Source organism: Corylus avellana, chromosome ca7, assembly GCF_901000735.1.
Source record: "Corylus avellana chromosome ca7, CavTom2PMs-1.0".
NCBI lineage: Eukaryota > Viridiplantae > Streptophyta > Magnoliopsida > Fagales > Betulaceae > Corylus > Corylus avellana.
In genome coordinates, this window is record NC_081547.1 from 24,906,516 (window position 1) to 25,040,249 (window position 133,734).

At 35.8% G+C, this 133,734-nt stretch overlaps 14 protein-coding genes and 2 non-coding genes across 27 annotated transcripts; 5 read left to right on the plus strand and 11 right to left on the minus strand.

Annotated features, from left to right (window-relative positions):
• Positions 1 to 7,623: 7,623 nt before the first annotated feature.
• On the plus strand, positions 7,624 to 8,769 carry LOC132187728 (AT-hook motif nuclear-localized protein 22). Its single transcript, XM_059602144.1, has one exon. It carries the CDS (start codon positions 7,846 to 7,848, stop codon positions 8,764 to 8,766), a length of 921 nt encoding a protein of 306 aa, XP_059458127.1. The 5' UTR covers positions 7,624 to 7,845; the 3' UTR covers positions 8,767 to 8,769.
• A 3,730-nt stretch (positions 8,770 to 12,499) lies between these two features.
• LOC132188264 (kinesin-like protein KIN-UB) lies at positions 12,500 to 24,169 on the minus strand. 2 transcript variants are annotated; one of them, XM_059602683.1, is made up of 19 exons: positions 23,707 to 24,169; positions 23,055 to 23,155; positions 22,753 to 22,875; positions 22,319 to 22,504; positions 21,942 to 22,163; positions 21,634 to 21,787; positions 20,174 to 20,323; positions 19,140 to 19,228; positions 18,348 to 18,551; positions 17,724 to 17,846; positions 17,212 to 17,346; positions 16,971 to 17,102; positions 16,397 to 16,535; positions 16,212 to 16,304; positions 14,758 to 14,883; positions 14,494 to 14,619; positions 13,666 to 13,809; positions 13,227 to 13,355; positions 12,500 to 13,140 (listed from the first exon to the last, which is right to left on the minus strand). In XM_059602683.1, exons 1-19 carry the CDS (start codon positions 23,891 to 23,893, stop codon positions 12,977 to 12,979), a joined length of 2,727 nt encoding a protein of 908 aa, XP_059458666.1. In that variant the 5' UTR covers positions 23,894 to 24,169; the 3' UTR covers positions 12,500 to 12,976. The 2 variants fall into 2 exon arrangements, with proteins under 2 accessions (XP_059458666.1, XP_059458667.1); XM_059602684.1 differs by lacking the exon at positions 23,707 to 24,169 and having other exon boundaries at positions 23,035 to 23,114.
• A 6,132-nt stretch (positions 24,170 to 30,301) lies between these two features.
• Positions 30,302 to 32,704, plus strand: LOC132188533 (4-hydroxy-tetrahydrodipicolinate synthase, chloroplastic). Its single transcript, XM_059603019.1, has 3 exons — positions 30,302 to 30,705; positions 30,957 to 31,037; positions 31,616 to 32,704. The coding sequence occupies exons 1-3, from the start codon at positions 30,641 to 30,643 to the stop codon at positions 32,541 to 32,543; spliced, it is 1,074 nt and encodes a 357-aa protein (XP_059459002.1). The 5' UTR covers positions 30,302 to 30,640; the 3' UTR covers positions 32,544 to 32,704.
• A 3,283-nt stretch (positions 32,705 to 35,987) lies between these two features.
• Positions 35,988 to 37,060, minus strand: LOC132187719 (protein LITTLE ZIPPER 2-like). The gene is made up of 2 exons (XM_059602131.1): positions 36,661 to 37,060; positions 35,988 to 36,555 (listed from the first exon to the last, which is right to left on the minus strand). The coding sequence occupies exons 1-2, from the start codon at positions 36,762 to 36,764 to the stop codon at positions 36,336 to 36,338; spliced, it is 324 nt and encodes a 107-aa protein (XP_059458114.1). The 5' UTR covers positions 36,765 to 37,060; the 3' UTR covers positions 35,988 to 36,335.
• An 8,618-nt stretch (positions 37,061 to 45,678) lies between these two features.
• Positions 45,679 to 55,092, minus strand: LOC132187779 (uncharacterized). Of its 4 annotated transcripts, none has more exons than XM_059602214.1 (13): positions 54,742 to 55,092; positions 54,479 to 54,648; positions 54,298 to 54,401; positions 53,601 to 53,681; positions 52,656 to 52,759; positions 52,456 to 52,542; positions 51,836 to 52,038; positions 50,573 to 50,774; positions 50,421 to 50,471; positions 50,232 to 50,330; positions 50,042 to 50,101; positions 49,311 to 49,432; positions 45,679 to 47,489 (listed from the first exon to the last, which is right to left on the minus strand). In XM_059602214.1, exons 1-13 carry the CDS (start codon positions 54,994 to 54,996, stop codon positions 46,223 to 46,225), a joined length of 2,805 nt encoding a protein of 934 aa, XP_059458197.1. In that variant the 5' UTR covers positions 54,997 to 55,092; the 3' UTR covers positions 45,679 to 46,222. The 4 variants fall into 4 exon arrangements, with proteins under 4 accessions (XP_059458197.1, XP_059458195.1, XP_059458196.1 ...); XM_059602212.1 differs by having other exon boundaries at positions 49,311 to 49,435; XM_059602213.1 differs by having other exon boundaries at positions 50,042 to 50,104.
• A 594-nt stretch (positions 55,093 to 55,686) lies between these two features.
• On the minus strand, positions 55,687 to 59,835 carry LOC132187034 (peptidyl-prolyl cis-trans isomerase CYP18-1). The gene is made up of 5 exons (XM_059601185.1): positions 59,721 to 59,835; positions 59,554 to 59,628; positions 58,729 to 58,890; positions 56,310 to 56,468; positions 55,687 to 56,088 (listed from the first exon to the last, which is right to left on the minus strand). The coding sequence occupies exons 1-5, from the start codon at positions 59,721 to 59,723 to the stop codon at positions 56,005 to 56,007; spliced, it is 483 nt and encodes a 160-aa protein (XP_059457168.1). The 5' UTR covers positions 59,724 to 59,835; the 3' UTR covers positions 55,687 to 56,004.
• A 2,521-nt stretch (positions 59,836 to 62,356) lies between these two features.
• On the minus strand, positions 62,357 to 69,002 carry LOC132187174 (uncharacterized). Its single transcript, XM_059601390.1, has 7 exons — positions 68,585 to 69,002; positions 67,785 to 68,239; positions 66,783 to 66,897; positions 65,659 to 66,333; positions 65,022 to 65,099; positions 63,217 to 63,330; positions 62,357 to 62,822 (listed from the first exon to the last, which is right to left on the minus strand). Exons 1-7 carry the CDS (start codon positions 68,939 to 68,941, stop codon positions 62,550 to 62,552), a joined length of 2,067 nt encoding a protein of 688 aa, XP_059457373.1. The 5' UTR covers positions 68,942 to 69,002; the 3' UTR covers positions 62,357 to 62,549.
• Positions 69,003 to 70,042: 1,040 nt separating this feature from the next.
• On the minus strand, positions 70,043 to 75,450 carry LOC132187717 (DNA-directed RNA polymerases II and IV subunit 5A-like). Of its 3 annotated transcripts, none has more exons than XM_059602126.1 (5): positions 75,323 to 75,442; positions 73,478 to 73,718; positions 72,419 to 72,598; positions 71,608 to 71,721; positions 70,043 to 70,344 (listed from the first exon to the last, which is right to left on the minus strand). In XM_059602126.1, the coding sequence occupies exons 2-5, from the start codon at positions 73,676 to 73,678 to the stop codon at positions 70,219 to 70,221; spliced, it is 621 nt and encodes a 206-aa protein (XP_059458109.1). In that variant the 5' UTR covers positions 73,679 to 73,718; positions 75,323 to 75,442; the 3' UTR covers positions 70,043 to 70,218. The 3 variants fall into 3 exon arrangements, with proteins under 3 accessions (XP_059458109.1, XP_059458110.1, XP_059458112.1); XM_059602127.1 differs by having other exon boundaries at positions 73,478 to 73,680; positions 75,323 to 75,441; XM_059602129.1 differs by having other exon boundaries at positions 70,269 to 70,358; positions 75,323 to 75,450.
• A 3,513-nt stretch (positions 75,451 to 78,963) lies between these two features.
• On the minus strand, positions 78,964 to 80,267 carry LOC132188805 (transcription factor FER-LIKE IRON DEFICIENCY-INDUCED TRANSCRIPTION FACTOR). Its single transcript, XM_059603356.1, has 3 exons — positions 79,818 to 80,267; positions 79,178 to 79,552; positions 78,964 to 79,068 (listed from the first exon to the last, which is right to left on the minus strand). Exons 1-3 carry the CDS (start codon positions 80,265 to 80,267, stop codon positions 78,964 to 78,966), a joined length of 930 nt encoding a protein of 309 aa, XP_059459339.1.
• A 7,162-nt stretch (positions 80,268 to 87,429) lies between these two features.
• On the minus strand, positions 87,430 to 89,024 carry LOC132186844 (fasciclin-like arabinogalactan protein 10). The gene has a single exon (XM_059600939.1). It carries the CDS (start codon positions 88,914 to 88,916, stop codon positions 87,660 to 87,662), a length of 1,257 nt encoding a protein of 418 aa, XP_059456922.1. The 5' UTR covers positions 88,917 to 89,024; the 3' UTR covers positions 87,430 to 87,659.
• Positions 89,025 to 95,912: 6,888 nt separating this feature from the next.
• LOC132188654 (growth-regulating factor 9-like) lies at positions 95,913 to 99,624 on the plus strand. Its single transcript, XM_059603172.1, has 4 exons — positions 95,913 to 96,154; positions 96,311 to 96,652; positions 97,379 to 98,134; positions 99,024 to 99,624. The coding sequence occupies exons 1-4, from the start codon at positions 96,109 to 96,111 to the stop codon at positions 99,419 to 99,421; spliced, it is 1,542 nt and encodes a 513-aa protein (XP_059459155.1). The 5' UTR covers positions 95,913 to 96,108; the 3' UTR covers positions 99,422 to 99,624.
• Positions 99,625 to 99,914: 290 nt separating this feature from the next.
• TRNAV-AAC (transfer RNA valine (anticodon AAC)) lies at positions 99,915 to 99,988 on the minus strand. Its single transcript has one exon. It is a non-coding gene; the product is annotated as a tRNA-Val (tRNA).
• A 914-nt stretch (positions 99,989 to 100,902) lies between these two features.
• Positions 100,903 to 103,514, minus strand: LOC132187582 (serine/threonine-protein kinase Aurora-3). The gene is made up of 6 exons (XM_059601936.1): positions 103,241 to 103,514; positions 102,901 to 103,143; positions 102,698 to 102,793; positions 101,541 to 101,755; positions 101,381 to 101,453; positions 100,903 to 101,272 (listed from the first exon to the last, which is right to left on the minus strand). The coding sequence occupies exons 1-6, from the start codon at positions 103,364 to 103,366 to the stop codon at positions 101,174 to 101,176; spliced, it is 852 nt and encodes a 283-aa protein (XP_059457919.1). The 5' UTR covers positions 103,367 to 103,514; the 3' UTR covers positions 100,903 to 101,173.
• Positions 103,515 to 104,456: 942 nt separating this feature from the next.
• Positions 104,457 to 113,583, minus strand: LOC132187397 (uncharacterized). 3 transcript variants are annotated; one of them, XM_059601694.1, is made up of 14 exons: positions 113,472 to 113,583; positions 113,088 to 113,397; positions 111,319 to 111,410; positions 111,186 to 111,205; positions 110,622 to 110,862; positions 110,420 to 110,515; positions 110,213 to 110,328; positions 110,016 to 110,096; positions 109,770 to 109,893; positions 109,463 to 109,512; positions 107,540 to 107,630; positions 106,013 to 106,048; positions 105,572 to 105,669; positions 104,457 to 104,769 (listed from the first exon to the last, which is right to left on the minus strand). In XM_059601694.1, the coding sequence occupies exons 2-14, from the start codon at positions 113,393 to 113,395 to the stop codon at positions 104,653 to 104,655; spliced, it is 1,470 nt and encodes a 489-aa protein (XP_059457677.1). In that variant the 5' UTR covers positions 113,396 to 113,397; positions 113,472 to 113,583; the 3' UTR covers positions 104,457 to 104,652. The 3 variants fall into 3 exon arrangements, 2 of the variants coding, with proteins under 2 accessions (XP_059457677.1, XP_059457676.1); XM_059601693.1 differs by lacking the exon at positions 113,472 to 113,583 and having other exon boundaries at positions 113,088 to 113,458; XR_009440828.1 differs by lacking the exons at positions 107,540 to 107,630; positions 113,472 to 113,583 and having other exon boundaries at positions 104,682 to 104,769; positions 109,786 to 109,893; positions 113,088 to 113,458.
• A 1,710-nt stretch (positions 113,584 to 115,293) lies between these two features.
• On the plus strand, positions 115,294 to 115,365 carry TRNAD-GUC (transfer RNA aspartic acid (anticodon GUC)). The gene has a single exon. It is a non-coding gene; the product is annotated as a tRNA-Asp (tRNA).
• Positions 115,366 to 116,786: 1,421 nt separating this feature from the next.
• On the plus strand, positions 116,787 to 119,967 carry LOC132187488 (2-methylene-furan-3-one reductase-like). 4 transcript variants are annotated; one of them, XM_059601815.1, is made up of 3 exons: positions 116,787 to 117,167; positions 117,854 to 118,664; positions 119,185 to 119,966. In XM_059601815.1, the coding sequence occupies exons 2-3, from the start codon at positions 118,160 to 118,162 to the stop codon at positions 119,559 to 119,561; spliced, it is 882 nt and encodes a 293-aa protein (XP_059457798.1). In that variant the 5' UTR covers positions 116,787 to 117,167; positions 117,854 to 118,159; the 3' UTR covers positions 119,562 to 119,966. The 4 variants fall into 4 exon arrangements, with proteins under 4 accessions (XP_059457798.1, XP_059457795.1, XP_059457797.1 ...); XM_059601812.1 differs by lacking the exon at positions 116,787 to 117,167 and adding an exon at positions 117,237 to 117,689 and having other exon boundaries at positions 118,178 to 118,664; positions 119,185 to 119,967; XM_059601814.1 differs by lacking the exon at positions 116,787 to 117,167 and adding an exon at positions 117,604 to 117,689 and having other exon boundaries at positions 117,860 to 118,664.
• The last annotated feature ends 13,767 nt before the right edge of the window (positions 119,968 to 133,734 follow it).

The following is a 133,734-nucleotide window of genomic DNA, read 5'->3' on the forward strand; positions in this document are numbered from 1 at the left end:
CTTAGTAAAATTATCATATTAAATACCCTCCCCCTTGGCCTATTTCCTATTATTTTTCTGTCTAGAAAAATCACATTTTTAAAGGAACATCTATCAATAAAAGTAAGGATAGATTAGGGGGAAAAAAAAAAAAACTCTATTGAAAAATTGTGTTCACTTATATTCTAAAATTGTGTTGAAAAAAACTCTATTGAAAAATTGTGTTCACTTATATTCTAAAACAGACAACATATGTAGGGATATTCAAAATGAATTAGAAAACCAATCAAATGAGATGAAGGGAAAGAATATATTCAAAATGAACAACTATAGCAAGATCTCTTTGAAAATAAATGAGCGCCCTAGATTACATAATTAAGTACTTTACTCGACTAATAAGTGAAAATTAACAAGGATAATTATATATATATATATATATATATATAATTTCCAAAAATCTAAGCACACGTATGTGTTGCACATGTGAGGAGGTCCCATATATACAAAACATCAAGAAACCCAGTTGCCAAAAGTCTATAATATATCAAAGATTCATATACCAAACTCAGATTTGGATCACCCAGCAGCCCTAATATTAAACCATTTATTTGGCATTGATAGTAAACATATTTTTTAGAAATTTGTAAGCTATAGACTTAAAGCCACGTAGAAATTAAATATATATATAAATATATGTAACTACTACATTGTATAATAGATATATACATTTGACCTTAATATTGTTTTATTAATTAATCTTCACATTGGGCACGCATCTAGCTTAGATCCTATTCACATATATATCATATTCTTCCTTGAAAAGAACTCAACTAATTATATTTATATTTTCGATCGCTTTTGACATCAGCTCTGAACCACCAAGAGAAAGGAAAAGAAAAATAAATAAGAAAAGAAGAGAATATTAATCGAAGAAGGTGGAAAGAGATCGAGGTAATGGCGATGGAAAGGAGACTCTCCGACAGAGAACATCAAAAGGGTTAATGTTTCATGGGATTCAGCGCGTGTAGTGTAAATCTGCAATAAAGCTTTCATTCCATTCGACCTCTCCGCGCACGGAAATGTGATCGTACTGTTGGTGATCAGTGTCACTCAGAGTCTGTCACTGTCAGTACTGTCACTGCGGCTGTCAGCCTAGCACCTCTTCTCTCCTGTGCTATTACTCTCTCTCATTCATTCACATTTCACGCCCACACACTCCGGTTTGCCATTCAACGTACATCACCATGGACGATGCAGTCAAACCGCGGCAATATCATTTTTTTTTTCTTTCACTCTTCCCCACCTACGTGCCTATTTGCAGGTGGTTGCCATTTGCCAACCACAATACTATCGAGCCACGCCGGCTTCAAACTTGCTATTTAAAAATAATAATTTAAAAATGTGTGATATTTAAAATATATATATATATATATATATATATAAACATTTAATAAAATTGTAGTTTGACTTTTAAAATTGTGATTTAGTTTTTAAAATTATGCGTTTTGAAAAAAAAATACTTCTTTACTTTCTATTTGAAGACGGAGATTTTCTATGTTTTCAGAATCGCAATTCCAAACAATCTATTTTTTTCAGCTAAATTTAAAATTATATTTTTTATCTATGAAATCGCAATGCTAAACGTACTCGTATAAATTTTTGTAAAAATGAACAAGTCATGGAGGAATGACATGTCTCGGCCCGACTCATTAGAGTATATGTTGTATGGCAATATGATCACTTGGCACATATAAATGGTCGTTTTTAAATGAAACACAAGAAGAGATTAATGCTGGACAGCTTGGGGGGGGGGGGATTTTGATGAATGTTAAGAGAGAGTAGACCTCAAATGGATTAAGTGCCATTTCTAAAATCTAGAAAGATATATAGATTACTTAACTTGTCTCGTGACACAACATTGTAATCCAAGAGAACTTCAATTGAAAGATCCTATTTTATTGAAATACGGAATAAAGGGAAGAACAAAAAAAAAAAAAAAAGGAATTCAAACTGAACATATATTTCAATTGGGTTGAAATTTTTTTTCTTTAACATAGTCTATAAAATTGGTATGTATTTCTTAATATCTGAGAAACACGTTTTTTTTTTTTTAATATAATATGTGTTTTTCACATGTTCAAAAAATACATTACTATTTTATAAATTGGGTTGAAATAATTTTCTCTAATCTAATTTGGAAGAAGTTTTTGTCCATTAAAATTAATTAGCATGCATGATTCATGAATGAATAATCTTGAAAATGAGTTCAAGGTAACCCACCAAGCAATAATCTTCGATCGATATATATATATTCCTTTAAATATTTTTCAATTACTTAATTAATTTAATTGCCGTCGTCACAAGAGAAAACCTCGTGCTTTCAATCTTATTGATGGATTACAACTTTCTTCCGGAATCTAATAAGAAGACAAGGTAGCAAAGCAAGCATATGAGCAACTCTTGAAGTCAAAAGGCATGAAGCGTAGCCTGTTACGCCATGGATTCTTTATTAATTTTACATGGAAATAATATATTAGAATCGACGACGAATCAGAATGCTTAAAATTTGAAATTAGGTAAATCGAACTAAATTTCTAAGTCAACTATATAAATTGACCTTTTGTTGTGGGTGTCACATAGCCTTTTACTGTACCTAGCTAATATATGAGCCATATATGCTAATCTTTCATTCCTTTGAATTGTTTAAAAAAAAAAAAAAAAATTTGCTTGATGGAGCCAACTACATCTTCTACTCTCACTACTTAGCAAGTTTTATTTTATTTTTTATTTTTTAAGTGTTATTAGGGGTATTTGTATTTTTTACTACAAAATTCTCCTTATAAACTGACGTGACAATCTATGACTATACCAAAACCGTTCTTCTAGCCAAGTGGGGTAATTAATTAATTATAACCTTCTTCCTCGATTCCAATCAAGTATCTCGAGAAGCGAGCGAGCGCGTGCTGAGGAAGGGGAATCTGGATAGTGCATGCGTTATAGTCTTGACTTGACCTGAATCCGTTCTTTAATTTCTTATCTTTCATCCTTGGCCGGCTCTATCCCATACGTTATACATATTTTCCTTTATCAAATCCCTGTTAAGGTTTCCTATGTCCTCATACATTGATTGCTATCTCGAACTCAATTTATATCTCGAATTCTCTTTATAATTAAGTATCTAACTTCTCAATTTAAGTAGTTAGTGGTTGATTTGTTAACCATACACTCTTAATTATTTAACCAATTATAAACAACAACTTTAGTTTCTAAGGAGTTGTAAAAAAAAAATGGTAGTACCCCAAACATTTTCATTTTCGTTTTTATCTTGGAGTTGCCTATATATATATATATATATATATATATATATAAACTTTTTTGTTCTTAATTCACGCCAATGTTACAGATGCATTTAAACATTATGATACAACTAATTACTTAACAACCATGACAGTTAAATATTACAGGAATTATATTGAGCGATGGGCTTTTGAATTTATGGTTGGTAAAAAAAAAAACACAACAACAGCAACAATCTATTTATCTAATTTATCATTAAACATGTAAATTATACCACTTAATTAATAGTAATAGCACTGACAGTCCATTTACTTATCATTTATTTTAAAATATTAACCTCATAGCTAGGATAAGGTAACTTAATTAATTTACCAACTATATATGTTTGAATTAAACAACACACAAACAAACACAAGGCAGAATAACATTGATAACAATATTGTATGATCTTGTGAATATATATATTGTCGAAATTACATAATTAAACAAGTAGTAACAGCAAATTAAGGAACATGAGTCTAGCTCTTGGCGATGTTGGAACCATGGGGATCACTTCGGCTTCAAGGTTCTTGTTTGTTGCAATTGGGGAAACGTTTTTTTTTTTAAGATAAAAAAAAACCCTTGCAATTAAATGACAGAAGGTACGATTGCCGGCAAGGGAATATTCCGTCGTATGGAGATTAGAGACGCCCGTGGATGTGCGTCTTGCGCATGCACGTGCGCGTGAGCTGGATGCTTACGTGAGGCCTCGCAACATGGGGACAAAATCCAATGTTATTAATTTCGGTAACCATGAAGGCTGACCCAGCTAGCTACTTTCATAATAATAATTTTCTCATTAAAAAAAAAAAAAAAAAGGTTTCTTAATACCGAATAAAAAATATATATTTTTGGATGTTATTTAAATTTTTTGAGGCTGGAGCCCCCAAAGGTATAGGCTAGTTCTTCTGCCCTTGAATTTGGGCAAGCAAAAGACAAATTTCAAAATAATCCAACCAAAGAATGATTAACATGAAAAATACTTCTACTTTTTTTTAAAAAAATTGACTTTAGATATGACCTAAAACATAATCTCTAAAAAAAATATCATTTTTCTCACACCATGCGTACACAATAATTTTTAGTGATCTTCGATTCATAAGGTGTGGTCTACAGCCGATTGAACTATCTCTTGGAGACGCGTACACAGTAACTTTTATTATAATTCTAGTCACATTATAACGGTGAGAATTTTTTTGGCTCCCTTGACCCATACTAATTTTCATTTTGTTTCTGAACACCAAAATATAAAGGGAAAACTTCACTGAAGACTCCTGAACTTCTACCCGATTTGATAAACCCCCATAAACTTCAAAATCTATCAATTTAGTCACCTGAACTTTCAATTGCTCTCAATTTGGATTCCTCCGTCAGATTTTAAACGTTACATGACATTTATATCCCTGACTTTTGTATAAAATTCCAACTTCAAAAACATTTTTTTTTATTTAAAAAAAAAAAACAAAAATCAGGGATATTTTGGTCTTTTTTTTTGTATTTTTAACGGCTAAAATTGACGAAGGGATCCAAATTGAGAGCAATTGAAAGTTTAGAGAACTAAATTGAGAGATTTTGAAGTGTAGAGAGGGTATTTTAAAACGGGTAAAAGTTCAGGGATCTTCAGTGAAGTTTCCCCAAATATAAATTAAGAAGCATTTCTGTATATTATAAACCTTCTTTGTTGTCAAACTAAAACTGTCGTCTTCCCTTCTTTTTTTTCTTTTGTTTTTTTGTTCTTTTTCTTCTAGCAGTAAATGCATGCTTCATGTATAATAAAATGCGTACCAATAAAAAATCACGCACATATATATGGATGTGTTTAAATATAACTATTTTTTATGTTCTATCAATTAATAGTTCTCATCCGTACGTATTAATTTTTTTTTCTAGATTAAATGTTCTCCGTACGTTTCTCGTATGCATGCTAAATTTCATGCCGCTGCAATATCTTAATTTATTAATCTCAACTACTCTATAACTCATTTAATTAATTAAAATTTTAAAGTACAAACTAATTAACTATACAATTTTGATTTTTTTTTCCTTTTTTAAATGATATAGTTCTTATCTATAAATTACCTTCATATTTTGTGAGCATTGTAAAATATGCGAAAGTCGGCTACCGGAACTGATGATATAGTTGATCGCACGGTTAGACTTGGCAACGGACGCCTGCAAGGAGTAAGAAGAGTTGGATGCTTGCCAGGAATACCAATGGAAAAAAACCTCCTATGATACTTGAGTTAGTAGGAGTAAAGTTGTTCTTACTTTGAAAACGAGAGCTAGAATCTTATGGCCTTGACCTAGTGTTGTGTCGAATAACAACTCACTGGCAGGGTTTCACCGTGACGAATTCTACCCTCGTTGGCAATTAGGACAGGATTGAAGGTAGTTATTTTCTTGTGCCACATTCCTTAATTGTGCTCCTTATGCAATTGTTCGGTTGACACGCCGGCTTCCTTGGCCGAATTGGGGCCCGTGGCTTTGCAAGCTCTCCAGCCCTGTAATCTTGACTTGAACGGACCGAGTAAATATAAAATATAACGTCAATAACAAAAAAATCGCAAAAATAATCAATAATCATATCAAAAATAGATTAATTGTACGTGTTCTAAAATAGTTACAAGTACAATACAACTTGAATCTCATACGGCTTATATCCAGTAGAATATGCACTCCTTAATGTGCAGTAATGCTAAGAACTATAATTTTATCCTCTAAAAGTTTATGTAACTTCTAAAATTATTATTGAATTTCGGATAGCCATCAAATTTAGAGGATAAAAAAATAATTTATAACTTTACTGCTATGATGTGTCAATAAAAATTATTCTTAAATTTAGAATTTAATAATAATCCATCTAAAATTTCTACCGCGGAAATTATGCAATTTGGGTAGTAACACCCATAGAATTTCTCATAAATTTAATAGCAATTGAGGAAGAACCGAATAGGCGAGTACTGGTGCTTAATCAGTGTGATGGAGCGGGAAGAGACACGTCTCGATATCAACTATCCCCCTTATTCTCTAAACATCAACATCACAGAGAGAGAGAGAGAGTTTTGGCTTGGTTTCCTAAAATCGAGAGTCGCCCTCAAGACACGCCCTGACCCGAATTGTTTGTTGGGTGGGCCAACTCCAATTTCCCATGACCCACATGCGCTTCTCTCTCTCTGTCTGTCTGTCTCTCTCTCTCTATATATAGAGAAATACGAAATATGAATGCCCCTAGTGTTGCAGCAAATCACGAAATGCCACTCGTACAAAACTGCATTAGATCGAGTAACGGACCCGGCAAGGCTGTAACTTGTTCACAGCGCGCGGCTAATTAACAACAAACTCTTCCACCTTCAGTTTTATTTTTTGTCTTCTATCTTCCGCTAAACCAACACTTAATCTGCCACCAAAAAGGACAAATCATTTTTGTTTAATTAATTTAATTGGTTGTAAATCAAAACTTTCTCAACTTCGTTAATTATAATATGTATGCAGTATGGCCCTTAAGGAGCTTGACTTTAGTTCTCGAGCTGCTAAACTGCACGACAAGCTTCTTTTCTTTTCATTTTCTTTTTTATTTTTTTATTTTTAAATATATGTAAAGAATGGAAAGCTTGTAAAAGTAAAAAACATGGTTAAATTAAATAAATGTCAGGATGAGTTGGAAAAGTTCTGAGTAATTTGTTTCTGCAGAGAGGCGTTATTCAATTCTTTAGTTTTACGGTTGAAATGGCCGGGTGAAATCATTATGGTCCGAAGGACGATGGAACACTGAAAACAAGACGAACCCATTGAATCCAAGGTTGTTTTGTCCCTCTAAATTTAACAACAAATAATAATGTTGTGTAGAGGAGGAAAGATCGAACTAGTGTTCTTCTTTAGCAGGTTTTTACATCAAGACAAGTACGTACGTACGTTTTGTGGAAACTATATATGATTCAAGAGGAGGGATTGAAATGAAGGACAAGATTGATGTTATTCTGCAGGCCTTTCAATCCTAGCCAACCAGCCAGCCAGCCAGCCATGGACTGATCATATGTAATATTGTATATATTATATTATATATAATATTGTAAGAGAGAGAGAGAGCATGGGGTGTTGGGGCCCCCAAAGGGAGAGACAAAGAGGAGAGAGAGAAATGGAAGGGGGGCCCACATCACCGCCCATGCGCACGCTGTCTTACCAAAACCAAACCCATTATCGATCCGATTCCTCATAGACCTAACCCTAACCCAAACACAAACACACCCACACCATTACCAATATACCCAGAAAGCCAAAACAAAAAACACACACACTTACAACTCTCTTCTTACCCTTGTCTACTCTACCTCTAGCTAGCTGCTCTTCATTTTTTACTTAAAACCTCAAACAGAAGAAACATATATGACTGCTGCTCATCATCATCATCATGCTTCACTTCCAAAAACCCTTAATTTGCTTCTGATAAGGTAAAGAATAATCAAAGATACAGTAGTACTAGTCTCAATTTGCTTTCGTTTTTTTGAGGTTGTTGTTAGTTAGGGTTAAATAATGGATCCAGTCACAGCACACGGCCGTCCTCTCCCACCGCCTTTCCTTTCAAGAGATCTTCATCTACATCCCCACCATCAATTCCAGCACCACCAGCAACAAAATTCCGAGGAAGAACAAAGCGGTAACGCCGGCCGTGGCCAGAAGCGAGATCGCGACGAAAACAACACCACCACCCCCACCGCGGCCGCCGCCGCCGCAATCGAAAGCTTAAGCAAGGATGCTTTCGGGTCGGGTGGCACCGGATCAGAGGGAGAGATGACGAGAAGACCCCGGGGCAGGCCTGCCGGGTCGAAGAACAAGCCGAAGCCGCCCATCATAATCACCCGCGACAGCGCGAACGCCCTCCGATCCCACGTCGTCGAAGTCTCCAACGGCTGCGATATCATGGAAAGCCTCTCCACCTTCGCCAGGCGCAGGCAAAGAGGGGTTTGCATTTTGAGCGGGAGTGGCACCGTCACTAACGTCACCCTCAGGCAACCCGCTTCGCCCGGTGCAGTCGTCACTTTACATGGAAGATTCGAGATTTTATCCTTGTCCGGCTCATTCTTACCTCCTCCGGCACCGCCAGCAGCCTCCGGACTGACCATTTATCTCGCAGGCGGTCAAGGCCAGGTGGTCGGCGGCAGCGTCGTGGGCCCCCTTCTAGCCTCTGGTCCGGTGGTAATAATGGCTGCATCATTTGGTAATGCAGCATATGAGAGGCTCCCATTGGAGGAGGAAGACCCAGGGGTTCCAATTCCCGGAGGCGGATCTCTCGAATCCCCTGGAATTGGCGGACAGCAACAGCAGCAGCAACAGCAACAACTAATGCCTGATCCGAACACACCTCTTTTTCATGGGATGCCGCAAAATCTTCTCAACTCGTGCCAATTGCCATCCGAGGCCTACTGGGGTGGCAATGGTCGCCCTTCTTATTAACAAAATTACCCAAAAAAAAAAAAAAAACCTGTGTTTTAATTAATTATCCTCCTCTTTGTTACTAGCTTTATTTTATTTCAATCAACTTTGAATATTCTTCTTTTACAAGTTAGTTAATTATGTTCAGTTTTAAGATGTTAATTATGCATGTTATCCGTTGGATTTTGATTGAAGATTTATAAGGATGTAAAAAATTTATGAATTTTTTTGGTGGGTTGATTTGTCTGAATTTGTTATCCCTCCACGAATAATAGTAGCTAGCTCATGAGAGATCATGAAGCAGCAGTAGATGCAGAAGAAGCGGAAAAGGAAGCCATCTAGCTACAATATTTTTGGGTTTTTTTTTTTAAATAAAAAAATAAATTTATGTTTTATCTTTTGTTGTAAGACTGTAAGTCCAAACCCTTAAAGAATTATAACTTAGTCTAAATAGAAAACACAAATATTTTTTTTAATTTATGTAGTTTAAATATAAATTTATAAAAACACAGGACAGGAGTGATATTGATCCTTTTTTGCTCAACACCATGATTACTCCAGGCCTCCCTTTTCACTTCCCACATTCTAAAAATTATTGTAAAGTTGTATTGATATGATATATAGCAGGTTCAACAAAGTTGGTGATTGTTTTAAGGTTAGTGGAGGAGGTGGCAAAAATCTTAACTTGAAGATAATAAGGTCATGGTGACTGTACGTTTAGAGTTCCTCTCTCTCTCTCTCTCTGTGTGAAAAAATTAGGGTTTATTATGGAGGCTGCAGAGATGAACATTGGATACTGGGTCACACGTGCTCTGCTCTGCAAAAAGTTCCTTTTCGAGGCAACAACCAGAACAAACAGACCTCAAGCAAGCGTTAAACTCTCTCTCTCTCTCTCTCTCTCTCTCTCTCTCATTGGCACTGGAGAAATAAAGGGAAGGGGTGGAGTGATTCAACAAATGAGAAAGGTAAGTATAATATAACTAAACTTTTATCTTGATTATGGAATGGATTTGCTCCTTGAAACCCTAGCCAAACATCTGCTTCTCTGCTGTGGAACTCCCCCATGCCCAGTTCCAGCCCGCATATCCCTTACTACTCTCTTTCTTTTCTTTTTCTTTTTTTTTTTCTTTTAAAAGAATTTCTTTGGATTTTCATTTTTTTTTTTCTTAGTACTTGTCTATATCTTCTAATGATCAGAGTTTCAGAGATCTTTTTCAGTGAACATCATCATCAGAGAAAATCTTGATATTGATATCAGTACCCCCATCAAAACTAAATAAATAGAAAGAGTTTTATAATTGTAGAAACATCTTATATATATATATATATATACACACACACTCTTTTTTTAGGCTCGATCTCTTCTTTACTTGCCTTAAAAGTCGATCTTTTACTTGTTTTTGTAATCTTCCTCCTCTTATGTATAGATTTTCATGAGCTTCTTTTAAAAGTCCCGGGTGGAGGGTTTCCTTTTATATATAGCAGTTCTATCTCGCACCTCTTCATTCAATGTTCCTTCTTTCTTTGTTAAGTTTCATGCAAAACCAAATTCCTTTCGTTACTTCATTTCCCTTTGGTTTTTTTTGCGTTAAATTTCATGCAAAACCAAATATAAACCGGCATCTGGCTTTTGATATAATATAAGGCAGATTTTTGCGTAGTAAGCGACTTAAAAGTAAAGCAACTTGGAGGTTATCATTGCGTGGACCATGTCTACTGTGCTTGAGATAAGATAACCTTTAAGGTTTCATAATTAATGATGAGCACCGTTTGGTTCTTAAAACTACAGTCAAATGATTGTGGGTAATAGAAATGTTAGGATTTCATTTCTATATAACTACGGTCAACTTTTGCTTGATTTTGTTTTTCAAGAAAAAACTGAGAAATGATTGAAAGCTTCAAACGCCAATCTATGGCCGTGCTACAATTCAAGATTCAAACATGTCAGGTTATTCCACATCGGTTGTGGAAGGGGTTAGTCGACAGTTTATAAGTGTAAGAAAAATTTCACATCTTGAGCTAGTTTTTGGGGTTGAGATAAGTCCAAGACCACCCAACATTAATATCAGAACCCAGATTTAAGCAACAACTCTCGGCTCAACAGTCCACAGGAAAAATAGGTTGTCTTTACTCCGACCCAAGGCCCGATGAGTAAGAAGGAGATTATTGGGTTATCCCACTTCAATTGTCGGTTGTAGAAGGGGCTGGTGGATTCCTTCGCCTCCTTCTCTGTGTCACTTTTCCCATATTTGCCGGCTGGTTCAAGCTGAGCTTGTCCAGCATTTTCCTCATGAGAACAACCTTAATTAATTTTTACTATTCCACTTAAGATGGTGAAAGATTTGTATGTGGTTTGGTTAAACTCACCAAAACCGTATATTGTATTACTCTTGTAGAGAAGGTACAGTTATGAGATTGAATCATGTTACAAGACTGAAACATTCAAAATACAAACATAATCTGATCTATATATAGTCTACTGATGTTATGTTGATAAACTATCGACCGTTCGTGTATGTGCATGGATAATTATTATCTATCGTAGTTAATTATCTTTGAAAGAGTCGTCAGATGAAGGCTGAAGAGTTCATCTGTGCACGGGGCCGGGTGCTGCTTGTTTTAACCCATAAAAGGCCTTATTTAGTCTGCAAACATAATTAGGATAATCGGTATATATTGATGATAAAACGTTGTGGTGGATCCATAAATACCTTCTTGATGAGTTCTATGAAGAAATGCATTTGATATATCGATCTGTACGTCTAATGTGCCAATTGAAAACCATTTCTAGGGCAAGAACAATTCGGACAGGGGCATGTTTGATGACAAGGTTAAACATCTATATCCACACCACATTGTTGGTCGAATACAAATCGTGAATTATAATAGTACTGCTCAATGCATTGATCCATATGGATCCATCCTAGTGTTGCCTCAACTTGTAGACCCTCTTATTCTTTGATAATTTGTCGATCAGGAGGCCAAGGACACAAAGCTCATGTGTTGTTTGGCCCTTTATGACTCAACCCTTATGTTCCTATTATAAATACCCAAATTTCATTTAAAAACTCATAAAGGACCCAGTTTTATCCTTTTTAGCAACACAACACTGTGTGAAAATTTCATAAGGTAGGATAATTACATGATTATTTTTCCTTTTCATTTGTTTAATTCTTTGTTTTCGACATGAAGAACTAAAATTGCCTTAGAGGAGTTCTTTGAGGAATTCTATTGATATTGAAGTGTTAATGAATATTACTTCCTGAAATTTCAAAATCTCCTTTTAACATATTGAAGTCATTCCAAGAGAGCATGCATAAGCTTTTACATTTTACGTCCAAAGAGTTTTCTAATTTAAATAAGTTTTTTAAGGAAATCAAACAGAGTCTTAAGTCAGTCAGTTGACGATTCGACAATGTAAAATACATTACCATATGGGTATCAACTAAGTTAAGGTACCAAAACAACCAAAATAAAAGAACTTGAGATAGACCAAAAAAATCACACGGGTTCTTAAGTTAATTAATTGGATACTACAATATATCTAATTGTTATTTAATAACTATAATAGTTTTTAGTTCGTAAGAAGCAATAACAAAATAATAAATTAAAAAGAAAATTCAGACAATCGAGAAATACCAAAAAACTAAGAAAAAATTAATACACAAAGAAAAGAAGCTTTAGTACTACTACAAGACTCTAAGTTACATAGGTATTATCTTCATGCTCTCGCCTCCTCGATAAGAATTTCTGGTTCCATCCCAAGGTGACATGATATCATTGGTCGTGCTTTCTATTATTAACATTACACAAATGTCTCGCACAAAATGTCTACTCCCAACAAAGCTATACAATATTGATTTTCATTGCCAATAGAAAACAATTTGTACAATTTTGAAAATGCGCTGGACATTTTTGAGTCTGTCCCCCTTCAGAATACTGTAGGTGGAACCAATTTGACTCGCTCGTTCAAGAACAAAATTTTCTCTCTCCCTTTTCCGTTAAGCTACAATCATGGATGCTCAAGAAAGAAGCTAAAAACATGGATTACAGGACCCAACCCACGCTTTACACAAAATTGGCGAGTGGATATCTTATGGGATGCCCCTTTATATATGTAGAAGATGGGGGTGTAAGAACCCCTCCTCAACCGAGCTTATACGCCGCCGTATTATGAGAAGATTCGGCACATCACACTCACCAGCTAGATGTGAGAAGGCCCATTATTCTGTTAATCAAACTCCATCCGTAACCGTCGCATTTCAGATCGAAAGGCGGGGCTGGAACTCAATGTTCGACGGGCAAGACTCTTTATGTCCTCTCGAGAGCAATCGTGTGAGATACGAACAAGCTCCCAGAGGGCACCTCCACTAATCATGTCCCTTGCATTTACTTCTGCACTTCAAAAACCCAGAATTTTAAAGGAACAAGTACAAGAAATCTAAGTTATTCAATAAGAAGAGAGAAGTCCATGTACGTACCATGCTGTGCCAAGTGGCAGAGTGCAAGCTCAATATGACGCCTGATTGGTGGAGCTTCACTATTAGCGTTTTGTACAATCCATGGAAGCACACCCTCGTCTATCAAAAGAGATCTGCCACTTTTTGTCCCTAAAATGAGGCGCCATATAACATTACACATAGTAGGAAATTGTGAAAATGACCTCAAAACACAACATGCACAAGAGAAAAATTGGGCTAACAAGACAATCTTTTCATTCAACCATTTGGGTATTCATTTCTGGACAACCAATAAGCAACTTAGTAAATTGCATGACCACGATGTACTTAACATCAATCAGGTTGAATATTTATCAAATTCCATTTACCACCACTTACAGGTGATGGGAAGACAACAACTCTCGACGCGTCAACACTCAAGAACTATATAATGATTTGTGATGAATTGAGGCACACATACCTTGAGTAGAGCATCGGGACTCGCATTTTGCAAAGTTGGCGATTCCACGTGCAACTTGAGATAGAACATCGGGATGCCCACATCTCACTATTCCTAGCAAGGCCTTAATACCGCCTTCAGACCTTAGCTTCATCTGTAGCTTATCTATAGGTTAAAGGGGATAGGGAAATGACAAAAAGAGAGAAAATGACTATCAGCAAGTAATGATTTAGATTTAAAAACTAGCATACAGGAAATGTGAGGACAAAACATTCAAACCAGTATAATACTGAAGAATGGCAATACGATCTTCTATAAAGTCTTATATAACAGGACAACAGGCATCAACAAGATCAACTTAACCTATCTCTTCCAATTTTCCAGACCATGATTCTTCTTCTTAACAAATTTCAGCAGAAAAAAGAAGAAAAAAAAAACGGTTCAACAAGTAAAAAATAATATTTCACACCATAATATTTGGAAACTAACAGCAAAAGATTTATCTTCATTCACTAGATTTTATTATTATTAACTTGAAACACGAGAAAAATTAGTGATGCAGAGAGAATTTTAGGTAAAGGCAACCTTCCATATATCTTATAAGCAACAATAGAAAATAAAAATAAGATCTTTAAACGGTAGAAGATAGGAAAGTATAATGGTAAACATTTTTGTCATACTACCTAAAGTATCCCTTCCTTTAATGCAAAGGTGCTAAAACAAATACGCTTCTTGATTGATGTAGTGCCCAAGAATTCTTTCCAAGTTCCCAACAGATACTTTTCATAAGCTAAATGGCATGAATGGTCAAAAACATAACAGAGACACTGCAAAAGAAATTCAGTATACCATTGCCACATAGATTAGCAATAGCTCCAGCAACCATGCGTAGGGTTTGAGGATCCTCGGCATCAGCTGCTGTCATTGATAAAAGACTAATTCCCCCTTGAGTCATTATAAGTTCTTGATTGGCTTCTGCTATGCCAGAAAGGAACAGAAAAACCGATATTACCCAAATAAACAAATGCCAGCACAATGGTAATACAACTCAAACTAAGGAATAGAGCTCCAGCCCTCTCAAACGTATGGAAAAAAATATTAATGCCAAATTACCATTCATGGCAAGATTGGCAATTGCACCAGCTGCTACTCTGCGCACAGTTTCATCCTCAAAGCTTCTAAGAAGCATCAGCAAGGAAGAAAGACCACCAGCTTCAACAATCTTTTTCTGGTTAGCTTCTGCTTTTTGCATGGGAGCACACATCATTTTTAACAATAATTTTTTTAAAAAAAAAAATACAAGAAATACATCTAAAAAATAACAATAGTAGGCATGCTAAGATATAGAATTAATTTGGAAATTTAGAGGACTTTTAGGGATCCTGAGATGATTGACCATTACTCTGACACAACCTTATCAGATGAAAGCCAAAAAGGTCATAACATGTGTGGCCTTGCGCATGTGCGTGTACATCATGGACAATGAGGTAACGAGCAGGGCACAAGAGAAAATGAAAAGTCCATACTATAAGATCACTCCTTTCATCAAGTTACAGATCACATGTTGGGGGATTCGGATACGAACCCGTATTAGATCATAGTATATAATAAATACAGCAGAGATAATGTCTCTTACAAGAAACATATTCATCTTTGGCTTCATTCATTATCCTTCAACTGGATTTGCTCCAGAAAAGAATCATAACTAACCAAGCAAGAGTTGTATATAAAATCCTACAAAATTAGAGTTTCAAATGGTAAACAAAATTTTGAAAGGGAAAGTATTAAAATCACACCCTGTGATTTCAGTCATAATCAAAAAATTTCTTGAGATTTCAATTATAGATCCCTGCAGATTAAGAATTTATCAAATAGAACCTTCCCTTCATATTCTGTAAATTTTTCTAACAAAATGCTTATGAAATATCAATTATCCCTAAAGAAGAAAAAAATACCAGAAAAAAGGAAAGGAGAAGAAAAACATCTCTCCACGGCCATGGAGGTTTAGGGAGGGAGGAAATAGTCTATGTGATAAAAATAAAAACTCAAGGAACTCTTTGATAATGACTGAGAACACATGGTGTGATTTTGATATTTTCCCTTTCTAGAAATAAAGATTAGCAAGTAGTTGCAACTCTATTTGCACATGTTACCTTTTATTTTCAAATGGTAGTGATTAAGAAAATTTTAGTCTACTGCACAAAAAAAAGGATTGTGCCTTCACTGAACAATAACTACAGCAATATTAAACGGGTAAATATTCTCCTCTACCAAAGTTCATTAAGAATTTACTTTTTTATTTTGTCACCAGTAGAAAACCTATACAATGGGCAACTTGGCCTTTTCCATGACTAATCTACCAGTTTGCCATTGTAAGGAACCTTCAACCGAGTTCAACAAGGCACAGTAGTGATCACACACAGACCATATCATAAGTTAGTTATACAAATAAAACTTGACAGAAACATAACCATTCAATCTAGATTATGCTAGCTATACAACAAGAAACAGATAGTACATGTGAGCAAATATCTGAAAACAAGGTGAAAGAGAGCCAAGTTACCTACCTTCAGCTGCTAAGTTGGCCACCACTTTCACAGCATGAATCCGTACATTGGCATCTTCTGACTCAAGTAGTGTCAAGATCTTTTGCAATCCAACTATCAAATTATTTGATAGAAAAAAGAAAATAAGAAATAGAAAGATTATATAAGATCCAAATGACATTAATTTTCACAAATTCCTCCCTTACCTTGCTCAAAGAGGGTTGCAATTGATGCCTTCTGTCCATTTCCCAAGTCTTTGAGTTGGGAATGCCTAACAGGAGACATGGAGGAATCTAGACCCGCGAATGCATTTCCAGTCCCGCCTCTGTCAAGACACATTTTCATCTATAAACATAAATCAAAGAAAATAGTATTAAAAAAAATTCCATAAATACACATGTACGCAAAGGAGGGACAATAATACTCATAATCATTATCACTAATAACCTAAACCATTCAATCCGCTAAACAGGGGGGTTTCTAACACAAAGAAGCACTTTCAATTTTTTTTTTTCTCAGAGTTCACTAAGGAGGCAGATATCTGGCAAAATCTAGTGAGCTCTTCCTGATACTCTTCCCTTTGTCTCAAACTGTTATCAAACTCCAGGATTCACACAAACAGTGAAACTATAAAGCTTTTATATGACGTGGACAGTTAAAATCTAAAATAACTCCATAACGGAGTAAAAAGCAAAAGAATCATGGTAATATCAACATATAAACTACAAACAGATGTTAGATCAAGCCTAAAGGTTAAGCTTAACATTCATAATCAAATACCTGATCAGCTTCAAAACTCAATTGAAGCAACTGGCTTCTTAGAATTATAATTTCCTCTTCAAGTTTCTTCTTCTGACGAGCCTCGTCCTCCAGAATTTTCCGAAGCTTTAGCATTTCTGCATCTCCACCTGCCTAGTACATCAAAACAAAACCTTATATACCAGCAATTACATGCTTGGAAGTCGAAGAAATCCAGAGGATGCTGGTACAAAAGAACTTTGTGATCCAGGTAAAACCATACCGCTAACGGTGGATGTTGCCCTAGTTGACTTCTAAGATTTTTCACCTCCTCTTCAGCCACCTTTCTTAGGTTAGTTTCGTTTTCAAGGAGCTTTCTGATCTCAACAACTTCCTCGGAAACAGAAAACCTAGGCACCTGCAAGATAAATAAAATAAAAATACATAATGATTATCTAAGTCAACAGATCAGTGTACAGAAAGTAAATTTTTAAACCAACTAGGGCAATTATACCAAAGCATTTCCATTACAAAAAAACCATCAAAACTTCATTCTCGTGCAATGAGCCATCTAACTCTATAAAAGCAGTGCACTATGCCTCCTATTATAGAATAGACTGAACTCAGCTGATTTTGAATCAGACCCTTCCAGTCAACTCACATAGAAGTAAACAAATTTAAACAAAACCATGCATGTCTGTTGTCTCAAAAAGTTACCTAATACCAACAATTGACACAAGACTCCTTCAAGAAAACCACAATATAGCAACAAAAATGGTTTCTAAAAGGGAGTACCTGTAGAATACATTTATCATCAGTGAAGCCATCACAATCATGCTTTTGCTGATTAAACACCAACTTCTCCTCCAGCTGCTTGACTGATTCCATATAATCCATCTGGCATTTTAGCCTTTCCTTCTGAAAGAAACAATGATACTTACACACATAGCCAAATAAAAGAGAAATTAAAAACTAAATAACTTCAAGGCTCCGGGAACCTTTGCAACTGCGGACAAGAAGGGAAAAGAAATGTTCTAACATGGCTTCCTTTCTTGAGCATTTTATGCATTCTGTTTCTTTCTCTTGTTCTTTTTGAGATCCAAATGAAGGCCAAACCCAGCACGACAACATTTAACAAAGAAACAACACAAAATACTTGGATTTGATCCACCAGGGCTGTGAGTTGACCCTCAAGAACCCAGCTAGTTTAGCTTGCACTTTTCATTCTTCAACTCATTTGAACAGGCATTAGCATTAAACCATCAACCATTATCTAGTCTGATGCATAAAATATATATGGCAGATTTCATGATTTAAGTACACACACCCACGTATACATATGCATTTGACAAAAACAAAAAAAAATCAGTTCAAAATTTATTGCAGATAAAGAGTGTTCAAATAAATAATTCAACAAACCTCCAATGCATCTGCAAAGCTTCTCTCAACCTCAGAAATTCGATTTTGTGCTTCTACATTTATTCTTTCAACTTCATCCTCAAAAGCTTTCTGCTGCCTTTCATTTTCTGCAATGAGCTTGTCCAGTTGTACTTCAAGCCTTCTGGACAAACTTTTGTAATCAAATTCCTCCTTAATTCTCAGCATATTCTCCACCTTCATAGCCTGTGAAAGATGACACATCCAATAATGTCTCATCTAGTCATTTAATATGAACCCTCAACAAAGTTTCCATTTATATCAAGATAAACACTAGGCATGGTTAAGAACCAAATGAAGTAATAAGCTATCAAGAAAGAAATGGGAAGAACAAGAAAAAGATTGTAATGATCTAAACAATGTGTAACTGTTGAGCTTGTTTGGGATTGTGTTAGAAAATAGAGCTTTTATCTATTGAAAAAAAAAAAGCCAAAAATAGTTTTTTAGAAAAAGCCTCATTTTCAAGTTTTTTCCCAAAGCGTTTTGGCTTTTTAGAGCAAAAAACTCAAAGAAGGACTTTTAAGTTTTTTACCAAATGGACCCATTTTTTCTTGGCACAACTTTTTATGTACTAAAAGCACTTTTTAAGCTCCTTAATGCAATCCTAAACAAGCTCTAAATAATAACATATCAGCCAAAGTGCCTATCTAAAAAAATTAGCATAGAACATGAGTAGCTCTATATGTGTGAAGTTACAAATAATATTGAAAGCACGATGCATATTAGATGCTTTGAAGCTAAATCTTTAAAGCCCTTCTAAAAATAAGAACTTACCCTTTGTCCAAATAGTATGGTACTTGCAGTTTCTCCTCGATGGCGTGGGGATGGGCCAATAGTCACAATTAATGACGTCCTCGCCGTGCCTATGAAACAATAACCAATGTGAAACAGAACATATAGTAAAAGTTATGGAACTGTAATTAGCTTCAATATGCTGGAAAAAAATGAGTAGAAAGAACCACTTGGAATGAAGATAAAGATTGGCATTATGTCAGAGAAGGCTAAAATAAGTATTAAGCCAAAAGGTGTATTGAATAACTTTGAGTCAATATGTACACATTTGAATCATGGTTAACATCTCATATAATAATTTGACCATCAACAGCAATCCATCATGATTGCATGTCTCTTTCTCAGGAAAGTCAACATCTTTTTTAACACATCCATCCAAACAAAGAACGCCACTCCAAAAGCATTTGGAGCAATAGTGGTGTTCTTTGTTTTGACGGCTGCATTAGGAAATACATAGACTTTGGATAACCTGAGAAAGAGGCATGTAATCATGATGAATTGGTGTTGTATCTGCAAGAAGAGCGGGGAATCCATTGGTCACCTTATGCTCCATTGTGAGGTGGCTAGAGATGTGGGTTTCGGTTTTCCGTCTATTTGGTATAGAGTGAGTCATGCCCCAACGGATGGCAGAGCTATTGGCTAGTTGGAGTGGTCAATTTGGAAGCCATCGAAGTTCGGAGAATGGTTCCATGTGCTTAATGTAGTGTTTTTGGCATAAATGCAGTGTGCGGAATTTTGAAGATTGTGAGAGTTCGATGATCGAGTTAAAAGCTATTATGTTCAAATCCATTTGTGTTTGGATGGCTGCTCACAATAGTCCCCTATTTTCTAATTTCTTAAGAGTGTCTAGATTTGTGTTCTTCCTCTCCCTAGTTGGGTGTCTCTTATGTATACTCCCTGTGTAATTGGGTTGCATCCCTCTAAGCTTTCTAATAAAATTGAATTACTTATCAAAAAAAAAAAATTGACCATCAAAGTCTAAGCACATAGTCACATAAATATGAAAGACATCTCACCTCCAAATGAATCTTTAAGCAATCTCGTAAGCTTTGAATCACGAACTGGAACATGAGGACTATTCTCTGCTAGAGCATTTATGCACTTTCCTAATGCACTAAGAGAGAGATTGATAGCCTTAGCTTCCTCTAACATATGTCCCTCACTTCCTGCCAGTAAAAGGACAGAGATAATGTCACTATATAATTAAGGAGTGAAACTCATAAACACATTGGAATAAATAACGTAAATTCATCAAAAGCCATATAAGGCCCTTAAACCATTGCAACAACAGTGTAGTTTTCTGGATGTAAAAATGTGAAAACATCCTCTGGTGGAAGACAGGAAGAACTCATACAAAAAAAAAAAAAAAATGATGTACTAAAACATTTTAGTATGGCTGAAAGCCATTTAAGAATTTCAGAAATCGTTGGATGGTGAAGAAAAACCCTCACGAATTATACATAAGAACCGTAAAACTAAGTTAGAGACTTCATGCCTAAACTCCAAGTCTAATCATAACTACTTGAAACCTTACCGTGCTTACAAACTAGTAGAGAATCTCCATACCAGTAATCTCTAAAGCTTTGTTTGTTTGGCAGGAAATACAAAGGGATGCATAAATAGAATGCTGTCTCATTTTTTACTGGCTCTTTCAGAAAAAAGAGGGACCCACCCACAGATGTCTTCATACAAGGACCTAATACCCTTAGATATCATCCAGCAGATCCAGCCGTCATGCACTGCTTAATGAAAAAAATAGATTCTATTTTCTAGCGAGATTTCCATCTAAAACAAAAGCTTTTTAGAATATAAACCTTTTTTTTCTTTGTAGTACTATTCTACATCTCATTTTCATACACAAGTTTCGCTATAATGAAAGTAGCCTAAGGGAAGTGTTTTACTGGACTCACAATAATCCATCTCCAAAGACCCTGTGCACTAAATGTCCCAAACCCCCTACGCGTGAAAAGTTCATTAACAGACATGAATAGGACTCCAACTTGTGAAGCTTTTGTAGACATTTAATCACTCTTGATTGTAGGATGTCGGGTTCTACAGCCACAAGCAAGCAGGGTGCCACCTGCTTGAGAAAAAAGAGGGCAGGGGTGGGGGGGAGAGGGTGAGATGCTCTCTTCAAGTCATGAATTTTTTTGAACAAATCCATCTCATAATAGCTCCTTCAGCACCATATACATGCATTGACTTTTCAATCATTCCAAACAACTGAAACACAACAATCCGCCTCCAGCACGGAAATTTAAACCATGTTACGGTTACAGGCATGGGAATGTATAAATACCCCGCTCTGTCCAAAGAAGGCTAACCTCCATGGTGGAGCCTACTAGCATATTGTTGACACTGGGTGGAACATACACAACATGCCTTGGAGAAGCAGCTACTTATAAAATTACTGGTCAAACAACCAAATAAACATGCCGCGTGACTGATGAAAGAGATCATAAGTCGGGGTATAAACCTGACTTGTGGATACGCTCTGAACCTGCCAGATCTACCACAACTAACTTGCTTTTCCGAACAAGCGACTTAAAAGGTTTGGCCAAGTGAGGAGGGTCACCATTTTCACTGGAAATGATGTCTTCTCTCCCCATGACAGACCTTTTAACATGTACCTGCAGTAAGGAATTTACATATATCAACATTTCCATTAAGCAATGCAGAACAATGCAAATAATTACAACATGTATATCACGAAATGTTGATGCAAGAGCATAAACAAATATATACTGAAAATTATTGTATAATAGACAGATAAAATTATTTCACCATCAGAATAGCATGACTACGAGAAGATTCAGTATTCAATTTTGTGTTAGCAGCAATTCGATGAGCTTCCCCTATTCTAAGCAGTTCCATGAAACTCTGTTGGTCCCTGATTTCTACAAGAGTTGCCCCGGGTACAGAAACATCGCCAGTTTTAGGATCTTCCACGATAGGAATGTTATCATTTGCAGGATCGAGCAGGTCTTGGATAGCCTCCATGTAAAGCTACACATTTTGTTGAGAATAAAAATTTCAGACATTTTGTAAACAGGATGAAATTAGAGATTAAAATCTGAAAACAAGTTTTCAATATTAACATTAATGATGAATGAGAATCGTGAATATAAGTATTCTTTATGCAGCAATGTAACTAGAGAAACCTGCAAATACGAGACTGAGACAGAATCAGTCTCTGGAGAAATATCTGCAAAAATATCCTCCATCGAACGAACCATGATTCCACGATCAGATGTATCTTCCTCTCCCAGCCGTCCAAGAGTAAAAGTTTTCCCAGTACCAGTCTGACCATAAGCCATAACAGTCCCATTGTAACCATCCAGAACACTCTATAAAAGCCAAGGGCGCGATATTAGATTGCTCCACAATATCTAAGATATAATAGTAGGAACATATGACAGGAGATTTGTTTCATATAACCTTAATGTGAAGAAATATTGTGAACACTTCCCAGTAATAAAGTAATACAACTAGAAGGTAATGGGTACATGAATCAGCTACAATGAACCAAAAAAAAACACAGCTAAAGTAGGGAAGTTCCTCTAAAAATTAATATAAGTACCAAAAAATAACACACCTCTACAACAGGCTTGGCGACAACTTCATAGACGCGCTTCTGGGATGCAAATTCAGTAAGCACCTCATCAAATTCGTAAGTGTCTGAATCCCAATTGTTTTTCCGAAGTTTCAATCTTTTAAGCTGAGGTAGAGCAAAATCCCAGAATAATTTATGACACCACAACCAAGCAATAAAATAGCAGAAAGCTCAAAACGTAAAAGAAAAAAGAAAACATCAGTATGGGAACATTTTTGAAAATACAAGAATTAAAAGTCACATGTAGAATCCACAAATCGTAACTAGAATGACACTAGGAGCACCTCTGGCAGCAATTCCACACAATCAGCAAAATCCGCATCCGCCGCCAATTCTTCCACGTTTCGTGGTCGCAATCTTACAGCCACTCGAACTCTTCCCGGAACTGTCCAGGAAAAAGCACAAACATAGGGCACAACAACAAAGTCCATTTAGTCAATGCATGTGGAGATCGCCTTACGCACATACATACATACATTTACATATGTGTGTGTGAACAATTAGCACCTGAGACAAGGGCTATACAAGAAAGGAGCAAGAATTGGAGCACTCAAAAGTTATTAACACTTCTAAAATCCTCAACAATTTGATAAGAAAAAAGAAAAAAGAAAAAACTAAGGGCGTGTTTGGTTGTCTCCATGAAAATGAACTCTACTACTTGCAAAGCATATAAAAAGCTCTAAATCCACAATCCAGAACCGTACCTAAATAATACCAGAGCTATAATCACAAATTGAGCTATAAAATCAGTTCCGGAATTTCTTAAGATTCTAATAATTCAAAAACTTTCACAGCTCATGCAAATTCAAGTACATTTGTACATTATAGCGCAGTAATCCCAAAAACACACACACACAAAATGAAATCGCATTGCAAGAAATAAAAAAAGTAGATATACATCGTTGTGCATTGGATCGTGTTTGCAATGAAATTCACCTCCGTCGTTGCCTTTTGAGGCAAAAGAGGCGGGGCTGCTGCGGCGGAGAGCGGATCCCGGGGACTGAGACGGCGGAACCCTGGATTTAAACGACGAAGATTTGAGGTTCGCCGGCGGGAGTTGCCGATCCAGCTTCATGCTACTATTTCCCCTGTGAGCGCCATTTCTATATGCATTTGAAGCCATCAAAAACCAATTGCTATCCTCTCCTCCGAAGCTCAAGCACTCTCTCTTCCATTCAAACTAACCAAGCAGAAAGAATCGGAGAGCATGAATGTGCGTCGCATTTTGGGGGGGGAGGTTCGGTGGTTTCAAAGCAGCGCTTGTGATTTTCAAACCAAAAGACAGAAAACAACGAAGTGTGGAAGGAGACAGAGGAGAGAGAGGAATCGCAGAGCCGAGGGTCCACCTGGGTTTTATAGTATGGGGCCCTGTGGGTGAAATTACGAGAATGCCTTCATCGATCTTGTACTGTTTTACACGGTTACTCCTCGTCCTGCGCTTCTGCGTTTGGTGCTTTTTACCGTTTGGAGTAAAATATATGTTTGTGTCTGAGAACTGACTTCCTTCGTGGAATCGTGGGTGACTAAAATAGCGCCGACCGGCTCTGTAGTGCGCTAGTGGCGCAGCTCCTCCCCTGCTTTTTTTATTTCTTTTTAGGTTGAGTCAATAACAAATTTTATCTTGAAAGTAACATTTGTTATTTAGGTGCAGTATTTTTTTTTTTTTTTTTTAGTAATTCTAGAAGTTATTTTTGTGTTTATCTTATATCACTTTATGAATGAGTAATGCTACAAGTCTCTCTTGTATCACTCTTGTATCCTCTAAAAATGATGTGGCTCTTAAAATTACCGTTGACCACGTGATTGATTACTATTAAATTTTGATCAATTAGTGATTTTAAAAGCCACCTCATTTTTTTAGGATACAAGAAGGACTTCTAGAATTACTTATTTATGAATGATGTGGCTCTTTTTTTTTTTTTTTTTAGGGAAAAATCATTATAGTCTCATTAATTGATGAAGGAAAGTGCTACCGAGCCAAACAAATGAACCTAGAGAAATTTTCAAACTGACGTGACAAACCGTGAGTGGCAGACAAGGGAGAGAAAACTGCATTTTTTTTTAATTTAAAAACCATTGCCATGTCAGTTTATAAATTTTTCTGGGTTCATTTATTTGGCTCCCTAGAACTTTTCATTGATGAATTATCACTATTTGATCAAAATTTAATAATAATCAATCACAATGTTAATGGTAATTTTAAAAGTCACATCATCTTTAGAGTGACACAAGAGTGACTTATAACATTACTCTTTTTTCTATAATTTTTTTATGAGAAATAAGGAGAGTAAAATTAAATTTGAATCATTAAAAAAAAATTAAAATTATATATATGATATGGTATTTTCTTACAGCATCGTAAGTCGTAACCGAATCTGGTACTATGTTACTACTCATTTAGAGCTTGAAATTAAAATTCTAAACAGATAGACGCAGACAGATAAGCCGCATTAAATATCTAGGCGACATATTTATTATTATTATTATTATTATTATTATTTGCAAGTAAAATTCTAGATATCACAATAAAAATTAAAGTCATTACATTTACAGGCAATAGAAGTCCTGTCACTTTGAACATCATAGTAGATTATAAGTTAAGGCTCTTACATCATCGACCAAGAGAAAGGGTTTTTTTCTTATTAGCCAATATGTCAATTTCGTGGCATCCACCCACCACCATATCTTTTAGAATTGGCCATTCGAAAGAATGCCTCGTAAAAACATTGTAGTCTTGGTAGGCTAGGCAATCAAGACAAATATAGATAGGTAAAACACTATCATGTTATCAAAATTCAATAATCATTCGTTATAAATTTAATGATAATTTTAAAAGTCATATTAATTTTAAGATGATACAAAACCCACTGCAACAACAAGCGAGCTTGGAGACCGCAACAAGGAAAAGAGTATTAAAATTGATTGGATCAAAGCTACTTAAGCGAAGCATGACCGCAATATCCGTAGAGAGAGGTAGCTGACGATGAAGGCGTAAGGGATACCGTATCTAAGTATGCAACTAGATATGGTAGTCTCCACATACTAAAAGAGGGTATCATCTATAGAAATCGAGATGCGAAATGAAGAATAAGCTATTGATTTAGAGAGTATCCAAAACCGGTGCGTCTAAAGTGGCGGCACCAAAGAATGAGGAGTCAGAGCTCCTCCCTCCTTCCCAATCGAAAATGACAATAAGAGATCAAAGATGAAATTTGGAAAACGAGAGAAACCAGAGGGACAAGAGAAACAAGATCCGGCTTCAATGTTATTAAAAAATAATGACACATTTCCTTAAAAAATAGGTGGTCAATATTTAATATGGCAAATTTTACTCACCAATTCAAATAAATCCACATCAGCCTCTTAATTACCACAACTGCATGATACCAGGTGTTGCATAAGCTTTATACCATATGTTCTAGTTGTAATCTTATCAATATAGAGTGATAATGTTATCTTGTATTAGAGACCTTAAAACATTATTATTACCGGGGAACCGGAACCGGGAAACCGGTTGCAAAAAAACCAAAAACTGGTCTCGATTTTGGGCACCCGGTAAAAACCGGGAAATCGAAACCGAGTGCATTTATATATAATAATTATTTTTTAATATTATATATATATATATATATATATATATATTAAATTAATATACAAAAGAGCCAATACTTCTATAACAATGATTTTTCTTTGATGGCGCCAAATTATTATTTTGCCCTTTGGTATTAAGCTCACACAGTTTAATTAGTAAGGAAATAATGAATTTGATTTGGGGATATTTTGTCTTTTAATACGCAAAGGTAAGGAAATAATGAATTTTGAATTAGTTTGACCGGATTTTTGGGTATTGCACCTCACTTACTTTTTATATGATGGTATAGATTTACGGTTAGACCTTATTCTTTATTTGTCATAGTTAAATTAAGAGGATTATTTGTGTATTCTCATCATTTCTATTTTCCTTCTTTCTTTCTTTTTCTCTTCCTCTTCATCCTCCGAGAGCCTCCTCTCTCTCCTCATTTTTTCTTTTTCCATTTTCTTCCCTTCTCCCTCTTCTTCTCATCTTTCCTCCGTTTCTCTTCTTCCTCTCCACTTTTTGTATATGGTATAGATTTTTTTTTGGTTAGTTTGCTTTTATGTGCTTCATTTTTTGAAGATTTGCTTTTTGTGCTTAATGATTTTCTTGGTGAGTTTTGTATTAGTGAGTTTGGTTGAATGGATTGACAGTTTTTTAAAGATAAATTTATCTTTCCTTTAAGCTTTGGGTATTTGTCAATTTGATATTAAGGTGATTAAATGGTTTTGAAATGAAACCTTATGATTTTTTCATGAGGTTTCATTTCAGAAAACAATTTTTTCATGAGGTTTCAAAAAATTAAAAAAAAAAAAAAAAAAAAAAACAGTCATCGGACCTGGTAAAAACGGGAACTGGTCGGTAAACGGGACCCCGGTTAACCGGCACCCAGTTCCCGGTTCTAGTTTCCCAAATCCAAGAACCGGGGTACCCCGATTTCAGTCTCGATTTTGGCAAAAAATTGGAAAACCGGACCGTGTTAACACCTTTAATATATATAGTTTTGATCTTTGTGTTGTACATATCTACAGTAACTCAAATCCTTATCCATTTTCGTACTTCTCAAAATTATTATTGGATTTATAAGGTCATGTGTAGAATCTACATGAGCCTCGCATATTTAATGATGATTTTAATAAGTAAGAGGATGAAAGAAGGACTAGAAGAGGAAACAAAGCATTTTTCATTAACGGAACAACATTTTTCATTAACGGAACACACGGTTTTGGCAAGCTTTACCAAATCATTTCTCTCCATTCTTTCATGGTATCAGAGCAATGACAGCTCACACTTCTTTTCTCAGGGTTTCTTTGCTTCTCTTTACTTACCTTTTATACTTCCGTATCTCAATTTCTTCATGTTTTAAGGAAGCTATCAAATAATAGCATTATTGGTAATATAAAAAATATCACTTAAATTTGTTGCTTTAAACCTCCAAATTTATTGAGCCAGCACTATAAGTAAGATTTAATCAATTATGATGCTTGCCAAAGAACTGCTTAAATTGTTAGCAATTCGAACAATATCCCAAGTATATATAGGCGATTCGGATATTCCGCGAAGAGATATTAAACACATACATAGATATAAAAAAAGGTACATGAATCCAATCTTAAAAAGGTTCACTTGGGTAATGAACAAACCACATACATTAGTAATGCATACATCATTGAACTGGCTTTGTTTGGTAATATTTTTTCTCCTTCTTCTTCTTTTTTTTTTTCTTTTTTTTTTTTAAATAAAAATATTAACAAATAATTGAAACATAAAACACTAAAAAAAAAAAAAAAAAAACTTTTACCTTAGATTACATAATACCATTTTTTCAAGAAAAAATAAAAATAAAAATTCACCTTGTAAAAATTCACCTCGTAAAAAGCGACTTTGTTTTTAATGCAAAAGCTATCACGAGAAAGGGCACAAAGCGGCTAAAGTTTAGGGAACGCATTACAAATTCTCAAAGGCGCCAAGAAGGGATTTGGCTTCATATTGCGACTTAATTTACGATAACAACCTTCACATATACTATGAGCCTATGAGCCTATGAATATCCATCATCAATGCCCATCCCCCCTAAAAGTATGGGCTTCGCCATCCCAAATTACCAAAGTGCCCAAAGCGACCCACATTCAACACTAATGTTGGAAAAGTAGGAGACCACAAGGGACCATCATTACATGACATGACTTTTTTTTTTATTTTAGGTATTCTTTGACCAAGTGTTTTGCACTCTTTTATTAGACACGTTTTTAAGATTCAGTCATATATAATTGTTGTCATTTTTATGGTTAGACTTTATGTAAATGTACTTGCTAAGTATATCGAGTCTTATTATTATCCTAATATGATTATAAGATTTAGTCTATTGGCATTACATGAGCAGATTTAGTCTATATATATATATATATATATATATATATATATATATAGGTTGATTTTAACTACTACACCATCAAGATGTATAACAGTCATATAACAATATACTACTTAGAGTAAAATCATTTGGCAAACCGTTGATGTGTCATCAAACTTAAATGAGTAATGTTATTTAGTAGGCTGTTAATACAATTTATTGACGTGACAGTGAAAATCAGTTATTAAATAAGCATTTATATATATATATAAAATATAAATACTAATATTTATTGTAAAGTCATTCTAATTATATAACAATCATATAATAATCTACTAAATAACATTACTCAATTTAAATTTGGGTATGTCCAAACCTCAACATTAATCGTTGTTCAGGTTGGGTTTCAATAGGAAGCCCATCATACCAGCCTGGACTTACCATACTTTTCTATTTAAATAATGATATGCTTATTCTAACTTCTTTAAACAATTTTTTCACCAATGGTGTAAAAAATTTGGAGTAAATGTAGCATTCTTCTTTCTATTTTTGCTGCTTTCGCGACTTTGCCTCAGACAAATTTTTAATATATATATATATATTTTAATGAAAGGGATAAGATTAAAAACAGAAATCTAAAAGATAAAATTGGAAAAGAGACATGCTATTCTTAATTTAAAAAATTTAGAGGGATAAAGATGAGATTAAAAACGGAAATCTAAAAGATAAAATTGGAAGAGAGACCTGCTATTCTTTTAATTATTGTTCATCTCTTGTTCAAGTGGTTTTTTCTTTTTTGTTGAAAAAAGTGGGTCTTAGTTACGCATTCAATGTATATTTGAATATATATATATATATAAATAGACTAGAAAAGAAAAAGGAAATGCAAAATTTGGTTGGTCTAATTTATAAATCATTTTTTGAGGTATAAAAAATAATTAAGAGGTCCTTATGATAGGTTAAAATAACAATTTATTCTCTATAATTAAATTATATTAAAACATTTAACGAATTTCGTTAATGTGACATTTCAGCACCAATAAAATGATACAAAGTGTCATTACGATGGATGCCTGCACCCAACCAGATCTGGGCTTTGTGATTACCTTAACGATCTGAGCTTCTAATTTTTTTTTTTGGTGTGTTCACCTCCTCCTCCGACGGGAACAAAATCCCATAGACCCCTTGCACCCAAATTCTCAGCCACCCCTTTCTTATTTATTTCTTTTAATTAATTTTTTAAATTTTATATATTTTTTATTTAAAGTGATGCATGTCATTATTTTATTAGTGCTGATGTGTCACATTAACGGAATCTATCAAGTATTTTAACGGAGTTTAACTGCAATGATTAAATTATTATTTTAGCATATTTCAATAACCTCTTAATTATTTTTCATACTTCTAAGATTTATAAATTAAGCCAATCAAATAGATTAATTTTACATTTATCCGGAAAGAAAAATAGCACTGCTTCATCCCAAAAAAGAGACGACGTGAAGTTTGTGACACGCGTCATCACCAGATGTTTCGTTAGTGAAGGAGGCCCATAAAGTAAGCTATCCGAGTGACTGGGCAACGGCTCACAGCCTGGCTCAGTACAACAAAACAAAACCCTAAGGACACAGGGTACTCTTTCCCTAGCGCAGCCTCCATTGCCCTCTCCTCTCCAGCCATCATCCGCCACTCATTCTCCACAATCCAACGTACATGGCCCGCCTCGCCAACCTCCTCGCTTCCCTCAACCAAACACCGGGCTCCACGATCCTCACCACCCGCATTTCCACTACCATTATCGCCCTCACGATTCACTGAAAATCTCACTTCTGCCCCTCCCCCGTTCTCTCCTTTTGCATCCAGTCGCGTTTCTTTCCCAATCTCTATTCGGGTCGGACCAACCTGTTATTCGGATCCGGGTTTGCTCGCTATCTGAAGGCGAAGAAATGGCTACGTTGAAGAGCTATAGCTTGTGTTCTCCGCGTCTCAACTATGGCGATAGCTATAAGAGGTTAATCTGATTAATTTAATAAATTGTTTTGTTTTGTTTTGTTTGTTTGTTTGTTATTAATAAACTAAAAGTTGATTTTTATCTGGTGTGAGGTTTTAAATATTAATTAAATAAACTGGAGCCCTTTCCTTTTTGTGTTGGTTAATAATCTGATCTATCCTAGTACGAGGTTTCTTAAGCCTTGATGCTACTAACACAAACTCTGTTTTGGTTGGTTTGTTAATGTTGTTTCCTCTGTTGCTATGAGCTAGGAATGCTAAGTGGAGGTCTCCGCGAGCTGCTGTAATACCTAATTTCCATCTTCCAATGCGCAGTTTGGAATCTAAAAATAGGTAAATGATCGATCTATATTTCCTGTATTGATGCATTTTCATATCAAAATATTTGGGTTGTGCCATCTTTACTTAATCTTTTGAAACGTGTGGGTGTGTGCCAACTTAAGAGTTTGACAGGAAACAGCTCTCTGCCTTTGATTGGGTTCTCAAAGAAAAGCTTATAGAACATTTCAATAACATCTGTATGTCATGGGGCTCTTAAGATTTTTTTTTTTTAAAATTTTTTTATAAAAGAAGAAAGCTTGAATTATGCGAATGGAACCGAGGCATCATATGAAATGTATCTATATATGTGTATAAAATATCCAAAGCTAGACTGATGAGTGTTGCAAAAACTAATATGGAGTAACTTGTCACGCAGTGTGCAAATGGTGTAAATTGGTGTGTATGGTTATGTGTTAACAAATCTAGCCTTGTCAGCAAATAGTATGATGATAAATTTTAATTTCTTTTCACAGTAATAGTTGGTGTATTGTAGCTGTGGGGTGTTGAAAAGTGAAGATGATAAATATCTACTTCTCTTTTTGAGAGAATTGGTGCAATAGAATGTAAGTATTCTCTTCCTATGTTTGCAGGACATCAACAGAGAGTATAAAGTCTCTTAGATTGATAACAGCAATCAAAACTCCATACCTACCTGATGGTAGATTCGATCTAGAAGCATATGATGACTTGGTGAATATGCAGATTGTCGATGGTGTTGAAGGTGTTATTGTTGGTGGCACCACTGGTGAAGGGCAATTGATGAGCTGGGATGAACATATTATGCTCATCGGCCACACGGTTAACTGTTTTGGTGGATCTATTAAGGTAATTGGAAACACCGGAAGCAATTCTACTAGGGAAGCAATTCATGCCACTGAACAGGGTTTTGCTGTTGGAATGCATGCTGCCCTTCACATTAATCCTTACTATGGCAAAACCTCCTTGGAGGGCATGGTTTCTCACTTCGAAAGGGTTCTATCCATGGGCCCTACTATCATATACAATGTGCCTTCACGGACCGGCCAAGATATTCCCCCACGTGTGATTCACACTGTAGCCCAGAGTGCTAACTTTGCCGGTGTGAAGGAGTGTACTGGAAATGATCGGGTCGAACAGTATACAGAGAACGGTATAGTGGTGTGGAGTGGCAACGATGATGAGTGCCATGATGCTAGATGGAGCCATGGGGCAACTGGGGTGATCTCTGTTGCTAGCAACTTGGCTCCAGGTTTAATGCGGGAACTCATCTTTGGAGGAAAGAACCCTTCACTGAATACGAAGCTCATGCCTCTGATTAAGTGGCTTTTTCATGAACCAAATCCCATTGGCTTAAACACGGCTCTCGCACAACTTGGAGTTGTAAGGCCAGTTTTCAGGCTCCCATATGTACCACTTTCTCTGGCAAAGAGGGTAGAATTTGTGAATCTGGTGAACGAAATTGGCCGGGAGAATTTTGTTGGAGAAAAAGATGTTAAGGTTCTCGATAGTGATGACTTTATCTTGATTGACCGGTACTAGTCTTGTTTTCCTTGTTCTAGATTCGTGGTTTCGGTTTTAAGTGCTAGTTTGAGTTACTTATCAAAAAAAAAAAAAAAGTGCTAGTTTGAGTTTGTCTTTTGGATTTTTTTACCCATTATAAATTCATAAATAAAGTTATATGATGCATTTAGCAGTTTTTACTTCTTATGGCAGTGAGTCTGTAGTATTTAGTCACAAGAGTATTATTTCCTTTTGTAGCATTGAGTCTCTTGATTAGCAGTTGCTTGTTGATGCTTCCCATGATAGTACTGATTATCATTGAAATTGCCTAAAGTGTCCTACTACAGTACTTCTATTTAAGTTTCTCAATGAAATCCCAATAAAGCACCTAGGTTTAATTTCCTCCTGGATGGATTTCAGTGAGATGAGATAGGTAGGATCACAGGAACGAAGGATTTACATTGATTCAATTGTGGTGTTTGAATTTCGGAACTGTGGGTTTATGTCTCCAGGCACGTGCCTCATAACTAATATTCTGTTATTTAACTATTTTTTATAAGGATAATGCTAAATTCTATTTAGGATTCTCCCATCCTTCTCTCATTTATTTATTTTTTAAATTGACTATTAGATTCGTTGGATTCACACCTTCATCTATATGGGTCTTATAAATTAAATGGTTAATTTTTTAAAAATAGAATGGAGAATGATAGAAGGACTAGAGAATGCTAAATATCATTTTTTATTATATTACAATTAGTTAACAATGTTAATGTGGTAGCTCCAACTAAACTTTTGGATTTCTCTTTTTATAAATGATGATGAATAAACATCATTTATGTTGTATAATTAGAGTAATGACATATATTGGAATTCGTCAAATTGATGTGACTTGGTCTTTAATAATGAGTAATGCTACAAATCTTTTGTGTTATTTTCGTATCTCTCCAAAAATAATGTGGCTCTTAAAATTACCATTGGGCTTGTGATCGATTATTATTGGATTTTGATCAAATGATAATTTTAAAAGTCACATCATTTTTTGAAGAATACAAAATGATACAAGATAGACTTCTAGAATTACTCCTAACATTTGGTGGATGGAAAATGAATACTTGTTTAGTATATAACATATAGCATTAAATAGAAAAAAAGAAAAGAAATAGAAAAAGTGTAGCATATAGCATTATTAGAGCATTCCCAATGGAATAGCCAAATGTTACTTTTATCTAGAATAGCTCTTCAAATGTTCAAAAAACCTCCCACATTAGATGAGCCAAAAATATATGTAAAATAGATATTTGATTAGAGCATTCCCAATGGAAGAGCCATATTTTTATGTAAAATAGCTCTTCAAAACTCACTTTTATCTAGTTTAGCTAAGCCATTTTTAAGTGTCTCCACATCTGATTAGCTATATTTTTAAAAAAAAGTGGGAAAAGATTTGAGAAAAAGATAAAGTAGGAGAGAGAAACACTAAAAAATAAAATGGCTCCCTTAAAAAGTGCTGCTACATTTAACTTTTTTTTTAGCTCTTGTAATCAAATATCTATTTTACATATATTTTTGGCTCATCCAATGTGGGAGGTTTTTTGAACATTTGAAGAGCTATTCTAGATAAAAGTAACATTTGGCTCTTCCATTGGGAATGCTCTTAGAAGAGCTAAAAAAAAAGTTAAATGTAACAGCACTTTTTAAGGGAGCCATTTTATTTTTTAGTGTTTCTCTCTCCTGTTTTATCTTTTTTTCAAATCTTTTCCCACATTTTTTTTAGAAATATAGCTAATCGGATGTGGAGACACTTAAAAATGGCTTAGTTAAACTAGATAAAAGTGAGTTTTAAAGAGCTATTTTACATAAAAATATGGCTCTTCCATTGGGAATGCTAGTTTAGTATAACTAATGACGTCAAAATATTAATTATTAAGAGTAAAAGTTATGTTTATTTTTAAAATATTATAGGACTAATAAATATAATTACCTTTATTTATAAAACCCAAACTAGTAGTTTTTTTTTTTTTTTTTTAGGGTAATTCCGTAACATGGATTTCTATTCTTGTAAGTAAAACTCAACCCTATTTTTGTCTTTAAACATACTGTCAAATCTCCTTCATTCTCCTCTAACTTCCAACTTTTTTTTTATTTTTTTATTTTTTATTTTTTATCTTCAGAAAACTTATGACTTTAATAAATCAGATAGATAAAGCAAATTGTTTCATCATAATAATATCACATATACAAGTTGGAGTCCCATCTCTCCAAATTCTATCTATGACACACTTGGTGGCCATCTTAGCTAGACCATGATCAGCATAATTGGCTGCTCGATTCACAAAACCACATTGCCATCGTGGGAATGTACATAATTTAAGTCGAATATCTACCACGATGTGCACGAAACGGCTCCAGTTATCATTCGGGAAATTAATTGTTTCTACTACCTGTTTGGCATCACCTTTAGACAAATATCTTGTGCCTCAATCCTCTGTCTTCAATTCTTATGCACTACACTTCAAAGGTAAGTGGAGCTCATTTTACAAAGATAATATTAAAGCTGATCGATGATTGAATTCTTTTAGTGAAAAATGTGTAGATAACCTTATTTTTGTATCGGAAGTCTTGTATATTTTAAAATTTTGTATTCATTAAGTTATAAAGGAATTTAATTAATTAATGGTTTTGATAATGAGTAATGGTTCTACCAACCATAATTGTTAATTATAAAAATGTCAAATTGAAAATGTCAAAAAGAAGAAATTGTGATATATGATGTTCATCTTGGAGTCGGAATTCTTGCAAAGTGTTTACACGGGGCAAAATAGTATGGACACACTCATTTTTGGTTGTATACTTGTATTGCTGCTGAGGCCCCATTTCCTGAGCCTCGGCCCAATTCAACATGGCAAATTCTTCCTTCAGGCGACTCGTGAAAATTTGGGTTCTAGATCTATTTTACTTGTGCGTATGGTATTCACAAGGGTGGGAATTCGTGCTTATGTATCGGGTTCGGGTTGAGATATAAATATAAAACTATATAAATAAATTATAATTCTACCTATTTAAGTAAACGAATCAGACTCCTCAATCCTAACTTATTAATTTTGTATTGAGTTCGTGTCAAGTTTGCAGGCCGTGTAAATAATTGTCAACCCTTATATCGCATGTCGGGTTAGGACCGTGTTGAGACATATAAGTATAATATTATATATGTTAATCATAACCCTACCTATTTAATTAAATGAGTCAAACTCGTTAGCTCTAACATGTTAATTTCGTGTAAGATTTGTGTTAAATTCACGAATCATGTTAAAAATTGCTAACCCTAGTATTCATAGGATCTGAGCTCTTCCTTAATTGCATCAATAACTTTAATGACATGTGCAGACACACTAAAGCTGCAATATGTTTCTATTTTCTGGGCTACCGTTTTTGAGTTTAATCGCCGTTTATTGGAGACCATGGAAATGCTCATTCAACATAAAGCTATATATTCATTAATTGGTAATATGAGATTTTTTTAGGCATGGATAATTGTAGTATTCTACACCATATTCCCTGTAAATACCCATAAGAAAATACGCATGGTGGAACAATTCTACATTATGTCTAGGCATATATATCTTACTCATAAAAGGCTAATAAACCCATTTCTTATTATTCTCTAATTATTTAAAGAAACTTAATTTACCCCCAAAGAAAACCAAAAAAGAAGAAGAAAAAAAAAAAAGGAGATATATATGAGACATTGAGACTCCCCCAAAAGATCATCAAAGAAGCGATCGAGGCTCCTACTCCTTCCTATTCTTTTAGTTTCTGCATGGCAGCATATATTCATATCAGTGATTGATGTCGCTGTTGCTCTTGAGACAGCTTTTTTTGGAGCTGAAAAAACAGGGCCTGGTTCTCTTGGTGAAGCAGCAGAGCCTTCTTTCTCAGCTTCTCGTTCTCTTCTATGATGCTCCGGTTCTTCATGTACAATTTCAAGTTCTTGATTTCCATCTCTGCCCTCACCCTTTTCTTCTCTTTCGCTTCTTTCAAAAGCCTTCTCCTCCTGTAAATCAGCCCACACAACTTCGTTGTTAGAAACAGAGAGAGAAACAGAGAAAGACAGACAGAGAGAATTGTGGAGGAAATTAAGATGTTACGTCGGTCGAACCTGCAAAGCCGGCCAACTCGGAGGTTCTGTCGCTTTGGCGGCCGTGGATGGCGCAAGGCAGAATGCAAGGGACAACGTGGGATCGATGAGGAGTTAATGCACATTTTGTTTTTGTTTGTTTATTTTGAGAAAAATGAGAGGTGGGTTTCCTTTTAAAGAGATGAATGAATGAAAGAAAGCTATGAGGGAAAAAAAACGCTTACTTCTTACACTTTAAATAGGTGGCTTTGTGGGTAAGACTCATATAGCTGTGATTTTGTGTCTGTATCTGCACATGAGAGAGAGAGAGAGAGAGAGAGAGAGAGAGGCTTTCCATAGCAATGATGGCGCAAAGACTCATGATTACAAAGGCCAGTAATAAACGAAGAATGCAGAAGAAGAAGAAGCTGAAAGAAAGAAAGAGGGTTTCATTAATTCATTACATTCCTTGTCCCTTTTTGGTTACTTTTCTAATTTTCTCTGAGAGTCTAAAGACTTAGGGGCACACAGAAATAGGGGCTGCACCTGCACAGCACCCACCTTGGCCCTTTCCAAGTTGGAGTCACCTTTTTGAATTTTAGAAATTTCCCCTTCAGTTTCAATATCGTTGGGTCCTTCCTGTTACGTACACACCTTAAAATATAAGACATATATTCATTTGGTGCAATCAAATGTATGTATCTCATCATTACTGTTGAAAACAACTTTGACATTGTCTTCAAAACTGGCGACCCTGCATATACTCGAGGCTCATATACAATTGTTGTTGGGTTGGTAACCAATCTTGTCTTCCGTAAACGTCATCGGTTACTAAATAATTAAATTTATATCGTCATAAAAATTGTTCTCGGAACATTTTCCTTTATTTTCGTAAGATTTTAGTGTAGGAGTGGTTGATCTAGATGAAAACTAGGCCAGGGTTCATAATTCAGTTGAGAAAATAAACGGCATGTGATGTGGTGGGCGGTCAAAAAGTGATGATTTGATTTCATTATTAAGACTAACTCTGAAACATTTGTTTATGAAAAAGGTTGTGTAAGAAAAGCAGACAACGCGTTTCCACTTTCCAGAATAGTCTAGCTTTTACACAAGACTTTACGTGTTGAAATCTTTTTCCAATTTTAAATAATTAATTAATGTAAATCCAAATGTTTAATTATTTGCTGATTGTACTTAGCTTTGCATTAATTTTAGAAGATGATAAGCAAACTTTTTATTTATTTTTTGTTGTTGTTATGCTGCGTAGATTGCCATGCAAATAGAATATGAGATTGATTTGCTAGACACGTAACCACTTATTAATGCCCTAAGACCTAAGTAATTACAGGTCAAACCAATAAAATGGAGCCACTTGCATACCACGTGTCACTTTGTCATTGTATTATAGTTTAGAAATTTGACTTAGGTGTTTTCTTGTAGTTTTTACACAGTATCTTACACAAAAGCATTTGGAGTAATACAACTTTTGTTATAACCTCTTACAAACTCAAGTAGTGATCTTCAGTAATTTGGGCATCAAATGTAAGACTCCTTACGGGTTCACCTGCACGAGCATGTCTTGGGTAACCAGTGGCGGATCTAGGAATTGGAGTTACTAGAGGCGCAAAAAAATAATAAAACATAATGATAATTTTTTTTTTCTCTTTATGTATTATATTTTTATTACAATATGTTAAATATAATCCAAAAATTAATTATATCATAATATATGTATCACAGTCAAATCAAACTCATCAAATTACCCAAAAAAAGAAAACAAAAATCAAAATAACTATTAAAAATCTTCTAACAACGTCACAAACACATAATAATTTAAACTACTTGTAAAATAAACTAAGCACAATTAAATGATTAGTAGTGTCTAAGAAAAATGAATACCGTTTAGTGGGCCATTAGCATATGGCTATTTCTTTTAGAAAAGTCTCAAATCTCAAAGCATAAATCACATTAGAGACTAGAGTGTACATAAAAAGAGACTTAGAGTCTAAATTTAGCAAAAAAAAAAAAACTAAATTTATCTATAAACTCTGACCAAAAACACTACAAAATACACCCACTATCTCTTTTTAAAAAATAAACTATTATCTACTCTCTCTCCCCTATTAAAATATAACTTTATTCTCTCTCTCTCCTTAATAAAAAATAGCCTTCTTTCTCCACACTTCTACGTTGATGACCCTTTTTGAAGGACAAAAAGAAGGCCAAGGGGCCCTGGTAATTTTTTTTACCAGGGGCGCTCTTAAAATTTTGACTGAAAAATACGACTTAATGATTTTTTTTTTACCAGGTGTGTCCGCCCCTAGGTAAATCCGCCACTGTGGGCAACCTACCTTCTGTTTGGGCAAGTGAGTCATATAAGAACTCTCTCACATTTGCAGAAGATTCAGATCTCACAAATTCACTTAACAGTATTTTAATAGTAAAAAAAATTAAGCAGCAAAATTTGACAAATAAATCTAATTGTTTAGTAGCCTAACTTATAATAAAAACTCTACCCAGTACCCCTAATTAACAACACTCTTAACTATGACGATTTATTAGGCTTAAATGGTTTTTAATCTCTACAACCACTATGGATCCCAAGTCCAACTAAAAAAGAAGGCCGGCATATATGGCGATCACGTGCAAATCACATGGAGGCATTGAACAGGGTCACTAGCTATAAGAAGCCAAGAGGAAATGAGTAGAAATATGGAAGGAAAGGAAGAGGGGTATTGAGGATGAAGAGCGAGTAGTCAATGTGGTTAGGTCCTTGTTTTGTCCCTTTTAATTTCTTCATGTAATCGAGTGCCAAAGCCATGCTCATTTATTTGGAAAACGAACCCCCATTTTGGCTTCATCTTCTTCTCCTCCATCATCATCATCATCATCGTCACCACCATCCATCCCTCTCCATCTCTCTCATCCACTGGCCGGTGTTATCATAATGATGATGATGGTGGTGGTGGTATTTTGTCCAACTTCAGCTCAGCCACTTCACATGGTCCCTTTATTTACTAGTCGGCGCACAATTAACTTACACTAGCCCACAATAGATTCGGGACCAGAAACCAATTATGCATTTTTTTTTCTTTTTTTCTCACATCACAACGCCAAGTAATCACAATCATACAGTAGTTTATTAAATAGCATTTCTCGGTCATCAAATGTATTAACGAGATTGTGACTCGAACGACTTCCATTGATGACCAATAACAGATCATTTTAGCATGAAAATATATGGGCAAGATGGAATTACGATCACTAATTGTTCGGCACAAAGAAGAAACCAACAAGAAATAGACAAACACACACGTACATATTTTTAATATTGTTTGTCTGGTGAGTTACATGTGCTTCCATATTTGAATGTAGGTTTAAAATAGGGGGACTCAAACTCCTCAATCCTCATCATGCCTGTTTGAATCTGGAAGAGATTGAGGCATTTTGATGAGGACAAGGACCACAAAACTTCACTCATTTCTTGTATTACTGTCACTACTATTCGAGGGATGAGATGAAGATAGTCAACTAAAAAATGAGTCCCCCCTATATTATATTCAAAATCATCTCATTGCTGCTCTATATACTCCGTATTTGGATGTATCTTCATATATATCTTTTCTTTTTAACTAAATCTTTTTGGGTATATATATATATATATTGAGCATTTATGAAGTCCTCCTACCACATGCATTATTTCCTTTCTATTACTAATAATAATAATAGAAAATATACATAAAATACTTAGTAGTTTCGCCTACTTTTCTTTATTACCTCTCTCTCTCTCTCTCTCTCTCTCTCTCTCTACCCTTCCTATGGGTAGCTTGAGTTGGCCAGACCATAAAATACGCCATGTGCATGGAGTTGCCAGTTAATTAATGGTGCAGTTGGGTGTGCATTTATAGGGTATCCAACACCCGTCCTCTTTTGACAAATATAAATGCTACACGTGCTTTCATTTGCTTAATTAAGTGAAAGTTACTAATAAATTTTAAACAGTTAATCTGTATATTTTATATTAATAATAATTTTTATTGTCACGTTAAAAATAAGCCGAATTTCTTGTGAATAAAATTAAAATACATTCATTAATTACAGAGCATGCATCCAAAGTCAGAAGGAATTTGAATGAGAGCATATGATATTGAGTGTTTTTTTTTTTCTTTAATGGATAAAACTTAAAAGCTTTTTAGAAATGGTGGTGAATGATGCAATATTATTCAAGGGTTGGTGGCATGCATGTGTGGCATTGACTATCGGCAATGGTGCTGCGTGTGATAACATCCACAATATTGGAGGCGGTGATGCGCAGGCCGGGCATTGAGAGAATATTGAAAGGCATTGGTGATGTTAGTGGTAGCTAGTGCAGCAATTAATTCCTGCAACAACTGATGACTGTAAGGGTAATGATAGCAAATACCAGTATGTATAGCATATCCAATAGAACACTAATTGATTTCGTCAACCTCATGGTGATGCTGATCTATATATATAATTGGAATATGATCGTTTTTATTTTGAGTGAAATGGAGACGATTAATTTTATAGTTTACATTTAATTTTATTGTATTTAACGGTGTAAATAGTAGTGTCACATCATTTAAAAATTTAAAATGGCAGATAACATATTCACCATTGAATTTGTAAAATTTAATATGAATCATGAAACAAATCTTCTTCACAACACTTGAAATGGCAAGAATGGGACAATATAACTAGTTAATATGAAGACTGAGGATGAAACTAAAGAATCTAATTTACATAACAACAATTAGAAACATATGTTTGCTTTTGGCCTCTTAACATTCAAGAAATATCAAAATGAATTAATAATGTTACATATTATATTTTTATTTTACAACTATCTTGTAATACTAACATGACAATCGCAGCTAACCTTCTAATCAGTCATTATTGTTATTTTTTTTTTTTAAGTTAAAAGTTAATTAGAACTTCAGTATTGTCAGATAGTTTAATGATAAAAATGTAATATAAAACATTGCTCATATCAAAATGCTATAAGATAATAAGCTCTATACATTAAAAGGAAAAACAAAGAAATACAAGAAGAGAATCAATTGAAAAAAAAGAAAAGGGTAAAGTCCACTTAACTCTCTCAAACTACAACTCCAATGACAATCTACTCTCAAACTATCAATTACGACAATTTACCCTTTAAATTACCAAAACAATAATAATGTACCCCCTAATACTAGCAAAGTGACAAAATTACCCTTATATGATTTTTACTAAGACAAAAATATCCTTAAATTTTTGAAAAAAAAAAAATAATAATATTTTTGTTTTTATTTTAGTAAAAATAATTTCGTCAAAAATATAGATACATTATCATTATTTTGATAATTTAAAAAATAAATTATCGCAATTAATAATTTAAATATACTTCACTATAGTTCTTTTGTTAAAAAAGCTCTAGTGAAGTAGAGTACAACATAGGATATATGTAGGTAGTTTCACATGCACTATATTATGTGTTGTATCATGGCTGTTCATGCACCTCTCACCACCAACATGTGGTCCACGTCACCATCACAATCAGCATCCGCATCAGAGCATCCCCAATTCAAAAAAATAAATAAATAAATAAATAAAAAAAAATAAATAAAGGTATGGGCATGGCGGGAAATGCTTTTTTGCATTCTCCCCACCATCTCCCCACCATCTCTTCTCTCTTTATTTTTTTGTTTTATTTTTTTATTTTTTTAAAAAAATCAAAATCCAAGTGAAGAGATGGTGAGTAGATGGTGGGGAGAATGCATTGTAGCATTCCTCGGGCATGGCTGATGGCTCCCTCTGCCACTCAATTATATATATCTACTGTAATCGATTGGCCTAAAGATTGGTAGACACACAGAAAGTCATCTGTTCTTGAGTAACCATCATGATTTATACTTTTTACGTGCACAATAATAGCTTCTATGAATTTTTGTTTTGGTAAACGACGATTGCAAGTACGAATTGAAGAACCCCTATCCTATGGGCCTTTGGATCTCAATATTATACTTTCTAATATATATATATATTATATATGCTGTCTTATAACATAAGACTCACTTTTCTCTCCTCGCCTGGTTGAAATTGTTATGAGTGTATGCGTTGAGTTTTAGATTGAAAAAATATAAAGAAAAATAATAGTACGTTAATATATTTAAATTGACCTAAGCTCATTAATTTAGACTTTTAAGGTTAGAGTGGTGTTCAGATATGTATATAAACCTATTTGGTAAAATCTTTCAAACTATTTATCTCCCGTATAGGTGCAAGATATTTTGTTTGGATTGTCCATTTAATTTTAATAGCACATTAAAAAGTAATTAAAACGATCAAAAAATATTGGCTTCAAGTGCTAAGAGGTGAACAAATCACCCCCGGGCAACCCCCAAGTGATAGTTCAGGGTGGTCTAACCGTTTTTAACATTTTCACTTTTTATATCAAATCACTCTTTTTATTATTATTCAAATAAAAAAATCACTACAAAACAAAATTTTTTCACTTTTTCATACCACTTTTTCATTTTTTTTTATATCAAACATTCTTATTTTTTTTCATATTAATCTACATTAACTACAGTGCCTAGACCAACTCACTTACCAAACACAACCTAAATGAACAACCCAAGATAAAATGTATTTGCAATACGATATTGTATCTCAATCCGTGTTACAGTATCAAAAAGCAATTCCACTGATTGAAGTGACTTAACAAGTAGATAGAAGCCTAGGCAGGGAAAGAGAAAAAGAAAGTTACAGTAAAAAGAAGTAATGCATACGAATTTTCTTTCTTTTCTTTTCCAATTAAGGTGCACCCGAAATAACCAAAACCAAAAGTCATGAGAGCCAAGTTAAATTTTGTAAACAAAGTTTGAATTAAAAGTAATTATCCAAGTGATGATCATAATTAACATCTAATAGTTCAATATACAGTTTATAATTGGTAAAATGATTAAGAGTTTATAATTTACAATTAACAGAATTGTCGGGAATGCTTTCAAACACCAAGTGCGAAGCGGCCCAACGGCCCATTACAACCTCACCAAAACTATTTTTTGGTTATTTTGGTGAGGCAATTTAACAAAGGTGACTAAAATCCTCTATTTTCAGCTTCACCATTTTAACCCAAAATAAATGGTGAGTGAACAATCTTCACTATTTTTAGTGAGTAATATTCACTCACCAAATGAATAAAAAATAATATAACTTTTCTCTCTTTCTATATTCTTCGAAAAAGTAATATATATATATATATAAAGAAGTATTTGAAAAAGAATATTTAAATAGAATAGTGAAAGTTGATAGTTAAAATAGTGAGTCCGCTTAAGTGTGCTTTTAAAAAAGTGGATAGTTAAAATAGAGAAAAATGTACTTTTGGTTATTTTAGTGAGTAAAATTTGTTGAGGCTGCTAGGAATGCTCTTAGAATTGTAATTTTTATTTTGTAACACTATAGCTTTTGTATTGTTTCCCTTTTCCCGTTTTCCCCTTGAATCTGATTAGAAAAAATAAAAGCTAAAAAATAATTAAATTAGCAAATTGAATTTCGTTGCTTAATTATTTCACCATCTATAAACCGATATCTCAATTTGTAAAAAAATTTATAGTAAAAACAGCAGTACATATAATAAAAGTTATAGAAACCCTAACAATACCCAATAACAAATTATACATGCTGAGAACCATATCAATAACTTAGAGAATAATGAGAGAAACATATCATATATGTAATGTTTGTCGATGTTAAACTTGCATGATTAGATTGAGGGCGGCTTAGCTATCAATTTCATGGAATCTGTCTTATCAAATTGATGGGAGCTTACAATTATTTGGTGAGTTTAGGGGTTTTAAAGAAGAAAGCAGTCACAATTCTATTTGCTTTCCTTGTAAGTCAAGATTTGACATATGAAACCCCACTCTTTTCGGATAAGCCTAATCTGGAACCATCAGATTGAAAACCATTGCTAGCTTGTTGACAGTTTCTTTTTTATCATCTTAAGACAGTTAACATCTATGTCAAAAGAATTCAAAAGGTCTAATCATTTTCAATCCACTTAGTTGATGAACTCTTGGTTTCTGACTTTTGAGGCAATGCTTAGAGCATTAGCATTCCACAAGTCAAAATTCAGCTAAAAAACCTAACCATTTTTTTTTTTTTTTTCTAAAAAAAAAAAAAATTTATCTACTCACTTTTCAAAAACCCCATACACAATGATCCTGAGCCACGACATGCCGATCTTCATCCCCAAGAAGATGTGTATATGCTCACTCACAACGCACCTGAGATCGTTGAAGACCACGTCGTTAGAGGAATTGCGGGTAATGGAGAAGCCGAGTGGGGTTGTGTTGTGGATCACGAGGATGAGATCAGAATTGGGTGAAGAGTAGTTTTTGGGATCTCCCATTGTTGGCCAGAGTCTCTTATTTGGATTTGTAGCCAATCTTTTGTTTCAAAGCTGTAGAAGGGTAGAGCAAAGCGATGAGCAGAACTAGAAAATTGGCCAAAATGTTTTGGCTCCCCTACAGTTGCTTGCTAAATTTGGTGAGCAACTGTAGCAATGACTAGTCCAATAGCTAGTCAATGTTCAGCGAGAGAAGTGCCCTTTTTAAGAGATATCAAATTTGGATTTAGCAGTGTCCATGGTTAAAAGGAGATACCGACTTTGGAGAGGCAAATGAGAAAGCAAAGGAGGGAGATGATGCAAAAGAGAGCCGAGAAATTGGATTGAAACCATAAAGAGTAGTGGAGGTGGAGGCCAGTGAAGGTGATGGGGTGGCGTGTGGGAGAAAGGTGGAGATGGATGAGCAGTAGATAGAGAGAGAGAGAGAGAGAGAGAGAGAGAGAGAGGAGGGGGGAGGACAAGGAGCTCTCCCCTCTCACACAAGGGAGAGGGGAGAGTGAAAAGCGACTGAAAAGTGATTTGTAGGTTTTTCTCATTATACATTCTGTAAAATTTGAACCAGGCGATCCACGCTAATGTTATGAGATACACACCCACAAAAGAAGATAACCATTTTACACATTAACAAGAAATATGGGTAAGAGACAAGATGAAATTACTCGCTCCAAATGCTGCGTACAGAAGCAATGGCCTCTTTTGACTGAGTAAAGAAAAATAATTCAAAATCATAAACCAGAAAACAAAAATTAAAGTAAGATGTGAAAGGGAGAAATTATGAAGCCTCCTTCTGGTCCTGCCTAAAATTCGAAGTACCCATTTCAGGAGCGTAGATTTTTGAGCTGAAAGAACTAGAGTAGTTACATGAGCAACTCAGAGAAAGGCTAAGAACCAAGAGTAGTTTCACTTTCCATCTGACCTCTGCCTTCTGTTCATCTGTTGATCTAGTCATTCAAAAGTTGCTAACAGGGTGCCGTTCATGGAAAAGGCAGAAAAAAGCCATATACAGGATTTACACTATTATCAGGTCCTTGGATACATTAGAACAAATTTCTGAATGGAGAGGGGAAAAGAAAAAAAGAAGCAAAAAACGAAACTACGATATAGGTCTTCAGTATTTACAGCCTCGTCCACCCATCCAGACCAGAAAAACAAAAAAGAAGAAACTTTGTGCACCTCTCAACAGACCTTCTACCCAAGAGAATCGTCTTGGGTAGCTTCATCATCCTCATCCATTGCATCATCCTCATCCATTCCATCATCCGGTTTCTTATCTGTATCAGCTTGATCACTATCCTCAACTGCATCATCATCATCATTGGCAGTGCAACTCTGAGTATCTGAGTCAGAAGTAGAATCCCGCCTTTCTCTCCCTCGATCACAATCATCATCCATTGCACCAGCAAACTGATCCTTTAAGTCAGGAGCAACAATTCCAATCATTTCACTTAGTGCTTGACATTCATGATTACGTCTTTTGGCAGCAGCCTCAGAAGGGGGGGTAATTTGACTCTCAGCTACCTGAACATTGGAATCGTGTAGAGCAGTGGCACCTCCCTCATCATTGTCTCTACTTCTTGGAGATGCATTCCTTTTGGCAATACCCTCAGAGGAGGAGGCGCTTTGACTCTCAGCCACCTGAACATTGGAATCATGTTGAGCAGCTGCAGCTTCCCCATCATTATCCCTACTTCTCGGAGATTCATTCTCTCCATGGACAGAAGGAGCTGTGCTGTAAGCCCAGCTACCAGCAACTTCGGAAGCTAAAAGGTCCGCCGTTCTAATTGTGCCTTCAGCTTCTGTATCTTCCATTGACTTCAAAATTTCAAGGGGAGTATTTGATTGAGAGTGATACATAGCTCCCTGACATTGTGTTTGCTCATCAGTTTCTTGCACATGGGCTTCATCATCAAGCTGCATTGTATCCCCAGCTAAAGTGCTGCACCTGTTCAAATCAATATTACGTTCACCATCAAGTGCAGGGCTTTCAGTTTCAAGAACTCGCTCAGTGCCAACGGCATCTCCCTCCAAAACAGGTGCTGTGCCAACACCATCAATGTCAGAACCAAACCCAGCCTTGACACAATGGTCTGCACTTGTAAATTCAGCCTCTTGGGTATTTTGACATTCTTGGCTTCTAAAATCACAGTCATGCTTCTCAGTAATGCTGGCTTCATCACTAGAAGTTTCAACTTGATTTATGTCAAACCCCTGTGCTGAAGCAGCTGGGCCTGCCTTCGCAGTGATTTTACTACAGAACCCTGTTGCTTCTTTTTCTCCACCTAAGGTTCCATTTATGACCCGAATCGGTGCATTGAGGTCGATATCAAATGACGTGTTCTCATAATTCTCCTGATCTTCCAAAGTCTTCTGCATTGCCTTCAGTTGTTCCTGCTGTTTAGCAAACAGCACCGAAATCTCCTCAGTTGTGGAATAAAATGCTCGTAGCTGTGTTTCGCTGTATGACAACCATATGTCCAAAAAGAATCAAATGACGAATTCAAGCAAATTGAAAGATGCAAAATTCAGAAAACCTCCAACACTCGATGAAAATATATAAAGGCTACCCAATTACAACAAGATGGATTCATACAATTGTAAATTAAGTCTCCATCTATCTATCTATTGGTGTCAGTCTATTTCACCAAATGAAAATCTGGCAGTAGCAGATCATGCTCGTGACATATGGTCTAAGATTGGAAAAAGAAGATAACAAAGTCAGCAGAACATTTAGAAGGTGTCTATCCGCAGAAAATATATAAAAGGTAATTACAAAGGGGAAAAGCAATGTAAGCCCAAAAAAGATTGTAAACAAGAAATTTCATTCTTACCCTATATTAGAAAAACTTCAGAGAGAGAGAGAGAGAGAGAGAGAGAGAGTTCCATGTACATTTTTAAGAAAAATTCAAGTACAACTATAGGCTTAAAATAAATCATATCATTGTTCACAATGGATGCCACCAGGGTACGTATTAGCATGTACTTTGATGTTAGAATCTTTCTGATGCTTGATTAAGAATCAAACAATAAGCCCATGAATACATCATCTATCATCAGTATTATTTTTCCCAACTGAAGATAAAAATGTTGGTTGTCTAACTCCTTGGATATCATATGGTATAAAGGGCATAATTATAATTAACAAGGTGTTTTTCCTTTTAACTGTTTTACTTCTAACCTAAGTGGCAGGTATATAAGGATATCATTAAGAATAATGCCCACAAAGCATGGATTCAGAAATTTAGGTGGATTAGCAGAAACTATTGAGCCAGAAATTATTCAAGTGGAATTGTTCAATTCTAACACAAAATCATGAATAAGTTACCTCCTGTTTAATCACCTGGATCAATACAAAAATATTAGGAACCACCTTCTTACTTTAGAAAAAATAAGCAACATTCTGTATTTCCATCTGACTAAGGGATTACCAATAATGGGTGTCCAGCTTTCATGTTCATATCTCAAACATACCAAAAAACGCTTCAGGGACCAGCAAAATTACTGCCACAGGGGTGAGCCAAACACAGGGCGGACACCATAGTGATAAAGAATAATTTCCAAATGGATTTATGGCCACAAAGTAAGTGCACATAGTGCTATCAAGATTTCAAATATGTCACAGATTACATTTGTGATCAGAATTGATAATTAACTTTAACACTCTCCACTGCAATGTTCAATCATTATTTCATCTTGAGATGTTTATTATAGTCCACAGTTACCAAAAGCAAATCCCATTAAAATTTAAACCACATGCCCCATGTGAGACATCTCTTGGTTTCTCTACTAACACAAAAAGAACACCCACTAATGTTCTAACCTAAAAGGTTCTGAGAAATACTGGCATTTGTTCTAATTGTGTTAAAAAAAAAAAAAAAAAGTTACACTTCGGCAATGTCCAGCAGAATCAGTTAATAAAAATCCACAAAAGCTCTTCATTAATCAGCAATGGGGTTGCAGGAAGGAGGAGAGGCAAATAAAAATAGGGAATCAAGGAAACAACAAAGCAAGATATTTAACAGATCAGTGGATGGAAATTAAAAATTGAGGCTCAAGCACTCCCATTACCAAATGACTTTTAGAAAGGGGGAAAAAAAAAAAAAAACACGTATTATCAGTAAATTTTCAGCAAACAAAAGTTTTTGTAATAAGTAATCAACAAAAATCATTAAAAGCATAAATGCGCCCCTAAGTACACAAGAAGTATACAAAAGGAATCACCTAATTACAAAGAGCAAAAAGGCATATTAGTCGGTGTCTACAGTTTCAGATAGCTTACCGGAGCATAATTCTTTCTCTGGCACCTTTTAGCCTTTGTCTCTCAAAATCAAGATCCCGCATTGTGGCATTTATCTCAAGTTCAAGGGCAGAAACCTTAGCCCATGCTTCTTCTCGAGCTGACTGCTACCAACAGTAAGATAAACTTCAGCTTAAAATTAGAATATATTCACTAGGGTGCCTAAAAAGAAACTTAGGCTCAGCTTCTATCAAAATCACATTCGAAGAATTAAACACAAGGCTAAATCCTTCAAACTAGTATTTAAGCATCACATCATAATCAATTTAAAATATGAATATTGTTAAATCACCACTTATTCCAAAAGCTTAAAGTTGATAGGAAAAGGTAAATTTAATCATTTAATTTATACTTTTAACAAATATAAACTGCAACAGCCTAGCAGGAAAATCCAGCATCTGTAGACAGATGGGCCATATTATTGCTCATAACAATATTGAAACACTTCATTCATGTCATCTCAGCTAAAATACTTCCCTCAATGTTTTCCAGTCAACAAAACTCAATGTCAATAATATAAACACATCATATTAGTTTATGACATAACCTACAAAACATGGACAACTCACACACAAGGACTTTTGAAAATGGGAGGACAAAATCAAAGATGATTCTAAAGGTGAGGCGCTAAGAAAACTATATAAACAATGTGGCTAAAGGATTCATGTAACCAATGCAATATTTTAACAGGCAAAAGAGACTTCCATTTCTACCTTCTCAATCTCAAGCTCTTTCCTCAATCTTTTCATTTCATGTTCAAGTTCTTCCACTCTCTGCTTCAACACCCGAAAAAACATAATAAGCATTAGCTTCAGCATCTCTTTTAGGTCAATTAAACCCAAAACAAGATAGTGCAATACACATTAAATATAATATCAAATTAAGCAAAAGAAGCATGATTACTTTTCTTCCATTTGCAGAGGCTAGCTGCTCTTCACAAACTTGGGTTTCCAGCTGGCGGACTTTATTGTCAGAGATAACCAACTTTTGCCTAGTCTCTTCCTGCAGCAGAAAAGGCAAGAAAGAGGTAAACCTCTCAAGATTCAAGTAAAGTAGAAAAAATGGTATAAACAAAGGTATCTCTAACAATACCAGTTTGGACCTCAAAGTATCCACTAGCAAACACCTCTCTCTCTCTGATTCCTGAGAATATAAACATGGATATGTAATTCAGCTGTTCGTTTAAAACAAACAATACATATAGAAAATCCCCTTCTTAAATTAGTATAAAAAAGCTTTCAGACCTGAAGCTTATTAATCACTTCTTGAAACTCCCTTTCTCGTCTTGAGGATGCATCAGACAATCGTTTTAATTCCTCTTGTGCCTCTAACTGTGCTCTCTGCACTGCTGCTTTTAAATCTGCTGTAGCCTTTTCTCGTTCCTCTCTCCTCTGATCTCGCTCTTCAAATAATTGTGCCTTGAGTTCAGCTATAGATGCCTTCTGACTACAAGCAAGTAATCGGAACTATTAATATATTTTTTCTTGTAGATTTCCTAAATTTTGCTTTCAAAAGAGAACCACATGGTCAAACACCATTCTCCAAAGAGTCAAGACATGCTCAAGTAACTCTATAAACAAGTACCTCAACACATAAATTAATATTAGTGTAAAGACTCAGGAAAAAGCGCTAGCCACCTGAAAATGACTAGTCGAGTTGGAGCTTTCCTATAATTTATTGTAAAGTCAAATTTCACATAGTAACTAGGCAATGTGGGACTTAGCACTCATAACTATCTTTACAAACCACTAACTCTATATGGACTACTCTTCATCTTCCTAATATGGGACCGAGGTGTTACAATTAGCCAGTTAAGTCAATCAATCATCCTAGCTATATCCATAGGCTCATAGTGGATATCATAAGTGACACCATAAATCATTTCTCAATAAGAGTTGCTGCCTCTTATTCTAGTGCATCACATGAAGGATAGCTCTTATTGCTCAAAAAAGCAATTGGTCCCAAGGAAAAAAGCACAGTGGAAAAAAAAAAAAGAAAAGAAAAAAAAAGAAAAAGAAGGGACTACATATTTCATTTGAACATCTAATCAATGCCATCTTCCGGCGATTGAAGGTAGACCTCTGGCTTATCGTCCTTTATAGGTCGGGGAGAGAGGGAGAGAGAGAGAGAGATAAAAAAAAAAAAAAAAAAAAAAGGACTACATATTTCATTTGAACATCTAATCAATGCCATCTTCCCGCGATTGGAGGTAGATCTTTGGCTTATCGTCCTTTATAGGTCGGAGAGAGAGAGAGAGAGAGTTGCAGGGATTTTTGAACCGTAATAACCCTTTTTTAAGGTCTGCGAAGGCAAGGAGAGTGGCCAACAAGTTGGTTAGCTTGGTGTCTTTGGACTTGGCTTCTATTTGGTTTAACTACTTCAACTAGGGAAAGTACCTTTGTGATGTTACATAGCAACGTAATATTTTTGTGGTTTAGTTACTCTAAGGAGGTTGATATTTGAGGGAAAAGCTTATAATAGCAAATTGCCATGAAATTGTGTCTTACCTCTTCACTATTGCATTTGCTTCTGTACATGACTGTATAGAAGCACTAAGTCTTCGGTTAAGGTCTTCCATAGCATGTTTTTGTTCTGCAGATATTCTATTGATCGACTCCAGCTCTCTCTGTTTGACCTCCAATGTATGGTGCAACCCATTTAGTTGATCAAGGTATGATTTGGTAACTGATTCTTTGAGTTCTTTCATTTCCTACAGAATGAAATGAATTATTATTGAGCACAGAAGTTCCCATAAGCCATTTTCTAGTCAAGTTGCTAAAAAGAAATACAACGAAAAAGCTCAAAATTTGCTATTGTTTCCATTAGGATCAACATCACAAAGATATTGTTTTCATGTACTCTTATCAGAAAAAGGAATGATGAATCATTCATTAATAAATCATCTCATATAACTTGTGCTTCAAATGAATACACAACATTTTTGGTGGAAGAAATCCTTTTTCTTTTCTAAGCAAATTGGGGAAAGGGTTACAAGGACTCAATTGGAGGAAGAAATCCATATGAGCACAACATATGCACTCAGTCACTCATTCCAACACAACACACCCCAGCACACATTAGAGAGAGAGAGAGAGAGAGAGATTCAAAATTCACCAGCATCACTTACATTTTCATGACGCTGAACTGATGCGCGATTCTCATTGTGCAATGTATCAATTGTAAGGACCTGATTTTCCAATTGCTTTCTCAGTTCCTGCAAAATTGAACACTTCACATATATAAATTATGAAACAAAGACACTCTAGCTGACTTCATAACAAAATTTATTTACATAATCGTTCATTACAGTAACCCAAATAGAGATACCGTGTTTGACCGTTGAAGGCTTCGAAAATCATCAAGAGAGATAGGTCCCTCAGGAGCACCAATGCCAATACCTTTGAGTCTCTTGTTCTCAGTAACAAATTCCTCTGCACAAAAACAAAAAAGAAACAAACAAACAAACAAAGCCCATCAATATCATTATATCAACATATCCAAACTGTCCAAATTTCAATCCATCAACTCGAAGTAAAATGCAAACAGCATATGTAAGAGCTGCTTCTTCTAAAATTATAGTTCATTTCAATGAACAAATGAGCATTTAACATCATCAACATTAAAACCATTCCACCACAGCCACAGTGACATTCAATCTACCAATACTGATACTGGAAATTAGACAAGTTGAAATGCATATTAATGAAGTATTTAACATAGAAATGCAACTGATAATTTTCACTTATCAATTACTTATTTATTAAAGGCCACTCATCACCCCTAAAAATGATCATTTTCACTTATCAAGTAATTGCGTTTGGAAGCATGTCATTTATACATTTTTGGAGTTTCTAATCCCCACCTTGGCCTTTCAAATGTCATTCTTTCGGAGCCATTCCTTAAATTTCAAATGACACAAGTTTCCACACGTGGGTCTCACTATGTCAAAGTACCTTTGCCAATAGCATTTGATCTATCTATACAGCATACGATCTAGTGTTGATTTTCTAATGCATTCAAATGCATCATATTATTACCTGTGAATGTCAAATGTCGAATGATAGCACTTAATGGGCAGCAAAATTCAACAATCACGAAAACTAGGTTCTGCTTTTATTATTTCTAGGCCAACAATATGTTCAAAAAAACATCACCACATCTATGAAACATTCAAGTTTATATCCAAAATCACCATTCATTTCAATGATGCTTAGGAGCAAATAAACAACAAAAAACCATGGATACCATAAATCATACTTGTCAAGAATATACCTGCTTTTCTTTTTGAAACTGCACCATCCGTCATGGGTGTGGACACAAGAACTTCTCGATATACAAATGCAAATGAAAGTTCTGTAATCAAGTGATAGACAAAAAGGTCAATAGGACTTTAGTTGTCAAACATGATGGCTTGTATACCATACGCCTGTAAGTAAAGAGATGTAACAATTCCTTAAAATTATTTTATTTAAGCAACCTACACAACAAGAGACTACACATTACAGTATCAAAAGTTAATAAGTAAGATATAATAACCCCAAGGGTAGCTCAATTGGTTGGGGATCGCAAATCATGAAGCGGAGGTCACTAGTTCAAATTTTCATTTCCCCCTCTCCTTGAGTCAATTACTTATCAAAAAGAAAAAGAAAAAAAGTGGGGGACAAATTTTATAAGTTTTCAAGGTAATACAAATAAATTAAAATAAAAAAGAAAGAAGAAAAAAAAATTGATAGAACACAAGCAGGGAAAAAAAAAATAGAAGGCATCTCTCTTTCTCGTATTGCACCCATTGTCGTTTTCAAACCTCTTCTGTATACAATGCTTCTCATCCAAATTTAAAATACAGAAATAACTATAGGAAAAGCAAATAAAGGCATATAAGTAGCTATTACTCAATAATTAATCAGGTAGAATAGTTTAGACACCATCAGTGAAAAACCCATTGGGGGTTCAAAGAGTTAGATATTACCATGCTGAGGAGGAGCAGCAAACGATATTATATCTCCGTGATGGATTCTGGCTTCAGCACTACTCTTCCTCAACTTGTCCCAATTGAGATATGTCCCATTTGTGCTGCAAAAGACTCGGTACACTTAGAAATATAGTAGAAGAGAAAAAAGGATAAAGCTTTAGAAGAACAATGCACGAACCTCGTGTCTTTCAGGAAGACGGTGTGCTCCGAAGAATAATCGGCATTGAGCCTCCTCCTATATATCTTGCAATGATTTGCGCTGACCGCATTGGACTCAATCTGGAAACGCGTATCCTCTACCAACCGCCCGATGCAATGCTCGTCCGCAGTCAAAAGCATATTTATGCTCTGCGTTTAGGGTACAAAGTCTATGTTTCGGTACAAGTTGAAAACAAATTCACAGAAAATAAGAACCGGAAGAGAATGGAATAGGGTTTAGACCTGGTGGCGTTTGCGGGCATTGGTTGAGATGGCGGTGAGGACAGCCCAGACGTCGGGGTCGGAGTTCTGGAGAGGCTGGGAGGCGATCTTAGAGGCGACGGAGAGAATGTGGTCCTTGGCGCTCGACAAAGAGTCCGTACTAGGAGGAGGAGGTTGAGGAGTGCCGGCGCCTGAGGCTATAGAGCCGGGGGTTGCGGAGGGCTTTGGAGCTATAGGGGTCGTCGTCTCTGGGTTCTCGTCGCTGACTGCAGCCATGAGAGTGAGAGATTTTGGCGGGGACTTTGAAAACCCTAACTACCTGTTTTTCATTTTCATTTTTGGGGAGTTCGGAATGGGGTCTGCCTGCTTCGCTGCTCCTCCGGTTGGTATGAATCTCTTTAAAAAATTGCGTATATATATATTTAAAATGGCACGTGCGAAGAAGAGTTGTTAAAATAAATAATTGAAAGCTTAAATTGTAATTTTATAAGTTAAATTGCTTTTTTTCTTTTTCAAAACACGTTTTTATATGGCACAATTAACCACCTCAAGTAAATGAATTCTCATTTTGGTTGGTTTTGAAATATAATGTAACAGTCTGCTATATGATATCGTCTGATTTAAGCCTTAGTCAGACACACAATTTTGTTATAGTCTCGTACCATTTAAAGAAAGCATATACTATATCACACCCACCCCAACAATGTAAAACGCCACAAATAGTTTCCTGATGGAAGGAATGAGATAGGAGTAGAATGGATGTAGAGTTGAAAATAAATTCTGAAAATGTAACCGTTGATTTTATCCTTCGTTTGAAAGCAAAACTGTGGCAACCCTAATGTTTAAAGATGGCTTTCTTTGTTTCATGGTTTACACGTTAAACTCCGTTTTCTGTTGGATTGAAAAACTGAATGAAAATTGTTCCCCGCAGGCGCTTCAAGCGGTGGCACACAAACACTATGGCCAAATACAAACAAGATGAGCAGCTTCGATTGAACCCTATACGTCAATTAAGTAATTACAATAATACCACATGGAAATGCTCAAAGCAGTTGGAAGTTCAATGCAAGCTTCAATTTTACATTTCTCAAGTTATCCAAATGCTGTCATACAAATAAATAACAGCATTATATAATTTTCTATCTCTCTCTTAGTTCAGTTCAAGTACATTGCCCCAGTTGATCAGAAGTATAAAACTGCGGTGAAGAGTTTAATCCTAAAATTTGAATAACACAGAGACCTCCCCAGAATGCAGTACACAGCCAAAAATGCTACAAGCTGAGACTAACCAGCTAGTGGATTAGCATGCATCGTTACACGATTTAGTCTGATCTCTGCAAGTGGTCGATCTCCTGGACCTATTTGAGTCTGCACAAAACCCAAATTCAAATCAGTAATGCTACATTTGATCCTCTTTATGGGAAAAATTTAAGATGAGAAATTTTCCGTAGAGAATATAGAATTACATAGGGAAGCCCAAAAACAGAGTGCAAAACTACTGGCCCTTTGGACGACTAATCAAATATCATGCTTTTACTTCCAACAAAACAGGGAAAAAGCATTTTTTGCACTGGAGCTCAGGGACGTACCTTTTCCATTAGATCAAGGACTTCAAACCCATGAATCACTTTCCCAAACACAGTGTATAGTCCGTTTAGATGTGGTTGCTTTGCATAAGTTATGAAGAACTGGCTTCCATTAGTATTGGGGCCGCTATTGGCCATTGCAAGAATCCCCCTTGCATTGTGCTGGAAAATAGAGAAAAAGGGGAACATTATTGGTATAAAGATCCGATTGAAGTATCTCCAAACTAATATTACTCAATTAACCATATCCCCAACCAGCGATGTGGTAAGCAAGAGATTATAACAACTATGCTTGTGCATACACACCGCCATACAGGAATTACACAAAAAAAAATATATATATACAAGACCAATAGGATTGTTTTTTCTTTTCCTAGCAACATAACAATTACCTTAAAACAATATAAAACTACAAAAGGAGGGGATGGGCACAACCAACACTCCGAAAACAGCCATACAATGCATGGAATTAGAACTACAAATAAAACCGAAAATGGATCCAAACAAATCTGGTCCAATAGTTCCTTAACCAAAACACCGATGAGAGGGCCTGTAACACCCCCACCTAGATAAATGGTTTATTTAACATTATCCAAGCAACGCTACTACTACCTTTCCAGATAACCAATGCAGCAGGAATTGCTATGTATTTTTTTTGAAACTTTAACTGAATTATAACTGCAAGAACAACTACCAGAGCATTATAATGAACACTACTTAAATTCAACCATAACTTATATACAACTTTGTTCAATGTACACATCTTTTGTTCATATGAATTAAAACTATAGATCAGCAAAAGTGGTATTAAGCCAACCTGACCCAAATATGAAATTCTCCAAGTTGAGTCATCATCCTGGGTCTCTAAAACTATGATTCCAAACCCTACAGGTCATATCACACATATCCCTCAAGCTCATCCACCTCCGGCGCTGCTACAATTGTAAAATTAAACAATTTTCCAAGGGAACTATGAGTCCAGGACTCAAGAAGTAAAACCCTCCAATCAAATTGTGTGTGTGACGTGAGACCTCTTGTTTTCATAAAGTCTCTATTTTGTTTTACTGAAAACATTAAATACAAAACTGAGGTTAATAGTTTTGAGGTAAGCAACAGTGTAAATACTTTTCTTGGAGTCAAACCAAGAGAGAGACTTTTGTGCTTTACTTGAAACACTAAAACGAAAGTTGTTACAAGATTTTTCTACTATCATAATCAAAATATTAAACACATACATCCACATACCGATACCGTACAATTCATTTACTAGTAGATAAACATAAAACTTTAAACAAAACATGCTTTATAATCTCAGACGCATACTTATGTACCCATATTCTTGCATTATAAATATCATTCCTTCATACTCTTCTTAACTTTCCTTTTATCCACTTACTCCCATCTATTTATGAACTATGGTGATTTTTCTCATGACGAGCACCAGACTGGTATCATGAGAAAAATCGGCCACGCCTTGTCCACTCACTAGACCGTCGCCATGCATGACCCCACAAACTGTGACCGCACACCAGACCGACACCCTGGAGAAATCGACCACAACATAACCGCTCACAAGACCAACGCCATGTGTGATCCACTAGAACTACAAGCCGTGACCAAACACTAGACAGACGCCACAAGTGACCAGACCGACACCCTTGAGATTCTCACACTTACAAAGAGGAGAAAGAAGGAATAGGAATACCATCAAAAGCAGTTATCAACTCATACAAAGATCCCAAGAATAAAGATTATAGACAGCTCAACGCCATTAAATATGGATATTCCTCTCCAAATGTCCATGTGAGGCAAAAAGGGGATGTGTGTCAAATTAAACCACTCTATAAGGTTGGCCTATTCATATATAATGGCAGTTTCGGCTAAAGATCTTGATTATTCTAGCATAGTTAAAATCTAGTTAGGCTGCTTTTAGCTTGCAGCCTGCAAAGAAGAGGAAAGGAAAGAGGATGCAAAATTATTATTTCCAGGCCCAGAAGGTATAATTCAGAGCCACTAAGAACTTGCAAGCCTTATAGGTTCAGACTCGACTTGCAAGCCTTATATAAGAGCAAGTGCATGAGTAAGAGTGGCATGAAAGCCAACCGCCCTCCTGTTTAGCAATGAAATTGCATGACAAAAAATGCACTACTGCTTTTACTTGGATTGGTTGGAAGAAGCTCCTGGTATGGATGTGGTGACCATAATTGGCAGTCCAAAGGTAATGAAAGTCACGTTAATATGTTGCTATTAATTTGCATTAAATAGGTCAAAGAGTCAAATAACGTGGAGATCCCCAATCCTACTTGGGAAATAAAAACAAAATGGTGGCTATGGCAATTGCACATGATAGAAGAGGTAACCAAAGCAGGCAAATGGCAAGTTCTAACAGCCTAATTATGCCTCATGGATTAGACTAACTTACCTTGAGGGACTCTCTTATCTCGTCGCTGAACTTCTTGCCCCATATACTGGTCCCCCCCTTGCCGGTACCTGTTGGGTCTCCGCCTTGAATCATAAAACCTTTAATATTCCGGTGAAATATGGTCCCATCATAATAACCACTTGCGCATAGTGCCAAAAAATTCTGCATTCAAATGAATCACAATAATTGTGAACAAGTACAGCATCATAAAACAAGGTTTTGAGACATTAATGCAGCAACACATATCATTGGTGAATTTCCACTGCACAAAACTCTTTAAGTTGCCAATTCAAATGCAATACAAAGTAAAGCAACTAAACAAAACAAATGTATCACAAGACAATGCACTCGATGCTAATTGGAAGTGAGAGTGCTCAAGTTACTTTCTTTGCTTTTGTTAGGAATTAGAATACGATATAGCACCGCATTCTATAAACAGTTTCATGTCCAATAACCGTATCAGAGCATATCTTTCTTGGCTAGGGTTTAGCATAATTGTAAGATGGCCCACATATATACAAAAGAAAGCACATCATGATGTAGAACAATTAAACAATAGGGCGAAAATTGTAGCATAACTGAAAGCTTGAAACTGAGTGTGAATATCTAGATAACATTCGGTTAAAGTTGCTTCATTTATTCCAAAAGAAAACAAATAGTGGTCCAAGAATCCCTAATTTTCGAATTTCCTTTCTTTCCCTTCTTCTCAGGTTCTCTGAAAATAAGATGTCCAGGAAAAAAGTTTCCCGGAAAATTCCGGAGGAAACAGTTTTCTCCCGGGAAACAAACAGAATATAAAAATATTTGTTAATGCGGGGCACTGACCTCGGCAGCCTTGGGAACCTCGTCGCAGAAGATCTCGCACTTGATGTCGCCGAGATTCGTGTGCAGCGTAACTGACTGCAAAATGCCAAAAAAACGCAAAAGCGTGAATCCATGGTTTACTTCATGAAGTTAAGGTGTTCGATGAAAGTACGCGAAAAGAGACTAACCATTATGCTTGCGAGTGTTGTTTTTACAAATTTCTGAAGCAATCGAGCTTTGCAAAATTTGACAAGCTTTTTATTGCGCCGAGATCTTTCTAGAAGGTTAGGCAATGTCGGTTTGTACTTTGTACTCTATTTTCAGCGAGCCATATATATATATATATATATTTCCCAAAATTGACAAAACGACGCCGTCACTCGGCCTGTTCAAATTCTACGAAAAGTCGGTGACTGTGAATAGTCCCAGTCTCCTAGATACTTTCCAACGGTGCGAAAGCCGGGGTGCACGAAGATTATGTGCCTTAAAACCCTAGAAATGACCGACGAACCATTGTTGAGCCGGTGGGCGAAGGTTTGGGTTAACAGGATCCTCTCCAGTTTTTGTTATTTTATTTTTTGAGTGGGTAAAAATACCTCTCCAATATAACTAACTAAATATTATCCACTTTAAATGAAATTGGGAGAATTCTAATTCCCTTCGGCTACCCTTGACAAGTCTCTACAATTCTTATTCTCTCTTGCAAGCATTTGTTGCCCAAATTTGACTATGCATCAACTACATCATCAATTTATAATATTATTCTTATTTCGTAAAGCATTTGAATCTAAGAAATTGTCCACTCCATTTTGACAACATCTTACCAGTTGGTTCTTACTCATTTATTTGTTATATATAGAACTGGATGATTTATATTTGTAGACTTGTAGTTATCATGTATCTAAGACAGAAGATTATAACTAAAAGCGGTATTATGAGGCTATTAAGTTGTTAGGTATGGGAATGTCAACTAATAACTAGCACATATGGATCAAGCTATTTCAAGATTCACTGACATCTTGATGGTGCTGAATGAGGCTATGATTCAACCAAACTTGAAGTGCCGGTAGTTTCTTTACATAGATATCATTCATGTATAAAATAATCATAGTTAATTCGTATGGGACCATATCTCCCAAATTTTTTGATTAAATACCCTATCATATAATTGATCGGATATTAAGAAATACATATAGTTGGTACAATTTTTATTTTATTTTATTTTATTTTAAGGTTTTTACCTGTCATTTTCTATCTCTGATTTTTAATATGATACCAAAGTAAAGGTTCTAAGTTCACACATTGTCTTTGTTATTCACCTCCCATATTAATTATATTTTACTTGTTGGGCCTTACTAATTAAAAAAAATTTGAGCACACACGTGAATTTTAGAATATAGATTAAAGAGTAATGTTATTTAGTAGATTGTTATATGATTGTTATACAATTTATGATGTAGTAGTAAAAATTAGCACTTGTAATTAAAAAGAAAAAAAAAATAGATGATTTTCACTGTTACGACATCCTACTTGTATGACAGTCGTATACCAACCTATTAAATAGCATCACACTAAATTAAATAATTAAATTAATCATTTTCTATCAACTTTAACTTTTAAGATAAGTGATGATTTAACAATATATATATATAAGCGAATTAGCGAAGGATGCGCACTATGTTGTCCTTGTAATTGACATTAGTAGTCCCCATTAGTGCATGATCTAATGATGTAGCACTCGAACTTGTGAGGATTGCTTTGGCCAATCTTTCATTCATGGTTTGGTCTGAAATTTATGGGACTTGCCAGAGTTTCAGGTTACATTTTGCTTGTAATATCTTTTGCCTCGAAACGACAGATATTTGTCTATTCTTGATGCCATTTAATTTCAATTCATAATTGAGTATTGTTCAAAGTACTACTAGTTCTTTATAAGTGTCACATTGCAAACCGACATAATAATCCATGTAACCCTTAATTCTTTACACTTGCAAATTAACATGATAATCCACGTAACGCTTACCACATCAGTGGATTACCTGATGTGGATTACCGCACCCACACGGTACTTCACAAACACTCATTTCAATAAAATATGAGCTGTCATCCAAGATTTCAAGAGTGTTGGCAAAACTGTCGTTTTTCCAATACAAAATCTTTCTTTTTTTTTACAAGTATTTTTGCAATGCAGAATCTTATTAGTATTAAATTGAAAAGTTTAAGCTCTCACCTAGTTGTTTTAACCTACCTCAAGAGCATGTTGAGGAGTATCAAGTAATTAATTTTATAAAATTTATTAGCGACCACTGTCGGGTTATTAAATAGAAAATTTTTGTGTTTCTACTTTCTCCCATGTTAATATGAATTACGGTTATGAATTGAAACGACAGGCTAATCAAGGAGGGAGCTGCTAAAGTCCAGGGAATGGGGAGCTCGATTTAGTTGACATTTTTCATTACATGCCACCAATAATATTCATCCAGTCATTTCCCAATCCATGGCTACCAACAGAGTATATCATGGTTAATTGACCTAACGAATGAACTTGGGAAAAAGTTCAATTTATAGGCATTTCGAGAATTTAAAAATAATAACAAAGAATATATTATCCATAAAAAGTGATTTAATATATATATATAATTTCTCGATTGTAGGGTCATCAAGGAGACACGGTTACCTAAAACAACCCAGTCCTCTTAAGATAGACATTTTGTCTTGAGAATGAAGTTGAGAGTTCAGGGTTCTGTAAGTTTTAGGGACTTCAGGATATAAGCTGTTCTTACATCTTCAATTGGTTTACCAAAAGAATGAGACACGATACACCAAGTGAAAGACAAAAATTCAAATTGATTGCCATTAAGAAGTCAAAATTAGATCATGAAACTATAAAGTAATACAAGGGCTTTATGTCATCTTTCTATGGAATACGGGATTCTCTTGCATATTCATGTGTATTAACATTGCGCCCCACTTTTCAACGAGATTAAATTACTTTTCAAAAAAAGGGTGGCTTTATTTTATCCGTCCTCAAGGATCTCCCTGTGTACATGCATGCATGAGGTGCTGCAGTACTTGTAATTATATCTATGAAAAGGAATTTTACCCGCCAGTGAAGTATTACAGCAGGAGCAAGTAATGTCGCCAGCTAACCCACTTTTGGATTGTGAGGTGCTTGGTACAATTGGGGCGTTATTACCTTGACCATTAAGGGCTGCAGCCGCAGCAATTCGCCTCTCAGCAGCAGCTGCCCTCTTTTCCCTCTCAGTGGCCAGTGCCCTTTTCAGCTCCTCCTGATTCAGTCACCAAAAAAAAGCTCATACAGTACATGTAATTGCGATTGAATAATTAAGACACTGACGTGGCAAAAGGGAAATAAAGTAAGGTAATAAAATAAGTGCGCCCTTCCCCAGCAAGCTCCAATCAAAAGTAAAATTGAAACCTTAAAAAAACAATCGATGTCATTAGCAAAAGCACCAGCATATGACCCCAAAATTGATTCGCCTTTTGATGATGTTATGAATACAAACGGGAAAAATTGTGCAATTCATTTTTAAAACAATATAATGCTGTTTTATATATTAAGTTCATGTAAGATAGGGCCCGACTCTCTACACTAAAAATTTCAAACAATAATATTAACGATGACAACAACAATAATAATAATATCATTTTTATAATTCTAACCTCTTTAGAGATCTGTGAACCACTACTAGAATGCAATCCCTTGAGAATAGAAGTTGAAGTTGTTCCTTGATTCTCTACACCTTTTGAAGCATTCTGGCCGAGGGCAGCCTCAGACTGCAAAATCACACCAGGATGACATTGAAGATATGAAATTGAAATGGAAATAGTGAAGGGTAAATGTGTTTAAAAAGCAGGACCATTTCATGCAGTTGATAACATGCTTTAGTTGATTAATAAAATAATATTAGGATGATGTGTGGTGTGGGGATCAAGCCCTCAGGCAGCTTTTCTTGACATGTTCAATTTGGCCAGTTGTAAGGATGCTTCAATAGCAGATCATTTGGAGTTTTCTAGTAAGTCTCATCAATATAATGTCAACTTTTTGAGAGTGACTTACAACTGGGAGGTGGATCTCTTTACCTCGTTCTTCAATTTGTGGTTTCCTTTAGATTGAAACGGGGTGACGAAGACAGCTTTGTTTGGTTTCTTCCAAGAGAAGGATGTTTGATGTTAAATCATACTATAATGTCCTTGTTCCCCGCAATAACACTCCTTTCCCTTGGAGAAGTGGCGGAATAAGGCTCCCTTGAGAATGGTTTTCTTTCCTTGGTCAGCTGCCTCAGGGAAGATTCTAATCATGGATAATCTTAGAACTTGGCATGTCATTGTGGTTGATTGGTATTGTATGTATAAGAAGAGTGGGGAGTTAGTGGACCACCTTTTACTACATTGTGAGATGTCTAATGCTCTATGGAATACCATCTTTAGCCTTGTAGGGTTGGCAAAGGTTATGCCTTGTCGAGTGGTAGATCTTTTTGCTAGCTGGAAATGGTATTTTGGTAGGATTCGGAATGCTGTTATATGGAAGAAGGTCCCCTCTTGCCTTATGTGGTGTCTTTTGAGGAAGAGAAATGATCCGAACTTTGAAGACTATGAACGGCAGTAGTGGAACTAAAGGATTTTTTCTTCAAGACTCCACTTGACAGCAGCCGTAGAGTCAATGTGCATTTTAATAAATTGCATTTGCTTATGAAAAAAAACACAAATTTTCTCAACAAAAAAATTCTCAAAATTCCACAGCCGGCTACTATAGCTCTCCAATTTAACAAACGGACTAACAGAAAGAATAATAATTAAGAACATGTTTGAGATTGCATTTGAAAAAAAAGCTTTTAAGTCAAAAAAACATTTTTTGGCAAAAGCTTCATTTTTAAGTTTTTGTCATTTTTAGAATAAAAAACAAAGTCAAAAAAGTACTTTTGAAATTTTTTATCAAACAGGCCAACTTTTTTTTGGCAGGACTTTTTAAGTAGAACAAGGACTTTTTAAGCCCTCTAACACAATTCTAAACAAGCCCTAAATTTAAAATTGGAGCTTCAATGGGTCATGCACCCATGCTTCAAGGTCCAAGCTCAATGCACTTGACAAAATCTCTGAGGTGGTTTCGAAACAGGGTAATTAACATGCTTGACCTTTAATTATACTCTAATAATTAATGCTAGACACGAGGGTAATTCAAACTATAGATTTCATTATACTAAAAATCAGTTACTAGAAGTTGACTCCTCACTGCCACTCCCTTCTATTGGCTAAAAGCTACAAGAAAGAAAAAAAAAAAAAAAAAAAGAGGAGGGGGGGGGAAGGGGAAATCACATCAATTCAAATGTTATCCTAAATAAATCCAGGGTAAACATAGATTTAATTCTGGAGAGCATAAAACAAGACAAAAAACCTAAAGGCTAACAAATTCTCCATTACCATCTTTTCACAAAATATAAGGGGGAAGAAAAAAAAGCACTATGCACCTGAGCCTTCTTTTCTTTTGCTTTACGTAATTTCTTCAATTCTTTTGCTCTGGCTTTCTTCTTTGCATCTTTTTCTGCCTGAAGAACCACAAAAGGAAAACAACCAGTCTCTCATGTTAAGCATAGAATTTAATCTTGAAATGGTTAGATCAAGAAAGCAAGGGAAAATGCATCACTATTGAGAAAACAGATTTGGTTGGTAAAACCATTATGTATGTGAATATCATTGACTGATAAGAAGTTACACAATCACTCGAACACTGGGAAATCCATTATTTAAATGATTTTTTGACACCACCCCAAGGTAATGTGGCTCTCCGTGATGTATCCTGACGCTGCACAAGCTAACATGGAATATCTATGCTACAAAATACAATAAGGGACACAACCACCAAGATCCCAACTATGTATTCTTTTACAGCATAATGCCCTTTCCTCTTTGCATTATATTTTTCTTCAATATATGATGTTTCTAGTACATAACAGTTATGTGAATTTAACAAATAAATTGAATGAGACATGGCAACCAAGCCACAAAGAAAATAACCAAGATAATGATGTACGAATTTAGGAGTCATTTAACTCTCATTATACGCCACTCACTGATACATCATTGTTGACAGAAACAAATGTCTACCTGCTTAGCAGCTTGTGATTCCTCCATTTCTTTTGTCAATGCACTAGGCACTTTAGCAGCATTCCAATCCCACTTATCAAGGTTCGAGGCCATAAACCTTCTAAAAGTGTTCCTGACTTCCTTATCACTTGCCAGCATATATGGGGTCCGTCCTCTTTCATCATTGCAGCAAGGATCGAGACCCTGTTCTAGGAGTTCCAGAACCTTATAAGCATTGCCAGACTGTGCCGCTTCATGCAAAGGAGTTGATCCACCAGTAAGTTCAATCTCAGTCTCACTTGACATAGACAGTTCATCAGATTTTTTGCAACTTGAACAAGCATCCACATTATCCCAATGGCCCAACTTGTTACCCACATCTTCTTTGATGGAGCCCAGGCTGCCATTATTTATGGTACTCATACTTGAACATGAGTCCACCTCGATGCTTGGTGGAATTTCCTTCTCATCTATTTCATAGCCAACTCGTGTCAATTGGCTATATATACGCTTGGCTTCCTTCAAGGTAGGCCTCCTAACAGTCAATGGAACATTTTGAACTACACAGTGCTGATGGCTAAAATAAGGTTTTTCCCCATTAAAGAGGAGTTGATGGTTGTTTGAAGGAGCATAAACAAAGATGCAAGTGGAAGCATCAAAATAAGGCTTCCAAGAAGCAAGTAGTTCTTGAATATCCTGAACAATTCATGACACAAGAATTCATCAACCTTAGAAGAGTTTAAAATCCATACTTTGGTACAGTCATGCATTCAAACATGCATGTGTCTGTGACCCCAACGTAAACTCTGATGCAATACAGCTAAGGCCATTTAATTTGGTTATCAAAAAGAATAATCATTGGAGTTAAAGATATCATAGAAGAGTAAATTAGGAAAGAAATTTGACAAAATTGAAGATAAAATAACGTTTGGATTATATAAAATTATCGTCGACATGGATGGCAAATGTTTTTTCAAGAGATGTCTAAAATGTAAACATTTAAAGCACTAGCAATGATGTGTTAGTGTCAAGCGATTTGAATTGATATTCATAGATATAAACCAGAATACCACATAAATTATGTGATAACAACAAAACTCAAACAATTAGGACACAGTTGAAGCAAACAATTTAGCTTTAATTACCTTCTTCAAAGCCAGTTCGTTATATCGACGAAGTGAAGCCCCAGCAGAATGTATAGCCCTGCCGCCAGCATCTTTTGATGACTGTTTTTTTCCAGCCTTGGCCCTTACAACATATCTACATGACAAAAAGAAGAGTTCAAGCACACTTTAGCAGACATAAAATGTTTGAATGACTGTAGACAGCGACCATTGAGCAAATCTTCTTCTTCTTTTTTCTGTTGATTGGTAATTTACGCATCAAGTTGGTATTGAATCAACAACTTTATAATCTACCTCATTCTTACAGAGGAGGAGGTGCAATTTGAGCTAAAGCTCATTGGCACCTATTGATCAGTTTATTTCCTCTCCTAAAGCCCCATTAACTTAAAGCAGACCAGAAGAAATAAGAGAGATTGCAAATATTCATCCTCAAGTCACCAAAAAGTGTCCCACTGTGTTGGTTATCCAAAACAGATTGGAAACAGTAGCAGCAACTAAGTACAAAACCAACTTTTCCCTAGATAAAGGAAAGTGAATTTAAGACAATGAGGCAATGAAAACCACAATCTAGAGATGGCATGCTAGAAGACATATGAGCCCAAAGCTTAAGGCTTGCCTTTTGCTGCCATAAGGCTCATCCCATGGGTGCATGGCAGGAGCTTTTTTTTTTTTTTTTTTTTTTGATAAGTAATGATTCATATATCAAAAGCTAAGAGGGGTGCATGGCAGGAACGTGCTTCATTTGTGATTCTGATCTCAAAGGTTATGTAACATGACACATTGACAATCACAACATTAGGAGGAAATGACAACTTTCAAAAAGCCATGTGCCACTTAAATCTCAGAGCTTGCCTTGAAGCACAACATAAAATGATGCCTCAAGAGTCAAAGGCTAATATGTAGAGCGGATACTCCAAAGCTTAGGGGGCATTCAACCAATGCACGTCAAGCAAAGATAAAGACATATAAGAAAATCTCTGTATTTGCACTATCTAGTTCATTCAAAGAAGAAAATATACTAACCTGTGGAATGTTTTGCAAGCAACGACTAAGTTACCATCAAAGACACAACCAGCAAAGTGCCCACCACTTGCAAGCAACACAATTCTCAAATAGGTATTATCTCTAGGCTCCCGAATCAAACTTTTCAGTCTCTCGATCACTTCATTCTCTCTCAAGTATGGCACACCCCCGCCATTGACTACAACATTATTCTCATAAGAAACATTTTCAGATTCATTCATAAGTAAACTCTTCCAAACTGAAACTCTCTCTCCCGTATTAAGACAGAAAAATAGCTTTTGCTTAAGGTTTTCATTCATTCCCCTAGGCAAAGCACGGTTGGGACCAAATCCCTTGTCGGCTTCATCTTCTGATCCTGATATACTTGATACATCATAGTCGTTGAAAGAATCAGAGGTCAACTCATCAAAATCCTCCTCCCTCACAATGTTCTTTCCAGCAATGCTTAGCTTCACCTATTGTCACATATAACCAAGAATATGCTTCAAATGAGCATTCCTAGAATACAAAAACAAAACAAAACAAAAAATCCAAAAGTCTTATCAATATTTCTGCCATTCTACTGACCCAAAAAAAATTGTTTTCTCTAAACTTTGGAAAAGCTTATAAAGGAAACATATTTCACTGATCAATTCATTAACAGAATTTCAATTTCTTTTTCTTCTCTTGTTTTTTTTTTGGGGGGGGGGGGTAATAAATTTCACACACAAAGAGCTAAATTTTCCTAATTCAGTTCAAGTGAAACAAGATTAAAACCGATTTATCAAAAAGGAAAATGGAAGATACGGAATTCGGTTTACATTGAATCGATGAATATCGGACTTGAAGTGCGAGCGCTGGTCCTGGAGGGACTCGAACTCGGCCTTGCAGGTGTTGCAGGTCCATCTAGGTGTCGCTAAGACGTCTTTTTGGGCGGTTTTCTCGTCGCTTTCGGGGACGTCTAGGGTTTCAGCGGTGGATTCATTGGTGTGATCGAGCGGTTCGGAGATTGAAGTCAGAGAGGAGTGAGGGGATGAGAGAAGGCGGCAGGCGTCGAAGGAGCTGGGCGGGAGGTCGAAGATGCAACGTTGCCATTTCTCTTGCTGAAGGTTGGTCGAAGCGTTGCTGTCTTTGGTGTTGGTGCTTCTGGAAGGAGGATTATCGGCCTCCATGATCATCGATTAAGGTGTTCCTGTAATGAATGGCTTATATGCTTTTGACGATCCATGATTGCACTTAAAACGACGGCGCTTTGTGCTCTGAAAAACGACGGCACCTCACGGTCGTTTAAAAGTGAATAGGGTTAGATGTCGGATAGGGATCCGGCTTTATATGTTGTAGTTTTTTTTTTTTTTTTTAATTTATTTTGTTTTCAACATACAGAACGGGAAAGGAAAAATTAAAATAGAATAAAACATAAAAATGGTAGGCAACCCAAACAATAATCCCTAAACAATCGAAAACAGTGCAAAAAACAAGTAATAAAGTAACTAGCAAGACTAGGTTAAATAAATAACTCAGCCCATTAAGAAAGAGAAACTCATCTCCTTGACCCATTGACAGATTGATCGCCAAAATTTGAATGTAAGGTTTTTGGATTTCTCTGCTTTAAAGTCCCACTAGAAGTTTATGAACAGGAAACCCAAGGATTTGCACACAGTTTTGGGGAGAAGGAACTCATGGTATAGGAATGGAGAGTTGTGGCAACATATTTAGTGGAACTGGTGTGGCTAGCTTGGGAGAGTTTGCTTGGCTTTGTACCCTCGATGCATTGTTGAACAGTGGTGAGAAGATAAAAAGAAAAAAAAAGAAAAAACCTTTGGCTCGAGTGGAGAAAAACTGTAGCCCAAGATATTTTGCTTTTGGTTGGCGTCTATTGAAATTGAGGATGCCCTGAACCTGATAAATTGCCCGTGGTTTTGGATTTTTTTCCTTGAAGATGTCTTCAAACGGGTTAATTGGCCAAAACTGACCCTTAATCCTTCTCCTTTAAGTGACTTTAAGGAGTTTTAATTGCAACCTCGACATATGCTTTTTAAGGTATAACACAAATGTGACTAACACTTTCCTGAATCGTGACAACAAACAAATACACAAAACTTATTACTGATTTTTTGATAAATAAAAGCAGATTGCATGGGTTTCGAACCTAAGACGTTGAGGAGCATACACAAAACTTATTACTTATACGGATATACCAAAAAATTATCAGCATTAGACCTAACAAGATGAAAGCACACAATTAAAGAGGCTACTTAATACCACATAGAGAAAAGGGATGCACAACTGATCAGAAATACCCATAAATAAGGTCAAAACAGGGTTCGTCTTTAAATTTTCATTACAAAGTCGTTGAGTTTGGTTCTTTGGCCATTTTGACATAGGCAATGAACACTTTCCACTCAGGTCCGGTTACAACACTTTTCTCGGCAAGTTACTAAGATGTAAGAAGTACTTATACAACATAACGGTAAGTGACATATCGGCCTGCAGTCTCGCTTGGCCGGATTATCTTCACGACTTGTCCACGCTTCAGCCCATAATATCTCGCGACTGGATCAGTCACTTGAATACGAGGCAGCTGAACTCAGTTTACTCACAATACAGACAGAAAATGTCAGAATCTGATGGGATTTGCAACAGAAATGCAAAACAAGATATGCATTGTGAAGACTGACATCTCAACACGAGATCTAATAGCAAAAAATACATTATCTGAATTATTAACTAACACTGATATACCAGTTGAAAAAAATTGAAATGAACAATGAGTCAATGACTATGCCTTCATCAGAGAATAATATTTCAATCATTTGAAAGTCTCAAGTGTGATAACTAATTTCCTCTTAAATGATAACACCTGTCTTTACAACAAATACTTTAATTATTGAACTTTCAGACAGCTACTTGAAAAGTAAGAGAGTCATTTGTAATTTCCCTTTAGTTATTGATACCACTATTTTCGTACAATTAGAATAATGTCAAGATAAATTATGTACCGAAAATGTTTATCAAACGTGACCACGGCATGAGAGTTTCCTTAGTGATTTATCTTTAGCAGAAACTTGAATACATGTCTATATCCTATATTAAAGCCACATGCTGATCGTAACAAAGAAATTCCCAACTGAAAATACTAACATTTTCTCACAGAATTCAGCAACGTAGGCTTGCATGTATTAACAGATTTGAGCTAATTTTTTCAGTAACAGAATCCATGCGTAACCTTTATGCAAAGGCCAAAAAGCATCTGTATCATAAATATGCCTCAAACCCAAAGGTCCATCATATTACAACTAGTTTATAACTTAGTTTGACAAGTTATGTCTACTTCTTAGAGTGGACTTAGGAAAATTTATAGATTTGGGGCATTGAGATAGATTATATCAGCGGCACCATGCATAACGCACACTGCAAACAACCAAAGGGAATCTGACTTGGTAGGACCTAACATGCCCAGAGAACCAAACATACATTCAACATCACTAACCTAATCACTAGGGAAAATTTTGGCTAGTTCTGCTCATTAGCTCTATTATTACCCTTGGCTTCTAAAGCTTTACTGTATTTCAAACTAATATGGTTGCAGACTAACCAATCTCTAGCACAGAGTTGACTCTCAATGATTGATTTTGCGTAACAGTAATCATTACGATCAAACAAGATTGCATAGAGTGGACACATAAATAATATTTTTCATGGCATGTTGTAAGCAGGTCATGGCCTGTGTTGCATAGTGCAAGCCTCTGGTCTAAGCAACTAATCTTTTAGATGCTGACAAATATTACTCCCCGTATTTTCCAAATTTTTACAATTTATAAATGCAATTTTCACATCCACTGACCTGAGTTTCTTTCACGGTGTACCTTTCCAGCAAAGTTTTCTTCTCCTCAATTGTAAGTACCTGATGCTCAGGGACAAGAACATGCTCTTTAATGTTTATCAACAATTCTGCCTCCTGTATAAATGGTGCTATTAGTGAAAAATCTAAAAGGAAAAAAAAATTACTATCTTCCAATAAGTTCAGGAAATAATGCATGCTAATAACTGAAGATGTGATAAATGTCACTGAATAATAACGTAAGATCAATATCAAAATCAGAGAAAATATTGACACCAAGCTGCAGTTGAATGTGTCACAGATATCAAGCAAATCCTATCGAGTAAAAACTCACAGACAGAAAAGCAATGGTTCATATGTCATAAAATGAACCATTTACTTTGTCACATTTAGAATAGAACCAGCAGTTCAAATTAATGATGATGATAAATCTGTTTAAAACAAAAGAAAATATAACAACAAAGACAATTTCTTCCACACATCATTTGATCAAATTTCTTCAACCATCAAGGTCACTGAATGAATAAACATTCAAGTGTAATTTCTATGGTAAAAGTATATTATTCAGATGAACCTAGACATCCAATCTAACCATTATTAATTTTTGATCAATCAAATTAGTACGATCGTCATGTTCACTTAAATAGATATACCATTAGAACCTCAAAGGTCCTCGGGAGATGTGCAAATTAAGTAGGCCATCACAATGCCCTGATGTCTGTGATACTGAGAATCCTTGGGTAAAAAAAATGCTAGACAAAAAATCAACAGCCACAATTTTGTTCTTCAACATCACCAAAGCACTCAGTTTCACCTGGAAAACCTCCAATTGGAATTTTGTAGAAATCTCATTTATGGAGCTCCGAGCAAAAGGAGTTAAATTATGCTGAACGACCAAGATTGCTCTGAAAACATTCTCTGACTTCATTCGTTGGGAGTAAGTCTTCATTGTCTTAACACCAACCTTTGGTTCCTCAGGAAAGAAAACATAGATCTAACATACAAGAGACAACCAATAAGAAGACAAACAAAGGCATGGAGAGAAGAATACATGGGCGGTATGTTTCATACTGTCCAAGCATATATATGTCAAGAAACTATGCACAGAGAACAATTGTGTCATACAAATTGATCTAGCTCTACTTTCCCTAATCCCAGAAGAACTATGGCAACAGTTAAATCACTGACAATAAAAATGTGAACGCCTTTATGATGAAAAAGAAACGGCAAGTATGGGGAAATTTTGCACAAGGAAAATTTTAAACTATACTGCAAGCAAGAAAAATTTGTGCACATGCAAGCCAATATCTTTATATTAAGGAGCCACTCTCCTTAGAGTTTCATATCTTTATTACGGATATAATCTTATCCTTAGGCACTGATATAAATAATAATGGACCTAAATATCAACCTGCTAGACCAAACTAATAAACAAGAGCAATCAGAAATCTACAAATTCAACCAAGAAAAGACCATTAGAGTCACAATTCTTCCAAATATCACATCATCCACACCATGAAAAATTTTCATTTCACTTTATGCATGGGAAACGGGGAAACCACTTGAGCTTCCAGGTCATCAACGGGTTTTTAACTTGCCTACATCATAAAATATACAGACACACGGCACTACAGTTTCCTATAATTCCCCTTCAACCCATTAGTGTAAAATCCCTATGTGATCAACTATCAACCCCACATTAAACTCCACGTACCCAATAATCAAGGGGTGAAAAGAAGCAGAGCCTCTCAGTCACATTTTACTTCAAGAAAAGCAATATAATGCTACTGCTACTAAAACAAAAAAGACTCAACTACATTAATAAGAATCACAAAAGCACGAAAAATGTAGACAAATAGAATTGAATAAATACCTGATCAGAGCTATCGTTTCGCTTGGCTTTATTGATAACAAGGTCTTCCCTTTTCATGCTCTCACCGTACTTATTCCTGAACTGCTCTTTGGTCATGTCAATCTCAAAGTCCCCAACAAAATATCCCCGGTCCTTCAGCATTTGCATCACTGTTCTTCGAATCCTGAAAAGCCTATTGATTTCCTCGTCCGACAGCGTCATTGCTTCGTTGATAAGTTTGCGAAAAGAGCTTGTTAATCACCTAACCCAACAAAATCTTCTTTTTTTTTAATTATCTTTGTCAATCATAATACTAATTTAAGTTTTGTGAGCAATTTCAGAATCAATATAATCTTTTTGAGCAACATATGACAGAAAATTAAAATATTTTTAAGCACCCTCCAAACCCTAAGTGGTTAATCGATGGCCAAGAGCTTCCAACGTACAAAATTGGGTTCACCGAGATTCTTAGAATCAAGAACCTATATAGTAAAAGTCCACATATCCCCCCCCTCCCTTCCCCCAAGCTAGCAAAAAGACAAAAATGACCCTAACAATTTCTCAATAAGACAAAAATAAGTAATCAAGATGTATACATCTAAAGCTCCAGCTAGATGGAATAGACACACTGGTAAAGATTTTGAGTTCTGAACAACACACCTAGAACAGAACAGGTTTCTTACAAGCGAAACCTCCTTCCTCTAACTCATAAAATGAAAGCCGAAGTGACATAAATCAGGTAAATGTGACAATTTCAAATTTTCGAATATACAATGATAACCACAAGAAAGTTCCCACTATAGGATGTTTGATCATGCTTTTAGACTTCTTAATTTAAAGACGAATCAGGGGAGCACACTTCAAGGAGAAGATCCACAAACCCTCCTAAATATCACTAAAAGTAAACAAAGCATGAACTGAAGAGGGCAAAGCATTGAAAAAAAAGTCAACTTTACTAATTTCTTTCGCTTCTCCTAAAGAAAAGTCATCCGCTTTTTTTTTTTTCTATTACCAAACAACTTTCCTCACTTCTCTCACAAAATATTCAAATCTCATTTTACATTTCTATCACATCAATCACTTCTTATTCAAACAAAAAACCCACAACAAAACTCTTTACTAAACACACTCAAGGATATTGGCGATTTGCAAACACGCACACTGAACATCATATGCTACTGTTGCACAGCCTCAGAATTTGTCACAGCGGCCGACATTGACAATTGATATTATTACAAAAAATATATATTATAAGTACTCGAGATATCAATAAAAGCATAAGACACCTCATGTACATAGGAAGTATACAAAATAAGCCACCTAACAAGTAGGGGGAAAATGAAAAAGAAAATCATGATAACTATCACCAAAAAGAAACAAAAGCAATTGATTCAATAGGAGCTCAGGAAAAATACAATCAAAACTTATCACGGCATTTGAAAACGATCCATTCAATAAACACCAATTCAAAGAAACGTACTTTTTAACTTACTTCAGAATCCGATTCAACTAATTATCAAAAACCCAAAAAGAAAAAAAGAAAAAAAAACTTCCTTTTATATTATCTTAATATCTTCTACGGTTTATCTAGGCATCCAAATCCACGGTTACAGACCCAAAGAGAAGGGTATTATACTTTGCGAATATATTTCATTCTCACATGACTTCGCTCCATAAAAACACAAACATTTGCTTCAATAAAGCAAAATTAAACACCCCATAACTGGAAAATATACAGTAAATATAAATAAACAATAATATATGGGAAACCTGGGCAACAGAATCGCACAAACTGAAAACAAAAACATTTAAAACATCGGACAATTGAAAGTGAAAGCAATAAAGGTGTTACTGATAACTGCTTACCTTTCACACGAGTAATCAACGTAAAGAAGCCGCCGGAGCGAGCCGACCACGGAACAGAGAGAGCGAGAGAGAGACAGAGAGAGACAGGGAACGAAATAAGAGGTAGTAGGGTTTCAATTGCTGGTGAGAATTGCGCAGCAATGAAGCGACGTCGTGTGGTACGTCTAAGTAATGCGGCTTAAATGAAACCCGGATTCAGATCCCCTGGAATTCTTAGGAGAATTTCAATTTCTGAAATTTAGATTTAAGCCATTCATTTTCATCTAAGAGTCATTATTTTGCCACATGTCTCACTATTAATAAAATAATAAAATAATGATGATTATTAATATCATTAAAAATTTATTATTATTTTATTAGTAGTGGGACACGTGGCAGAATAATGACTCTTGGATAAAAATTGATGGCTTAGATTTGAAATTTCAAAAACTAAAATTCTCCTTGGAATTCCAGGGGATCCGGATCCTATAAGACCCACCATGTGTGAGCCCGTAGGTAGCCTCATTCTTCTATTTTTTTTTTTTTTTTTTTTTTTAAGAAAAAAAAGTAGGTTGGAGAGACCAATTGTGGTTATTTTACCTAAGTGTGACCATAGTAGATAACACCTACCCACTGAGAGCTGCACAGGAAGGGCCTAGACGGTGGAAACCGCAGGCGCTCCCTCAAATTTGATTGAGTCATAGCCTGACTCAGTCCCACCAGGACATTAATGAGAATCCAAGGTAGTTAATACTAATAAGACATATGTTGTGTGTTTGTTTGATTTCGGTGGAAAAGAGTCAACTCTGTTATGTTTCTTTGCTTAAAATTTAATTTTAGATATTCATTTGGGGCAAAAAAAAAAAAGATTTAATTTTTGGACCGCTCTATTGATAACATATTTGAAATTATATTAATCAACATAATGAATTAATATTTTTATATGTATTGATGATACTTAAGATATTAAACCTAAATATATACTATTATAAAAAAACAATGAAAAATCAAATTTCAGTTTTTAATTTTAATAATTAGGTCTTTAGGTTTTTCTCTAATTTTAAATAGGTCGCATTATTGCTTACCGTCAAATGAATTAACAGTATGACATGTCAGCCTAATTAATTAATGTTACATAGCTCTTTATTTGGCACAATTACTTAAAATTTAAAATCTATCTTTAAATAAAAAAAAATTAAAAAGTTACAAACAATTTGAAAACAATTGGGCATTGTTTTTATGATAGTTTTAAGAGTCTTAGAAGCGAAAGAGGTCAATTTTTATACGAGTTAAGCATGTGAACATTATCATATTTGAGCTGACTTTATACGAGTATGTATTGATCAATATTCAAGCAAACTTTTTGTTTACAAACAACTCTTTTATTAATCAAATCAATACTCAATCGAGTTTATTTGAGTCAAGTTTATGAGCAGCTTAGCTCATTTAAGACGGCTCTAACCAAAGCGGCAAAGTCAATGAAGTTTAGAGGTGGTGCTAGCCAATGTTTGATATTCAGCCTTCTTACTCGAGCGGATAACAACATAGAGAGTTGCTGCTAAAGGTTGACACCTCACCTAGTACACCGTAACAAAATAAAACCAAAACACTGAATAATAACCAAATTCTCTAAAAATTAAAAAATCAACCCACGCCTAGACCGCCTAACCTTACCACGTCGGAGAGAGAAATAATCAGCCGTGAGAGAGATTACCGGCGCAACCCAGCCCCTGACCCACGGCGGGTCTCTGGTAAAGACCCGCCTGATCCACGGTACCCAGCCCCCTGCAACCGGGTTCCGGATCCCTGCGGTCCGGGTTCGTTAGGAATCGATTGTTGTTGTCTTGACATACGAGTCACAGCCAGGCAGGAAGAGGAGAGATCAACGACGGAGCTACTAGCCATGGGTCCGAAGGGAGATTGGAAGAAAAATCCGATCTTCACTCTCTCAAAGAACCATTCAGATTCCGAAGCCATGGGTCCAAACCTGTTTGTTCTCCCAGGTTCTGAAGCACTATTTTTTTTTCTGCAGGGGCTTCTGACCGCTCTCCTATGATCATTAAACTTGCAGATATGCCTAGATTTAAAAAACCATTCAGATTCTATAATTTTTGGGTTGATCACCCACACTTTCTAACTTTGGTTGATGAAGTTTGGAGAGGGGAAGCTCTGGTGATTCTTAGAGAGAGAGAGAGAGAACCTACGGCAAGGTGGTCGCGTCCGGGATTCGGCTGGGCGGCGGCGGCAATGGCGTGATGGGTGAAGAAGGCAAATGAATAGTTTTTTAAAATGGGCAAATTTGATATTATCCGGTGTTTTGTTTACATTTTGTTTTCTTGAAATTTCTTGTTCAAAGCTGAGGTGTCAACATTTGACTGGTGAGCACAAAACTTATGTTTTGTGCAACGACGACGTAGAAGTTAAACTCAACAAGATATTGATTCTTACTATGCTACTAAGATTTAAGGGATGTGCCAAGTAAGAAATAATAGCTTGTGGTATAGCATTTATCAATGGGCCTTTAAATCTAAGAATGAGCCCAATTAAAGTGAAGACCATGAAATAGGCCTATAGAGGACTAGAGTGATAATGGTAGTAATTCAGTGAAGAAAGAGAGCTGAGTCATTGGCATTGGGAACAAACCTTGTTGTGCAACCACATATTTGAACTTATTGAACAAAGCACGTGGTGCCTATTTAAGTTTATATGGTTTGGGATGAAGATGATAGACTTAATTTGTGAGAAGAATGCTCATATTCCTTTTGTTCAGAGGAGAGGGGGTGGTGGGTTCAATTCTCTTAAATGGGAATAAGGAAAGGCAAATGATCGAGTTGCGGACAGAGGAGTGGCAGAGAGATGGGTGGTCGATTAGCAGTAGTATTCAGCGGAGGAGAGAACTGATGTGTTTGATTCTCTTAAATGGAGAGGAGAAATTTTATTGATTCATGTAGCGAATATGGTGAGATTTAATGTTTTCATTTTAATTCATTTCAGTACTTCACGCTGATATGTCTATCTGTTATTAGAGATGATACATACCAATTACCAGGCTCCTATATATAAAAATTATTGTCACCGATTAAATTAACCACTTCAATTATAAACTAAACGAAAACAATTGAGGCTACCAAATTTTATTTAAATTTACACGTCAAAGACCATATTAACTCATCTTTAACAAGTGACTTGTGTACACGTGTGATAGTAGATGCTATTTGATTGGTGCTCATAATATATAGCATTACCCAACCATGATTACATATCATAAAAATTAATAGGTTGACTTTTTTCTATTGGAGGGGTATGTGAGTAATTTTATGGGTCTCTCTTATGTCCCTAAAAAAAATGATGTGATTTTTAAAATTATTATTTGATTAAAATTCAATAATGATCAATCACAAGTCCATAGTAACTTTAAGAGCTACATTATTCTTAGAGGGACACGAGAATGACACAAGAGAGACTATTAGCATTATTCATAATACGAGGACTCGTCTCAAAGAAGAAAATGCTTGGGATATTATAGTTTATACTAAAATTTTCTTATAGAGACACATTTCTTATGGACGGGGCTATATAAACTCTCATAACCCCATCGCGCTTCTCTTTTGCTTTCTTATTAGCACCATCGCTCGGCCTAAAAAGAGAGGGAGAGAGAGATATTAGGCAGATAAAGGCGTTTTAAATGCAAATCCTTGGTTCACGAGTGCAGCAGCAACCCAAAGCTTCAAATTTGGCAAGTTCATGTCCCCCTCACTATCTCTCACCTGTTGCCATCAAAGAACAACCAACGATCGAGTTAGATTTCTGAACAACTGAAATTTTAAGAAAAAGGGAAAACGAGGAATTATTGGGAGAAGAAATATTGAAGCATACATTTAACGTGAAGGTGAGTACAAATCTCTCAGAAACTGTGGCAAAGTTGGAGCTCTGAACAACGAAGCCGGCAAGAGACTCAAGCGCCTTGTAAAGTGACAAAGCCACACCGCCTCCCTTCTCACACACCAATCTCACGTAAAAGTCTCTCTCCTCCACCTGAAACACATCGATCTGCATGATGTTCTTGCAGATCGGATGGTGTTCGTTTTGCAGGAGTTGAATCTTCTTTGGACTTTCTGTTGATCCTTGATATCTTTCCGACCCCAATAAGGATGCTTCAAGACCCGCAATCTCACCTTTCAGCTGCTTAGCCTTCGTCTGCAGCTCTTGCACATACAGTAAAGCATCCCCAACAATGGACGCCTTGTCCATCTGCACATGCCCAAGGAGCATCGTTAAATTTGGGGGCAAAAGTTAATTTTTTTTTTTAAAAAAAAAAAAATTGGGACCACCCCTTGGCTTGGGGGCTGGGAAACCCATGCCCAGGAGTAGTTCCACCCATATATATATACAATCCCGCCTGCAAGAGTCGGGTATCGGCTGAGTAAGGACTCAAACAGCTAATCTTGTAGTATTAACTAGACGAGTGGACAGTTCGAACTAATCCTCGTAAACATGGGAAACAAAATAGACATACTTTTGTTATGTTGGGAACCAAGGAACGCAAAGCATAAAGCTTCTCCTTCATCCTTCCTCTTCTCCTCCGCTCCGAGATCAAAGTCCTCGACCTATCAACCTTCGCCTTCTTTGTCGGGGTTGTACTCCTTGTCATGGTGGTGGTAGTGGTTGCGGAGGAATCCTCCCCGTCAATATCTTCTTCTTCCCCGCCAAAATTCGGTAACGAATCAAACACGGAATTCGGGTCAGATGCCATTGTTGTAGCATTGAAGTTGTAGATATCTCCCGGAATCGGATCAAATTGGGTATCCACAAAACATCCATTGATAAGGTCGGTGTCAAAATTAACAACGGGATCTTTCCCTTCTCCTCGGATCAAATCGATGCAGTGAATGAAGTTGGATTCGTCAACAAAATCGTGTAACTCAAAATCGTTCATGTGCACCAGGGAGTTTCCAGAGGCATCCATCCCTATCAAATGGTCTTTGATGGTGAATACATCATGGTTCATGGAGACATGCTTCAAATGATTTATATAATTTTGGTGTGAACGGAATCAGACCAAAACTGTGAAGGGTTGACAAAACAATCATCATAAACAATTAATGCCCTCCAAATAATCAGTTGGTGGTATTTAGGTAGTTTTTATAAGTTGTCACATCTCTCTCTGTCTCTGTCTCTTCTATTTCATTTTTTTAAACATTCTAAAAGTCAAGACTATTATATCTTTGCTAATCTTGGCCCGAAGCATAGTAGAAAATGGCACAAAGAATTGATAGGGACCGATGCATTGGACTCAACAAATTAGTTTTTGGGAGAAACTTCAGAAAGTCTTCATTAATTTTTAGTCATTTTAACAAGTACTTTTTAAATTTTTAAAACTTTTACTTAGGCCATTTAGGCTTTGGTTTGCTCTCACTTTAGACATTTTTAACGTTAAAGTCAAACAATTTAACTTTTTATATCCATTTTACCCTCTCCAAAACTACGTCGTTTTGTGTCCTAAAACTACAACACCTACTCAGCCCAAAACGACGTCGTTTTGGGTTGAATTGTAATGTAGTTTTGAAGCCCAAAACGGTGTAGTTTTGGTTGAGGGTAAAATAGATATAAAAAGTCAAATTGTTTGAATTTAACATTAAAATGGTCTAAAGTGAGAGCAAACCAAGGTTCAGGGGGTCTAAGTGAGAATTTTAGAAATTGAGGAGGTACTTGTCAAAACGGCTAAAAGTTCATGAAGGCTTTCTGAAGTTTCCCCTTAGTTTTTTTTTCTCGCTATTTTAACTTGTAATGTAACAAAAAGTGCTTCACATCCGGCTCAATAAAAGGATTTGTTGAACTGCTACGGTATTCAACAAATTTGCTGAGCCTTGTAACTTAACAAATCCTTTATATTAATAATGAAAGTAGTCTTGCTCTATCTCTTCCCTGAAAATAGGAAAAATAGATTATATATATATATAAAAGTAAAAGTGAATAACTAAAATGTTGAGTTGAATATAGTCATATAGGTGATTTCAAAAAGTTGATAGCTAAAATAGAAAAATTAATTTTTTATCTAAATATTTGTTGAGCCAGATGTGAGTGCTCATGTTGATTGGAAAACTATTTTCTCGAATCTAATTTAGTCATAGCCTGATCCAGTTTCATCAAGATATGAGTAGAACCCATCGTAATTTACACTAATCATGACATAGAAATTCCCATTGTAGGATTCGAACTCAACTCATGCAATAATATTTACTTAATCACTTTAAAATTTTTTGGAAACTACTAAACTACCACCCTAATGATCGCTTCTTTTGATATATATATATATATTTTTTGACATGTCCGCACAAGGGGGGAGGGGGATTCGAACTAGTGACCTCCGCTTCATTAGGCGTAGTCCTAGCCGATTGATCTACCTCTTGGAGATGCTTCTTTTGATAATTAATTATTGCCTCATGCTTCTTATTCGGAATTGGACACTCGTATAATCCAACTTGATGCAAAAAAAATAAGGAACTGGTCGAAAGACAAAAATAATGAAGACAAATAAACTTGATATATTAATTAAGTAGAACATGTTTGATGTTTGAGCTTAATCTTATCTCACTTAAATTGATGGAGCATGCGGGTTTTAATAAATATTAAATTAGGGTTCCTTTTTTTTATTTGAGTTAAAATACCAACAATACTCGTGGATTGGTTTGTTTCCAACTTCGTTGTCCTCTAGGGACAGATTGAATCTTGACATAAACAGAAGGCAGGCAAGGCATGGTATGGTTTATCCAATTTTTTAAGGTGTGAATGGAATCTTATGATGTTTAAGATGATGTCATATATAAACTTTCACCAATTTAACCCAAAGAAAAAAAAAAAAAGCATAATTATTATTTAAGATATAGGACAAAAAAAAACTTAGAACTGTCTTAAGATTGCGTTTGAGAATAGAGTTTTTAAGTTAAAAAGAACTTTTTGTGCAAAAGCTTCAATTTTTAATTATGCTAAAAAAGTGTTTTTTTGGCTATTCTTAGGCATTTTGATCTATTAAAAGCGCTTTTAATATTTTTTTATCAAACAAGTACTTTTTTCTTCAAACAGACTTTTTAAGTGTTAAAAGCACTTTTAAGTCCCTCAAACGCAATTCCAAATAGGCCCTTACTATAACAAGGTAGGAAAATTATCAAGTATATCACATGTCACTTTCCACGTGTCACTATTTTTTCTAATTTTTGGATACTTACTCTCTAAATTAAAAATCTAATGCTTCAGTCTCGGATTGAGATCCACGACAATTAATTAGTTGTCTAATTGCCACTAATTTGGATAGTTAGTACAAGAGAGTTCTTATAAAATCACTTATCTAAATAAGTGGTCGGATAGTTTAAGGTTCTATTTGTTTCGGCATAAAATGATTTATGAAAAATATTTTTTGTATTTCTTAGAGTTTGATGCGACGAAAAATACTAGTCAACAAAAAATATTTATGTTTGACCGAAAATTTTTATTTAATTTTCGTAAAATGGGTTTCAATTTTCCAAAACTATAAACTATTTTATGAATTTGAGCTTCTCATTCTCAAGTCGACGAATCCGGAACGGATGTCACTGGGACTCTGCTGGAAGAAAAATGTTTTCCATTTTCTGTCAAAAAAACATTTTATTTCAAAACAAACGAAGCCTAAAATTGATTTGGACAACTAAGTCTCGCATAGGGTTTCTGACAATGACAATTGAAATAATTATTAACAGTGATTAATACTCTCTGTATCAAGAATCTAATGCATCAATTTGGATTGAGATATACGACAATTACTCATTCAAATTCACAATTTGGGTGAATCCCTAGGAGTATAAGTTATGGACCTATGGTATATAATATTTGTATAGGGAGGCTTAATGCAATTGGTGGTTGGTATTTTTAATTGGGTGTGTTACGCAATACTCCTAGCATGCGAGGCGGCGTACGACCACATCGTTCCACGGGTTTAGCACGCGTCTCAAACTCAATTGGAGACTGACTTTTTCTTTTAATTTTAAATGCACATTAACAAAAAAGAGTTGACTTCCATGGTTTTTGCTTGGGGAATGGAGATGAGAAAATTGTCCAGCAATTTTTTTTTTTTTTAAAAAAAAAAATTCTGGCCATCTATTTCATCCAATAGTCACCATTTCGTTATGTGTCCCATTTAATATAAAAAAATAAAATATTATTATTATTTAAAAAATACATATAAATTAAAATAATAAAAAATAAAAATAATTATTAAAAAATATGGGGTGGCCGAACTACCCCATAGGGGTTGGCCAGCCACCCTAGTTCAGCCTTCAACCACCCCCAAGGGCTCCGCCATCCCCAACCGGCCCTTGGGGGTGGCCGAACCATCCCCTAGGCTGAACTGGGGTGGCCAGCTATCCCCTATGGGGTGGTTCAGCTATCCTATATTTTTTAATAATTATATTTAATTTTTATTATTTAATTTTTAAAAAATAATAATATTTTATTATTTTATATTAAGTGGGACACGTGGCGGAATGGTGACTATTAGATGAAAATGAATGATCAGAACTTAAAAAAAAATTGGTGGACAGTTTTCTCAATGTTGCCTGGGATCTCAATTCTTGCTTGAGTGATCTATAATTTAAATTTAAATTTATTTTTTAAAGGTGCCTTAAATAAACGGATGCCCAGGCCTAAATATGGGTCATCAAGTTGCAGGGCAAAATTTTTTAAAAACTTTCTATAAATAGTAAGTCCTAAATAATACAATTGAATACCTATTTTTGACATTTTAGACAACTCCTCCTAAGTTTTGGCCCCACAAAAAAAAAAAAAAAAAAAAGGTCTTAATTTTGCCTCTAATCATGGGCTAGGGCATATTGTCACGACCAAACAATGCTGCATGAACGTGACAAGGTCTATATTTTATATAGAAGTATTTTATGGCAAATCTATTTGGATTAGATAAATTTTGTGGCATCTTACATTGTTTAGGTATGGAAATGGAGATGAAGATGTACTTATATGTATACTTACACCTTTATGACATCAACACGTTTTAAAGTTGTGATGGTTATGATTCCATCATAACTCCGCAATTAAGCCAGCTTTTGTGTGTGTAATACTAGGATGGGTGACCTTCTAGAGAGTTTGATTAAGGGAAGTCAAAAGTGGATAATATTGATTGTCATTGGAGTAGGGTCTTACAAATTTTGTATACCGACTTAATAGATTTCATTAGTGTGACACTGCCTTAAATATGATACGTATTATAATTTTATTAGCTTTGACATGTCACACTATTTTAATTAATGGACGAAATTTGACTATAGAGAGTATTTTTTTTTTTTTTTTTTTTTTTGTAACATACCTAAAAGACCTCTAAGCTTATTTTGATGTTACAATTAACTAATTGTAAACCAGCTAAACCCGTGAACCGATTTTACTTTTTTTTTTTTCTTTTAAGAAATCCCAAACCATAATTCTATCTAAAAATCCAATTAAAAAAAAAAAATCTATGATATTGGGATCACCCCGTTTGCATGTGGTCCGGGTAAAAGCCCATAAGTCCATCTGCTTGTTGTCCAATCAGCCCGCGAGCAAGTGGTTTGGGCCAACCTGCATGTATGTCCTTCCATCGAACCCAACCACAACAATAATTCGATGTCTCTTTTTTTTCTTTTTTTCCCCCTGTTCACAACATGCAACAATGATGAGAGTTTAGTTGACATTTAGCAATCCACCAAGAAGACATGAAGGGAGAAGAAAAAGGTCCAACAAACCAAGGATGGCCCATGAAATCGCATTGGTGTCTTGTCACTTTTTATAAAGCTCGCTACTCTCAATTGCACACCAACAAACTTCAAAGCTCAAACTTTCCGTTGAAGATGCTAGCATGGACCGATTCAAATGGTCATACTTTTTTAACTTTATTGTTTTAATTTTGTGTAAAATTTGTTATCTCATTGGTAGTTGACGAGCAATTTGACTTGGGTTCATAAATGAGTGGTCCAACGGTGTTGGGTAAAGCACAACGGTTGGATTAACATTAAAAATGCTTTTGTTTTGAAACAATTAGCGAGGCAATCCGTACAAGGCCCAACAAACCCCCCAATGATGATTAGATTTTGAGATTAGAAAATGTTTTTTTCTCTTTAAAAAAAAAATTGGATAATGATAAGAGAAATTGAAAGAACATGATCCTTTCGATTTTAAATAAACTGAATAATATTCATTTAGTTATAGTGAAAGGATATTTTTGTTTTTTTACTTTTTGAGGGGACAAAAATCTGCTTTTAATATATCTAATTGAATATTATCTAATTTATTTGAAACGAAGATAATCTAATTCGAAATTGAGAAGGGTAGCAAGAGGGCAAGGAAGCGACGGAGGTAATGGAACAAGAGAGGGAGTATATTCCCTACATATCTCAATAGGTTAGGTTGCGTGAGGGGTCCGCCAGGCAGCCCACGACATATAATTGGTGCTAGTGTTGCTACCAAATTCAGAGACTTGTATTTGGTCGTGTGTCCTGACAAATCAATTTCTATGATTTGTTTGATTTGGCTCCCCTATTATTAGACAAACACTACCGACGAACATATAATGCTTTCCATCAACTCAAACTCTCTAACCTATCATCCATGGAGAAATATATATATATATATACACTGAAGAAGTAACCAAAATCGATTCTCTGAATTGTTTTGCTAAAAACAAATAACTGGAAAAAGAAAAGAAAAAATAACAGACAACAATCAACAAAATGTATTTAAAAAGAAAAAGAAAAATCAACATTATGTTAAATATCATCAATGTGACTTGGCATTTACTTTGGTTTAATCACATGCCTATACCTAAACAATAAAGCACCTACACAACGTCGGAATTTAACAAGTTTTGTGTTGTTTGTCAATGTGGGCATGACTTATGTGGGAGCTTAATAACCTATAGATTAACAGTTAAAAGTGGTTAACTCCATTTATGATTCGGTCAAAATAACATAATACAATGAGATTAGTTAAGAGAATAAGAAGATAATGATTTTATAGAAACATATAATAAGATAAATGTAAAACGAAATAATATGGAATAAAGAAAAGAGAGAAAGACACAGAAATTAAGGTGGTTCGGTACATAGCCTACATCTACGCACTAAAGGCTCAATAGGCTACATATTTCCTTAATATATGATTTGAGTTCATAGTTCTAAATCAAATCAACAATAATCACAAATCAAAAGGATTTATATCCTTAATAAAACAAATAACTATCTTCCTACAAATTTCAATCATTTTTTGATAGGGCCACTATTTAATTACAAATAAACCCTAAAAATAATAAAGATCAAAAAGAACTAAAAGTTTTGGACTAAGGTGGTCAACCACCTCAAAATTGCTGAGGTAGTTTGGCTATAGACCTATAATCGACTAGAGTGATTGTCTATCCACCCCATGGCCATGTCAATGGTTTGGCTACCCTTGCCAAGGTCCTTGAAGTCGGTGGTTCAGCCATCACTAGATTGGTTTTGAACTACGCAGAGGTTACCTACATGTCTCATTTTGCAACTGCAATCCCACTTGAATGGCTCATATAATCAGCTCAATGAAATCGTGAAAAAATAATACTACACATTCTCTCATTCTCCATGATAATCTATAGCACTATTCAATGGTTGGGCAAGCTTATTTCAGAGCTAGCCTAAATAATCGATCTTCAACATAAAATATAGACAATGTAAAAGTAAAACCACCCTATCGCATTGATACCCTAAAGCAGTGCCATTCTTCAGACACAAGATAGACTGTGAGCCAGTGAACCATAGATAGATAGAGAGAGTGGCACATACGCGCGTTGGACCACTCTCGACCAGACCTTATTATTTATTAATGGACTCGACAGTTCTACGTGGAATAGTGCTGCGCGTGCACTACTGTCCTACCCTATATAATTAAATTAAAAATTAAAATACAAATAGAAATAGAAATACAAGTAGTGTTGCTTTCCAGCCAACCCATTCGCCGCAACAGAACGTATCTATATATCTATCTAGCTTCTGGAAAGTAGAAAGATCGGACCCCACTCCCCGGTCCTCTCTCCACGTGGGCTAACAGTCAGATCCAACCACCTCATCCACACAAAAACCAAACAAAATCTCATCCATTCAAATTTAACAGTAACTGCATAAATATAATATCAATACAATCTCAAAATAAAAATAAAAACACAAATAAACGGAACAAGAAGCATCCTCCACCGACTCCCGTCCTCTACCCATAAATTAAATCCAAAAATAAATTAAGGTAAAAGTGAGAAAAGAAAAAGAAAAAGAAAAATAGTAACTCAAAAATTTAAACAGGCATCTCAAATTAGTATTCAGGACAAGACAAATGAGGAAATGACGGTGACCAGTACTGCGCCCAACGCAGAAGCCTTCACGTGACCAGCTCCGTTGTCCGAGGTACTGTTCTCAGAATCGTGGGACGGCGCGTCCGACGGGGCACCTCCCGGCGTATCTGTCGGCGGAGCAGGTGGAGACGCAGTTGCCGGAGACGGTGCCACACTAACCGGGCTCGGCGCCAAAACTGGTGCGGGACTTGGCGACGTGGTCGGCACCGGCGCCGGGGCAGGCGAAGGCGATTTTCCGAACAGCTCGGACGGAAGAAGCACATCGCCCACGGTGAAAATGGCTAGAGGCGTTGAGTCGAGCACCGTGTCGGCGATCCTGGACGAGTCGACTCCAGTGTGAAGAGTGACCTCGTCACCGGCTGTGGTAACCTTCAGTTCGTACTTTCCGGCACCGTTGGTTGCCAACGTAGTGAGCGGATCCTTGGTGGTCTTCAGCGTCCCGAGTGGAGTATAACCAGCGCGTGCATGATATAGTAGTAGCGAAACTATTTCGGCATTGCTGAGCTTGCTCAGATCAGGCACACTAGGCGCCTTAAAAGCTTCATCGTTCGGCGCGAAAATGGTCAAACCCTTCTCAAGTGCTGACTCATAAGTTTTCTTCACACCGTTAGTAGTAATCAACGACGCAAAAGTTTTACACCCAGCCTTTTCAAGGGCGGCTGTTATATTGACGTCCGAAGCTGAAGGAGCCGGCGCGGTGAGCATCCCCGGCGCGATGATCGGCGAGTTGATCTCGAGGACGGAGACGTTGTAGGGGATTTGCTTCACAGACTTGGTGTAGCTGGAGTCGAGCTTGGATCCGGGAGCCGCGGAGCCGAAGCCGACCTTGCCACCCTGGAGGTCGGTGATGTTGACAAACCCCAAGTTGCCAGGGGCATTTCCGGTGGTTTGGTAAAGAGTGGTGGTGAGGGTTGTGCCCTTGGAGATTTGGTGGAGCTTGGGTGGGTCGTAATAGTCGAGAAGGACGAGGAGGCTGAGCGCCTTTTTGATGACGGAGAGGGGGTGTTTGGCTGCGAGGGCGGACATAGCCGCATTGTTCAGGACGAGGACAGTGATTGTTTGGCGGCTGTTGATGTCGTCGGCCACCTTTGTTTGGCTCAAGTAGCCGTTGAAGACTGAGTACTCGGGGTGGCCTGAGAGAATATCGGTTATATTGTGGGCCGAGATGGTGGCGGTGAGGGCTGTGAGAGCGAGAAAGAGGAGGATTGGCTGCGATGCTGCCATGGTTGGGCACTGGAGAGCGAGAGAGAGAGTGAGGAGGGGGAGTGTGAGACTGCCCGAGCTTAAAAGAGATGGGGTTAGGAGAGTTAACTAGGGTTGAGAGGTTTCGTTAACCATGGTCAATGCAACGGTCAGGGGACGGGAGGGGGCCACGTGAGAGTGTGAGGGGGCAGCAGGGTTTTGCTCACAGCTGGAAATGAAAAGGAAATTCTGTGGCATATTTCTTTGCCAATTGTTCCTGCTTCCCTTTTGGTTTTTTTTTGTTGAATTGACGAGAATGGCCTTTCTTTTTGCTTTAGGGGAGTTACGATGAAGATGGTTCTCAACGGCTCTAAAGTCTAAACAAGCCCAAGGTTGACAGTTGGGGAAACTTGATAATCGAATAGAAGGTTCATCATATGATCACATGGAACTGAAATACATGTGTTTTTTTGTAACATTGACAATGAGGCAAATTATGTACCGCGTAGTATATGAAAAACTCTGCAGACTTCAAGGACAATTGTGTCAATTGATGATTTGAGATACGAATATATTATGTAAGATAGTATCAAAGTACTAAAAACTTTTTTGCTTCACCACTTCGGTTGATCATTGAGGGTTACTTTAAGAAATGGTAAATGCATGATGGGTTGAGGTTTGTGGCCTTTGGGCAGCCTAGGGGTCACCACTCACTTGGCGTTAGAAAGATTGTTTTGTATAAAAATTGTTGGAAAAATGTAAAATGGGTTCAGTTTATTTGATTTATAATTAGTTTTATGTGGTATTAAAATAAATTTATAAGTAAAAAATAATTTCCTCTTTATAGTTAAATTTTATTTATAGTTAATAGATAACAATAATGTGACTCGTCAGAGCCAATAAAATTGTAACACGTGTTTTATTTAAGTCAATATCACCTTAACAAAATATATTAATTCAGTTGGCAAAATTTGAATTTATGGAGTAAATTATTATTTTGGCATATCTTAGTGGCTTCTGAGTTCATTTTAATATCAAAATGAACTAATTGCAAATCAGATAAACCATATGGACTATTTTTTTTTATTTTTTCCTAAAAACAAATGAAAAAAAAAAAAAAAAGCTATACTGTAAAAACATTGATATTGAATAGAATTTTTCAAATATTAACCATTAGTTTTTTTTTTTTAAAAAAAATGATAATTTTTTTTGTCATATTCATCATGTATCATTTCATTGTTTGTCATATTTAACTATTATTTATCATCTTATTGTTTATCCTAAGAATAATATATATATATATATATATTGAGAAGAATCCTAAGAATAATATTGATATAACAAAAATTCTACTATTGAATTTAAAAATAATGATTAAAATTTAAATAATTATGCTCTTAGAATATTCTAAGAATTATTTTAATAAATAAATAATTTGATCCAATATTTAAAACCCTTCACAATTTTATTAGTTAATCTATTATAAACCAAAGTCTGGCTACACTTCATGACGCTTTACATCTCATAAACCCAAGTTCTATTTTGGACTTTACCTTTATACATTTTGGGTCTCTTTGGCAAAAGACCTTAATGGCCCCATTCTATTTTTCAAAAAAATTCAATTTTCTAATACTCATTGAGAAATCTATTCTTCTTTTAGTTTTGCCTATACTAAGGACTTGTTTGGGATTGTGTTTGAGGGGTCTAAAAATACTTTTAACACTCAAAAAGTGTGTTTGAAGAAAAAAAGTATTCATTTAGTAAAAAAATTAAAGGTGCTTTTAAGGGTAAAAAAAGTATAAAAATGCCAAAAAAAAACTTTTGGCAAAAGTTTAAAAATGAAACTGTTGCCTAAAAGCCATTTTTGATTTAAAAGTTCTATTTCTCAAACACAATTGAAAATAGGCTCTAAACCTAAAATCCTAGTTCCGCTTTTATGTGATTGGATTGTTGTCAATATATATATATAATTGAATAAAAGCAAAATGTAGTGGTTAAGGCAATTCACAGTAATAAACCTAGGCTTCTAAGGCAAACCACCCCAAAATATTTTGCTTAATTTTCTTTATTGCTTCTATTATTTTCCACAATTTATAATTCATTACAAATTCCAATGACTTCCATTTCCAACAATTCATATGATTGTTGTTATAAATCATGTTCAATGTTCTTGAACAAGCTTATGGACGTGCTACAAAATGTATGAAGGCAATTTTATTTTTTTTATTTTTTCTAACAAAAGGGTAAGAATGGACGACCAACTATGGCCACTCTAGTCGAGCGTAACCATGATAGCACCTAAATGATGGAAATCACAAACACTTTTTCAATACCAATTGAATTGCAGCCTGACCAAGTCCTATTAAGACGAACCCAAGGTGACTAATATTAATTAAACTTGTGTAAATGATTTTTCATTGCATATAATCGAATCCATGCCCTAGTACGTGTCTAACCTTATAGAGATTTCCTTGATACCACTGATTGTAGCCTGACCAAGCCCTACTAAGACGAACCCAAGGTGACTAGTATTAATCAGGCTTGTGTTAATTATTTTTCATTACAAAGAGTCGAACACACACCTTACTAAATGCCCAATCTCATAAAAATTTTCTTAATACCACTAAACAACTGTCATTATTACAATTATGGAGGCAATTTGAGTGATTGTAAACCTTCCCATAATTCTTTTCTTGTAATTGTGAGTTGTGAAAAGTCGTAGGAATCCAGCTTTTGCAACTTTCAATATTTATTTTGCATTAATAAGGGACATTCGACCAACTGTGTACCACTGAGCAATGGGCCACACTGCTCGTGCTTGAAATCATATGTGACTGTAAAGAATAAAAAAAGAAATCATATGTGACTCATTTATTAAGTGCTGCTGCATCCACAGGCAAATAAACTATAGCTTCACAAGCACTTTCGACTACAACGAACTGATAAGTTTAATAGATATCATTGCATGATCAAATTCATGCTGGGGATCCGAACTACTTAGGGTTTGGTCTAGTAGCATTTGGGTTATATCGATGGCCCGTGGAGGCTAAATTTTAAGATTGAATCTCATAATAAAAAGCGCTCGGAGTTATTGGCTTGAGTGCTATTAAATTATTGGTGGAGTTGGTGTTAAGTTATGACTCGAACGGTCTTAAGGGAGTGCCTGCCATTCTAACAGTCGAGACCCCTATTGAATGATGCCCAACAAATAGATACTACTATGGTCATGTTCAAGTAGAGTAACCACTAACAGTTAAGACCTCTACGTAACTTTTAAAAGCATTAGAGAACGAATGATAAGCAATTTTAAGGCAGGAAATTAACTTTTAATAAAGGCGGGGGTAGTGGCAACTCGAGTAATGCTACGTACCATCTTTTTGTTTTCTTTTATCCCTTGAAGTTAATGTGGCTTTAAAAATAATTAACATTAGCTTTTAATTATTTTCAATGGTAATTTTTATTTAATGTTTGTACCATTTGGTATTACTGAATCAAGTCAATAGAGTGGACTGTTATGAATATCGACTGTGTATATAAGTTTTCAAGCACCTCACTGTAAGTGAATTATACTTAAGTGGACCCAAAACCTATATATATATATATATATATATTTTTACATGTCCACACAAGGGAAGAGGATGGAGGATTCGAACTAGTGATATCTGCTTCATTAGACGTGATTCACAGCCGATTGAGCTGCCCCTCGAGAATTGGGTTAGAGTGATGTTGAGATAAATGGATGAACGATTGTTTGATTTGGTGTATCTAAAAAATATATTTAAGCTACTGATGAAAAGATCTTGCAACGCTTCTAATACACGAAAAATCATTGAAGCATGAAGGCAACTCAATAAATTGATATTAGACATTAAAAAATAAATTACAGTTTACATTTATATTATATTTAGTGTGTCAGCTAATTTTTTTAAAATTTGTTATTGATATTTAGCAATATTTTAATAAGTAATTTTGCATTTCTTGTCCTTTGGATGAAACCCCTAGCTTCACCACACGTAGATTAAAAGGAGAAAACTCTTTCGGTGCCATTGCATAGCTATTGTGGACATTTTCTTTTTAACTTTGTAAAGTCGCATGTAGCCTGAAGCCCGAAGAGGCTACAAACAAAAACAAAGGCCTAAAAGCAGAAGAAAAAAAAACAAGAAAAGAAAAGGTTGAAAATGGGTTGGCAATTAAGCATCTAGTCTGCCTCAATCTGAAGCAAGACCTTGCCTTTCATCTGTTGAATGGGTAATGGGTATCCAATCAATACAAAATATCTCAATTTCCCTTTTTGGTTTGTTGGTGATGAAAATAATCGAACAATGGTGATTTTAAAACTCACGTAACGTTTAAAGAAATTAAAGAAAATAAAAGTTATATGCGGCTTACAGTTTTCTCAGTTTTATGAGAAGGTAAAGGGTATTGAAAAACATCTTCCATCGATTTGTGGAAACTCTAGAGCAATATTTTCTTTGTTTTGTTCAAAAGGTGTTAGATCATCTTGAATATGATAAACAAAGTTCATTTACTTTCCGAAATTCACAGAAAAATAAGAATAAAAACGTAATGGGAGTCATGGGACCATGGTTTTTTGTTTTTGATGGTGGTTAATTTATGGTATATTGTCGGCAACAATATAACACCACATGTGTAGGTTAAAGATTAAAAGTACATTATGTCTTTCAATTGGATGCCATGTGACTTTTATGGAATAATGCCAGAAGTAGGACGTTTATTCTTTTTATTTTTTTAAAAGTGATGTGATTTTTAAAATTATTATTGAATTTGTATTGATCATATTAGATTTTGATCTAATTATAATTTTAAAAGCTACGTCATATTTGAAGATAAAAAAATAAAAATTAAAAAAAGAAGACAAAAATGTTACGTATAGCATCACTCGACTTTATTTATTTATTATTTTCATTTTTCTTGTTATTAGAAAAAGAACCAAACATAATCTAAATTACATAGAATTTGAAATTTTCATTGTTGAGATTATTAAAGGGTGAGAGCATTTTCTGAAAAAATGAGAAGGCTTGTATTTAAAGATATTAAAAAGATAGAAGTAGAAGGACTATCATTCTTTGCTTTACAATAGCATAGAATCTATGGATTAACTTGAATCAGCTTTGTAAATATTTTTATGAGAAATTTTACTAAGCATTTTAAAGTGTCTATCTCCCAGTATTCTTGTCTACTTGACACATTCACATTCATTTATTTTTTGAAAAACAAAAGAATAATAATAATAAAAATACTATGAGATGAACACTTGAAAATGCTAAGTAGCATTTCTATATCTTTGTAAATGGCATTGACTGAACGGTCCGATCAATAGGAAAAGGAATATAGCATTTGAATTTTTTATTTATTCTTAATGTGCCATTTGGGAACATAACTTTGAGCCTATTTATTGTCATTATGTTTGGAATTCAAATCATTCCCTTTAAAGAATCCCATTTATTTTTCTATACTAGAGAAATGATATACACACTTACACGTTCAATTGTTCAAGTGTACTTGAAAATGAGATTAAATTTTAAATGAATCACTGTTAAATTTTAAATCTAGTAATAATTTTAAATGTCACCTCAAAAGTTATACATTCGAGAGTGTGAAAGGAAAAATAGAATCCCATTTATTTTTTCAATGTTTTTAAGTGAACCAAGTATGCCATTTGCCCCCTCCTACCCTTGGCTCCGCTCAATAGTAATTAGTGAAGGTGAAAGCTGCAAAACTTTGGGATAATAATGTCAAGTAATTAGGAGCAAAGTCTATGTTGTATGAAGAGTGATTTGCTCATAAAAAAAAAAAGGAAAAGAAAAGAGAGAGAAACTGGTTTTGTAGCCTCAAGGAATTAGTCTAATAAGTGTCGGTGGCTCTTGGGTTTGGGTCTAGAACCTCTATAAATGTAGCTAATTAAAAAGAGACTAAGTCTAGAACCTCTATAAATGTAGCTAATTAAAAAGAAACTAACCTCAATTAGATCGTGATGTAAATTTGGTATTTTACACATTCTATAAAAAGTATCCACCTCAATTTGAAAAAAACATATATATAATTTTTCATACTAAATAACTTTTTTTCGTTTGACAAAATACTTTATAGACAAAATACCCATTGCTAAAATCACATGAGTTATTGTCTTGGTTGGTTTTGGAGACTTCAGTGTTGAGAGTTTGAAAGTAGGTGGGGAATATGTGGTGAGTGGTGGACATTGGGTTGAACAAATAGAAACGTCTATGGTATTGATTTGAATTAAAAATATAATGTTTTCATTTTTATTATATTTTGTGTTTTTAACTCATGTATCAAATTTCTATTAAAGGCTGTAAAAGTAGATTTTACGCTATATCCGATAGGAGGGGCTTTTTTTTTTTTTTTTAATTTTTACTTCAATGGGCCAATCTGACATTAACATCTTTATTTTAGGATGGGCCTCCAGGCCCAGTAAAATGAATTGGACAATGTTTTGTAGACAACCTTATCATAGATCCAGCCCATAGTGATCATTCTATCTTGCCCAACCCAATCCCCAAAAAGCTGAGAAGGAAACAAACAAAAAAATTCATTGGAGGACACTCCTCGGCCACTGCCAAGGCCCACCTGTCACTGACCGCGCACACGTGGGCCCCACCCCATCCACTCTCTGACTCGGGCCCACGTAACGGAAAACCCGATGATGTGTCCTCCTCTGCCTCAACTAATTGCCAGACAGCCACCCTGACAGGGCGCGTGGGCGCCACCCTCGGTGATCAACTAAACGCTCCAGCAATTGGTGCGTGCGTCTCACTCCCTCGTTAGTAAGCTGAGCATCAGCGCGTTCCCGCGTGATTTCCTTCTGAATTTTCTTTTTTTTTCTTCTCGCCTGCTCAAGGAGTGAGGACTGAGGCGGAGAGTTTCAGAGAAAATTAAAAGAAGGCTGAGATTGTCAGATCATCTGACACTCTGACACCGCTTTAACCTCACGTTCTCTCTCTCTCTCTCTGTCTCAGCGCGCTGCAGAGAGACAGGTTTGGGTGGTTTTGCTTTTGGCCTTTGAATTGCGCTTTTAAATTAGTATGTCAATGTCTGTCAACACTCGCTGTCACCCCCTCAGTTGTTTCAGCTCTTGCTTTTTGCCTCTTGAATTCGGCCTTTTTAACATTGTCTCTATCTCTTTCTCTCTCTCCCCAACACTTATACAAATTGGGTTTCGTTTTCTCTTGAATCTTGATGATGCTCATGTGAAATGGAAGCTCTGCCGCTTCAAACTAGTGTACCTTCTTCGCATTCTGGTTCTCTCTCTCTCTTTCTCTCTCCGTCTGCCTATTTTTCTTTTATATATATATATTTAATTTTTTCATTTTTGGTATCTGGGGTCAGTTTTTGTTGGCTAATTTGAATGGTGCAATAACTAATAATCTAATATATATTGTATATGTTGTGTGAAGGAAAAGGAGGAGGTGGACCCCAGAGGATGTCTGACGAGGAGAAATCGAGGGTGGAGGTTGAAGAGAAGGGGAAGGGTGGGGTGGTGAAGGAAGCACAGCCACCGTGGATCAAGCTGGGCCTTGGGATTGGTACTTACTCTGCTGCTCCTGCACAAAACCCCGTGAGTGAGCACGGAAAGCCTGCGTCGTTGACACCAGCTCAGTCGCATGAGCTTCAAGGACAGGCCCTCATATACAAGCACTTAGAGGCTGGTCTTCCTATTCCTCTTCACCTTCTCATTCCCATTTGGAAGAGTGTGGCTAGCTGCTTCGGCCCTGCTATTTATGACCTTTACCCTAGCTGTAAATCTTCTTTTTCTTCCTTTCAAATGATTCTTGGCTTATTTTGTGCTACTATTCAATAAGGTTTTAATTTGGTCTATTTATATTTGTTATGGATATTAAACAAAAATTGGTGTGAACTAATTTTAGGAATTGGATTGAACTGGGGTTTCCTAGTTTCAGTGGATTTGTAAGTGAAATATTATTAAGATTTTGTACATGCATGTGTATGTTTGCGCCCGTGTATTTGAGATGGGTTTAAGCTTATAAGACTTGAGACATGATATGAGATTATGTTAATCAGATCAACCATGCTTCTTTTGTTGGATTTTCCATAGGATGTTGATCTTGGTTTTGTTTTCTTAGATGGAGGTGTTTATTACTTATTAGGGTTGTAATTTGAAACGGGAATCATATCAGATTAGTTTTCTCTTGGTCCTGAGAATGTTTGTTTTAAAAATTCTATATTGGTTTTGTTTATCTGAAATGATATCAGTCGTGTGGCTCAACATGAAATTTGAAATAGGTTTATGTCAAATAAAATGATCGCTCTTCGTTTCTATGAGCTTGCTACTTGAGCGACATTGATGTTTGAGATGGATTTGGGTTTGTCAGTTGAAATTGGTTTATGTTTACTAGACATGAGTTATAAGATGCGTTTTCATTAATTTGATATTGCGGTGATCTAGAAAGTTTCAGTTAAAGATTATGATCTGGCCTTCGTTTCTTTTTGTTGGTTGTGTTCAGTTATAGGCTATTTTAGCCCTCAGGGGTTTGACTATAGGACCATGACGGATCCTGAACCGGGAAGGTGTAGAAGAACTGATGGGAAGAAGTGGAGGTGTAGTAAGAATGTGGTTCCGGACCAGAAATACTGTGAGCGGCATATGCACAGAGGCCGTCAGCGTTCAAGAAAGCCTGTGGAAGCTGTTGAAATTTCAATTTCTTCAGATGCAATGCCATCTGAAAAGTTAAATGACAAATTGGGGGAGCTAAATGCGAATCGTGGCAACCCAGAAGCTGTAGGGCTTCGACTCATGACCCCATCTTCCAATCATAAGACCTCCACCACCATCATCTCCATTAGCAATACTGGAAGGAAGAAAAATGCTTATTGTGACACTATTACCACCAGAACCCACATCCCTACGATTGCAGCAAGCACGACCGTCCTACCTGCTGCCACAGCCATGAGGATCACCACTTCCCCTGCCACTGCACCCCACCTCACACCTGCCGCCACAGCCATGAGGATCACCACTACCACTACCCCTGCCACTGCACCTACCCTCACGGCCAATGCCAACAAAAAAGTTGACAAGAATACTAAGAGAAAGGATATGAGTGGTAACAAAAAAATTGACCAGAATACCGAGAGAAAGGATATGAGTGGCAACGCTGTCGGTTACCATACCGGCATGAAAAGCAGCAACAACAGGGCTAACAACATAAGTTTTGGGATATCACCAGGATTGGGCTTCTCACCAAAGAGTGTTCTTCAAGGTAATATTAGTAAAATTGAAGCCCCTTTTCATCTGAAAAATATATTTGATGACATTGTTGAGGCCCTAGATGTTTTTTTTTTCCCCTCCCGTACAAAGAGAATGCTTTCTTGATATTGTTTGGTGGTACAAATAGATGGGCTCCTCCATTGACCTTCACATGTAGGTTGTGTGATCTTTACGTATGTCCTTTTAGTTTGTTCTTCTAGATTTATTTTTTTCTTTTATATATGTTTATGAAAGTGCTTTCTCATCAAGGTTCTTAGGTAATTGGGACTTGGTCTTTATGCATTTGATTTGCTTCTGTTGATGGCAGAATTCTTTTAGTTCATTGGTTTTAAAACTTTGATGCTTTTATTTCCAAAATTTCTAATCCATCAACTGCCATTAGCACTTTGAGGTGTAAGTTGAGGTCAAATCAACTTGATCAAATAGCTCATTAGGAGAATTTGTGTCTGATGTTTGGAACTTTGTCTCTTGATCCTGATAAATGTTGTGTCACCTCAAAGTTAGAACAGGATTAGGTGCTGATTATTTGTCATGAACTATCTTTATGCCTTTTTTTTTTCATCTCCCTGTTCATCACTTGGACAGCTGCTTATTTAGCTTCATTAGTGATTAACCTTCCTGATTTTCTTGTTTTTTTTACTTATTCTTCTTAGGCGTTCTCTTGTATACGGCCTGTATACTTGGGTTGCGCTCCTCTGCGCTTTTTGGTATATACAACATTACTTATAAAAAAAAAATAAAATTGATTGCTTTTAGTAGGGTTTTGTTTATTCAACCTCATCATGCCTTACTGAAATTTATAGACAGATCATAGTTTACCACATGTTCTCTTTTTGAATGATGAAAGTAAGGTTGATTTGCCCGTTTACTATTACTTTCAGTTCCAGGTTGCAACAATTCATGCTTTGGAAACCGAAATAGCATCGAGCTTGAACTGGGGAGGTGTAGAAGAACAGATGGGAAGAAGTGGCGGTGTAGCAGGGATGTTGTTCCTGATAAGAAGTATTGTATGCAACACATGCACAGAGGTTCCAAAAGGCATGCGGCGGCCTCCCAAACAATTCCTCTACCCACTGCTTCCACTGCTGCAAGCCATAGAGCTTCGCCATCTCTCTCATCAAGCATACCCAAGAAAGCAGATCATGCAATCCCGAACACAGATCTTTCCATCTCAATCCAAGCAAGTCCTCCACTGAGACGTAATGAGAAAAGTAGTACCAGCAGTAGCAGTGATACTACAATTTCAGACACCAGCATCACTGCCAATGAATATGGTTAGGTTTCTTCATAAGATGCTTCTCTAGAAAGAGTGAAAGCACTTGAAGAGAGACCAGTTTTGAGGCGTTGGTGCAAACAGAGGAAACAGTAATGTTATTTGTGTTGTTTAAGGAGGATATATGTAACCACTGAGCTTTCATGTTCTGTATCTTGTAACTATCTTGAAGCCTTTTGTTAAATTAAATGGGTGCCCTTTTTTTTTTTTTTTTTCTTTTTTCTTTTTCATTTTTCACTTTGCATTTTTGGGTCGGATAGACCAATAAGAGATGAGAGAGATTAATCAAATTATAGAAGTCTCATCCCCAAAATTCAACTTTGGTGGAGTGGATGGAGAATTGGTAGAAGATGAAAATATGAAACGAAATGCAAGGAAGGTGGAAATTTGTTTTTGACTGTTTAAACTTGGCAAGTATAATACTCGTGGTGTGCATAAATATTAGTATATTAGCAAACAAAAAGAATGGATTACGGAAGAAGTAGTAAGAAATACAAAATGGCGTCGCCCGGGTTCGAACCGGAGACCTTCAGTGTGTTAGACTGACGTGATAACCAACTACACCACGACACCTTTTGTTGACTTCGGTGGTTTGCTATTAACTCAATTATTCTCAGAGTCAAATAACTGTGACCAAATTTCCGGTTTGTGTACGGAGATTTTCTAAGAATTAAAAATTTTATAGAATTACAGATGGACTGGATTCTTGTTTGTGGACTTTAAATTCTTATTATTGGTCAGAAGACCGAACGTGTTTGAAACATCTTTTTATGATATTCATAATTATTTCATTCCAAAACATCTTTTGTACTTATGGTTATTACCCTTCTTGAGCATTTTAATAACCGGAGTAATAGGAGGGTTTCGCTTCAACTAGATCATCGAGTCACTATGCAAAGCGTTCTCTCTACATTGGTTGGATAAAGCTCGAACTTTCGCAGACGGGCATGGCCCAAAATGCCCCCATTTTCTGAGGTGGTTTTGTCAAATTGTCCCTAAAATATTAAAAAACAATACTAACGTGTGAAGTTGAGAGAATACCAGATACGTTTGGGCCAGGCTTGAAAGATCAGTTCCCTATGCATCATGGCATGGATATATTTCTTCGACTGGAGTTGAGCATATCAATCATACCAATTCAAATAATGCACCTGCATTCTTTATGGAGGGAGAAAGTACCCTTTGAGTCAGAGGGAATAAGCTCTGATTCAATTTATTATATGCAAGGGATGGAGGTTGAGTGGTCTAAATTTACATGAAAATATGACAACTCAGGTCTCCTCTTTCAGTTGTTGGACAGCATAATTCGAAAAGAAATGCCTGAGTCATATGCTAAATAGGTGCAGGTCTAGATGACAAATAACATGTATAATCCACCTTTGCAACAATCAAAGGTAAGTTGCAACTCTATTGTAGACCAACAAAAAGAATATTTATGAACACGGAACCATTACAACAATCAAAATAAACTGGCATTGACAATTCACTTTACCATTTGGATAAATAGATTAAAGAGATCCAATAAATCCAGTAATCTAATTTCTATGTTTAAATACGCGGTTGCAATGCCATGAACAAGACAGGGAACGTATACTCATATACAGATGGTATAGTACATGACGAGATATTGGAGGTTACAATGATGAATTCTGGAAGGTGCTTCATTTCGCCAAAAAAATTTCACCATTGGAAGCACAATTCAACCATGTGAATTCTTCAAAGCCATGGCAAAATCAGATCAGAAGTTTCAAATCCTACTTATCTGCAAATACCCATATGATCGGCATTCTTGACTATCCAAGGATGCTCCATGATCTTCTGAAGAGAGAGCCTTTTTGAGGAGTCCTTTACTAGAAGCTGCACATATTTTCACATTATGCATTCAGAAAGGCAACTAAACCAATTGACTGACAGCATTAGTTTACACCCAGATTTCAACATAAAAACAATCATTAACAAACTTACCCGAAGAATGAGATCTTTGGCTTCTTCAGAAACACAAGGGGTGGAAGGGAAGCTCAGGTCAACCTTCATTATCCTGGTACAGCCAAACAAAATTAACACAGTTCACGTTAAAAATTTCATCCATACTATATACACTGTAAAACAATTATCCGTAGCTTACCTTCTAAAGGTGTCAGTTTGACTCTCAGCCTCAAATGGAGGGACACCATAAAGAAACTCATAACAAAGGATACCCAAAGTCCAGTTATCAACTGCGTAGTCATGAGCTTTGTTCTCCACCATTTCCGGTGCTAAATAATCCAAAGTTCCACACATAGTGTGTCTCTTGCTTCTTGACTGTACAGACCATCCAAAGTCCGCAATTTTCAGTCGACCCTACAGATATAATTTAACTAGGTTAAGCGAAACATCCGTAATATGTTTTGTACTTCCTCAACGACAAAATTGCCAATGCAGGTTTAGTAAAAATATCAGAAATTCCAATAATTGACAAGTTTCTATCATATAAATGTAAAAAACTAAGAAGAAATGCAAAATATGCCTATTCTAAGCTTCTTAAGAAGATAATTGTCATCGGAAGTTGGTCAACAAGCTAACACCAAATCAATTAGGATTAAAACTTAGTTAGAGTTAAGTTGGAAGCTGATCAATAGCAATGCATCTTGAGGTTGAGCACTAGCACCCGAGGATTCTTTGGAAACTGTTATTCAAGTACAAAAAGGAAACCGACAGTAAAAAGAAGAGAGAAGAGAGTTAAAGACATTGTTCTGTTCATAAGCTCAAGTATGTCCAACCTCAGTCGCATTCATGATTTGTCCGACCATTTCTGCAAATACCATCTAAATACCAAAGTTGCCCTTACATACACATGCCTAAATAAAGTTAAAAGTCCACACAGAAATACTTTAACCATTTTTATAAGAATTTAGAATCATTGAAATCTGGATATTTCGTTTGAACTAAAAACACAGAAAATTTTGGGACAGCAATCAAACAGATAAAACTCTTGAATTGACTGCTGAGAATTTGGGGTAAACTTGTCAAGTATGACTAATACAAATTCAAGCCAGCAAAGATTTTCCCTGTAAGTTCACCTATCCAGAGCCAAAGTTCATACTAGTTCTAAAATAACCTCTCTGACTCCAAACTTCACTTCCAATCCACTAACAAAATACCCATCTATATCGTCAACACAAATCTTGGAAAAGAAAAGGTTCCTAGGCAAAACAAGAAAAAATAAAAAATAAAAAATAAAAAATAAAAAATAAAAAATAAAAAAGAAAGAAAGAAAAAGTACTGTAAGAAGTTGTGGCATACCTCATGATCAAGCAACAGATTTTCTGGCTTGATGTCCCTATGAATCACATCCTTCTCATGACAATAGGCCAATGCTTGCGTGAGGCTCAAAATGTACTAAAATTCACAAGGGAATATACATAAGGGATCTTTCCCAACTGATATAACTGAAAACCCAAAAGTATATGCGTACTAAATTTCAAGAGAGAGAGAGAGAGGAATACGGTGGCGGCTTGGTTCTCAGAGAGATGACCGGTTTTCCTGAGCTTGCCATAAAGCTCGCCGCCATGAGCATATTCGAGTATGAGGAAAATGCGTTCAGGGTCGTGGAACCACCCGTAGAGTCGCAGTATATTCGGGTGCCGAAGGCTGGTCTGGATCTCCATCTCCCTCCTCAGCTGGTGTTGGATTCTGTACTTCTCTAATTGCTCCTTGAAAATCACCTTCAACGCCACTATGTATTTGCTCTTCAAAATATATACATCATAAAAACAAAAAACAACAATCAAATCAAATCCAAGAAGACAACTAAGAAATCACAGCTTGAAATTTGAATCGAATTACCTTGGCTTCTCTGGCGAGGTAGACTCGGCCGAATTTTCCTTTTCCGAGGGGTTTTCCGATCTCGAAGTCTTGCATCGACCATTGCTTCTTCGGATTCGCTTCTCGCGCTTGGGTTTTAGAATTCATTCGTTTTGGTTTGTTTGGATTTCGGGATTATACTGAAATGCGAGAGAGAATTGGGGAATTCGGGGAGTGAGTGAGATTGAGAGGGAACTTTCGGGGTTTGAAAGCTTGGGGGATTTTCAAAAAAGGAAGAGTTTTACGGGAATTTGGATTTTGGAGAAAACGCAGCGTGCTGGGCCTTGAAGCCCAACTCTAAGGCATACATCCTACAAAACGCACCCTTTTCACGGGGACTGGTTGAAACTGCATTCGGCCCACAATTTTGCAGATTAAACGCGCATTTGTGAACAAAATCGCAAAAATTATCCCCCTAAGAAAGTGTTTGAAAAAAAAAAAAAAAATTTCAAACCGCAACTCTGAGAGTGGGTAACGCATATTCTCAATGTTTGTGCTCCCCATTGGTTTTTTTTTTTTTAACTTCTGTCAACCCAACAAATTGTTCAGTAAGGGTGACAATTTGTGTTCGCGTGTTAGATTCGAATCGTATTAAAATATATCGTTAAAACTACATAAGTCAACCATAACTTAATTTGTTTAATTAAATAAATTAGATTCTTCAATCATAACCTACTAATTTTGTGCTAAATTTGTATCGAATTTATGAGCCAAGTTAAAAATTTTCAACCCTAAATATTGTTTGTCGAGTTCAAGTTGGTCTCAATGCATAAGTATAAGACTATATATAAGTTACCCCTAACCCCAATCCATTTAATTAAATGAATCAGGCCTTTTAATGTGTCGGGTTCACAAGTCATGTCAAAAATGTTAGCCCTACTGTTCGAGCATAACACTGATTGAACCACAAAATTTTGGTGTCGTTGCAAAAATTTCGGCCCTACTTTTCAGGCCTAGCATTGACTGAACCACAGAGTTTTGGTTTCTTGGCCTCCACATTGTTTTCTTTATGTTGACACAACCTTAGGGTCGGTGATAAAGCAAATTAAGATATGGACTAGAGTCTGAATTAGGTTCAAATGTTATGTATGAGACATTTAACGTTCCTCTAATCTCTTCCATTGAAGAAACAAAGACTAGTCCAGTTAAGTCGACTAATGCCTCCCTTTTTTTTTTTTGCTCAGCTAAATACAGCAAATGATCAAACATCCATTTTCCTTTGCCCATTAAATCAGCATACGCATTTACAGAGGGTTCCATTCCATTTCAAGAAAAACTTACCTTTACAACAAAGAACTTATATGCAGAGAAATAACAATAGGAGAGTTCACTTCAGGTTGTGTGGAGTGACTTGCTTTGAATCGTTAAAATCTTTGTATGTTGGTGATAGGAATTCAATTAGAGCCATACTCCTGGTTCCACCGTTCAAGCTCTTCCCACTTGCTTTTGTTTAAGCTCGGTCTAATGACTCTCATCGCCTCCCGAAAATCTTCGTATCTTAGTGGCCGTACCTGATAAACCAAATTACTTTAACATCAAAAATATTTGACATGATTTCTAAACAACGTCTACAAATCCCAATATTCGTTAGCCAAAGTAAAAGGTTACAAATCAACCACATCTAATCACTTAGATGCATGACAGTAAGGCTAACTTAAAAATAAATAAATCAATCAAATACTCATTCCAGTGTACACCTTTTGTGCACAAAAAGAAGAAATAAAATCAGATAAAAAAGTATTGCTACTTATCCCCCCCCCCCCAAAAAAAAAAAAAAGAGATTAAAAAAGGGTTGCTGGACAAAAAATTCTGCATTAATCGAACAGTTTGGACAAATAAGAGGGTTGATGAATGTCCCATATTTGAAATGTATCCTCAATATTTTGGCATATATCATACAGATGTCTGCATACTCCCACACACCAACATATTTGTGCATGTGTAATCTATAGGACTGATTCCTAGATGATGTGTCACCTAATCATTTCCCAACAAGGAACCAGTTTCAAACACAATATAGAGGGAGAATTTTGAAACCCAAAAATTTCACACTTTCATTTACCAATGCAGTCTCTGCTGAGATTCTATGCAAGGAAACAAGAATTAGTGAGATTCCGGATGAACCACAACATCCGTAAAACCTTGCATTATATAAAGTCCGACACAATATCCAAGCTAAATTGGCAACTGTAGAAAACTACTTTCTAATTTATTAAAACACTCCCCAACAACTAATTTTCATAGAATTAAAATCATAGAAGAGTCAGTTACTAGATCAAAAATTGGGTTACAACCATTTTCTAGCTAGATTACCTGATTTGCCTTGACTGTAAGAATGTTTGCACCTAGTTCTCTGATTGGCATCATTGCAGCTTCTTCACACAAGGCTTGTAGATCGCTTCCAGAATACCCTGCACATCACGAATAATGATTCATAAGTTCAATTGGACTAGAAGAAAAAAAAATTAAGAGGTTTAAGATTCAGTTCTGCCACAACTGGCATAAGTACATTGGCTGCAAACCAGAAACCATTACAAAACACAGAGCACCAAGGTTTCGAGACACCAAATGGCTTAGTTTGAGCCAAATTCGTTTGCCAAGGGAAAAATGCCAGTCATTTTGCCAATTCAATAAGTCATGCACACCAAAAAAGGCACTGCAATTCTTTCCTTCTGTCCCTTTTGCACTGAGTCACCAAGGAGTCATTTTGCCAATTCAATAAGTCAAAAGCTATAATATGGACAGTTATCTTACCTTCCGTTTCTCTTGCAAGTCTTTCTAGATCTCCACCTGACAAAATAATGAGAAGCAAATTATCACGTGTATCATAGTGCAGTGCAGTAAAAGGGAGACTACCAACAATGCACAATCACAAGAGCTATGCTTGCCCAATGCACTTTTTTGTGTAATATAAGATGAGACAACACGTTCAAACTCTACTCCGGGACGCTACAACTTCTAACTATAACCATACTAGCATTACCTACAATTATTAGAGTAATGCTACTATGCTAGAGACCATATATATATATGGTCTTCCCAACCAATCCACTTCTGCAGAGTCTAATCAGGGAAACTCCAATCCATCTAATTTGGGGCGCCAATGAACTGTTCTATTAAAGAGATTCTTGTAAAACTGGATGATTGTATATACGAAGACTGGAGATAAAATTATTTCTCCTATGAGAGTTGGCAAGACGGTGAAAAACCTCTTGTTGTATCCCCTTCTTTTAACCAAGTTACCCTAGATTTCTGCCTCTAACTGACTTCTTGCAAAAGAGTAACATTCTCTAAATATGCTTTTTCGCCGTTAGCCCTCCTGCCCTTCTCCTCTTCTACATAATCAAGAGATTATATCTCCTCCAATAAGGACTTCTTCCTCTCCTTTATATTACTGAATTCCTTATTCCAATGTCTTAAATCTAGTTTTAGCCCTTTTAGTTTATTAGCCAAAACAAAGCAGGGAGTGCCAAGAACCTGATATAGAGCTTCCATATTCCTATTTCTCTCGTCTCCTTCCTCATCCTTCTCAATTTACATTTGGATAGAGTTTTTCTTCAAACTAAGTTGGAGAAACTTCCTTCCACTCAGTCTTTAAAATTGTCTTGTATCTTTTAGCATGTGTGAAGCACATGCCTTTCTAATCGTTTTTAATAGAATTTCTCCCAACTCTTTCAATGCTATTAAAAAAACATGTATTTCTCATGCTTAATTAAGGGACACACCGCAATTTTATAGGCTGGGTTGGAGGAACCCAGTTTTGAAGAAAACTTTGTCCTTTACTTACCTTTTCTTCTTCTTTAAATCTCTCAATCTAGGACCAACACTAGCTTAATATCAAACCTGACACAATTTCTCAGATTTACTGGACAAGCTGAATATAGAGAGGGTAGGGTGATGATTTAATCACTAAAACATAAGTAGTTTGGATAGCATTTCATCTTTTATGGGACTTATTACACTCATTCAGCACCATAAAGTTGTAGCCAATTTGGGGAACCTTCCCCCTTTCTCCAAGTTCAATGTAATCTAGATTTTTTTAAAGCATTCGAAGTTCTAAAAATTCGCATATATTGCCATGTGAGAGATGCAAACCAACAAACAAACAAGAAAAAGAGTACCACCAAATATAAGTAGCTCTATAACTTCTTTTAAACATACTGATCAGCAATATGGTTCCATTCAAATCAAAAAGACAAGTTTTTAAGATATTCATAAAAAAAACAAAAAATAAAAAGACAAGCTTTTAAGATACAGTGCAGTATAAGAGCGTATTCTTACTGGGTAAGGAAAAAGCCTGGCCCTTGAGTTTGTTCTTAAGAAGTAGTCTCCTAACATTTTCATCTGGTAAAGGTATGTATATTCTCTTCACCTGGTTCAAGGTTTCACATTAAACTCAGTCACAACACCAAAAGTGAAATTTTTTAAGTAACATTCTGTAAAATTGCTATCAACACCATACTGAGCTTACAACCCCCAAAACAATTTGAGAACATTTTTTAATATACTATTCTAGTTGTTCATTAGTCATCGGCATTGCTGGCCTGAAGGCATGGCCTCTTTTATAAGTCTGCCCCCACAATTATATAGCAATGAGGCCCCAAGTCAACAAAGGGCTAGGAAGTGGTAGCACGGAAAGAAGTAATTAAAAAATATAATTACAGAAGCAGCTCTCACATCAATACACTTTAAGGCTAAATCCAATGACAATGCTACCTTTACACACAAATATCTCAACCCAAATATCACATAATTTTGCTTGAGATATTAGACAAAAAAAAGAAAGTAATATTAATCATGGTTTTTGTTAGAAGAGTTCTAGGGGTTTGAGTCATTAGGGTTTTAGAGTATTTTGGTCATTGTAATATTTTAACCCTATATAATAAAATGTGTGGTAGGCTAGAAGAGAACAAGTTTAATAGCCTCCACCTTTTGTATATAAACCGGTTCATACAAACTATAACATGGTATCAGAACCTTTAGATTTTGGCCATTTGTTTGTAGTCATAGTTTTCCGCTCTTTTTGTTTTGGTTGAATCCCTTGTTCTGTTGTTGGTGAGTGTTCTTCTGGTGGCAGCACCGCCCATGTGGGCTTAATGCCCACACGGGCAGTGCCCTGAAAGATGTTCGTTGTGAGAAAGTGTGTGTGTGTTGTTGAGTTTGGGAAAGAAAAAAAAAAAAAACTTGGTGTGTTTTCATGGTGGTTGTCGTTTAGTTTTGTAGCACTCGTAGTTGGTGTCGCCGGCGAGATCTAAGCTTCCAGCATGGTTTTTTTGGCACTATCTGGTCATCTCCGGCGAGTTCTGGCGGCTTTGTAGTGTTTCACGGCCGTGTTTTGTGATCTCCGGCGATTTTTGAGTCTCCGGTGGCCTTTTGTGGTGTTTTCTGACGCTGTATGATCGTCTCTGACGGCAAGTTCTAGTGGTTCCAGTGGTATCCATCAGTTTCCGGCGAGATCTGGTCATCGCCGGTAGGCTTTCGGCAAGTTAGTTGGTGAAGAAGATATATGTTTGGTTTGGGCTAGATGAAGCTTCCATCGGGATTGTTGCTCAAGTAGTTCCTCGTTGTTGGTTGATCATGTGAAACGTGATCGTTGTTAGTTGTCAAGATCCGACCGGTCTTGGTGTTTTGCGGTGAGATCTGATCTACTCTTAATGTTTTGCGGCAAGATCCGACCGGCCTTGGTGTTTTGCGGTGGGTTCCGACCGATCCTTGTTGTTTTCCGGTGAGATCCAACCACCCGTTGCGGTTTCTGGCGAGTTTTCGACCGGCGTTGAAATTTTTTAGTGTATTTTCTTATTATTTTTAATTTTATTGGTCTTTGTAATGTGTGCTCCAAGCTGTTCCAACTTGAGGGGGAGTTTTAGAGTATGTTTTTCGTTTGCTTGTTTCTTCGAAGCTGGACTTATATGATATACATGTTCCAACTTGAGGGGGAGTGTTAGAAGAGTTCTTAGGGTTTGTGAGTCATTAGGGTTTGAGAGTATTTTGGTCATTGTAATATTTCTCTAACCCTATATAATAATATGTGTGGTAGGCTACAAGAGAACAAGTTTAATAGCCTCAACCTTTTGTGTATAAACCATTCGTACAAACTATATCAGTTTTTATGATAGTTTTACTTGAAAGTAAATACTTTAGCATTTCATACTTTTAAGTCCCTAGAACAATTGAATTGCTGCATTCATGGCATAATATACTAACCAATCTCCTAAGGACTGCATCATCCAGTTCTTGTGGCTTGTTAGTAGCACCTGCATTACCATAAAAGTAGAGAAAATTACCAAATGAAAATGGAACATTAGATACGTAATCAGAACAAATTACATCTATATGAATTAGAACCACCAAGAAGCCAAAAGAAGTGTCCATGGATCTTGGACATGATGATTTAGTATTAAATAAAAGATATGGCCCTGGCCCAAGAAAGAGCATTGTCATAGAAAAATACGCATGCAGCTGACCCCAAACTGTCAGGAGAAAACTCAACTGAACTAGATATACAGCTTACCAATGACAATTATTACATCATTAGGATTAGAGGTCACCCCATCAAACTGTATTAGAAACTCTGACTTTAGCCTTCGGCTTGCATCATTCTCATTAGCCAACCTTGTTGACATGACACTATCAATCTGTTAACAATCAAACAAATTAAGGCTAGTAAATTCCCATATTCAATATGTTGCGAATTTGGAAAATACAAAATTTTATTATTTCTGGAAAATAAAGCACCATCTGGAAAAGAGTAGCATACTTCATCCATGAAAATTACAGATGGCTGCCTGGATTTAGCAACCATGAACAGAGCCCGTACAAGCTTTTCAGCCTCACCGACCTATTTCATTATAAATAGAACTTATAATATCCTCTTCAATAATGACAATAACCAAAAAAGAGAACCATAACCAGCACAATCTTTAAAAACAAATTATAACAAGGACAGAGACACACCCATTTTGATGTCAAGGAAGATGCAGAAACATTAAAAAATGTTGCCTCGGACTCTGATGCGACTGCTTTAGCAAGCATGGTCTTCCCATTCCCAGGGGGACCAAATACAAGCAAACCTGATAGCAATGTCAGCAGTTTTTCATGAAATAAATTCTTGGATTGCTGCACTATGACTGGTCTGTATGTAAAAGTATTCCAAAGCATTACCTCTGGCTGGCCTCCGAAGACCAGTGAATAAGTCTCTTCTTTTTGTTGGCAAGATGACCATCTCCATTAAAGTTTGCTTCGCCTTCTCAAGACCAGCTGAAAAAAAAAAAAAACTCAGATGAGTAACTTTGTTATTTAATGTGCTATATGACAAGCAGAGACACAGAAAAATGAGAGAGAAAGAGCATATAATAATTCTCACCGACATCATCCCATTTAACAGAAGGACTTCTATCCACTATTGTAGTATTTATCATTTCAACCAATTTTGCTTCATAACCAGAGTTTGATTCTTGCGTAGTTTTTGGGCTTACGGCTTTATCTGTCTGATTCCTCATCACTGGGTTGTTTGTACTAGAGCGAGAGGACTTTTGTAACACATTTTTTCTAGTATTCAATGTTGTTGATGTAACTGCAGCTGTTTGGGCAGGAGCTAAGGTGCTCTGAGAACAAAATAATAATAAAACAAAAAAGCATATAGGTGATTATCAACACAAATGATAATTCTCTGCTCAAACTTTTTCAAAAAAGTTCTTTAATCATGAAAAAAACAGGGAGGCTAGCTGATAAGTAGAAACAACAGAACGAATAGTCAAAACTAAAGATGAAGAACAGTTGCAAATACACTTAATATTCAGTAAAATCAAAAAAGGATGTCTTTAAGTGGAAAAACATTTGACACAACCTACACCTGCTAGCCTGACAATCAAGCGGAGACGAAATAAATTAAAACTCCATCTTTGTGCTTCAACTTGAAAAAACATACCTTGCTTGTGGATGTGCCACCTGAAAGGAGAAGGGGGCAGGAAAGGGGGAAAATGTATAAGTACTCTCTAAAAATCCATTTCAGCTTTTTTATAAAAAAAGCACAATTAGTCATATCAGGGTAAGATACAAACCTGCACGCCTACTTAAAGCTTGTAATCTTTCAGAAACTTGACCCTGCCATTTTGATATTTTTTGACGATAAGATTTTACCTTCTCTTGTTCACTGTAACAGAACCACATATTTAAGTAATAAAGATAGTTTCCCTTGTGCTCCACGAAATCAATAATAAGGCAAACGTACTTCCAACTTCCCAAAGCACCCCTCTCCACTCTCTTCCCAAAATAACAAAACCTTCCAACTCCTTGGCAACCACATGGAGCCTTGGGAACAATGTAATATCAACAAATCATTTATAGTTTTTGTAACTTAATTACAAGAAAGCTGCAATCATGATTATCTGTTTTGTTAAGATTTTACTTTCGCTATGGAGCTCATTGCTAAGTTGGTAACTATGTGTTACTGATATAGATTATGCAAAATTTGACTCCTTCAAACTAGCCCCTAATCCACTTCTAGAGAAAGGAAAGGAAATATTATAGTGGCTCAAGAAGTAAAAAGCAAAAGAATAGATAAGAATACATAGCAACATAAAGAGCCCTAAATATTTCATTTAGAGAAGGAAAAGGAGAATTAGAATTGGAAGCCCATATCACATATACACATCTTTTGAAGGGGGATAACTTTTAAAACTTTGTAAATTTCAGCCTATGAGAAAGGAGATATTAATAAACCCAACAATGTCTTCATATTCAATCCCCTTTCCACTTGCTAAATATCAATGGAGTACTTAAGACAAGTGCTGGAAAAACTTTTTATTAGGAAATCATTAAAGAAATAAACTGAAAAGTTTTACAAACCATATGGTAGCACTTAAACTTCACATTTCATTAAAATTTTCTTCACCAATCAGATAAGAGAAATCTTAAGATCACTATCATGCTCTACAAGAAAACCCAAGAAAGAGCTCTTTTTTTTGATAAGTATTGAAATATCATTAAAAGCGTAAGGTGCCGCTAGGTGCATAGGAAGCAGAGAAAACATATAGCTGCGAGCAATTTTGAGAGAGCTAAATTAGCCAACAATAACCATCAAAGTCCCAAGATAGAAGAAGAATTACCTTTTAATTTGACAGCTAACCTGTTGATAACCTTTCTACAGCTAACCTGCTGATAACCTTTAGTTTCTTCTGTCAATTTTTAAAAATATTTTTTTCCTTTTACATTTAAGTGCCATTATATAGTTGAGCTCAAAATATTCAGCAACAAGACGTAGAATGACAAAAGGGGCCAGAAGACCATCAGAACCACTTCAAATATCTAATAAGTTGGCCATCTTAGAATAAAATTACAAAAAAAAAAAAAAAAAAATTAAAAATGCCCATGTCATTTGTTCCTAATGTCCATATCAGTTGCTGCATATACATGCGATAAGAAGTAAAGTTATAACTAAAAATAACCCCATTAATGGAATTCCTTGTTTTCCTTGACAGGGAAACATGAATCACATGATGTACGTATAAAACTTAGTTAGTTGCCATTTTGTTTCCATTTCTTCCACTTTCTCAGTATCCAAACAGAACGTAAACACAAAAGACCCAGCGACACTATGATCCCCCTATATCAAGCCAATACCCAAATTGAAATACCACCCACTACTTATCCACTAAAACAATACCAACAAAATATAATCTTTATTTTTAATTTTATAAATAATCGAAATGTCATTATAAGCGTGAGGCGCCCCAGTTACATTAAGTATACAAGAGAAGCTACCGAGCTAGAAGGGCAAAACCAACAAAATATAAATAGATCATCAATTAGATGAAATTTTGTGTGCTACCTTGAGCTAATAAAGGAAGGCGCGCTAGTGGAACTAGCTTCAATGAGTATCCGCTGGGCGTTCTTGTAATGAACAATGGCGTCGTCGACTAAGCCCCACTCTTCGGCCCTCACGGCCTTGGCGATCTCTTCCTTTGCCAAGTCGAAGAACCCTTTGAGCTTGTAGGCTACGCGCTCGTTCGAAACCGAAGGTCCAGCTGCACCATCCATGGTGGAAGAAGAATTGGGAGAGCTAGGGTTTGGATCAGGCTCGTAGGGGGAGCTAAAGATTGAGCCAAGAGAATCGATAAGTCCCTTGAGGATGCTCATGTCTGAGAACAAAGGAAGATTCACCGAGTCAGGAAGAAAATGGAAGAGAGAGAGAGAGAGAGAGAGATTGTCTTACCATTTTTTCCGAGAAAGTGCTTCAAACGGAATGCTTCAGGGTTCTGAAACACGTATCTGCATCTAATACGGCGACATATTCAGGTATTAAGGCGGCAAATTCAGATATTAAAGCGCACGCTACGGCAACAATGTAGGTCTCAATAATGTTTTCAAAAGTCATACCTTTTAAAGCCCATAACTTCTTCAAACACAATTACTTTTTTTTTATTGAAACACAATTACCTATTTAAGACGTATTACTTAGAAAAATAAATTTACCATTTAAGACAACTTTTTTTTTTTTTTAATATCTCATTAACAATTATTCCAAAAGATAGGTTAAAAAATTTATATTTTTTATATACTATGTATTTGTGCTTAGTTATTTATTCCTTGGTTTTTTATTTAATATAATTGTTTGACATAAAAATATTAATCAAGTTCAATTTCAAGTAAGGGATATTAATACGTAACGGAGATAGATTTTAGGTCATAAAAAAACTTATAACTTAAATTCTGAATGAACATAAACCTTTTAGATTTTAAGGAAACCTAAAATATTTTTTAAACACAATATTTGAGCTTAATTTTTTGATTATTTGTTTATTTATTGAACGTCTTTAAATAATAATACAAGAAAAAGATAAAGATACAAACGAAACAACTAACTAATAGATAACAATTAAAACTAGCTAAGTCTTTTAGTTATTATAATATCCAAAATTTTATTAATTCATAATGCAATTCGAATGTCTCTCATTTGAAAAAAAAAATGGCAAAAAGAAGATAAAGAAATATGTTATCTACCTGTGTAGTTGTGCATAATTCCTAGGCAAAGTTATAAATTGACACCTTCAAGTTTGGACTTGTTAGGAAAATAATGGCCAAAATTAAATTTGTGCGGTGGCAATTTGGATTTATAGGTTAAATTTTTGTCATGTCGAGTTATAGGTATACATGCTATATATATTAAATGGATTGACACAAATTTGACCCATTTATTACTCGTGTCTAATCGATCAATCAATTTTAACCCGACCCATGTTGCACTAAACCTCTAATTTTTCATCATGCTCATGTCAAATTTAGATGTAATGTCAAACATTGTTAGCCATATTTAATATTTGTTATCAATTTAGTTCGTCGAATGGCTTAGACCCCCTTTTGTCCACAAATGATTGGTCAGTTGCGATCTAGTTAGTAAGTGTGATGACTATACTAAGTTTGCTTATGTACGAGTTGGGAAGTGTGGCGAGCACATCCCAATCGATATTATAAAGCTTGGCTCTTTGATAAAGCGGAAAAAAGTTTAAAATAACTCACTTAGTCAATATAAGGTTTATTTGGGCTTGCGATTTGAAAACCCAATTTTTAAAAAAGTTTAACTTTTAAAAGCACGCGTTGTTAAAAAAATACCCTATTGCCTAGGATTTGAAATTGAATATTTTTTATGTTTTCAAATTGTAATTTTTAAAAACGCACTTCCAAATATTACATTTTTTATGATTTAGTTAAAAATTACATGTTGAGAATGCGAAATTACAGTGCCATACACACGTATAGATGAAAGGAATCAAAGAATCACCTTTGGTACAATGTGAAAATATTAAACCAAATTAGTATTTGGAGGACTAAGTTGACAACAAATCTAAATTTTAAGGGAACCAAAGTTATTGTTAGCCTAGTTCTTATACTCTAGGTATATAGCTATTTCAATACATAGATAGGATAGGGAGACAAAAATGACTAATTCTATTCCAATTTTTAAGATAGTATAATATATTCAAAAATATATTGTAAAACAAGTATATTAATATAGCTTGTAGTAAAATCACAACAAAGTCGTTGTAGTATAGTGGTAAGTATTCCCGCCTGTCACGCGGGTGACCCGGGTTCGATCCCCGGCAACGGCGTTACTGGTTTTTTTTTTTTTGGCCTTTTTTGCTCCACTTTCTTGTTTTTCATTCATTTCTGGGTTTTGTTTAATTTTATTTTCTGCTCAAATAAATCACCTGCTTCATCGTGTCAATGCAGAAATTTTAGGGGTCTAGCAAAATCCTATAGTCTCCAGTTGACACATTCCAAACATAGAAATTCCTCATGAATTTCAAAAAATAAAATTAAACAAGACCTAGAAGTGAAGAAGGAAAATGATTTACTGTTCATCCATTTCCATACAATATTCTGCACTAATTCTGAATATTCCACTTTCTATTTCCAACAATTATTTATAATAGTAACTATGTCTTTTTTAAGTGTACGTGATATAACAAAAGCAAGGATTACTTCTGCAGGTATTTTGAATTCCGCCAATTGCTAAAATTATTGTGTTCTAGTTCTTAATTAGCATGATTTGTTGATAAAAAGTAATCCTGGGCAATTTATTGCTCCCTGTCTTCTTCAATCTCTATCTTATAATTGTTGCTGTGAATTCTTCTTTGTATAGATATGCTTCAATTGTTGCTAGACTATGTGGCAAAGAATCGATATGGGACGGATAGACGGTAGCACAATCTCACCAATCAGAAATTTGTAGGTTAGCTTTTTATTGTCGATTGCTCCAATTTGCAGTGTTTGAAAGATCATGTTTTTTACTTAAACCTAACATTCTTGATGCATTTTTCTTGTCATTGACTATCTGTTAAATGCTCATTATTTGTCAATGTTACCATGGCCTCATGACTAGAAAGAACCTATTTTTATGCCTTAATCACTATTTTTGGCCCCAAAAGAAGTGTGAATTGGGAGGGTGGGGGTTCAGGGAAAGAATGGGTAAACTGGGTTTCTTCAGTTCGTTAAGAGCTGAGTTTGGAGAATTATTCTTCTCTAGGGAGAGGAATCTCCTAAGTTCTCTCACAATGTTCGTTTAAAAGACCCATCAACTGATCAGTCTTATTTTATGGATTAAAAATGCTTATACTTTTCTTAGTTTGATGATTCTACCCATAACCATTAGACTCTGAAAACTTAAAAGAGTGTGTTTGAAATAAAAGAATTCACAAAGAGAACAAATACAACTCACCATTAACGAAATTGCTTCTGTTTTGTTAACTCTTTTTTCTTCATATACAGCTATTTTCTGAGCTTTTGTTCATATATATACAGCTATTCTTCATATGCTTAAACCTTTTTATCTGTTTCTAAGCATAAGAAGCTCTGAGCACGTCTTAGGAGAGGTGCCATTAATTACCAGATTGGAGTACTTGTTGAACTGGATAGAATATCAGTAGAAAAGGCCATAAAGGTCCCTATCTACCTTAGCACAAGCGCTAAGCGATAATAATTCATTTCTAAGACAACAGGTCGAATTCCTCTACAGGCTTAGCTTAGCCTCTTTCTCTATCTATATTTATAATATCACCAGTAGACGGTGAACAAAAAGATAAGATGCCACACTAAGAAAGCAATCCAATCAGGAACAAGGTAGCTAGGGACATGCGGACTAACTGCTCTGACATTCCTGTTTTTTGAAACAAATCTTTGGACCTTCTGAAACAGATGGGAAGAGTTTGATTTTAATTTCATTGGGGTTCCTTTCTCTATGGTCAAGCTCTCCTTAGCACAAGCACTAAGCGATAATAATTCCTTTATATTTTTTGCTTTCACCGTAGTTTATTTTTTGGATGATCATCCTTCAAGAATGAACAATAGAAGATGTTTGCAACTTTAATCACTTCAGAGATGTATCAACATCATCATCAAATACATTTTTCAGGTAGTTAGATGTTCTATCAAACTTCTATTATATTACCAATTGAGCCTATGGCCACAAATTAGCCTGACGTGCTGGGTATAGCCATTGCTTCAGTCTTTTTCCAGTCATCTCACATCTTTTCTTCATCACTAGAATAAATATTAATGGCACTGCTCCTTTTCATCAAGACATATTTTTATCCCATCACTGGAATCATTCCCAAATAGATAAGATAAAATCACTGAGCCACTAATTCAATCAGAATGGAGACAGGGAGGAGAAGATATTTTCATAATTTATACTGGCATCCTACCCTTTAAATACATCATCTCTCTCACGGATAGAACAATCACCATTTCAACTATCAATATGCAGAAAGCTTGGTTTTACGAGGAGTATGGTCCCAAGGAAGTGCTTAAGCTGGGAGACTTCCTTATTCCTACTCCCCTGCATAACCAGCTACTTGTCCAAGTTCAAGCTGCTGCTTTGAATCCTATTGATTTCAAAAGGCGGCAACGACCCATCTTTCCTTCAGACTTTCCTGTGAGTAGAAACAAAGTGTGAGACAAGTATATATTTGTACTTGAATTGATTGCACATATTATATTTTTGCATAAATTAATCACTATTGATTATTTTAAGATATATGATTCATTTGGACTTCAGAGTACCCTGCTTGAACTGATGAGTTTGTTTACAATTTTAAGATGCAGGATATATATGAAAGAAGAGATTGGCAAATAAAAGAAAAAAGTTGTGAAAAGATTCTGGAAGCTGGTAGGAAGGACAAAGATAAACAACAATAGATAATTAATTCAAATTGAAAGATAAAATTAATGTAAGCTGAAAAGTGTCATATATGTGTGGCTTCCAACATATTATATGGTGATACTTTTGAGAAATTAGAGAACCTCATCCTCATTCTGCTGAAAAACATCATTAGAACATGCAAAATATAACTATCCCTCTAATCTCTAGCAGTTTAGGGATTAAAACCAGCAAGATATTAAGATATGATGGTATTGGTGCAGACGGTACCTGGCTGTGACATGGCTGGCATAGTGGTAGGAAAAGGTGGTGCTGTTACCAAGTTTGATATAGGTGATGAGGTTTATGGCAACATTCAAGATTTCAATGCAGAAGGAAAATTAAAGCAGCTTGGAACTCTGTCAGAGTTCATAGTCGTGGAAGAGAGTTTGGTTGCAACAAAACCAAACAATATTTCATTTGAGGAAGCTGCCAGCCTGCCTTTAGCAGTTCAAACTGCTGTAGAAGGATTCAAAACTGCAGGTTTTAAAGAAGGGAAAACAGTTTTTGTAGTTGGTGGAGCAGGTGGTGTTGGAACTTTGGTTGTTCAACTGGCCAAGAACATGTATGGAGCTTCTCATGTTGTTGCTACATGTAGTACCCCAAAGGTGGAATTCGTCAAAAGCTTGGGTGCTGATGAAGTTGTTGACTACACAAAGACTAGATACGAAGACATTGAGGAGAAATATGATTTTCTCTATGATACAATTGGTAAATTCCTCAAATAGGTTATTTTACTTGGAATTTCTACACTAGTGAAGTGCTTTATGGTAAATCTCCTCTATATTATCACCTTGAATTGTTGAATAGATCTAACTATTTATTGACTCTTGTTTTTGAATGTAAGTTCTGTATATTTGCAAGAAGTGGTAGTTTAGGATTGTATTTAATAAGGATTAGTGCCTTTTAATAGGTATTCCAAACATATGTTTGAAGACAGCCAGGTTCCCTTTAAGAATCTACCATAAATTATCAAGCACTTTACTGTTCTAAGTGTCCCACATTGGTTAAGTGCAATATTAACTGTATGTATATAAGCTTTTCGACACTCTTCCATTTCTCAAGGTTTGTATCAGCTTCTTGACACTTACTTTTTTACACTAGATTTTGGGGTTTCAGAAGTTATTACCAAAAATCCAAGAATCTGATCTACCTTAAAGCATGCTTATATGTCAGATTGTCAATATATATTCAATTGGTCTTTATCTTTCTTTAAACTTTTGATCTTCAGGTGACTGCAAGAATTCTTTTGTGGTAGCTAAGGATGAGGCCCTGATCGTTGACATAACATGGCCTCCATCTCATCCAAGAGCTGTTTATTCAAGCTTGACAGTGTCTGGTGATGACTTAGAGAAGCTCAGGCCATATTTGGAGAGCGGAAAGCTTAAGGCTTTGATCGATCCGACCGGTCCGTATACTTTCGGAGATGTAATTGAAGCTTTTCGGTATCTAGAAACTGGAAGAGCAAAAGGAAAAGTTGTCATCTTTCCCTTCCCTTCACATCATCTTCCTTCTTGTGTTCCATCCGAGAGCAAGAACAAGATAACATCTGAAATGTTTTCTCAGAAACTCTCTGCACTGAGTCCTGCACTGAATGCTGTTGAATAAGACTTGTGAATTTTAGCATGTCATAACATGTTTTAAACCAGGTCACTTGTTTGACCAATATCCTATCATTTGTATTGATTTCTACATTGTTCTATGTCTTTTTGAGTCTGTTGTTGGGGAATCCACCGCTTTTTCGGTTCCTTCACTCTTTCTTCCTTTTCGATCGATCATCCCTTGTAACCATTTTCCCGTATTCAATTAAAAAAAAAAAAAAAAACCAGCTATTCTTCTTGTAAGCTGTATTTCAGATGATTTTATGATATGATAAATGAGAAAGTTTGGTGATGCACTCACTATACGTGTTGAAAAGCTGAGGGCTGAGGGTCATTTTAGGCAGTAACTTACTTGGACTAGATATTGTATTGATTCATCATTTTAATCCCATTCAGCTTTATTATACCTCTGTTAAACAAGATGTTCTTCAACACTGTTAGAATATTTGATATTATTTAGTTTATTATGTTTCCTTACATATTCTAGGGTTTAGTATAGGGTTTCTTGCCCACTACTTTGTCTCTCTCTATAAATAGAGAGCTATGTAATCATTATCAATATAGAAGAGATGTAGTCCTATATGCTTTCGCTCTCTCTCATTCTTCCGCTTCTAATATATTTCACAATATATTTAACTTGGTATCAAAGCCACTTTCTTGTGGCCTCCAATAAACATCTTTAATGTTTTCTGGTGCTCCCTCCGGCGACCTCCCTTTTCCAGTTGTCCGCTCGCTGCCAAGCGGTCATCCGCTCAAAATCTCTTCTACGCTTTCATCGCAACCTCATCTGAAAAAATTAATCCCAGATTGGCAAATTCTAGCTTGCGAGGCACAGATCTATAGATCTATGGAAGATCCATTGCCATCGGCCCTCCAACACGTTGCCACACGCCACCTCCAGTTTCTACCCGCGTCTCACGTGCCGCCACTGCCCCTGCCTGAGCTGCACGCTCCTCCTTAGACGATAGATTGGACACTGCCAAGTCCAGATTCGAAGAGATCTAGAGCGTCCAAGCTTCCATGTGCTCTCACGCGCCTCCAGATGGTTCAGTCCGTCACTCAACATGCCTCCACGCACCGCTGCAATTTCTCCACGCGCCGCCATGTCAAGTGGATCAGCCCGGTTTCTGCATCGCTCCACAGATCCAACGCCAACGGCTAGATCGCCGCCAAGCATGCTGCCATTGGACTTTGGACACGCTGGTAGAATTTCTTGCACGTGGGCTTCACGCACCAAGGCGTGGCCGCATGAAGGCGCGTGTACCACATGCGCTAGACGCTACTTCTCTTTCCAGCTACCACGTGGCAGCATCTCAACGAGCCACATCAACCCTAGCCACATCATCGAGGCTCCAACCCGGTCCGAAACCGGTTTCTAACCTGGTCATCGGGTCCTCCAACCCGGCGCAAAACCGGTTTCTATCTGGGTCATCGGGTTTTAAAGTGGTCCAATCAGGTCAATTTTGGATCCATCCAAGGCAACTCCAAGCCGATCCAAAACCGGTTCTAGCTGGCTTATTGGGTTATAAACCGGTCCAACCGGGTCCAAATTAGTCAACCCGGTTCATATCTTTTCGGGTTAGACCATATGCAATGGTCCATGGGTTTTGGCCTATTTTGGCCTAATCAAACCGTCCCAATTTAGCTTATTCTGTAAGGCTCCAATTCAAGTCTCAAGCCGAAAGTGTTGGGTCCAATTGTAACATCCCCAGTCCGTTAAGACTGAGTTTGCCACTTTTCTTCTTTTTAAACAAAAATTCTTGCAAAGATCTATAAGGTCTATCAGAGTACTTGATTTTAAAAGATACAATAAATGCGTAAAACATTTTCTTTCAAGAGATTTTATTACAAGCGGAATTAAAAAAAACATTAGATTTTAGTTGCGGAATATCATATCATTACAATAACTTATATGAAAAGACTTTGAAAATTAATAATTATTCCCACCCCATTCCGGCCTCCTATTCCAGCATCCTTTCTACCTGAAAACAAGAAATAAAACTGAATGAGCCCAAAGGGGGCCCAGCAAGTAAAATCCACAACCATAAATAGTTTTACTCCTTGTTCTCAGTTTTGAAAATCATTTTCGCAAATAAATATAATTCTAGCCATAATAATATCTGTATGTACGGTTGCATCTCCCGTAACATATACATACTATTACATCTAGTAATAGATCATCGTTGTAAATCATCTTTATAAATCATCATCATAATGCATCATTATAAATAATCTTTGTAAATCATCATAGCATATCATCGTTGAAAATATAGTATCATTTTCTCATAATAGGGCCCATGTACACTATTACCCCTGTGCACGAGGGTTGCGGGTCCTTGTGACCATGGCACTGAACTGTGGCCACAGCCATGCCCGACCGTCAATTAACTCTTTCTTGGTGCACTCAACGGTCTAGTTGATGGAATACCACCTTCTGGCATAGCCTCCTTCAGTGGTTTCGCCTCCATCCGAGTATCGGTACCGAACTCTCATCTTACTTATCTTGGGGCCAAAAATACTCTCCTCCATACATGTGCCCTCATTTCATAAACATTTATCTCATCTCTTGTACTTTTCTTTGTACTTCTTTTGATGCATCTTAGGGCAACATGTAGGAGGGTTTATCATCATTTTTCTTTCTTATAATCATCATCATTTCTCAACTTTCTTTTCTCAAATTGAAAACCTTTTCAAATATAAACTTGTTGTATTTAGAAAGCGTTTAAATAAATATAAACTTTCTAGATAATTCTTTTAGAAATCCTTCATGCATGCAACATAACTTCATAATACATAAATAAAATAATCATTTACAATTTACTAAAGAATGAATAAATAGCATGACATGAAGTAATTTTAGAAGGGGTAGTAAATTTACTTACCTCTAGACTGAAGCTAAAAGTGGTATGAAGGAATCTAGTTGCTCCAATATGACTAACACCACTAGTATAACTTTTGAAACTAATTTCTAAAGTCCGCTATCTCTTGTGTTCTTTCTTTCTTGTAGCGCTTGGTCTCGCCCTTTCTCTCCCTGTTCTGAGTAAACACTCTTAGAAAGAAGAAAGACCGAGTAAAAAGCGGAAGAAGGAAGAATATATGCAAGAGATGGGAGAGGAGATGAGTGGTGAAAATTCTGAAGGAGAAGAGCTCTATTTATAGGATAAAATCAAACACTATTCTACCGTCAATTTACAATTATACCCTCATTTTACTATTTCACCAACCCTATACTATTTCACCAACCCTATACTATTCTACCTTCAATTTACAATTATGCCCTCATTCTATCTTCAATTTACAATTATACCCTCATTTTACTATTTCACCAACCCTATACTATTTCACCAACCCTATACTATTTCACCAACCCTATACTATTCTACCTTCAATTTACAATTATGCCCTCATTCTATCTTCAATTTACAATTATACCCTTATTTTACTATTTCACCAACCCTATACTATTTCACCAACCCTATACTATTCTACCTTCAATTTACAATTATACCCTCATTCTATCTTCAATTTACAATTATACCCTCATTTTACTATTTCACCAACCCTATACTATTTCAACAATTACCATTCTCTAATTACCACTCTCATAAATTTCCCAAGAATTAAAATCCTTAGCTATAATGGATATTAAAATAACATCATTATCAAAATAATCTATTTAAATAGCTTTGAAAATTCTGGGACACTACAATCTTCCCTCCTTATTAGAATTTCGTCCTCGAAATTAAAACCTATAATATTATCGTCCAATCTTCAAGTTGAGGGATTCAGATAATATTCCTTTCAATCCTTCATCAAAGCTTACTCTCTTTTATCATATTGAAATTCCATCTCCTTCTTCTATGCGTAAATCTTATTCACAGTCTAAAGTCTCAATTTCTGCAATCATTCATCAATTCACACTAAAATCTTACCTCAAAATCTTTTCCATTGTTTCTTTCCAACCTCAATAACAACAATCGAGTTATTCATCAACAGTCTACAATCAAGGTTTAAACATTAAATTAATAAATCATGTTATCAATAGTTCATACCTCCAAACATCATAGTCCTCATTTCAAGCCTGCAATAATTCTCTCGATCTAATTTAATCAATCTTATCAAAAAGGTGTAAAAAATCATCCCCGCCTATATTCTCTTTAGTATCTCAGTATTCCAAATCATGCATACGAAATTTTAATATGATGCTCTAATAATTATTAACTTCTCACCATCATAAACATGTAAAAGTAAATAGCACCAACATTCTACAGTTTATATTTTCCAAAAGCATTATTACATGAATATACCTCAGAAATGACATCATAATTCGATTCATTCTAAATACACAACCGTTTCTATTTTCTCATCCCAACTTTTGTGTTGATGCTACAATATCAGCGAAAATCTTTCAGGACTACATCTTTACTTGATAAATCATAACTCAACAATAGAAACTCGTAATTATGATTTCAACTCAAACGAAATACACGATTACATCAAATGTAAGATTCTCATCCATTCTTAACTAATACATATTGTGCTTGCTGCGTTCTAGAGATGAAATTGATAAGCAAGCAAAGTAAGATATGGGTAAGTTTCCAAGCTGGATGTCCCAAAACACTCATGTTATAATTTCTCTCCCTTGGGTCTTGCAAGGTCAAGAAGAGAAAAGAGAGAAAGATAGTCCTGTTGCTTTCTAGAAATGAAGATTTGAAAAGCATTTCAGGACATGGCATGTATGTGAGACTTTCAAAATAACCACATTGGATGCTCTCTCTCTTCTGTCATTTACGAAGACTGAGAAGAAAAGAGAGATATTTAGCCTGAGAAGCATGATCAAGGATAATCTTGCTTCCGCAGGACATGATCAACGATAATCTTGCTTCAATGGTTTACTACTGAGAGTATAAGGAGTTGGGTTTGTGAATCAAGTCGTGAGGCTGCATTTTTCTCTCTCTTGAGGATATGCTCAACTGGGAGAAAAGTCGAGCTTTCATTGTATGGAAGGTCATTAGAAGATTTCAGGTGAAGGAGTATGATCAGAAGGCATGTGTTGCAATGGAGAAAGAGGTGTGAATTTATAGGAAGGGTTTCTGGATAATGAACGAGCGCGTGGTGCGCGTTGGCATGACAATTCATTCAGTTGCCCACGCATGGTATTTGAAGTCGTTGATTGAACAGTGGGTTTGAAAAATGAGCTCAGTCGAATTTATGACAGGAGACAAGATCCTACTTCCACAGGATCTTTTGACAAAATTTCCATCGCGGCCCGAGGTCGCCTAACGCTTTGTTGTTTACTGTTTATTTCACCTGAAGTGAAAAATCTTTAAAGCCACTCGTCTGCTACTTCCAGAAACTTCACAAAAATTCTCTTCAGTTTCTGACGCTCAGTCTCTTCTCAATACTTCATCTCTCCCAAATTCTTCGTATTCTCAACTATTTTTTTCCTTACTCTCCTAAATATGGGAGCATCATCATCATCCGTTAACAACATCGATTTGAATGTTGCTCTTGCAGCACAACCCATTGTTATGCCTGACGTGCAACCGGACGTGCCTGCTATTTCCCCTGAAGTGCCTGCTATACCTCCCGTTGTACCTGTTGCACACCCTAATGAACCTGCTGCATATCCTAACGTATGGCAGCCAACTTTTGTCTTTGACAATCGTCCTATCACTATTCACGATTCTGTCATGCTCCATGATTCTGCTGCTGTAGCAGTGGCCAAAGGTTTCGTAATTCCACGGGATCAAACGTTCTTAGCTGATAGGTCGGATACTGATGCTATTAATAACTCATTGGCATTCAGTATCCAAGGTGCTGCTTCAGTTTCTGACATGGCACAACGTTTGAGTGCCAGAAATGTTGAGCTGAAAGTCTCAAGAAACCAAATTGGGGTCTTACAGCGACTGCTCAAATACTACAAACGAAAACACGTGGATTTGAAGCAGGAGAATACTCAGCTGAAAAAGATGATGTTATCTTACGCAGAATACCTGGGACCAAAGATGCTAGAAATGGAGAAGAATACCGAACGTCTCCAGCGACAGCACGAAAAACTCCGGGTCGATGTTCAGGGGTGTTGCAAGTCTCTCCGCACACGCTCTAGTCAGGTACCTCATTAGAAATAAATATTCTCTTTGATAATTCAATTATATAAATATATACGATTCTGCTCATACTAGGTTTTCTCTATGCAGAAATAATCTTCCTGGAGCAGCTCTGAAGAATCATCCGCTCATCATTACCACATGTCTCTTTATGCAACAAATTTCTTTTTTTTTTTTTTTTTTTTTTTTTTTTTTTTTTTTTTTTTATGGACACTGGTATGTAATATTATAAGGAGCTTGTTCTCCAAACATTTCTTTTCGTAATCATTCAGTGCTCATTCAATATTCATTATGAAATCATTCTGTCATTGTAATAACTTCCTTTAAACAAACAATCTGTTTAAAAAGTTAATCACTCAATAAAACATCTAAGTATGCACCATCACATGTTTTCAACCTCTAAAATACTTTAATATCATTGAACATATATCTTATAAGAGAAATTTAGATCATGTCACTATATTATATCACTGTATCATATTGTCTTTCAACTCTTACCTTTATGCTTCAATTTACCTCAAGAATAATAATTCATTATCTTTACTTAGTAAAAGAAAATTATATCAAAAGCTTTGGCATGTAACTAAAATTTCTCATAATTTCATATCCACTAATGCCTCAAAATTTAAATATTATCCACAACCTAGAAGCACTAATTCATCCTCAAAACTTTAAGCATCACTTCAATATAATTTACCTCAATTACAGAAAACCTAGCACCTCAAATTCTAAGAATCACCTCAAAGATTTCATGAATTGTACCCTAAAGTCATCACAATCATTTGAAAATATCAAAATCCTTAAACCACAACTTTATATATCAAAATATCTTATAGATTCTAGGGTATACCTCATTTGCATTTATCCCTGCAATACTTAGGCATTCACTTCATGCCACTACGTAATCCTTATTCATCAATCCATATATTATAACATCAATCATAGTATCATTATTGTCATCGACCAAACCTTAGCCATTGCCAAAAACTCATATAAACTCTTATATCATTAATTCAGTTCAAGAATCATTTCACAATCGACATCCATAAGACCATTCGTTACTAAGTCACTTACACCATTTGTCTCACAACCTAAATCAATAAAACCATTTTGTCATCAAATTAATTTCACAAATTAGCTCGCAACCTAAATCTATAAAATCATCATACGATTTTGAAATCATGATCAATAATCTTTTCTAAATCCTCGAGACACCTTAAAATATACCCTTATCAATCGATACTCTAGAAAACTGCCGCAAATCCAAATAGGCAGATACTATAGATCACAACCTATCTATAAAATAAAATTCATCTCCGTCATTAACATGATCACAATAATAAAATCCTCCAAATTAATCACACTAAGATGATTTTTTTTTTTTTTTTTTTTTTAACAAAAAATTAACCATTAGAAAAATGCTCATGCATCATTTATTAGAGACCACACAACAATGCACACTCTACTTGGCCGGAATGTGGCTTCTCATTAACTCCCCAATTTTTTTTTTTTTTTTGAAAAGTCTGCCAGAACCTTATAACCTTTGCTCTGATACCAAAATTGTAACATCCCCAGCCCGTTAAGGCTGAGTTTGCCACTTTTCTTCTTTTACAACAAAAGTTCTTGCAAAGATCTATAAGGTCTATCAGAGTACTTGATTTTGAAAGATACGAAAAATGCATAAAACATTTTTCAAGAGATTTTATTACAAGCGAAATTAGAAAACATTAAACTTTAGTTGCGGAATATCATATCATTACAATAACTTATATGAAAAGACTTTGAAAATTAATAATTATTCCCACCCCATTTCGGCCTCCTATTCCAGCATCCTTTCTACCTGAAAACAAGAAATAAAACTGAATGAGCCCAAAGGGGGCCCAGCAAGTAAAATCCATAACCATAAATAGTTTTACTCCTTGTTCTCAGTTTTGAAAATCATTTTCGCAAATAAATATAATTCTAGCCATAATAATATCTGTATGTACGGTTGCATCTCCCGTAACATATACATACTATTACATCTAGTAATAGATCATCATTGTAAATCATCTTTATAAATCATCATCATAATGCATCATTATAAATAATCTTTGTAAATCATCTTAGCATATCTTCGTTGAAAATATAGTATCATTTTCTCATAATAAGGCCCATGTACACTATTACCCCTGTGTACGAGGGTTGCGGGTTCTTGTGACCATGGCACTGAACTGTGGCCACAGCCATGCCCGACCGTCAATTAACTCTTTCTTGGTGCACTCAACGGTCTAGTTGATGGAATACCACCTTCTGGCATAGCCTCCTTCAGTGGTTTCGCCTCCATCCGAGTATCGGTACCGAACTCTCATCTTATCTTATCTTGGGGCCAAAAAAATACTCTCCTCCATACATGTGCCCTCATTTCATAAACATTTATCTCATCTCTTGTACTTTTCTTTGTACTTCTTTTGATGCATCTTAGGGCAACATGTATGAGGGTTTATCATCTTTTTTCTTTCTTATAATCATCATCATTTCTCAACTTTCTTTTCTTAAAATGGAAACTTTTCCAAATATAAACTTGTTGTGCTTAAAAAGCCTTTAAAGAAATATAAACTTTCTAAATAATTCTTTTAGAAATCCTTCATGCATGCAATATAACTTCATAATACGTAAATAAAATAATCATTTACAATTTACTAAAGAATGAATAAATAGCATGACATGAAGTAACTTTAGAAGGGGTAGTGAATTTACTTACCTCTAGACTGAAGCTAAAAGTGGTATGAAGGAATCTAGTTGCTCCAATATGACTAACACCACTAGTATATCTTTTGAAACTAATTTCTAAAGTCCGCTATCTCTTGTGTTTTTTTCTTTCTTGTAGCGCTTGGTCTCGCCCTTTCTCTCTCTGTTCTGAGTAAACACTCTTAGAAAGAAGAAAGACCGAGTAAAAAGCGGAAGAAGGAAGAATATATATGCAAGAGATGGGAGAGGAGATGAGTTGTGAAAATTGTGAAGGAGAAGAGTTCTATTTATAGGAGAAAATCAAACACTATTCTACCTTCAATTTACAATTATACCCTCATTTTACTATTTCACCAACCCTATACTATTTCACCAACCCTATACTATTCTACCTTCAATTTACAATTATACCCTCATTCTATCTTCAATTTACAATTATACCCTCATTCTATCTTCAATTTACAATTATACCCTCATTCTATCTTCAATTTACAATTATACCCTCATTTTACTATTTCACCAACCCTATACTATTTCACCAACCCTATACTATTTCACCAACCCTATACTATTCTACCTACCCTATACTATTCTACATTCTTATTCTACCATCCTTATACCTACCATTTACTATCCTATTATTTTACCAATTATCATTCTCTAATTACCACTCTCATAAATTTCCCAAGAATTAAAATCCTTAGCTACAATGGATATTAAAATAACATCATTATCAAAATAATCTATTTAAATAGCTTTGAAAATTCTGGGACACTACATGCAGCCTTTGCTGTGAGTGCGCTCAAGCGTATTGCAATTGCGCTCGATTGCACTTGCATTGTGTACAAATGAAGATGCGGCCGGTGATGAGTGCAGGTGTGCTTGACTTGTTGTCTTGGCCCCGAGTGCGCTCGATCGTGGTAGAGCTGCAATTGATCGCACTAGCAGGGGCGTGCAGAAAATGCTGCGGCAGAGCTATAAAACAAGCCAAAAACAAAAAACAAACAAAAGAAATTTTTTTTTTAATTTTATTTTATATATATATATATATATATATTAGAAATAGGAATAAAACAAAACAAATTGCAAAAAAAATAAAATCCTAATTATAACTAGTAGAAGAATAAAACTAATTTAGAAATAAATTGGTTTCAAAAATTGAACAATTCCCTGGCAACAGCGCCAAAAACTTGTTGTGCAAATTTATTTAACTCGCAAGTGTACGAATCGATTGTAGTTAATGGATTGCAAGTGCGAGGTCGATCCCACAGAGAATTGTATTCTTGAAAGAGCAATTTATATTTAAACTAATTAAATCCTAACCTAGTTCCAAAAGGGTTTTGATTTTGGTTTTGAAAATTAAAAGACTAAACATAAACTAAATAAACTAAGTAAATCAATAGATAAAGGCACTAAGGATGCGGAATCTACACTCACCAAATCATAACAACATATTTTATATTCATCAATATTAATCCGAAGTTCTCACAATTTAAATCTTATATATGTTTTATTTTACTATGCTGCAAAGAATTAATCAAAACTATCCCTTGTATCCATTCATTAACCAAATCACAAAGGGAATCCAAATTTAATTGAAGTACCAGATGTATCCATAGAACAAATTACAGGGTATATCCAATTTTTATGAGTTAAAAACCAAGCAATCAATTATCCTAAATCATCAAGTATATCATTGAATCACAACAAGCTATCTAAGAATCATGTCACATATTAAAAAGAAGTAAAACAATTGAAATAATAAACCAATAAAATCGGAATAATAAAACTTACAATAAAGCGATGCTGTTATTCATCGGTGAGGATTCATCCCCAACTTTAGTTGAGAATTTAGCTCTACATGACTATGAAACTAAAACCTAAACTTAAACCTAAAGAAAAACTAAACTAAAAGAAAAGCTGTGGATTACATTTTGTTCCAAAATTGTATCCTAAAACTCGTCTCTGGAATTCTATATCTTTTCTTGAATGCAAAGAGGTCGATTTATAGGCTTAGGGAAGTCCTAGAGGCCCTATTAAACATAGATAATTCGGAGGTTTGTCTCTCAGTCAAAATAGAAGTCTGAAATCGAAATAGGATTTGTCAAGATTTGTGTCCTTTTATTGTGGGGCGATTTTGGCATAGTAACCGTCTGAATTAGGAAAATTCTACTTTACAATGAACTGTAGTATTTTGAGTTAGCTTTCCAATGCTGCTTGAATCACTTCAATATGATATTTGAGCAAAAGTTATGGTCAAAATACTGAGACATGTGCAGAATCTGAATTTGAATCCAATTCAAAATCTTATCAAATCTGAAATTTAATCAAATATGATCTTCAATCCGATTTAACATTTTTCTTGAATTTGGTTAAACTTAACTACATCATTTAGGTCTTCTCAAAGTATGCTTTTTTTCAAACTTTGCATTTTTCCCTTTAAAACTGTAGTTTTTCTTCAACGACCTACAAAATACTAAAAACACAAAACTAACACAAAACATTAAATAACAACACAACTAAATGATTAACTAATATAAATAAAGGGGTCCAAATATGCACTATTTGGCACTTATCAATATCCTCAATGATCTGCCCATACCGGCAACGTGTGGAGGCCTGACCATTTATATCTTGGACTACAATCTGAAAATCCACCTCTAGAATGATTTCTTGCATCCCCAAGTCCTTGCAAAACTCTGCAGCTATTAAGGCTCCTATGGTTTCGGCAACCACTAGTTCCAGGCATGCCTTCATTGTTCGGCTAAGTGCAACACTCACCTTTCCTTCAAAGTCTCGGATAATGACTCAAAATCCACAACGTCTATGTTCTGTCTTCAAAGCAATATCCTAATTCACCTTAAAAGATCTATTGGAAAGCTTGCGCCATTGCACCCGTTCCTCTACTGTATGAGTTTCACCATTGGTCTTTCTGCATGCAATCTCCCTAAATTGTTGCAGACACACGCCCACCTCTTGGACTATCGTATTCAGATGTACAAACACCCCTCCATGTATCACTTTGTTGTGCCTTGTCCACAGCCCCCACGTGCAATCACAACAAAAAGCTCTAGATCCTCAGTGGTGCATCTTTGAGCCATGGTCTCAACAAGTTCCAGAAAATCTGCTCTCTCACTTGTACTCTTTTGAATAATTCTGTTGCACACACCCCATGCGTCGCACGCTGCCACACACTCCCATAACACATGCATCACCGTTTCTTTATGTCTACAACAGATTACACAAATGTCCTCTTCTACATAACAATCCCTCTTTTAGTAGATCCATGGCCGAAAGAAGACTTCTTTAAGCCAAAGATGGTCCACTTCCAAGTTTAGCTTGCAGGATAGTGCCATTGGGCCGGGGTAGTATTTTTCCTTTATGATCGAAGCTGCCAAGCCTTCCGGATCTTGTATTAATCTCCAACGTTGCTTAGCCAAAAGAGCTTTGTTGAAGCGTGTGAGGTCATGGAAACCCATCCCTCCTTGAGCCTAGGACTTTTCTATCTTTTTCCAACTCATCCAATGTATCTTCTTCTCATTCTCCTTGTGCCCCCGCCAAAATTTTTGCATGAGCCCATTTAAATCCTTACATAACGCCTTGGGCAGAAGAAAAATGCTCATTCTATAAGTTGGGATTGCCTGTATGACTGCTTTCAGGAGAATTTCCTTTATCGCTTGAAAGATAAAATTCACTTTCCAAACAATTATTCTTTTCCGCACCCTATCTAACAAAGACTAGAATTCCCTATTTAGTGACCTACCCACCAAAGCTGGTAGTCCCAATACTTGTCATATCTCTGCGCCGTAAGAAGACCCGACAGTTGAATGATAATCTCTCTAGCTGCCATACTTGTGTTTCTGGTAAAAAATATAGAGGTTTTGTCTTTATTAAGTTTTTGCCCCGACGCCCGTTCGTAATCTTCTAGGATCTTAGTCAGATTGTTCTAGTCCTGGGGTGTTGCCTTACAACAAAAGACTGTCGTCTGCAAAGAAAAGATGGCTCAATCTCGGTCCCTTCAAAGAAGTTGGAACCCCCCTTATCAAACCTTCTTGTTCCGCCTGCTTAAGATGGGAACTAAGAGCTTCTGCACATAAAATAAAAAGATACGGGGAAAGGGGATCTCCTTGCCAAATCCCCATTGTGGGTTTAATGCATTCCTCCAAAACTCCATTAATAATAATAGAGTATGTAACCATAGAAATACATTTCATAACCAGAGTTATCCACCTCTCATGGAGCCCCATTTTTCTCATCACCTCTTCAAGAAAAACACACTCCACCCTATCGTAGGCCTTGCTCATGTCTAATTTCAAAGCCATGTAGCCCACCTTCCCCCATATGCGAGAATGCATAGAATGCAGCATCTTATAAGTCGCTAGCACATTGTCTGAAATCAATCTACTTGGGACAAAAGCGCTTTGATTCATAGAAAGAATAAGAGGCAATATCTTTTTCAGACGGTTAGCCAATATCTTTGAAATAATTTTATATAAAACATTGCAAAGGCTTATTGGTCTAAATTATGTTACTCTTGTCGGGTTTTTAATCTTGGGAATTAACGCAATATGGGTAAAATTTACTTTTTCATCTAATCGACCCGATAAAAAGAACTTGGATACAAAATCACATTCATCAGGCCCAATAGAAGCCCAGTTGTCAACAAATAAATAGACTGGGGGCCCATCCGGTCTTGGAGATTTTAAGGGATCCATTTGAGAGATTGCTTGGCTCACCTCCTCATCAGAAAATTCTTTTATCAGCTCCATATTCATTTCCACATTCACGCTGCATTGTAGTTCTCTCATAAAATTAGGAATGCCCGATGGTGAGGACGTTGAAATAGCTGTTGGAAATAATGTGTAAACCCCTCTCCCATGGTCTCTGTTGTACTGCACAATGTCCCATTTTTGTTCAGGATAGACATGATCTGGTTGGCTTTCCTGCGTTGGTTCACGCTGGCATGAAAGTATTTGGAGTTTTGGTCCCCCTTTTCCAGCCATTGTTCCTTCGCCCTCTACCGCCATTTCAAATCTTCCTCTTCCAGCAAGTCGTTAACCTCCATTTGCAGCCCACATATCAGCTCCAAATCCGTATGTCCCTTACCTGCTTAGAGTTCCTAAAGAGCCAAAGTTTTCTGCCTTATCAAGTCCTCTTTATTTCTTTTTTCCTTGCTCAAGTCTCGGTCAATCATCTGCTTACTCTTATCGAGTTTACAGCTAAGTTCCTTCCATTCATCTCCAGAAGTATGTTTTATTCTCCAAACCTGTTTTAGCCTTTGTCTGTTTGCAATCTTCTTGCCACAACCTGCCTCGTAAAAAAACCTATGAGTTCGTCGAC

Excerpts from the sequence above, each read along its gene's own strand:
- LOC132187488 (XM_059601812.1), top strand. The coding sequence starts at position 117,516 with ATGCAGAAAGCTTGGTTTTACGAGGAGTATGGTCCCAAGGAAGTGCTT. Across the intron at positions 117,690-118,177 it reads TCTTTCCTTCAGACTTTCCT|ACGGTACCTGGCTGTGACAT; the intron begins GTGAGTAGAAAC and ends GTATTGGTGCAG. Across the intron at positions 118,665-119,184 it reads TTTTCTCTATGATACAATTG|GTGACTGCAAGAATTCTTTT; the intron begins GTAAATTCCTCA and ends TTTGATCTTCAG.
- LOC132188805 (XM_059603356.1), bottom strand. The coding sequence starts at position 80,267 with ATGGATGCCTCTGGAAACTCCCTGGTGCACATGAACGATTTTGAGTTA. Across the intron at positions 79,553-79,817 it reads TGGTTCCCAACATAACAAAA|ATGGACAAGGCGTCCATTGT; the intron begins GTATGTCTATTT and ends GGGCATGTGCAG. Across the intron at positions 79,069-79,177 it reads TACTCACCTTCACGTTAAAT|GTGAGAGATAGTGAGGGGGA; the intron begins GTATGCTTCAAT and ends TGATGGCAACAG.
- LOC132187397 (XM_059601694.1), bottom strand. The coding sequence starts at position 113,395 with ATGAGCATCCTCAAGGGACTTATCGATTCTCTTGGCTCAATCTTTAGC. Across the intron at positions 109,513-109,769 it reads TGATGTAATAATTGTCATTG|GTGCTACTAACAAGCCACAA; the intron begins GTAAGCTGTATA and ends ATGGTAATGCAG. Across the intron at positions 107,631-109,462 it reads ATGCAGTCCTTAGGAGATTG|GTGAAGAGAATATACATACC; the intron begins GTTAGTATATTA and ends ACCTTGAACCAG.
- LOC132187174 (XM_059601390.1), bottom strand. The coding sequence starts at position 68,941 with ATGATCATGGAGGCCGATAATCCTCCTTCCAGAAGCACCAACACCAAA. Across the intron at positions 65,100-65,658 it reads AATCACAAGCTGCTAAGCAG|GCAGAAAAAGATGCAAAGAA; the intron begins GTAGACATTTGT and ends GTGGTTCTTCAG. Across the intron at positions 63,331-65,021 it reads CAAAAGAAAAGAAGGCTCAG|TCTGAGGCTGCCCTCGGCCA; the intron begins GTGCATAGTGCT and ends GTGATTTTGCAG.
- LOC132187728 (XM_059602144.1), top strand. The coding sequence starts at position 7,846 with ATGGATCCAGTCACAGCACACGGCCGTCCTCTCCCACCGCCTTTCCTT.
- LOC132187034 (XM_059601185.1), bottom strand. Across the intron at positions 56,469-58,728 it reads AGATAAGAGAGTCCCTCAAG|CACAATGCAAGGGGGATTCT; the intron begins GTAAGTTAGTCT and ends TCTATTTTCCAG. Across the intron at positions 56,089-56,309 it reads TCCTTGATCTAATGGAAAAG|ACTCAAATAGGTCCAGGAGA; the intron begins GTACGTCCCTGA and ends GGTTTTGTGCAG.
- LOC132187779 (XM_059602211.1), bottom strand. The coding sequence starts at position 54,996 with ATGGCTGCAGTCAGCGACGAGAACCCAGAGACGACGACCCCTATAGCT. Across the intron at positions 54,402-54,478 it reads GTCTTCCTGAAAGACACGAG|CACAAATGGGACATATCTCA; the intron begins GTTCGTGCATTG and ends AGTCTTTTGCAG. Across the intron at positions 50,331-50,420 it reads ATACTTTGAGGTCCAAACTG|GAAGAGACTAGGCAAAAGTT; the intron begins GTATTGTTAGAG and ends TTTCTGCTGCAG.
- LOC132187719 (XM_059602131.1), bottom strand. The coding sequence starts at position 36,764 with ATGTGCATTAACTCCTCATCGATCCCACGTTGTCCCTTGCATTCTGCC. Across the intron at positions 36,556-36,660 it reads CGAGTTGGCCGGCTTTGCAG|GAGGAGAAGGCTTTTGAAAG; the intron begins GTTCGACCGACG and ends GCTGATTTACAG.
- LOC132186844 (XM_059600939.1), bottom strand. The coding sequence starts at position 88,916 with ATGGCAGCATCGCAGCCAATCCTCCTCTTTCTCGCTCTCACAGCCCTC.
- LOC132187582 (XM_059601936.1), bottom strand. The coding sequence starts at position 103,366 with ATGAATTCTAAAACCCAAGCGCGAGAAGCGAATCCGAAGAAGCAATGG. Across the intron at positions 101,756-102,697 it reads ATCTGTTGCTTGATCATGAG|GGTCGACTGAAAATTGCGGA; the intron begins GTATGCCACAAC and ends TTATATCTGTAG. Across the intron at positions 101,454-101,540 it reads CAAACTGACACCTTTAGAAG|GATAATGAAGGTTGACCTGA; the intron begins GTAAGCTACGGA and ends TGGCTGTACCAG.
- LOC132187717 (XM_059602126.1), bottom strand. The coding sequence starts at position 73,678 with ATGACGCTGTCGGACGAGGAAATCAATAGGCTTTTCAGGATTCGAAGA. Across the intron at positions 72,599-73,477 it reads GAAACGATAGCTCTGATCAG|ATCTATGTTTTCTTTCCTGA; the intron begins GTATTTATTCAA and ends CTTGTATGTTAG. Across the intron at positions 71,722-72,418 it reads TCCAATTGGAGGTTTTCCAG|GAGGCAGAATTGTTGATAAA; the intron begins GTGAAACTGAGT and ends CCATTTATACAG.
- LOC132188264 (XM_059602683.1), bottom strand. The coding sequence starts at position 23,893 with ATGGCTTCAAATGCATATAGAAATGGCGCTCACAGGGGAAATAGTAGC. Across the intron at positions 23,156-23,706 it reads CTCAAAAGGCAACGACGGAG|TTCCGGGAAGAGTTCGAGTG; the intron begins GTGAATTTCATT and ends TTTCCTGGACAG. Across the intron at positions 13,356-13,665 it reads GTCCCGATGCTCTACTCAAG|GGACAAAAAGTGGCAGATCT; the intron begins GTATGTGTGCCT and ends GCCTCATTTTAG.
- LOC132188533 (XM_059603019.1), top strand. The coding sequence starts at position 30,641 with ATGGCTACGTTGAAGAGCTATAGCTTGTGTTCTCCGCGTCTCAACTAT. Across the intron at positions 30,706-30,956 it reads TATGGCGATAGCTATAAGAG|GAATGCTAAGTGGAGGTCTC; the intron begins GTTAATCTGATT and ends GCTATGAGCTAG. Across the intron at positions 31,038-31,615 it reads AGTTTGGAATCTAAAAATAG|GACATCAACAGAGAGTATAA; the intron begins GTAAATGATCGA and ends CTATGTTTGCAG.
- LOC132188654 (XM_059603172.1), top strand. The coding sequence starts at position 96,109 with ATGGAAGCTCTGCCGCTTCAAACTAGTGTACCTTCTTCGCATTCTG. Across the intron at positions 96,155-96,310 it reads TGTACCTTCTTCGCATTCTG|GAAAAGGAGGAGGTGGACCC; the intron begins GTTCTCTCTCTC and ends TGTTGTGTGAAG. Across the intron at positions 98,135-99,023 it reads ACCAAAGAGTGTTCTTCAAG|TTCCAGGTTGCAACAATTCA; the intron begins GTAATATTAGTA and ends TATTACTTTCAG.